Raw genomic sequence first — 126,922 nt, 5'->3', positions numbered from 1 at the left:
CCCATGACTTCACATCACTGTCATTAAAGTCATTATAATGCAAGATTAAACACAGTTTTTCAAGAAAAAAGTCCAAATAAAATGTTAAGAATAAACTCATTTAATTTCGAGAATGTCAATATTTTCACTTAGAGTAAATAGCATCTATGGCTATTTTCACTAAATTCAAATAGCCGCTGCCCTAAACTAAAACCATACAGCATTTCCATTAATAGCTGAACAGATGGATACAGTCGTTCATGGATGGAGGCATACACAGCCATTAACGAACCTAAAGTAATACCAATTAAAACCCAAACACAACTTGAACACTACATAAACAACCCACAAACTACCAACAGGAGTTCTACTCCATAAGACCAACGCCACTGCAGACATTGATTGAAACGTACAAATGAACATGACATAAATGTGTTTCTTTTCAGCATTTTATTTCAACTTTCTCAGAGTTTAATAAGTTTTTCTCGAAACACAATTTTTTTTCTCAAAATTTAACAAGATTTTCTCGAAACTGTCTTTTTTTAAAAATATAATTTATTGAATTTATTCTCAACATTTTATTTCAGCTTTTTTTCTCATAATTTAAAGGGATAGTTCACCTTCAGTTGCTGGTCCCGATTGACTTCCATAGTATGAAAAAAAAAAAAAAAACCACTATGCAAGTCAGTGGGGACCAGCAACTAAAGGTGAACTATCCTCTCAATGAGTTTTTCTCTAAACAAAATGACTTTTTTTTTTCTTGTAATTTAATGAGTTTATTCTCAACATTTTATTTATTCTCAAAATGTTTTTTTTTCTTGAAACACAACTTTTTTCTCTTTATTCTCAATGTTTTATTTCTAAATTTTTCTAAGTCACTGCAAAACACATGCAGAATATCTCTTTATGCTTTGAAAACCGGTAGCCTACTTGCAGAAAAGACACAAAATGAACTAAACAGACTTACAGAAGAGAGGAAAAAAGCAGCTTTAACTGCAGTAAACGAGTCCTCGCAGCACAACACAACCTGTCTGGTGTTAAAGGCTGGAAGATGAGAGATGACGCTGATGCGGGACCTGCTTCGCTGTTTTCAGAGGCTGTATGGCAGTGATGGAGACACTGAGCCTGTTGCTGTAGTAACAGGGCAGCTTTTGAAAAGGGGACCGACAGCTTACTCAATGCAGGCATAGCCATGGGCTGCACGTTGCTTTGCAACGGGCCCTAAAGTTTGGGGAGACCTGGCAAGACCCTGCGTTCTCTTCAGATACACCGGCATCTCAGCCAGGAGAGATCAAAGCAAAAGCATTGGAAAACATTCTCTAGGCATTCAGATCAAGGCAGAAGCTCATTTACTTCCAAAGGAAAACAAATGAAAGCACCAAATCTAGCCTTTGTTTACTCTTACGTTTTAACAAAGAAAATTGGTATTTTTTTTATTTTATTCCATGTCTGTTTACACGGCAAGATTTGTTTTTCCGTTTTTGAGAAGTTTCATGTACAGAAGTTGTCAAAACAATCCCATTCAGATGGATCCATCCATTTTCCACTAATTAGCATATTTTTATTTAAATGGAGAAGATAATGGTATTGTTTTCAAAAACTTGCACTTTGAAACTCGTTGAAAACAGTGTCATGTAAACACCCCCTCAGTGTCATCTTGACAATATTCACTTGTATTGAATATGTAATATGAAATGTATAGTCTTTTTCTAATGGGGGAAAAAAAATATTAATGACCCATCCTGCAATACACAGATTTTTGCCCAATCAGATGCCCTCTACAATGAGACTGTCGTGCCCCAAACACCAGAAAATACAGGGGAATATAAAAATAGAAACTTGTACTGTATACTTTGACTTAAAACGTACAATACAAATACATTTTATGTAGTATTTTAAACACATACACAAGCATACACATATGCTGTGTTTTGACAAGGCCAGTGAAGCTGCTCTGAGCACAAACCATTCCTGTTCAGAAGGCAAAAATTCAGAGCAGCGGGTGACCCTATGACTGAGGTAAGGCAGTGTGGAGCACACACCCCTCCTGGATGTGCTGCTCCATCCACATGCCTCCATTTTGCTGCTGAGGCTGTTCCACATGAATGAATGAGCTTTACAGTGCTGCACTAAGACCTCAGTGTGCTGCAATGACTCCTGCCACAACCTGACAGCAATTCAGTTACACTATCAACTACATTCTACATTTCAAATAACAAACTTGTCCCTCCTCCAACATCACCGTAGGAACTGGCGGAACTGTCACAGGATTGAATATAACCTTTATCTTTAAATACACTTGGTATTTTTTTATTTGAAGATATGTTAAATGAAAGGAAGGTCAAATAAGATAATGTCTTGTTTCTGTTCTCATTTGTGCAACACAATTAAAAATAATCTTTTTGAGGCTAAGGATTCAAGCTTTAGGGGGGTAGATTTGCTAAGAGTTATGAACATATGTTTAATGTAATATCAGCTGCTGTATAAGGCCACATATGCTGTTGTGGGTTATTTTACACCTGCACCCAACTGTACACCCAAAAAACAGTTCCAAAGCTCTATCACATTCTTTCTTCATGAACTAAAACAAAGGTATGTTGGAAACCAGATAGTTTCAGTTTCAGTTATGAACATACGTTCTGTGTTATATCAATTGCTGTATAATGCCACATACACTGTTGTGGGTTATTTAACACCTGCATCCAAAAAACGAAAAAAAAAAAAAACCAAACAAACAAAAATTCCAAACCTCTATGACATTCTTTCTTCATGAACACAAACAAAGATATTTTGGTAACCAGATAGTTTCATTTCCCATTGACTTACACTGTATGGACAAAAATACAATAGAAGTCACTGGGAACCAAAACTGTTAGGTTATCAACATTCTTCAAAATATCTTCTTTGGTGTTCAGCAGAAGATAGAAATCCATACAGATTTGGTACAACATAAGGGTGAGTAAATAAGGACAGAATTCCCCTTTAAAGGAATAGATCACCTGAAAATGCAAATAGGGAGAGAATATAAGACAAAGAGCAAAAGCTGTAGAGCAGATGTGAGTTGATGAAGAGCACCGCAGCAGGTGAGCAGAAGAGGAAGCTGGAGGAGGGTTTATATGTGTAACAGGAGAGTGGCTGCAGTACTTCTCTTGCTTGTCACTGCTATTAAACTTTAATGTAATCAGAGTGGCATGGCTGGCAGTGAATGGCCTTAGACCCAGGCATGCATCAGAGATGAGACTGATAAATGAGTAATACAGGAAAAGCTATAGCAGAAGAAAAGTGACACCATGTCTCCTCTTTCACTCTCTCTGTTCTTATTTAATGCTGACTTGTGTCCAGTGCCTCTTTTGAATGTTACAAGGTTGTTTTGACCCTGAACTATTCAGACTTGAAAAAGCTTTCCACTGCCAATATCCTGAGAACTGTGGTTCATCTCTCTTTTATTTTAACCGTAAAGTGTATAATTTCTGCACAACTAATCTCATCAAATGGAAATAAAAAAACGGCTGTTTTCTGACAGATATTATCAACACAACCAAACAATCTCAAATCGTTAATCAATACTTCTAAAATAAACACATAATGATAAATAAATATAAATATATACTAAAAAATAAAAAATAACATTTTAATTGGTTATTTTATATTGCTAAAATGTACACAGCCTTAATTTATATTTATGGATGGATGGATGGATGGATGGATGGAAGGATGGATGGATGGATGGATGGATGGATGGATGGATAGATAGATGTTATACTGCATTTTTGTAAACACTGTTTCACAGATTTGTAAGCTCAGATTTTTCCTGCCTTTATTTTACGTATATTATTTTATTATAAATATATTGTAAGATTGCTAAAATGCATGGTTAATTTAATACTTAAAAATAAAAAGTTACATTTTGTTTATGTATGTGTGTGTGTGTGTGTATATATATATATATATATATATATATATATATATATATTATACATTTGCAATACTTTAATATATACTCCTGCACCAAATAAATTGAATTAAATAGATTTTTATCACTGAGTGAAATGTAACATACATTTTAAGATTCTTATATGAACATGTATTTCCAAAAAAAATTCCAAACCATGTCATATTAACCAGCTTGGTGGCAATGTTATATAAGGACACCTTACAGCAACCAGCTTCTTCCTTCATTTGCAGTGGAACAGTGTGTGAATGACAGAACAACTGTTTGAAGAAAGGACAAGAGGATAAAAGTCCTAACAGGAGTGAGAGATGCCCAGGTGCATCATGGGAGACTGCAGCACTGCAGCGTTAACTGCAGTGGCTCCTCCTCCTAGTGTTTTATACACACACACACACACACAAAGATTTGCACACATGCATTCACCTTACCAGCTTCGCACATTCACAAGGAGAGGAAAACAACAGATGGAGGAGTCTCAAAGGCACTTGGAACAGGCGTGAGTGGACAGTGACACACTCTTTATGTACAAATCCCACATGCAGACCAGTAGATGAGATTTTAAATCATTCATAGCTCAAGTTAGACTGGGCTTTGCTGTTTCTAACTTCTGTTCTGAAGAAAAAAGCCTTCTGTGTCCTGCAGTAAATTTTAACTTTATCAGACATAAAGCTAAATGAAAAAGAGAGCCTTTAGCTGGGTTCCAAAACCTAATGAACATTTTAGGACATGCTCACTGAAAAAACGAAACTATCCAAGATGATGGACAGAGTCATTAGAAATGTAGACTAATAGGGCCTAATTTCATTCATTACTAAAAGTATTGATAAAAAACAGTTTAATCTAATTGCAATGGACAGTTTAACAAAGTACTTGGTGTGTGTTAGAATATAATACAATTAGCTTAGCAACATGCTAATGTCAAACTCTATTAGTAACTGTGTGTTTAATGCAATCAACAAAATTTAGCATGGTGCATGAGCTGTGTATAGTGTTCCAGATTAATTATTTAAATCCCATAACGTTTTGATTGACAACTTCATATGCAAGAGTCAACAACAGATCTTTTACTGTTCCATCCTCAGCCATAGCCCGTGATGCGAAAAACAAGAAAAAGGCGCCTAAATTAGAAAGACCAAAGAAATCGAGTTTGAAAGGCGATGCCGCCCACTGAGTGATGTGGCCACAATCGTAACCCTGAAAATTAAAGGAAACAGGGAGGAAATAAATGAATAAATAAATAAATAAATGAATAAATACATAAACAAATGTATAAATAAATAAACAAACGAATGAATAAATAAATAAATGAATAAATAAATGAATGAATAAATACATTTATATTTATGCATTTCTGCTTTTATTTATGTTTAAATATTTCATTATGTATTTAACTATTTATTTATGCATTTCTGCATTTATGTTTAAATATTTCATTATGCATTCAACGATTAATTTATATATTTCAACATTTATTTAATTATTTAATTTTGAGTATTTTGGCCCTCCATAGAAGACAGCTGCCTATATAAGCAACAGGCAACAAGGCATTGCATTGTGTTAACAGAAATGTCTGTAAAATTAATAGATAATGTCCCGGTAATGACCTCAGATGATGATAACACTGAAACAACATACAGAACTACCACATTTTGCTATAAGTTTGATTGCATAATTGCTGTTAATAGTGTTAATCGTCTGTTTGTTTATGTCTTTAATTGATTTTTCCGAACATTTCATCCATATGCACATAAACTGACATCTGTCATGACTGATAAGCTACTACTAAATATTGTAGAAACTTTTTTTCTGTAAAGTTGCTTTGCAATGATTTGTATCGTAAAAAGCGCTATACAAATAAACTTGAATTGAAAACTTGAACTGAATTAATGAACTGCCAGTACTTTTTCTGTTACTTTACGGATTTAATCTTTACACTGCTGTAATGCACTACACACAGTATGTAATGCAGCAAAGCACAGTTTAAACTGTAAGAGCGTTTGTAGGTGGAAAATTAGCAAAGACACTCAATCTTTCAGACAGGTGGGCTGCAACCTCCCCTCCTCTGTCCCAGTTCCTCAGTTCCCTCCATCCTCATAGCCTTTTATCCAGAGAGAGGGGTGAAAGTGTGTAGGTTTGAGCACAAGCACCAAATAGCTGAGACCAGGCAAGACCAAACTATCATGCAAGAGGATACAGTCAGCAGACAATTGCTCCCCATGTCCCTGAAACACTTTAGCAAGCCTTTGTGAATGCATCTGGTGCTTTGAAATCCTCTGCATTTCCCATGGCTCGGTGGTAGACACAGGTGTCAGATGAGAGAGGTTTGATAAGCATCTTACTTTGAGAAAAACACAGAACAGCATGGTCACACAGCCTGTTCAGGTGGGCATGAAAGCCACAGTACAGTGTTCCCGTGTTAAACAATGCCAAAACGGGCAGCAGGAGCTCCAGAGGTCTCTGAAAACTAAAGGCAGGAGCCAAGCCAAACAATTACACCCAATCAGCATTGTTTGAATAGATGCCCATTTACTCAAACATAAATCATGATCATAACCCCATCAAGATAATGCATTACAATGAATTAGGCCATGGTGAAGATGGTTGGGATGAAAAGTTAAGTGTGAATGTTAAATAACAGTTGGATAATCTGGAAAAGAACCAACTGAAACCATCTGAACACAGATTATTGTTCATTTTTTTTTTAGAAGAACCCATTTTAAAGGGTATGCAGGCATAACTCCAATACCATTTTGAATAAAAAGTTTTCTAAAAGTCTGGGGTCAGTTTTTTTATTATTATTTTTTTAATTTATTTATTTTATTTAGGATGCATAAAATTGATCAAACATGATTATAAATATATTTGTTTTTTTAAGACAAAGATATTTTAAATAAATGTTCTTATTGGAATGAGCATATTAGAATGATTTCTGAAGGATCATGTAACTGAGTAAGACTGGAGTAAAACCACTATAGGAATACATTACATTTTAAAATATATTAAAATAGAAAACAGTTCTTTTAAATTATAATCACCTTTCTTTAATATTACACTTTTTACTGTATTTTTAATTAGATTTTCACAGTATTTTTTTTAGCATAAGAGACTTGCTGACCCAAAACTTTTGAACAGTCAACTTGTAGGTTTTAATTTGTTTTTCACAGAGACAATATACATCAATCACACATGCTGTGTAAATAAATGAAGGTACACAGGAGAGCCAATCAAGTTGTGTTTTTTAATAGGAGGACTTTTAGGAGGAGGATGCTTATGACAGTGATGGATTCTGGGTAATAAATGTCCTAGAAGTTGTTAGACTAGAAGAGCTGAATTGAAGACATGAAGGGAATGAAACAGAGGGAGTGGTGGAGGTGATGTTGGGGGTTATGACATATTGTCACACCCTTCAAAAGATACACAGAAAATATATTCAATAGACCAGAGTATCATAAACATTTTGGGGCTGATTGCATGTTATGCTCAAGCACATTATCTGCTGTTAGGATTTTAGCATTGGGTTGGTTGTTTGGCAAAGGGCTCTGAGCTCAATCAGTATACAGAGATGAAGGACACATGTGGAAGAAATCTGTGCGATATCACCCAAAACCCCAGAGATGTGTAAAGCCAGTTTTCTGCATCTAGAAATGCACCAATATCAAAATTCTGTCTGATAAATATACTTAATGTCTGGTCAGTAACTAATAATTGGCCATTATTAACATTCCATATACAGTACTACTCAGTCTAAATCATGGGTTCCCAAACTTGTTTGTTAGGCAAGCCCCTTAGACATAAAATATTTACTTGAAGCACCTCTGAGAATTGAAGTTAATATTTAAGTAAATTAACAACACATTCTGATATTCACTGTTCTCTGATGACCAATAATGGCAAGATTATATGAAAGTAAAATTAAAAAAATATTTAACATTTTTAGTAAGTGTTTTTATTAAAAACATTAAAATAAATTATTATTATTATTATTTAATTTTTAACTAATTATAAAAAATGAAGACAGAAATATATTGTACTGCACAATTTTACTGTAAAGTAAAAAATATATATTTCATAAATTATAACAATAATTAATTTTACGATTCACAATAATAATGTTTTTTTTACTAATTTTTTTTTGAATATTGGTACTATTCTGTAAACTTTTGTCTTCAAAAATGTTGAAAATTATGTACATTTCAGTGTTTATCCATTTTAATTTTACATTTGAATTTACTGATTATTAGCTTTGCATCAATTCACGAATGCCCTCACAAACATCATGGGTTTTAAATACATTTAAAATAAAATGCTGTATACTAAAATCAGTGGTTTTCACAACATTATAATATAGATATAAAAAATAAAATAAAAAATTATAAAAAAAAAATTAAACATAAGTATTAAATGATTCACTTCTGAGATTTAAGTGAGCATTAGATGACAACAAAGGTAATCAAAATGAAACATTGTTGAAACAGACATGAAAAATTAAATGTCTGATTCAACAACCAATAAAATAAAATTTAATTAAAATAGATAAATTAAAAAAGAATAATACATACCTCTAATATCAGCCAATAACCAATTTGCCACCAATATATTGTGCATCCCTACATGCCTCTCAGTTGCATAAAGTTGCAACCTCCAACAACATTTCATTATTTTGCCACTGTAAGAAAACTCAATACAGAAATGAATCCATCTAAGCAGGGCGATCAACAGGGCAACCAAGCCAAAAAGATTCTATATCGCATGCCTTTTCATGACCTTTTAAACAATTAAATGAATCTGTTTAATGTGCCATTTTCCACCATTATGCTGAACGGTTGGCAGGGAGACTGTGTGGGCATCCAGTCTGTGCAGATGCCTTCACTCATAATGAGCCACTCCATAAGCCTGCTGTGTCCTCTCAGCTAATCTTCCAGTGTGGAGAGGTGAAAGGAGCGCCATGACATCATCGCCACTTTTGTTCTCATGGCAACAATGGAGGCAATGTTTCATTAATACAGTAGCCATGGCGTTCATATGCAAATGCGATTCTGTGAATGAACGCAGCAGGTGGAAAAAGGGAGGAGAGAGCTATTCTGCACTGGTCTAATGATAGCTCGTCTGCAGGAGACAGTGAGAACCACAATAACATGTAGGCCACAGGCACAAGGTCCAATTTTGTCTCCTAGCCCAGAAATCAATTACAGCACATAGAACAGAGGAAAAATAACTACGTTCTTGACGGGGCCACATGGCCGCAGGGCAAACCAAATGAGGAGTAAACAGATGAAGGTGACTGTGTTTTTCCCTCTCCATCATTGTCTGTAATAAGTGGTTCTGGGGAACAGGAGTTGAACGCATAAACACTGCTGTTAAGAGTGTTTTTAAAGATAAATGAGCCTTTCCCTTTCACCCAAACCAGATGAGACAAAACCACTGGAGCTGGAGGAGGGGAAAAGAGAGAGACGAGAGAAATATAAAGGAGGGCTCAATGTTAGCCATGTGCCATCACAATGATGAGTGGACTGAAAAACGCCAGAATGAAAACATTACAACCATCATAGAACAGAACAGAATATAATTAAGTAACAGTAAAGATAAACTCATAATTATTTTCATGTTATTCATGTTAATAATCTGATAAATTGCAAAAAAAAAATATTACCATTTTTGTTGAAATTAATTAAATAATAGTTTAATTCGTTTTTTAAATGTTACAAGTGAATTTAGACATCACAACATTATAATGTACAGTATAATACTCATTTTAAGATTTGATAAAGATTACATTTAATGGTGCTATTAAATTTTTAAGATAAACATTAAGATATATTAGTGACACATTATAATAAGTTTTGTTAACATTAGTTAATGTCAACTAAAAATTTTAATTCTTCAAAAGTATTTTAACATTTACTAATACATTATTAAAAATCAATAATTACTTTTACTATTATTACTTCTCACTGCTGTGTGTGTGCACTTGGATGGGTTAAATGCAGAGCACCAATTTCGAGTATGGGTTACCATACTTGACAAATGTCACGACTTTCACTTTCACTATTATTGTTAATATTATTTAATGGTCCTGAGCTAATATGCACTATCAATGAACTGTTGTATATTTATTAAATCACATTAACAAATATTTAAAAACACTGCAAAAAAATGAATTGTTCATTGTTATTGTTAATGCTAATGGATTAACTAATGGTAACTAATCAGATTTTATAGTAAAGCGTTACCATTTTTTTCTAGTAAGTGTTAGATGACAGCCAAAAAAAAACAAAAAAAAAACCCAAACATTTACAATAACAATATAAATTACAAATAACAGAAATTAAAATAAGAGTTTAAAATAACAATTTAAAAAAACAAAAAACAGTACATTCCAAAACAATGAAATGTCAATAAAAAAGTAACACTAACTCCACAAACATAAATTTAACTTTACTTTTTTAAAAACAATGATGATCCAGCCAACTTCAAGGCATTCATTAGACATCCAACAACAACAAAAAACAACAATTTCAACTAAATGTAAAAAAAAAAAAGTATTACAGTTACATTTAAAAATGCTGTGTATTTTATGGTTGTTAGAGATTAGTGTTGTTAGCATAGCCACAACTCTACTGATACCACTTAAGGTAAAATCTCCTACACATTTTTTTTTTTTTTTTTGTGATGAACACAGTCACACACAAATATAGATTGTTCCAAAACATTCACAGCTTGAGATGAGGTCTGCTGTATATAATGGAAGAACTAAATGCTGCACAATCAAGCAAGTCAGCTGAGCGGTCATGCAGCATCTTATGCATGCCCCCACATGTGACCAGCACAGACACCAGCAGACGATAGAGAGACAAAGACCCCACCCACTCCACTCCTTCTGAAATTTAGATCATATTTCACATCTCACTGCAAAACACGATCAGTGTGATCGATGTTGATTTAGGGGAGAGCGGGCGTTCCCCTTCCTCTGTGTATAAATATGCTACACACATGATATTCTGATAAACACACCAATCCTGCTGCATAGCCCATGCACATCCCTGTGATGCTGCATGCTGTGTGACTCAGTGAGAAACAGTGTGTGTGTGTGTGTGTGTGTGTGTAATGTCAATGAATTAGACAATATGAGTGTGTTATGTAATGCAGTGTGTCTGTTGCATGCTCCATCCCATCTGCAGCTGAGAGCTGTTTTATGGTGAGTCAGCTAAGTGCACTACATTAAACAAAACATGTCTTTTTTTATAACACTAAACAACATACTGTACATGTTATGGACTCGGGAACAGGTTACATTTACTGCAGAGCTCTTCACAAGCACTAAGCATAATCCCTCTCAAAGACTGAAAGTCTTACATTTCCTTGTGATCCATTATAAGAGGGGTACTGAGTACTTAATGGTTTAATATGCGAGTCTGGTACTAAAGAGACCAGCACCCAGCAAAGCATTTTTTTGCACGGTCCTTTAATCAGTCCCACTTACAAAGAATAAACAAACTAACAGTATTTTTTAAAACTATGCACCAGGGATGCACAAATGACAAAAAAAATTATAATTTAAATATATATATGCTTTACAAATAAAAAAATATAAATAGAGTTAATTATGAGACAAAAAAAAATCTAAATTATGATTATGATATCATATATATATATATAATAAAAAAAATCTAAATGGAGTTAATTATGAGACAAAAAAAATCAAAATTATGATTAAAAAAATAATTATGACAAATTATGAGACACACAATCACAATCATGGGCTAAAACAAATTAAATAATGACTTAATAAATCATAATTACGACAAGTCAAAATTATAAGATACTAAGTCAAACTTATAAGCCATTATTATGACAAAGTATAAATTTTGACAACAAATAAATATGAAATTAAATATAGAAAATGATCATAATTTCATCATGGCAAAATAGTCAAAATAGATTAAAAAAAAAGTCTCATTTTCGACCTTGTCATAATATGACTTTATCTTTTGTCAAACTTCTATTCCTAACATTTAAATAAGGTCAGTAGAGCTAAACTTGTACATAGCCATGAATATTCCTTCAAGATCACACCAACATGTGTGATAACCATCATGCAAAGCCTTTGAACAGCCATACCATATACCTCCAGTTTTGAAACAACCCCCATGAGGAAGTTTAGTGCTTAACTCTACAGTGTGCTCTTGTCCAGCTTCAGTCTCTAAGCTGAATACACTGTTGTCTGGCGCAGCGACTGAAGGGCAGGCTCTCCACTCATGGATGGGCTCTGTCACAGCAGGAGGGACAGCAGTCTTGATTTATTATTCAAGATAATTGAGCTCTTATGAAAGCCGATGCTGACCTAAATTCATTTGGCTGGTTAAAATTTAAATGGCCTCTACCACTCCCAGCCTCTGTGATTGCAATAGGTCAATTTTTACTGGGCACTGAAAGGAGGTGCTGGAAAATTGGTTGCGTCAAGCTGTTGCGTACAATAGCGCTTGCCATTTTGCTCGAAAGACTTGGGCAATCTGCCATGGTTGTACAGTTGTTTTCCAGTATTACATTATGTCATGCATTAGTTCTGCATATCTTTATTATCTTAGCTATTTATTATTCCATATACAGTGTCTTTTTATTGTGAAGTAGTTCAGCTTAACAGAAGTCTCTAAAAGTGCTGTATTCGAATTAATGCGACTAACATCTATGATATGAATGAGCTTTCTATTCATTCTAGTGCAATTTTTCAACCATTTTAATGCCGCAAACACCCTTATTTCTACATTCAGGGACTTTTATAGTCACAATGCTCATTGGTTCAAAAACTATCTGAGTGGTGCTGCTGGATTGGGCAATAGAGAACAGATGGCTGCCGATTGGCCAATGTAAGTGTCAATCAATAGAAAGCAATGTAATCGGGGGTTTCTTTAAGGCAGATTAGCTGCAATAGATATCTATAATCTACCTGGCTGGGATGTGTCAACTGAAAGTGTGGAAAACAGCCAAGCTGATGTATCCTGTTTGACCTTCAGCTCAATGTCACTGCACGCATGAGCATTCTGAGGCAGGCCAGAATGAAATGGCTTGACTATTATTTGAAGGCGATATGTAATATATGATGTGCTACGCTGACTTATCTCACTCCTGTGAATTTAATCAGTCCTGGTGGTGTGTATATGCAAAAATTATGCAAAATATCCTTTGACAGACATTAAAATTAAATGAAGATTGTTAAATATTGTCATCTTTATCCAACAAACCTCCATACTGCATGCAAAAGTTGGATGTTTTAATGCTTATGAAAGAAGTCCTTTATGCTCAACAAGGCATTTGTTTGATCAAAGTTATAGTTATATTGTAAAATATTACAATAAAAAATATCTAAAATAAAATTAAAATAATATAAAAATGTAATTTATTCCTGTGATGGCAAAATTAATTTCACTTACTCTTTAGTATCCTTTGGTAATCTTTCTAATTTGCTGATTTAGTGCTTAAGAAACATCTATTATGATCATCAATGTTGCAAATAGCTGTGCTGCTTAACATTTTTGTGGAAACCATGATACACGTCTTTTCAGGATTCTTTGATTAATAGAAAGTTCCAAAAACATCTTTTGTAACAAATGGCATTAATGTGTTCTTGCTGTATAAAAGTATTCATTTCTTTTAAAATAAAAATCTTACTGATCCCAAACTTTTGAATGGTAGCGTATATAAGCTTAGCACTGAGAGTTTTGAACAAGTAATAGATTTGAATACATTTGAATAATTTTTGGCTTCCTGTCTGCGCTCATTAAATAGTGCTTATTTGGCCTCTACACAGAGCTTCAGAGAGGTAATTGAGGAGGAGGGGAGAAAGAAAGGATTAAATGCTCTCAAGAGCGATGCAAATGAGACATTTGAAGAGAGGGAAGGGGTGATTTTGACAGCTCCCTGTCAGGAGGGCTTGACAGATAACACAGCTATGGGGATAGACTTTGTAGACTGTTAGTCTTCTGTGTAAGATAAAATTATCTGAGAAGAGGACTTTGTTATTCTAGTAGAGCTTTGTGAGCTTCTCAAGGTGACAATTAGCATGACATGCTGTTATAGCTGCTTCTTTGTTCTGTTTTATTATACATGCAGTGTTGTTTTTATCCATCTGTATTCTGCCCAATGCTTTGTATCTATAAAAACATGTGAGCTAAAGGCAAAATATTCTGCCCTAGAACCTCTATGACATCAGCGTTTGTCTCACCCTGTCAAAATGTGATTGGTGCACTACGCTGCACTCCTTGAACCGGGGAGAGAAAAAAAAAACAGTCTACAGGGTTGAGGAGTGAAAACACTGCCATCATGATACTCATAGAAGCAGACTTTATTTGGAGACGAGTTCTCTCTTACCTCTAATCATTTTTTGTAAAAGAATTTGTAACATATTTCAAAGTGAAAACTCTGCCTTTGCTGACAAACATACCAGTTGTTATTCTAATGCTAAGTTGAACACAAAACATGCAAAATATGTGTTGTACCTTCACAAAAAAGGGTGCAGTCGGGCTGGTCCTTCTGGGATACTAGAGAAAAACAGAAAGATACAGGTTAGCACGACGCAAACAGCAATATGTTATGTGATTTCTGACAAAGCAAGAGGTAGAGGCAGCACAAACAGCATTGAACAACACTAGAAGTCAAGCGCTGTGGAGATGACATTATCTTCTCAGCATGGATGTCTCTCCTTGAGCCCAAAGTTAAGCTCCTAGGTGAGCTTACTGTACACAGGAGACTACAGTTAAAACTGTGTTTCTAGTAAAAACAGCTCAGACTCACAACAGCAACAACCTCACACTTACAGGAGCAGTATATCATTTCCTTCACAGCAGGTGGTCCCTTAAATCCAGGAAATCCCAGAAGGTTATCATTAGCAATATATAGAGAAGACTGGAGGTCTGTCTGAAACAAGCTCCAAAGGTCCAAATTCTGGTAACATATTCATGCAAAATTCTTACACAATACTACAGCTATACGGCAGATAAACAAAGTGTGGAATCAGTAAGATTTTTGATGTTTTTGAATTTATGTTTATATTTGTTAAATACAAAATACCAAAAGTAAAGAGTGTACATTTGGTGGACATGTGAAGTAGCAGACATACGATTGTTACATTTCTGGACACCTGAATGAATTGTTAATTCATATTTATTTGTATATAGATACTGCCGAATGTATCATGTAACAGAGCAAAATTGGAGACTGCTCTAAAGGAGACAGTAAAAAGAAGCACTTGCATAAACAGTGTTTCTACAGGACGACAACATGAAACCATAAATAAATGCTAACCAAAATTCATTTCCTGGGGGGAAAAAACCCCCACTTCAACACTACATCAAAGTAATGGTGCATTAGGGTGGTATAGCTATATTAAGGGCTAAACAAACACAAACAGAAAGACTTTAAAACATAGATTATTCAGACAGAACAATAAGCCATAGATTATGGGGATCCCTCGAAGTATTCCAGGGGGTCTGTGAAGAAGACAGGCTATAACAATAATAATAATAAATATATATATATATATACTTTAAATCTTACTTACTCTCGTTTAGTACAGGTTAGACGTTTTATGATCACGCATTTACGTCTAGTTAAAGTGCTCGACAAGAGTCTGATAAATGAATGTGATCGAATTCCACATTGTTCAATTTTGTTGTCAATCATGACAAGGAGAGCCGTCAAGGAAAAACATCATGTGATCAATGTAAGCAAATACTGGATGTTGTGGATGTGATGCGACGCCCTGTCCAATAGAATGAATGGACTCAAATAGCGTCCAATCAGAAGAGAGCTCGGGCTTGATATAAAAACCCCAAACAAAGCCGCTTATTTCTGGACACCATTATCAGTCTTTGTGTGGGTTCTGGTGGACTTTAGGAAGGATAATTCCGCTTTCCCAAAGAAAATCAGTAAAAGGTATGGATTTTGTTTGAGATCATTAAATCAAGCCTTTATTATTGCAATATTCATCATCTGATGACACTGCCAGATCAATTTACAAAAGCATACATTTGTGCGGTGTATTAATGATTAAAATATGATCAAGAATGCATCGACATTCAAACGTAAGTCGCGAATTTAAATTCTGTTGGTAATCTGCAATGCGCTGTTTGTTTACCTAAACTCTTAAAACGTGTCGAGAGCTTAGGCTATAATGTCAATACAAAGACCTTTAAACGCTTTAAATGATATGCTGGCCAGAAGATCGCGGATACGTGCATGACAAGCTGCTTTTGTCCCCAACATCAGCAACGACCTTGCAGTCAGCCTCCTTTTCTGCAAGGTCTTTGGAGAGGTTGCGCATTACGCATTCGCGTGCTTCAAGTGATTCTCATAAGACCTCCGTAATGCACAGAAGACATTGCGTAACGCGCATAATCTGCATGCGTTTGAACGCATTTTGCAATGAAGCGTCATTTATCGGACGCGCGCTCCACATTCCATCATATTTACTGCCAGCGTGACATAACATCACCGAGCACATCTGTCGTCATACCACGACCGTTTGTTGCTGTAACGATAACAAATTCCTCCGCTGTGGAAAACGAGCTTTTAATGCTGTTACGTCATTATTAATGCAGCTAAGGGGCTGGCTTTGTCCTCGTGCTTGAGTTGGATTTGAACTCAACGTGTCCTTGTTTGCAAATATCTCTACCAGGTAGTCTCAATCATGCCTTTCGGTAACACTCACAATCAGCTGAAGATGAACTACACCGCTGAGCAGGAGTATCCCGACCTCAGCCAGCACAACAACCACATGGCGAAGGTGCTGACGCTCGAGATGTACGCAGACCTGCGGGACAAACAGACCTCGAGCGGATTTACCGTGGATGACGTCATTCAGACCGGAGTTGACAACCCAGGTAAGTGACCGGTGTTCAGGAAGGCAATGCTGCTGTTTCAACTGGCGCTCGGGTGCAGGGTGATATCCAAGGATTTGATTTGCAAATTTGAGTTTTGCGGCTTTTAGTTCATGTGTTGTTAGTTATGGCCTCTATGTCAGTAAACGTACTTTTAGCAGAAAGTGTCAAAATATGACTCATCTTGCACTACTCTATTTTTGACCAATCATATGCACTCTAGAATGAGGATGTCCCTCCCCTAATACCACCTGCAGCCAACTACCAAGCTTTATTTATAATCGCCAAGCTTTCACCAATCAACCGTGAATAAAGAACAAATGCACATTTTCAGACTCCAATATAGTACATGTAATTGGCGCTTTACTGATTATAAAACAAATTCCTTGTTGAAGTAAATTAAAAAGGGTGGCACAAGTTGAAATGGCTTGAATATTTCTAGTCGGCTGGTCTTTGGAAAAGAAATTGAGCAAGTAAAATCATAGTTCCTGGCTGAGCTGTAATGAAGCAGTTTGCCAATAATCGATAATTCAGTGGGTCTCTAAACACTTTGCTAGTAACGTAATAAAGAATTTGTGCAATGGATGAAATTTTTAAATGACCGCATTCATGCCCATGTGATAAGTGTGTAGATTAATTAGATGTTAAAAGCAGGACAAAATAAGCTTGACTATCAATTCTGCATCTCTACTATGGAGTATGGGGACTCTTGGACAGATTTAAGTGCTTACAAAAAGCGTGCATTGACCGTTCAAAGCATTCTTGGGCCTGATGTGTGCAAAACAAGGAGCCACTGAACCTAATTGCACTCTGCCTCTAAATTCTGATTTGCATCCATGATTTGCATTTGCACAGTGCTGCTTCCTCATGCCTGCTGCTGTAATCCTTCTGGCTAATGCATGTGATGCAGGCGACGTCTACAGTGAAACATCGAGATGGACGATGACATCACGGAGGAGGGGTTGGGGTGGGGGGGGGGGGTGGTATGCGAGAATGTTGAGAATGTGCTTAATGTGCCGAGAATGTTGAGACCGAGCGAGTCAAGTAGGTGATCCTGCACATATGTCGAGCTCGTCTGTCCGTGCTCAACATCGTGATGTCTGTCAGCCATCGGTAATGGACGATGGCATCATCTATTGGCCCAACCCTGTTATGCACTAGTTATTTTCACCTATGTAATGTGACTCTGCAAAAACTGAGAGAAAGCTGCAACGAGAATCTAAGGTGTAATATTGGTGAAGCCCAACAAAAGCAGAATTGTGTGTTCTTGAATCTCATGATTACTGCAAGACCAACCATGCGATAAACTTGATGTGTGGCTATATTTAGCTGTTGCTTGTGACGATCTGTTTGCCATGAATGAAGCATTTATATAGTGCTTTGTGTGTTGCTGTACACCCAAAGATCTTTACAATCATGAGGGCCATTAGTGTTAAAGTTTCCAAAAATTTTGTATTGTCACCACCACGGCATTTTGAAGAACTGCTGATCTTTTGTGTTCCAGGTCATCCTTTCATCATGACAGTGGGCTGCGTTGCTGGAGATGAGGAGACGTATGAAGTGTTCAAAGATCTTCTGGACCCCATCATTGAGGACCGTCATGGAGGATACAAACCCACAGACAAACACAAGACTGACTTAAACCCAGACAACCTCCAGGTACACCGCGACTGTCTGGTGCGACTAATTTGGTTTAACCTTTTAAAATAGTCTGCTGTTAATTTGGGGGTGTTTTAATAGGGTGGAGATGACCTTGACCCCAACTACGTTCTGAGCTCCAGAGTGCGAACTGGCAGGAGCATCCGTGGTTTCTGCCTCCCTCCTCACTGCAGCCGTGGGGAGAGACGGGCCATCGAGAATATGTCTGTTGAGGGTGAGCTCATTTAGGCTCTTGTCTTCATAGGATGTACATGACTCATGATTGGTCGTTCAAGAGGAGCGGGCGGAAACGAGTGATTGAAGCATCCACTCTGTAATGATGCCGTTGTGTTGTGGTCTATCCTGTGGTTTTCACAGCTTTGGGAGCCCTTGATGGAGATCTTAAAGGAAAGTACTATGCCCTCAAGGACATGACAGAGGAGGAGCAGCAGCAGCTGATTGATGACCACTTCCTGTTTGATAAGCCTGTGTCCCCACTGCTGCTGGCCTCTGGGATGGCCCGTGACTGGCCCGATGCCAGAGGGATCTGGTGAGTGAGAGCAGCCTTTTAGGTCAAGTACTCCTCTCCTCATATAAAGAAAGGGCCCCTTTTATTTCTCTATGGATATTATCATTATTTTAATGGGCAATTCCAACTTGAAATGAAAAGTCATGTTGGTATTTGTTATATCCAAAATGGATTCATTTTGGTGCCATCTTTAATATTAAAGAATAACTTTTCCATTTATCATTTATCCTGTATGAAGATATGGTTTCAGTAATTTTTCTATTTTTTTTTTTTTTTTTTTTTTTTTTTTTTTTTTTTCTTGAGCATTCAAACTTTATATGAAAATGGCTATGTTGATGCCATTTGATAGATTTGTATTATGCTGTATTTTATATTAAAAGTGGATACATTGGGTGCCAACTTAACTAAAATATTAGTTTCTTATACTGTATATCCAGTGTAAATCCAATTTAAATTTAATTTCCATCTAAAATCCATCTTGAAATGAAAATGTTGGTGCTGATTTTTATATTAAAGGGATAGTCCACCCGAAAATGAAAATTCTGTCATTTAATTAATGGTTGCCCTCATGTCATTCCAAACCCGTTAGACCGTTGTTCATCTTCGGAACACAAATGAGATATTTTTGATTAAATCCGAGAGCTTTCTGACCCTGCATAGACCGCAACGGAACTACCATGTTCTAGGCCCAGAAAGGTAGTAAGGAAATTGTTAAAATAGTCCATGTGACATCAGTGGTTCAACCGTAATTTTATGAAGCTACAAGATTACTTTTTGTGCGCAAAGAAAACAAATTACTTTATTCAACTTTCTTCTCTTCAGTGTCAGTCGATGCATGTTCACAAGAGGCATTCTGATGTAGAACACCTTGTTTGCAAGCAGAGGAATGCACACATGCGTCGTCGTACTTTTGTGAGTGCACGGTGGAAACTGACACCGAAGCAAAGAAATTGTTGCATAAAGTCATTGTTTTCTTTGCGCAAAAAGTATTTTCATGGCTTAAAATGTAGGTTGAACCACTGTCACATGGACTATTTTAACAATGTCCTTACTACCTTTCTGTGCCTTGAACGTGGTAGTTCCTTTGCTGTCTATGCAGGGTCAGAAAGCTCTCAGATTTAATCAGAATTTGTGTTCTGAAAATGAACAAAGGTCTTGCGGTTTGGAATGACTTGAGGGTAAGTAATGACAACAGTTTTCATTTTTGGGTGAACTATCCCTTTAAATAAATTTTCTGTGTGAGGGTTTTATTTTTTATTTATTTATCTTTTTTATTGCTCTTAATAGGCACAACGACAACAAGACATTCCTGGTCTGGGTGAATGAGGAAGACCACCTTCGTGTTATATCCATGCAGAAAGGAGGCAATATGAAGGAAGTCTTCACTCGCTTCTGCACAGGCCTCACAAAGGTGGCTTTTTTTTTTTTTTTTTTTTTGCAATCTGAGACCTTCAAAATTGCCAGCAGCTCCAGTGTTGGCACATTGTTGAAACCAAACCTCCTTGTTTTGCAGATTGAGGAGTTGTTCAAAGAGAAGGGCCATGAGTTCATGTGGAACGAGCACTTGGGCTACGTCCTAACCTGCCCCTCCAACCTGGGCACAGGGTTGCGTGGTGGTGTTCATGTCAAACTTCCTAACCTCAGCAAGCATGAGAAGTTCGGTGAGATCCTCAAGCGACTGAGGCTCCAAAAGCGTGGAACAGGTATATATTCACCAGAGCCATAAAAAAAAAAATTGTTACCTGTACAGAATGTCATCTCCAATACTAAACTTGCTCTCGTGTCCAGGTGGAGTTGACACTGCTGCAGTAGGCGGTGTCTTTGACATCTCCAACGCAGACCGTCTGGGCTTCTCTGAGGTTGAGCTGGTTCAGATGGTGGTGGATGGAGTTAAGCTGCTTGTAGAAATGGAGAAACACTTGGAGGCAGGCCAGGCGATCGATGACCTTATGCCTGAGCAGAAGTGAACACTTCGTGACTCCTAACTTAACTCCGTCCCTGCCTCCACCAGTCCTCCCTTCCTCCAGTACCAATAATCTTAACTACATCAAGGAACATGCACTCCACCCAAACGGTAGTGGCACTAAAGTTAGACGAGTCTTCCATCAGTGTGAAGGATTTTGTATCTCAAACGTCCTGCAATGTTGAAGATGGAGCTTAACACCAGAAATAAAGTCTCTTTGGCCCATGGATTTTCCTGTGTGCATGTTATTTCTAAAAGGTCAGCTAAATTTGTTTGCTGTAGTTTTGTATCAATCACCTCATTTACTACTGTTCTGCATGTGTCCAGTTTCTAGAAGCAAAGGCCCCTTTGTAAGGGTGGTGTACTAGCTGTTATTTTGGAGGCTTGTTTTGTCTTTCTAAGGTGTCTTTGATTTGGTGGTGTTTGTAACCTGTAGGATAATCCCTGCGCTTTAAGATTATTTTATAGGTGGACTAACAAGGTCATTTGCTTTAGAAAAACCATAAACTCAAGGGCTTTTTTTTTTTTCTTCGAGAGACTGTAGTTCTAACCGCTGAGTAAACGGACAAATCTGTCTTTGTACTGCCACCTAGTGTCCATAATGGGATTTACTGCCAAAAGAACTCTACTTGTATATTTAAATGCGCTTGTTTTGATCGCTTTTCCTTTTTAAGACTGGTTTTATTCTGCGTTGAGAAAACCAAGCATTTTGCGGAAACCATGAATTAATCTTGCCTTACAGACATTCACTATAGTAGTTTACAGGTGTTTAGTCAACGCTGAACTTGGAGGAAATTCAGTATTTGTCTCAGACGTTAGAACAACGAAGGTAAACCTTTTTAGCTATTTTAATTGCATGTATATTAAGTAGTAAGGTAACCCTTCCAACATTAAAACATCCCAACACTCTCTAAAATTAAAAACGCTTATCCAGTAATAACAAACGACCCCCGTCAGTATAATGCTTTTCTTATTATCTGAATAACGAAAAATCTTTGGTTATTCAACTTGAAATATACTATATAGATTCTTTAGTGTAATTCATTTGACCTTCAAATTCTGTAAGATTAGATGGATGGTTAAAGTGGACTTTTTCAATACTTTCAAAAAAAAATTGTCTTTGTCAAGTAAATAAATTTTTGCTCTATATGTATATATATATATATGAGAAATAGATATACTTCTCTATTGAATTATAATAGTGAGATCTGAAAAGTGAATTTAATGTGCCCCAAAATAGTGCTTTTGTTTTTAACTAAAGAACATTTACCGTACCTCATATACTTTCTATCAGCAGTCAATGGTTGTTGCTGTCAATTGGGTTTCTTTAGGCCACTAAAAGAGCATTGAACCAGATGTGAATATCAATTTATCAAGCAAAAACAAAGGGAGAGACTGTTCAATGAGCATAACACAAAGTAGACAATTTCTTTCTACGACTCATTTCTTTTTATTGTGCACATGTATAGAACACAAGGTGCGAGTCACTGTATTTCACAGAAGCCCACACGGGCAGTTTAGTCTAACAGCATCGAGTCAAGCACGTCTCCTCTCCTGTCCTCATCACAGTATTTACAAGGTTAAACTCCACAATAAAGCTCTTCACTGCCTCAATGGCAGAATATAAAAATCATTTCACACGACTAAAAACTGGAGTGGAGAGGAATGGGCTGGTATAATGAAGAAACATGGAAGAAAAAAAACGTGTAAAATATAATATATGTAAATCCAGAGAAAATTTTCAGCTGAATTCATCAGAGACATGGCACTTCAGCCAAACCCTCTGCAGCCAACAAACTGACAAAAACATATAGCGTCAGTCCCTGTAGGCTAAATACTTACTGATTTTATAATAATGGTTCATCTTAATCTCTCTACACACTTCAGACACTCTCTTCAAAACACTCTTATGCTGTGAAAAACACTTCTCAGCACTTCACACTTCTTCATGATGCTCACTGCAGTTTAAAAGAAAAATCACACTCATACATAAATCCCACACGCAACACATACGCTCTCACTTATATGCACCTTTATGAATCACATCATACGTGTCCATCAGTATATGTGATTCCTGTCATAGATCAGAATAATCGTTCTATGCAAACTATGTATATTTTGTTCTCTGCTCTTATATACTTCCAGTTTATACACTCGTTTTGTAGACGAACTATAAAATTCAAGCACAAGTCCTTTGTTTTAAACTTACATAACACCTCTCATTCATTCAGTTCAAAGTATACAGAATCTCTCTCTGACAAAGAGCACAGTCTGCACTGGTCTTCTCAGCAAAGCATCATGGGTAAGCAACTACAAATAAAGAAAAGCTCTTGTCAAAGCGATTGATCCCCAAGGTGTGATGTACAGCTATAATACATTTTACATGGATACAAGAGAGCGTGAGGAGTGGAGTGGGAGATCCGGAGGCCTGGTAGCAGGGCTGATGGGGGCAGACCGAGAAACCTGAGGCTGCTTGTTTGGCCTGGTGTTCACTGGAGAGTGTGTAGTGCGGGGTAATTGTGCCTCCAGGTTCAGGGTTTAGCAGCTTCACCCCTTCTATGGTCCAAGTGGCACACAGAGGTGAAAGATGGAGGTTCAACACCTTGAGACATCAGTCCAGGCGGTCACCCACGAGAGGGTTACGCCAGAGACCTCTGACGTGGTTTTATTCTGGGGTAAAGCTACGGAGAAACAAAAACACACAACTATTAACAATTTCATAACATGCACTGCCTTTCAAAAGGTTTTTTTTGGAAAGAAATTAGCACTTTCATTTAAGAAAGATGCGTTAAATTAATCGAATGTGTAATATTTATAATGTTAGGAAGGAATTAGGAATAAATTACATTTTAAAATATACTCTGCTGCTATATCCTTTGTGTGCACCTACCCCTAAAAGGTTACGTGGCACGTAGCCCTCTTTGTCATTGAGTTTACTCCACCACCACTCTGTCTCGGTATCGTCCTTCCTGCGTAGGACAGTAATGGCGTCACCCTCCTGAAAGGAAAGCTCATCTGCGCTCTGAGCCTCATACTCCCACAGAGCATACACGACTCCCTTATTCATCACTCCCAGCTTCTCCTGCACACCTGTAAACACACAGAGAAAAAGGTCTTAATAAGGCATGGAAATATCTCATTTTGTATGATATTATGGCATTAACATGAGCACCACACAAAAAAATAGTTACATTTAATTATATTGGTGAGTACTGAGTAATACTATTGATCAACGTACATTACTGTTTAAAAGTGTGGGTCAGTACGCTTTTTTTTTTTATATTTATACAAAAAGTATCTTATGCTCACCAAGTCTGCATTTATCCAATCACAAATTTAGTAAAATATTAAAATGACTGCTTTCTATCTTAATGTATTTTTAAAAGTAATTCATTCCTGCAATGGTAAAGCTGAATTTTGCACTCCAGGCTTCAGTGTCACATGATCCCTCAGAAATCATTCTAATAGGCTGATCTGCTGCTCAAGAAGCATTTTTTATTATTAGTGAAAACAGTTGTGCTGCTTAATATTTATGTAGAAAATCTGATACTTTTTCAGAATATAAAGTTCAAAGGAACAACATTTATTTGAAATAGAAATCTTTTGTAATATTATGTCTTCACTGTCACTTTTTATAAATTTATTGTGTCCTTGCTGAATAAGAGTATCTATTTAAAAAAAAAAAAAAAAAAAACATGCATATCTTACTGACCCAAAACTTTTGAATTGTAGTGTACTTAATATGTTAATGGGACTTTTGGAGCATTCTTACATTAATTATGCCTAAAATACCAACAATGGGCACGTAGTGATGGGAGAAGTGAAGCTTCTTAAATCTTTGACTCAAGTGATTCCTGTTTCTAAGAGCTCTAAACTCTGTAGTTTGGGGACATCTGCTGGTTAAAGCAGTGTAAATGCAATTTGAACTCCGCAAAAACATTGATTCAATAACATTTTCTACCAAGAAATCTATAATCTCACTATCAAAGAAAAATGATCTGCATATATAGCCGTTTATTCATTTGTAGCTTTATTTGAGTGTTTTTAAATAAGCTATTTAGTTTGATATTGTCATCTTACAAAGATATTTTCATATATTAAGTGAGACTAGAGCCTCTCAAAATTTTGTAGAGTAACTTGCATTTAGATCTGATCCTAAAAATGGCCTTCACTTTCCCATAAGATTCATAAGAGTTCTCAAAATGGATGGTATGAGAGGATTAATAATTTTTCTTGGCCCCACAGGGGAAAAGAAAGGCGCTCTTACCATAGAGAAACTGTGAGCACTGTATGTAACCCTCCTCCATCTCCTCACATTTCTCTGCTGCCGTCTCCACATCACTGATAGTGGTGGCAAAGAGGGCCGCACCAGACTCCACCAGCAGCTTACACAGGTGCACGCTGTTACAGGAGGCGGCACAATGCAAGGGTGTCCTACACATACAGACACACATCAGTATACTCAACACCTGTTAGCTTTCACACTGACAGATGCTACAAATTGTCCTCACCAGCCATCACTGTCTGCTGCATTCACATTAACACCAAAGTCCAGAAGGAACTTGACGATGTGGTGGTGACCGGCACAGACTGCGTTATGGAGAGGTGTGATGCCCTCATCATTAGGGGTGCTGGGATTGTCAACCTATGAAACGAGAGGAATTAAATAAGAATTTGTTAATGAAAATGGCCAAAATAAAGCAGTGTGTAAAGTGTTCACATGGCATACATGTTATTATACACACCTCATAGATTATCCTTTGTACAAGGTCAAACTCGCCCTCCAGTGAGGCATCCAGCAGCAGAGCGAGTGGGTTGAACTTCACTCTGAGGCCGTGACCCGTCCGCTCTGAGTCGGGTTTCTTTAGGTTAGTGCGTTTGCCCTGTTGAGGACATGGACCATTAGGCTTTGTTCACACAGCAGAGAATCTGATTTGGTTTTCAGATCTGCTCTTTAGGACTGATTGTCCACACTGTTGCAAGCAATATAATCTGACAGCTTTGTTCAGTCGATATCTGGTGTAACTATATCAGCTAGTAATGATGTAAACACATTAAAAATGTCTACTTAATGTGACTTTTCAATATAGTAAATGAGAGTAGTTGCAAATGTGAACATAAGTGACATTTCATATATTAATACTGCTGTCGAAATGAGCGTATTTGGACAGAGACGATGTTGCACACTTATTCCACGTTCAAAAGTGTAGGGTGAATTTTTTTCATGTTTTTGAAAGAAGGCTTATGATAACCAAGGCTGCATTTATTCGATCAAAAATACAGTATTAATAATAATGTGAAATATTATTACATTTAAAATAACCTTTATATTTTAATATATTTTCAAATATCATTTATTCCTGTGATGGCAACTGAATTTTCTGAAATCAATTCTAATATGCTGATTTGCTGCTCAAAAATCATTTATTATTACTATCATTTCTTATAGTTTTGCTGCTTAATTAATATTGTGGAAGTCATATGTTTTTTTTTTTTCCCAGGAATCTTTGATTAAAAGAAAGTTTAAAAGAGCAACATTTATTTGAAATAGAAATATTTTATAACATTATTGTCTTTACTGTCACTTTTGCTCAATTTAATGTATCCTATCGGAATAAAATTATTATTTTTTCTTTCAAAAAAAAAAAAAAAGTTACTGATCCCAAACTTTTAAACTGTAGTGTAGTAGCCTTGTTACACAAATTCTAAGAAAACGACTCAATGTGACCGAAAACAGGCATACATAAATTGAGATATTTTATTGAGATTTAATCAAATACTTTCTCATATACAAGCTTGAGTTTGTGTGAGGGTGTGTATCAGCAGACTGACCGTGGGCCGGGATGAGGGACAGGTGTCTGCTTCTTCAGGTGTGCTGGCCTCAGCTACAGGACTCGGCAAAATCGCTAATGGTTCTGCAGGATTATTGTTATTGTCTTCTGCCTGTTCTCGTGCTGGAGGGTTCAACGCCTCGCTCACTTGCTCTGGGGGCTCATTATCGTTGGCATCACTTTGCGGGACAACATCCTCAGCAACAGCACCCCCAGAGGGCACGATGGGTGTTTCTGAAGGTGAATTCCCATTGTCTGCATCAAAGAGCATTTCACCTGTGGCCACGGAGGGCTGGTAGAATGGAGTCACACCTCCACCTGCACTCACAACGCCCATTCCTCCTTCCATCCCTCCAGCCAGAGTGTTGAACCGCTGATAGAGAAGTTTCTGGATGTTGGGCCCATTAGGACCCTCTGGTTCTGTAATCGAGCTGCGTTTCTTAAGCGGTCGTGGAGCATTGGCCAGTTTCTTGCGCAAGGTCTCCAGCTCAGCATCGCTCTGGTAGCGCATAGGGGAGTGCACCATGGGTGTGAGTTTAGTGGGGCTGAGAGGACGCGGGATGTGGTCCACGTTGGGTGGGGGTGGCTCAGGAACACCCATGATTTGACCGTCAAGGTCCAGCTCAAAATCCAACATGTCTCCTCCTGGACCCTGCAGGGCAGGAAAGGCGCCAGAGCCCCCGAAAGGTAAAGGAGAAGGGGGCATAGAGCTGGGAGGCAAGACTGGCTTACCATATACTACAGAAAAAAGAGGAAAATACTCAATTATACTGTACTAATAAAACAAAATCAAGAAATAAACCACATGATTCACATTAATGCATCTGTCTGTTTTTTAAATTACTTTTCTAAGTGCTAAAAGGATATTGTTGATCGCTGCAATGTTTCCAGCTGTTTTTCAGTCTTTCTTGCTGTGAGAGGTGCATTTTTAAAGACACTGTGTCAAGTTAAAAAGTGCAGTGAGGCACCTGCATTCTGTTGCACTGTATCTAGCTGTTTTTAAAAACAAGATGCATCCTATATAAACATGGACTATAAAATATAGATTTTTAGAATCCCAAGAGCGATCTTTTATTTTGTAGGTACACATTTTTACAGGCACATCCAGACTTTTTTCTACACTATAGTTTTCATGGGTGTTTATTACTGGAGTGCTCATTCATTTCTAATGTTATAATATATTTACAGATTATTATAATAACAGATTCACACACAAAATTACAGTAAATTGTTGAAGTTTAATATTGTTTCTGATGTGTACCTGCTTTGACTGCGGGCTTGATGTTCAGAGGGTAGTTCTTGGGGGCTGTTTGTTGTAGGTACATATGGTAGATGGAGCTTGAGTTCATGGTGGCTGGGCCTTTTCTGGGTGACTGCGGTCTGGAGCCCTTATCGGGGATGAACGGCCTTACCGCCACAGCCAGAGGAGGGTCTGGCCTCTCACCGGGAGGGAAAAAGGGTGGACTGGGCTGGAAGGTGGGACTGGGGGGTACAGAAATGCGCTGCTGGATCTGCTGAGAGGAAGAGCCGGTGGGTGCTGGGGGGACACGGGGCCAGGCCGGCTGTTGCGGTGGGTTCGTTGGTAAGCTGGGCACCAGCCGGAGAGGAACATCCTTGCGTCGGTCTAAAGAGCTGGTAGAACCCGAGTTGACAGATGAGAGGGGGTGGTTGCTGGTATGGGCTCCGTATGGGGGAGGATGGGGCTTACTGAGAGGAGGAGCTAAGCCCATTTTACTGGAATCCTGAATTTAAAAAGGATATTGTAAAATCACAGTAAAATAACAGGACTGCAATTTATTTGTGAGCATAGGTGCAAGATAGAAATACCTTATCTCCAGGAGTGCCTGCAGGTGATGCCGTTTTACTGGTCGTGTCTGTTCCAGACTCAGGTGGTTTAACTGATGTGCTGCTCTTGTTGAGGGCAGGCCAACTGGTGTCATTTGCTGAAAATGGAAAGAAAGGGAGCATTAGTACAAGATCAGACATGACAGAACCCCTCACAAGAACATTTATTATTAGAACAGTATGACGAACTGCATTGCTAATATACTAGACATGACTTCTAAAGATATCTAGGTATGTTCTTGAGTTAGGAGACATGAAGTATAACAGAAAAGAGGGGAGGGCTCCTCACATCTACAAGAACAGCTCAGACGACCCTAAATTTCAAGAGAATGCTGTTCTCAAAAGAGTTCACAAATGTTGTCAACTGCATGATATCTTGACATCTTCAACAGAGCTTAAAGGTCAGTCCTTATGAAATCAAGTCAAATAAAGAGGAAAACTGATTTAAGTTAGAAAAAGCAAACTGACAGAGCCACCACTCTTACATACTTAACGTTTCTGTCTATTATGTGTGTATAAGCTGTATAAGTAGCTGAATGTTAGAGAATGGAGAAATGGAGCCAGCAATTTAGTGAGTTTAAATGTACAGAGGAAGAGGTAGAGAGCCCAGTGAACCTTATCAGGTGGAGTTTCACATCCCAGCCAGCACAGACACTCTCTCATGAGTCCTCACACAATCTACCTCAATTACATTCTTACACACACAATCATATACACACATACTCCCAAAAGACAGGATCAGCAGCTTTCGACCCATACTGAATTGCAGTAAAGAGCAAATAAACAAGGGCGAATGTAATTGAGCAGACAGAGGGATCTAGTATATCATTAAGGTTCTGATGCTCATGAAAAACATATAATTTTGACTTCTGCCTTAAGCTATGTTTTGTCTGGAAAATTGCAACTCTGCAGTTTTTAAAAGTGGATATGAAATTGAGATACAGTGGAATCCAAAGTTTGAGATCAGTGGAAAACAGAATTAATTTGAGATTTTAAATGTAATATTTTTTTTCCATTGCACTACCGTTTTTTTTTTTTTTTTTTTTTTTAATTCATATATTCATTCATCAAGCACATATTAAATTGAAAAAGTGACAGTAAAGACTTGTTACAAAAGATTTTAATTTCAAATAAATGTTGTCTTTTTGAACTTTAAATTCATCAATGAAACCTGGAAAAAGTATCAAGGTTTCCACAAATATTTTTTCAAGTTAATAATGTGATCGCTTATACCATTAAAACATAAAATAATAACACTTCTTGAGCACCAATCCAGCATTTCAGAATGATTTCTGAAGGATCATGTGACACTGAAGACTGGAGTAATGACTGCTGGAAATTCAGCTTTGCCACAGAAATAAATTACATTTGAAAAATAGAAAAATAATTCTAAACCAAAATTCTGAATGTTAGTCCTTTTTTTATAGCTTAACAATGAAGTAAAATTTTAAAATGAAATAATAATAATAATAATAATAATAATAATAAAAATTATAAATAGTATTTGGTTTGTCCTTATTTTGCTTTAATGACAGCAGCAATCAAGCTACATGAACTTCACAATTTTGTGTCAAACCTGATGATCGTTCTCCAGCATGATTTGAGATGATCCAAGGATCATTTTGAACTTCAGTGGAAGCAAGAGTCTTATGGGTGACTGTAACAAGTCTCTAAGACTTGGTCGACTGCTTTGATCCTGCTCACTACACTGAATAAGGTTCATAGGCCAATCCTCCTGCCCTCTATCAGACACCTTCCCACTCACGAGAAGCGCCGTCCGACCCTGCTGTAGAGCAGGTGACTGGGGGTGGAGCCCCAGGGCCTGGGCGGGGCTCTGGAGGGGGCGGAGCGATCGGGTCCACTATGATGTCTAAATCAGAGACCTTCCACGGGCCGGGAGGCTTTCTCACTCCATCTAACCCCCCCCCATAAATCCCACAACATCAAATACAGGAACACCAAAGAGAAAAGAGAGACACAGACATAAACATATGCACAGCACAGAGCAGAAACGACACAAGAGGTTAGAAGTGAAGAAAATGAAAAATCAACTTCATAAACAAACAGTAATTGAAGAGAGGGAACTCACAGAAGGAAGTGATAGGATACATGCTGTGGTCTTTAAGACAAGAACCAAACCACTTTATTTACATTTATGCATTCAGCAGATGCTTTTATCCCAAGCCACTTTCTTTCTAGGTATATATTTAATTAGCTTACACATTCACTGGGAATCAAACCCATGACCTTGGCATTGCTGGCAGCATTCCCTACTGTCTGAGCTACAGAATGCTGTAGAACTTAACAATGTTAGAGCTAGTTTCAGCCTTATTAAGCCCAAAGTATACTTTGGTTTTAACTCATACACCAGGGAGAGCACATGATGTAAATTTTGTCACTAGCATAGTATGCGAATACTTCAGACCACACTTTTTTAGCTGGTCCACAAGGTGGCAACACTAGCCCTGGCCCTTGTTTCACAGTCCAAACAGAAACTAAAGAATCAAAAGACAAAAGAGTACAAAGACGTTTTCTCAGGCATAACTTCTAGAGAGACAAAGGGCAGACAAAGGACAAAGATTAAATTTACTAGTGTGCATGTGTCGAGTGCCTATGTTTGTGCAAGCTATCAAATGGAGTATACTTTGAAAGGGTACGTGTTTTCGGCTGTATGCATATACTAAGTGTTCACGTCAAAGCTTAAGTACACTTTGGGCTTTAGTCACAAATCACACTTTCAAACTGATCTAGTGGCTGCTACTCAGTCCGTCACAAAACAAGTCATGTTGACATGGGACCAGTGGATGAAAAAAATAAGTTGAGGAATAACTAGATCATCAGATCCTTTAAAAAGCGTTTTGTTTAAGGCAAATGAAGGCAGTGAAGTAGACATAAATAATTATTGTTTTATGAGTGGTGTCTGTCAAATATCTGGTGCTTCTTACTTTTAGGTGGTCAAATGCTCTAAGAGATTGTTGCATCATTATTGAAAACACTTCATTGCTTGCTGGTCTATTAACATAATCGACTGAACTTAAACGAGAACAAAATGAAATGTGGTTGTTTGCTTAAAATGGCTAATTAAGCATTATTGGGATGAATCAGCTTGCGAGTCTGGATCTGCTAGACTAAATGTCGACCTTAAATACCACTACCACTAATCAAAACTGACCAAAGCAGTGATCATTTTCAATCCAATGTGGATAAAGAGTTTATATTGCAAATTTCGTAGGCTGATTCACAATGTAGGATTCAAATACACAGACAAAAATGGTCCCATTTATTAGGCACCATTTCATTCCAAATAAATGTTGACGTTATCATGCAGACGTCAGTGTTTAAGGACAGACCTGATTTGGAGCGGGCGTGGTTGGCTGGAGTGTTAACACCCAGTGACTGAGGTTTGAGAGGTTCAGGGGGCACTGCATAACCCTCCTGTCTGCCTGGCACCGGGACCTGGATGTAGGGTCCCACAGCTGCCACACGGCCGGTGTTTCCGGGAGCCGGTTGTGGAGAGGGAGGACCATTTACTCTATTCAGCTGCAGGAAGGGAAAAAAAAAAAATAATAATATTTAGCTTGGTTGAAATTCAAAATCTTTCACAAGCTCCAGATTTGGTGTCTAGATATCTGAATGGTTTCTGAAAAAGAACACTTAATAAATTAAACTAAGAAGCGTGAGTGAATGATGCACACTCCTGGCCTTACTGGAAGGTTTTCTTTTTGACGTGCCTCAGCTTTTCTCTTGTACAGTCGATCTCGGAGCTCATTGATACGCTTGTCCATCAGTGTTACCTCCATGTTTCTCTTATTCAACAGCTCTTTCTGCTGCTGAAGTTTACTGTTCTGCTCCTGATTCAGCTTATTGCGTATCTGATTGGGAAAAAAAAGTAATGGTCAGTATTATCACTGATAGAAATGACAGGCACATACACAGCATAAGATCAAGAATGATCAAGATCAATGGATATGGCAGATTCCATGTTTCTATACAACAAATGTCATAAATTCAACAATTGTGAATTGATATACAAATACCTGTAATAAAAGCAATGTAGAAAACAAAAATGTCAATTTTTAACTAATTGCTAAAAAGTTTTTTTTCCCTATTTGTGGAAAGTGCCCAATATCAAAACCATCACAATTTTGTTACAATATACAACATATAAAAAAAAAAACTGCATTATTAAACGTGGTCAGTGTTCTTTTATGATGAAAAATCACCACAACAAATCTCGAAACAAAACAAACTTGAGTTGAGTGTGTTCTCATACCTGTAACTCCTGGTAGAGTTTGCGGAGCTCCAGGGCAGCGGTGCCGGTGACCTGACCCCCGAGGGTCTGCAGGCCGTTCAGTTTGCCTCTCCTCAGGTCCTCCAGCTGCTGGCTGAGCTGATCCACCCTCAAGACGGCTGCCTGCAGCTCTGCCTGCTTCTCCTGGAACAGCCCGCTGATTTGCTCGATCTCTGAGGCTAACAGAGTAACACACATGCAGCAGAGTAATACACATGCAAACTTGCGTGCAAACACAGGCATACATGAGGCAACATACTTTCTCCATTACTATAGGATTATTATTTAATGTTTGATAAAAAATGTAATGTATCATTACAATTCACAGTCCAAATCCTGACCCTATGGCATGTGTTTTTATGTGTGCATGTGCTCGCAGTTGCAGTTGGAAGCTCAGTGCCCTCTCACGCAACCGCTTACATGAAGCAATCTGGCTTAATACAGCCATGTAAAAAAGTGGCATCACAATTGCCAGCAGTAAGCGATGGTGTTTCTACTTGGATGAATGCTGAAGTCAGTGGTCAAACAAATACTGTACATACACAGGTTGCCATTGATGACTTTGCTGTAGTCCACTTGGCCCCTCATGGCACGGATCTTCTTGAGTTTGGTTTCCTGACTCTCCACCCTCTCCTTTAACCTCTGTAGTTTCTCGGTCTCAGACACAGCCTGCTGCTGCCGTCGCTCCTGCTGCTTCAAATAGCGCAACCGTTGCTCCTACAGACAGAATACATACATGAGCATGCAAAAGGAACTGGGGAAAACATAAATAATACAATAACAGTAAATTGTCAGGGACATTTAAAGTATCTACTGGACCACTAAGACCGCCATTTTTTGTCCATCAAACTTTTGAAACTGTCTGTGATATAGAAACCTCCTTTTTGGCAAATTCCCAACATTATGGTAAGACAGTGTTTCTATGGTACATGTACTTTAAACAGTAGGCATCCAGAGAGGCTAGTCAATGGAGTTTAGTTTGTTCTGTTTTTAAAACCAGTCTTGAAAAATTTAAGCGTTAGGTTAGCAGATCAGAAGATCACATGAACACGCTTGCAAATTTTGAATGATCGTCCAAAAGCAAAAAATCTCTACACCTGCACAAAGCAAAGAAAAAGTAGAAAACAGTATGCTGGAACTTTATGACACTGACATTGATTCATTTTACACATGCCTTTTCTCCATTGAATGCGCAAAAAAAAAATCCTTTGTTAATGTCTATATTTATGATGTGTCGATTGTCTGACGTCTTGACACTTAAGGTAGATGTGTGGTGTGTAGTAAAGTAATTTTTGTCAAAAGGTCAATGCCACCAGATTCCCAGCTCATCTTACTGGGCTTATGTATAAAGGGCCTGTAGGATCAGTGCCATTATTTGGAGCACGGCCTGTTTAAGCCTGTGCAGTACCCCTAACTGAGCAAAGTGCGTTCAGGACAACATGATACGATCCTGTCTTTTTGTTGAAATACAGCACTTAAACAAGATACACAAGCTAGTGATTTACTGTCAAAATATCAGGCATGGAGGCATTTGCTATTAAGAGCAACCGTATTACCTTAAATGCTGCTTCCAATGCTGACTTATTGAGTAACTAAGTGAAAATAAAAGCAATTAGGCTTTTTTTGAGTCATTTCTTCCTCTATCTTCAGGGAACACAAAAAGATGCAGTGAAATGGAAACAGTGTCTGAGTGAGTGAGAAAACTAAAAATAGCACATGGTGGACTTTCAATGACTGGAGGCTCAGAGTCATCACAGCACACTCAATCACACAATATTAATCCAAATAACTCCGAGATCAGTGTTCTCATTGGGTCTGATCCTGGAACAGTCTGTACGTGTAACCAGTTCTAGATTCCACACGTTGCTCTTTGTTGAATAAAGAAACAAAGCTAGTATGGATGGAAAATGCCTTCCACGGTATACAAAGCATGTCAGAGTTGTCTGCTACATAATTGGCATTTTTGGTTACATTCAGCTTCCTGCCTCAGCCTGTGGCTCCCATGACTAACACCCCTATAATGGTCAGAACAACCTGCTGTAATGATCTATAAATGGCACTGAGGAAAAAAAAAAAAAGGTTACTGACCTCATTTTTAAATATCTAATAACAACACTGCACAGTGATAATAAAGAGCTTAAGCTGCTTCATAAACAAAGTTAGAGGTTTACCTAACAAGCAGCTGCATTTTGAATAATTACAGGGATACTTTACCCATTAATACCCAATTTCTTTCTCAGAAAATGACTTAATCACAGTTATTTGCATAACATATAAACAAACAGTGCGGTTCACTTGCTACGTTAAAGTGTTTTATTTTTTCCCCCACATAAAGGTAATTTACATTGGGCCAGGTAAAGTAAACTGTAAGAAATAAGAAAAGAAGTGTTTTTGCCAGGTGCAATTATGAGTAAACACTTAGAAATTGCAATATGAAGTTGCCTGCAGGCTTAAATTTAAACCATTTTAACACAAAAAGAAGTCTCTGTAATTCTACATTCTATCTGAAAAACAACATTTATGATACTCAAGTGCATTTCCCAAAGATACTTGGTTCTAGCAAGGACAAATGTAGATTGCTTAAGAAAAAGCTCAAATTGTTTGCCAATTTTGGGTAAATGCTACCATGCATTCAAAATAAATGATCATCTGCTTAAAGGCTAAAGAAAATGATGCTCAACATCTACAATGTTACATCATTCAAAAACAGTGGGGTACAAAAACTGAGACCACCAGTGAAAATGATTTTGCAACATTTTCTAATAGAAATAATAATAATAATACTAAATAATGAAGTTACAATTTAACCGACATTTGATTAACAACCTAGACACACTTAAATACTCGGGGTTATTCTACATTCTATCTGAAAAATAAAGCCAAAACGTACAATTACACATGGTACTCAAGAGCCTTTTCCAAAGATATGATCCTATTCACCATTGCACGACCATGTCATAGAGACCATGTCATTTCTATGTCAGTGAATTAATTAGTCAATCTTTGATTCAGCAGCAAATTCTAACTGAAGGAAATATTTGTGTCTAGTCCCCACACAGATGAAAACAATGATCTTAAAAAAAGATGCCCATCAAAAAACACATCTGATCGTGTTACCTTTGCGACAAGCATCTGTTGCTGGGCCTCAATTTGCTGCTGCTGACGAGTGGCCATCTCCTGCAGCTCTGAGAGAGTGAGCTCCACACGAGGGTTTCCCACCTACACATGGAGAGAGAGAGATAAAGCGAGAGAGAGAGCGAGAGAGAGATAGAGGGAGTGAGGGAGGTAGAGAAAAAATAAAGGAGGGGCAGTCAGACCAAAAACAAAATATATCCACACAAACAAGGATTCAAAGATGACTGATTTAATTTTACAGCCATAAATGACACAGAAGACTTGAGAAACAGACACGACTGTGTATCTGCAGGGCTCATTGTAGTGAGAGCTGGGTGTGAAATGACCTGTGGCCAAGTAAACACTTGGAGCTTAATTATAACAGGAGCGCTAATGTTAGCGTAGGCCTGCTGAGCTCATCGGGAAGAGGAATGGTGACGCTTTTAGCCGAAAGGGTCTAAAACAGGCCTGTGCCAGAAACACATCCCAGAATCCAACTCCGTCACTCTGCATTCTGGAAGATAAGAGCAAGTTGTCCATCACTGTAGCTGTTGCCAGGGTGTCACCATGGCAGCAGAGCAGAACTGCCGTGTATCGAAGATTAAAGGCACCAAAGTACTCAGATGGCAACTGCCGTGATAGACTGCCATTTAGAGCAATCAAGCAGAACTGAGGTCGATTCAAGGCGGCACTGTACATGAACGTAGTTCTGAAATAAAGAGAAGCCATGTAGGATGACTCACATAAGCCTGAATCAGAAGACCATTAACAACCTGGTTCATGCTGTGCAAAAGTTCCCCTTGAAATTCAAATCTTCTATTGTCTGTGGCAATATAGCAATCCTTCCATTTCCTAAAAAGCCAGAAGTCTGTTTTGTCTCTGGGCTGTCCTAAGCAAAAGCCATACAAGTGCACTCCCACAGTGTTTCAGGTTGAAGCTGGGTCAGTCATTAAGGTTATGTAAGGACTAGGGGCAGTCAGGCATATCAGTTGGAGTTAAATACATTCATCAATTCTGCCAATTTTGTCAAAAGTTACATTGGCTGACATTTAATTAGCAACCGAGAAACTTAAATATTTCAAGTTTAAGGATTACAATATAACTTCCTTTTTTTTTCCAAAATAATTGTCTTCCAATAATTTATTTTATATATATAAAAAAACCATTATGCACTATTTTTCAAAAGTTTAGCGTCAGCAAGATTTTTGTTAATGTTTTTGAAATTCTCTTATGCTCACCAAGGCTAACCATGCTACATTTTTTCTGGATCCTTCGATGAATAGAAAGTTCAACAGAACAGTAAAAATTTGCTACAGCAAGACTGTTTTCAATAGCTAGCTTTTCTCACTGACAAAATTTGCTACCCACATGGATGCATCATGGAACAGAATTCAATGGCAATCTATCAGCATTAATACTAATATTAATATGCATGAGCACACAACATGAGAAAGATACTGTGGTGATGTTTGTGTCGTGGTATTGCCAGGTCACCTACAGCCTATGGCTACATCTATTCTTATCCAAGTTAATACCATGATCTATTTCCATAATTCATGGGTAGTATTTTTTCCACCATGATGTGATGGTTGAAAACATGTCTTTAATTATCTCATAGTCCATCAATGCTCATGTCTCACAATTTCTTGTTTTTGTTGATCTCTATGCTTTAAATCACTACATGTGAAAACTGCCCTCTAAATCAACCATGTTTTTACAGTCACATATAAATACAAAAAGGATTAAGATAATAGTAGTTTTGGCTAGAGGTTAGAAAAAGAAGAAAAATACAGTAACATCTGACATCACACAAAACAGTTTACTTCTCTTCTTGGAACATTGTCAAGCTCACCTGCTTTTGTACACAGAACCACTGTTTCCACATAACAGACATAATGCCATGTACAAATATATATTTATTATTATAATTAATAATAATAATCTCTGTTGTTAAATATTTTTGAAAGAAATTAAAATGCTCTTTTGAACTTTGTGTTCACTGAAGAATTCTGGGGGGGACGCATCATGGTTTACATAAGCAATAATACACAGCTAGATGCACAATGTGGAAGCCAAGAACCTCGGCAGAGTGCATTAAAAATCGTTTAATACACAGCTAGCCATGCATTATCCCACTTATATCATGTCATTTACCAGCATTGACAAGGTAAAGCTGTTAATGATGTATTTGACAAATATTGCAGCACAATATTTGACAGAAAATAACTTGACAGTTATTTTCGCTTCAAATCAGACACAGAGATGAAATAGTGCCGTAAGAGCACATTTATTTAAATGAATTATAGCCTTTATTTGAATTAATTATCAATTGATCAACCGACCAATCAAGAGAGAGAAAGGGAGAGAGATGACACGTGTGTGTGTGTGTGTGTGTGTGTGTGTGTGCGTGTGTGTGTGTGTGTGTGTGTGTGTGTGTGTGTGTGTGTGTGTGTGTGTGTGAGAGAGAGAGAATGACCTGCACCTGTGCATCTCTCTCTACAAACAATGAAGTTATGAGTTTAGTTACTTAAACAGCGATTTTACCTCCTCGTTGCTGAGGAATATAATGCAGCGATCCAGTATCTTAGCTATTTTATTAATAAAAGTCACGGGGCAGCATTTTCTGAATGCCAGTTTCTGTGCGAGTGATGCGTGTCTCTCTCTGTGTGTGTGTGTGTGTGTGTGTGTGTGTGTGTGCGGATCAATAAAATCAACGCATTAATATAGAATGGGGATTAAACTGACTTGGAACTACCTCTGCATTAAACTGTTTTAATGCATACCTGCAAACCAATCAGAATTCAGCATTCAGATAGACCATGGTATAAATAAAAATATTAAGAAGCCCAACTGTTTTCAACATTGATTAATTCAATGCAATACAATATAATATAATATAATATTTCTGAAGGACTGTAGGATCACGTGACACTGAAAAATAAAGTAACGGCTGCACAAAATTCAGCTTTGCTATTACCTGAATAAACAAAATTTTAACATAACAGAAAACAGTTATTTTTAATTGTAATATTTTATAATAATATTGTTTTTACTGTGTTTTTAACCAAATAATAATGCTCACAAATACTGTGCACATAAAATATTTTACGTATTTAATAGATAAAACCCTTTTAAATGGGAGTAAATATATTTATATTTGTCAGATGTATTTTGCCATGTTTACCTTTGGCTTTGTAATTACATGTATTTTAATCTCTTTAGCAAGTGATACTGTTTTTGTTAACAAAATAAAAAGCAAACAAATATCACTGTGTCACTGGAAGTGTTCCCCTCTTTCAAATTCAGAGATTGTGCTCATGCTCTGTGTTAATACAAAACTGTCCTTTCCATTCAATTAATTATTAGCGACTGCGAAGAAAAAAAAAGTGGGCTTTGACTGGAGCAGAAGGCCAAATCATGCCTGGATCAAATCAACTGTCATTTCACATCAGAATGAGGGAATAAACTTTTTCCCAACTGCCATCGCTTTTCTTGATACTAAAACGGGCTATATGTCAAACACAAGTAACAGTACACACAATGAATATACCTATAGTTCAAATGTGTTTGAAGACACCAGCATTATTTCAGTACTTTAAACGATCAACTTAAAAAGAACGGTTTATAACAAGAAAGCATTACTTTTTTTTTTTTCCACAATACACACTTTTTTTTTCAGTTCAGCTTTCGTTACCACAAAATACTCGAGACTTAATCAATAACGATGCAGATTTTCGTGCAGTTCCCAAAAGCACGAGCTCCATGGAAGAGCTCCAAATTTCATTAAAGTTGAAATGACTTGACTCAGTCTGCTAGGGTATGATTCATGGCTTAAAAGCCAATTGTGTCAGGTTCTGTTTACCCACACAGGCGACTCCGCACGGCCACATCACATGGGTTATAAAGAGCCCATCTCCATGGCAATGTGACAAGGAGTGACATACAACAGACTGATTTGATTATCCGTTTCTGAGGTGGTACTGGGGAGGGAAAAAAACTCCTCAGTTTTCTCTGACATTCAGCAGAGGGAGTTGTCGGCCACCCTTCAGACTGCATAGCATGATCTTTCCTGCTCTTATCCTTTCGTATCATTTTTACCAGGCACGGTTGTACAAATATGGTCTTGGATCTCTAGAGAAGGTTTAAGAGATCATTCAACTATGTGGCGAAACTCGATGAACATTAAAACAATAATCTGCCCTAAGAGGTCAATTAAGCAAAGATGTTTTTTATTTAAAGAGCAGGCTTCATATTTCCTGGGGCCAAGCTGAAGAAAGGGAGATAGTTTCTTTATTTCTCTGATAAATTACCACCAAGAGAGCAAGACTGAAGACTCGCTGTTCTCTTGCTTTGTAGGTAGGCAGAACAACAATTTCTGTGAAGCAGTTCATTCAGTACAAGACAAACGAAGCAGGTCAGTGGGTAATAACTTGGACTCTAGGGCCTTGTACTATAGATCATGTGCTACAAAGCTGCTTCAGCTTGTATCTTCCAGACGTTTTAAATTCTGGAGTGATGGAAGCCTGGGACCGTCCCGTTTCCTAAAAAGCCATTTTAGACATTTTGTTAACTTAAACCCCACGCTGGTCTCTTCGATATATGCCTGCATAAAAACATCAGAAAACCAGAAAGTACAAAATAATTGGGAAGCAAAGAGTGTTTCTGTTACTGTTGCAGTGCCTAGGTTTTTTACAGAAAAGGTGTATTTCCCATTTCAGTGGTGCCTGTCATGCATTAGGGACATTTTATGCGTGCTTTTTAAAAAACAAAACAAAGAAACAAACAAAACAAAACAAAAAAACCATGAAAGTAACAGCACTGTTGCCGAGATTTAGACTTTTCATTTTTAAAAATTCTCCATACATCCCAAACTAGAATCGCAGGACAAACTCTGGCATTAAATACTGCATCTCTGCAGGGCAGCGTTTCCCAATCAAAGCAGCTTTGGATGCAATGTTACACGTTGCCAAAGCACATTAGCCAAAGCTGGCTGATGAAATATCACAAAAAGTTAAGCTCGCCTTTTGACAGAAATATGATTTTGATATGATTGTATGGTGCACAACCAAGGAGTTTTATAACAAGTCAAGCGATATAAGTATCCATCCTTCATCACTTCACAGACACACACCCAAAAGAACATCAAAAACACATTCAAATGAGGAAGCACACACATAATGCCCTTTTCCACACTAAGATTTAGACCGGCGCTCATTTATTGGCACTGGCCTGAAAGCTGTACAGATCTTAGAGAGAATGTAAAAGACATTCAAACAATGTTGTGATAAGCTGTACATTAGAATGCTAGGACTGTGAACTTATTTAACATTAATGCATATAAATCTGAAGACATAACTCTACCACAATCACATTATCCTCAACAATGAACACTTAACACACTAAACAGGACTGGCTGTTGACACTAATTGCTCAATTAGATTTTTATTCCAATGTATTAGTGTATATTTCAGTTATAATGTCATTCTACTTTAATCTTTCTTAGCTAATGTTATAAATCATGCAAGGAACCTTCTAACTTTGTACGTTATAAACATATTAATAACAAGCAGGGCCCAAATTATGCAGTTATTTATTTAACAGATACAATAAATCAGCTATTTTAAATAAATAAATCAGCTATTATTTGTTGAAACAAATTGACTAATTTTATGTTTTGATTTTAGAATGAAATATGGGGAAAACAGTTTGACAGTTCTTGATAGATTCACTCGCGGATGACTGACTTGTGGTGCCGTTTTTGCCAAAACAGTCATTTTGGAAAAATACAAATAAATTATAAATAAATTTTAAGCCTGAAATTATAAAGTTGCATTTAAATTCACACCATAATGCATAATGGTTTCAGCGTGAAAAAAATAAGGTAGAAACTCAAAAAATAAAAGATCAATAGACATTTTTAAATACTTAAATTCATGACAAAGCATGAAAATGAGTGAAGAAACAGCAAAACCTGGAACATGTGAAGCCCTGGATAAAGTATCTGCCCACACACAGGAACAGCTTCAACTTTATAAGACATGATCTGCCCACACAGTTCAGTGTTCTGGAGCTCATAACTCTGCATGCGTGATGGACAGACACGTTCTTCCTCTATAAGCAGCAGCTCTAGCGCCAATACATACCATAGATCAGCCTATTACCCACTTAATCTATAACAAAGACTCAACACAAGAGAAAGACTGACAGCTCTTATTACTTTCCAAATACAATGGACCACACACACACACACACACACACACAGAGTCAACAACAGCTGATTTAAAGCATTAACAGCCTATTTATGTTCAGAAATGTATTCCTGAAAAGAGATCTTGCATAGGATGGTCACTTTCTGCATGGAGAGCAGAGGCAGCCTTACCTTTTAGACTCTCCCTGGGGGCACAAAGTCAATCCCGGCTGTGTAGATGAAAGAAGTGTGCAGGGATGGTGTGATGGGATGAAAGAGGAGACTAAATGAACAAGTAGAGGGGACTGACAAAAAGGACTGAAGATGCACTGCCACGCTTCACTGTAGACAGGGCCACGGTGACCCTCTGACACGGCACACGTTTAGGAAGGAGACTCTCACTAAAGAAAACAGATGGAGTAACAGCGAGAGGAAATGAGATAAAGGGGGCCACCCACCATTTCATAAGCAGAAAAATGTTCCCTTTTACAGGCTGGCCACACATTCAGGGATTTACCCTACTGTGAACGCTGGGCGTGGTGAGAGAGAGAGAGAGAGAGAGAGAGAGAAACATCTTCAGAGAGAGAGAAGTCAAAGCAGAGAAAACGGACCTGCTGTAAAACCACAGGGATGATCCTCTTAAAAGCGGTTACGTCATGAAACAGGGTGTAATCCACAAAATAATATAGACATAACAGGAGAATAACAACACAACAGAATGTGTTATGAGGGTTCAAAGAATGTCATGCTGCTGAATCAGCAACGTGTTTGTGTGCCAGTGATGACTTGCCTTGAATCCTGGGTAGGGAGAGATATTACTTTAAGTACAGGGATGGGCTGCTTCTTTGGGATTGTTCATGTCTAGAAGTAGACAGACTAAGATGAGGCCAGAGGGAGAAATCCGATTAAACAAAAGGACGTCATCACATTCGAGATGAGTTATCTGATGTTAGCTATGCACCCTAGGTATCACATACTATGCAAAATGACCCAGCAAAAGTGGATCTTTGTGGATATTTATTTATGCTTTGCTGCTAATTTACAAATCTCCACCCAAAAATAAGTCACTGCCAAATCAAAAGGCTCGCTATAGGTTGGTGCTAAAAATTTGCATGTCAAAGTTCACCAACTTTAACTTGATGCCAATTTTGCATAGGCAAATTTCTTTGCTACAGGAAGACCATCAGGGGAAATCCTTAATTGCACTGATTGCCTTTGAAATGACTGGATTTCTTTGGCAAAATTTCATCCAGCAACATAAATGTGACCCCACCTTAACTTTAAAACTTTAAATTTTAAACACAAGAACTGTCCCAACTGCCAATATACAAAAAGTGTCCATATCATCCTGTGAACAGTATCTAAATATATATATATATATATATATATATATATACATACACACACGAATCTCAAATTAGAATGTCATGGAAAAGTTCATTTATTTCAGTAATTCAACTCAAATTGTAAAACTTTTGTATTAAATAAATTCAGTGCAAACAGACTGAAGTAGTTTAAGTCTTTGGTTCTTTTAATTGTGATGATTTTGGCTCACATTTAACAAAAACCCACCAATTCACCAATGAAATTCACCAATTGAATGGTGACATGCCAATCAGCTAATCAACTCAAAACACCTGCAAAGGTTTCCTGAGCCTTCAAAATGGTCTCTCAGTTTGGTTCACTAGGCTACAATCATGGAGAGGACTGCTGATCTGACAGTGGAAGGGGAGGAAAAAAGTTCGAAGAGAAAAAGATGACAACCAACTAGAGAACGAGCCCTTTGAGGATTGAAGCAAAATTTTGAGAAAATTTGAGAACTTCACAATGGACTGAAGGCTGGGGTCAAGGCATCAATAGCCACCCACACACGTCGTGTTTTTCAAAAAGGAATTTGCAGAAGACAATCACTGACACCCTTCACAAGGAGGGTAAGCCACAAACATTCATTGCCAAAGAAGCTGGGTGTCCACAGAGTGCTGTATCCAAGCATGTTAACAGACAGTTGAGTGGAAGGAAAAAGTGTCGAAGAAAAAGATGCACAACCAACTGAGAGAACCGCAGCCTTTTGAGGATTGTCAAGCAAAAAATCGATTTAAAAATCACAATGAACTTCAAAACTGACTTAAACTCATCAAGAGCCACCACACACAGTCGTGTCAAGGAATTTGGCTACAGTTGTCGTATTCCCTTTTTTATTTCCCTTTTTGTTAAGCCACTCCTAAACCACAGACAACGTCAGAGGTGTCTTACCTGGGCTAAGGAGAAGAAGAACCGGACTGTTGCCCAGTGGTCCAAAGTCCTCTTTTCAGATGAGAGCAAGTTTTGTATTTCATTTGGAAACCAAGGTCCTAGAGTCTGGAGGAAGGGTGGAGAAGCTCATAGACCAAGTTGCTTGAAGTCCAGTTTTAAGTTTCCACAGTATGTGATGATTTGGGGTGCAATGTCATCTGCTGGTGTTGGTCCATTGTGTTATTTGAAAACCAAAGTCACTGCACCCGTTTACCAATAAATTTTGGAGCACTTCATGCTTCCTTCTGCTGACCAGCTTTTTGAAGATGCTGATTTCATTTTCCAGCAGGATTTGGCACCTGACCACTCTGCCAAAAGCACCAAAAGTTGGTTAAATGACCATGGTGTTCGTGTGCTTGACTGGCCAGCAAACTCTCCAGACCTGAAGCCCATAGAGAATCTATGGGATAATGTCAAGAATAAAATGAGAAACTGCAGAAAAAATGCAGATGAGCTGAAGGCCACTGTCAAAGAAACCTGGGCTTCCATACCACCTCAGCAGTGCCACAAACTGATCACCTCCATGCCACGCCGAATTGAGGCAGTGATTAAAGCAAAAGGAGCCCCTACCAACAGTATGTACAGTAAATGAACATACTTTCCAGAAGGCCAACAATTCATTTTTTTTTTTTGGTCTTATGAAGTATTCTAATTTGTTGAGATTTTTTTATATATATATATATATATATATATATAGAAAGTCTTTATAGACTAAAGGGCCGATCACACTACACTTTTCAGTCCATTGACTTCTATTCATATGCATGTGAATGCGGGGAGCGGAAACGCACTTCGCTAGAAGATCAGCATGAGCTCTTAGCTGAATTAATGTTCTTATAAAAGACGCTGCTGAGCGTGACGTCATATCATGACCATTGCAGCATCTGAAGAAATTTTGCACGCTCAAAGTCTAGTATGACCGTGGCTTTAAGTCTTAATATTCTCAATTTCCATAAACTGCACTGCACTGGACACTACGGTGGCCACTGAGGCACACAATCTTGCCAATTCTAACCACTTCATTGGCTGATTTTAAAATTTGAACTTTGCTTTAGTTCGTATTTAAAGGATTCCTTTTCACCACTAGAAGACCCTGTCAGTTATCCAATTCATTATTCATCTCTTTATTACAAGAGTCACAGTACAAGGATCAAAATTATATTTATGAATATACTTTAACATAACCATTTCTGTCTGTGCAAGCTTAATCGTGTTGCTACACTCCAAAAATGTCTCTGAACATAAACGTCAACGCGACGCAAGCATTAATCAACTTCTCAATCATCATCTTTTACAGTCAGCTATCGCTTCCAGGCCAGCTACTATAATGGCAAAGCAATTCTCATTCTGTCCTCATCCTCTGTTTCGTCAATACAGATGGCAAATTAATCCTCAGTTGTCAAACTAAACCATTTAATCAAACTATTCCGAGAACATTCAGGATCATGGGCCAAACTAGCCAAATGCCATGGCTATACAAGTTTACCCTCTTGATTCCCCTTAAACCCAAACAGAGTGTAAAAATGAGAGCCATATGGCTACCTGACAAGACAGGCAGACAGGTGTGTTGTGTAACAGTCCCTACAGTAAGGCAGCACCTGTCAGAAATAAGTGTGCGCTAAGCACTGTGAGACTGAAAAGACTTCATGCCTGGGTGGCAACAGCATCAATAATCAGCTCCCAAACCGACCAACTACCTGTGCCTTCACTCCATCTCTGAAGACTGGGATGGCAGTACCCAAAAAAATAATAATAATAAAATAAAATGCTTGTGTCTTCTTGTTTCATACACTGGTGGTCCACAGTCATCTTTCTCCCTAAAGGTGGAATTAGTTCCACTTTCTGGAGCCTGGCTTTTCCCCTGTTGGAATCTGGGCCAGATGGTTGGAGGAGACGAGCGCAGTGGACCACTCTTTGCAGGAAGCAGATCACAAAAAGAATGAGTGATGTGACAAATGCTTATATGAAAGAAAATGGTGAGTGACTCGGGGACGTGACAGGTCTGGCTGCGTTTGGCTCGGGTTAAGAGAGAAGTACTGAATAACATGACGTGATTGAAACGCTTCGGTACTGAAGAGTGTCAATTTCAGCCAGAACTTTGCAGCTGCTACTTTGCATTACAGTAATCAGAAAGCATAAAATAAAATAACCGTGTGGAACTTCAACCCCCCCAGGATGCATTTGGAATAACCACAATGCTAAGATTAGAAAAGAAGGCACATTTTGATGAGGATGTGATATGAACTAACCCCATTCTCGTTGTGCATGTCTGAGCTGCTTCCTCCTCTCCTGCTGGGCTGCTCCTGAGACTGCTGGCTCCCTAAGAGCGAAGAAATAAAATACAATGAGTCCATCAACAAAAAGCACATTCCTTTGTGAAATATAATCATGAATGAACACAAAAAAGCATTTATATATACACATTGCAGAATTTTAATAAACCAAACGTGGTTGGCTGAACAGGAAGAATCATCACAAGACTGTGGAGGAAAAGTTTAAAGGCCCGTTTTTTATTGCCATGTGACACTGGGAACGGAACTTGTGCTTAAAGTGGATTTCTGCCACTTTTTCCCCTCCCACACATAGGGGTTTCAGGTTTATGCCTTAATCCATGCAGACACTCACTACAAGCTAATCCTGTCGAAAGTGATAGGAAAAACCTCACTGGGATGTGAACAGAAAGGGTGAAAACAAACAAATGATAGGATAAAGAAAGGGAGAAAACACTAGCAGTGCTGAAACGGATCGCGTACATGAGGCAGCATTACACTGTGTACAGTGGTGATGTGAGCAACCCGCCCATGGTTAATTCTCATTGATCAAAAATCTTGCAATACACAACTCTACAATAAGGTGACAGCAAGTTTTGTGTGTCTAACATTGCAGCAGTTTTTTTTTTTTTTTTTTTTTTACCATTTAACACATTTGTGATTTTATTTTTGTAAACATTTATGATTTAGTGATTTAATCTGTCCCTCTGCTTTAAAACAGTGGATAAACATACATACACACACACACACACATATATTTATTATTTATATATATATATATATATATATATATATATATATATATATATATATATATATCAATATATCAGGGTTTTTCCTACATTGAAAATTTTTTGGCGGCCGCCAAAACGATTTTTTTGTCCCGCCAAAGCCTTATTTGATCTGTAATTGGGTTTTGTGAGTGAAGCAGGCTACAGACGGAGTGACAGAGAGAACGAGCACAGCGCCCCAACCCCTCGCGGGCACTCTCCGGCCCCTATTTTAACGATCTAAACGCAAAGTGTAAAGCGCACGGCGCAGGTGCACTCAGGGCGTGTCCCAATCCACTTTTGCTAGTTTAACGACGGAAAAACGGTTGGCACGCCCAGACGCATGGTCTAAACGGGTTGTCCATATTCTCTTAATGAGTAATAGGTGTTTTTTGGGCGTAACGTGCAATAAACTAATCAGATACTCATCTTCCAACGCAGAGCCAGTTGCGCTCGTGCCATGAGGGATTTGCTATGTACACGGCGGAATTTGGCAAGCACAGAGACAGAACGCGTCTCCGAGATGAAACGGAGCTGCTCGTGTGCGAGCCTAATTCTGATACATGCGATGACTATCCATTATAATATGTAGGCATTTTTATATTTAATTAGCCTACAAAAAATTCTTATGCATCGCAATCCTTTAATTTTTAATATTTGGCATGTTTGTGTGCTGCAGTGCGTCCCCGTGTTTAATAAGCAGCGTGAACGCGCGTTGTTGACCCGGCTATACTAACACGCTCTTTAAATAAAGAAAAAACATTGCGCCAGACTTTAGACCAGGTTTGAGTTGGTCTATGGTGCAGTCTATTTTCAGCTCCTTAAAATAGCAATCCGCCTTAACATACCTCTTTTTTAGACCAGATGGGCGCAAATGCATTTGCTAATTAAACGACGTGGCGCTGGACGGGAAAATGAGAACGGTGCCGGACTGAAACTAGCAAACACACTTGCGCTGCGCCTAGCGTCGCATTGCGCCGGGTGTATGATAGAGCCCTCCGTCTTCAGTTCTGTCTTTTCTCTCTCCCTCGCATCAAAATCAACTGATCCTAAAGTTCGGAAGACCGAATCCATGTTTCACGTGGTACATTCGGAGAATATTTTTGCTGAATTACCGCTGGGTGTGAATTGCAGTCAAAAACAAAAAAAATATATATTGCCTATATTATATATATATATATATATATATATATATATATATATATATATATATATATATGACATAACTTTAAATAAACTTGTGACAAGCATTCCGCACATGCAGCTGACATAACTTTAAATAAACGCAAAAAAAAAAAAAAAAAAAAAAAAAATATATCCAGTTATAAAGTGTTTTTTTTTGTGTGTGTGTGTGTGTGTGTGTGTGTGTGTGTGTGTTGACAAATCTTTCGCGATGTCCTAACAGCCAGGATTCCCACACAACACGTCCACTAAAGTCCGATTCGCGACCTAATGACTCCTTTGAGCCGATTCATTATAATGAATGGTTACAGCGATCGGTCTGCCCGTCAGTGTCTGAATCAGTGTATAACAAATCATTACTTCTTAGAAAGAACATACACATCTGAAATGAGAAAGTAAGTGTGCTTACCCCCCATTTAGCCAGAGTGTTTAGTAAAATTTAGCCTTAATAATCCACAGTATGTATAGGCCTACGACAATGTGTAGTAAATTACCTATAAAATCATTTAGTTTAAAGATAGACTGGAGTGAGACTGGAGCAAGCTGTTGCTAGCTAGCTGCTAATTGTATTAAATTTTATATGGTAAAAAATTTAACACTATTACACCTTTTAATGCTACGTTTTTAATGCTACTTTTTAATTGATATGATTATACTAAAATAATTATCAGGTCTATCAAAAAAGGATCTTTTTTTGCAAAGAGGGCAAGAATGGATGACAGTGAGAGTGCCAGATAATATCTGTGTCTGATAATTGCATAATTTGTAAATAGATAAATAGTGATACCTTTGACATTTCAAATATACTTTGGTATCAATGATGTTTACATGTAAAATAAGTTGTAATCGCTTTCTTTTACTATCTAGCCTGACAGTGATCGTTTTTTTTATGAATAAATTTTAAATTTAAAAAAATCACAAATTGTTTCTTATTGTATTTCTGTTTCTTATTGTATTTATTTTAAATTTAACATTTATTGTCAATATTGGGCTTACGGATCATGTGGGTACTAGGGTACTCTTTGCTGTGTGTGGATGACCATGTCGGTCAGCCACCACCAAAGACCAATTTGTGAGCATATCCAAATGTGAGCTGGCCCTAAGATTTTATTATTTAAAAAAAAATACAAACACACATATATGCATGTATAAATATAAAATATAGCTATATTTTAAATTTGTAAATGTATTTATATTTTAAACAGTGCACAATAGCATAACCTGCAATCATCTACCTATTTTTATCCAATTAATCAAATTTATTGACAGATTATCGAAAATGAGCTTGATTATCGAAAATTACACGCACACAAAAAAAATAATCTAAATTACCATTTTGCAATAGTTTCACTATTTTATAACAGTCTCAGTTTGAAAGCAATCAGTCACACATGACAAGCTGTTAATGTGTGTTTGTACCTGTCCAGTAAAGGCAAGTGTAAACAAGCAAGGAGCTTGATTATATAATCAGTAACATATTACTTAATCACCGCAGCAGTGCTGCCAAGGTTGTGCATTTTTGTAGCCTTACTCAACTTACATGTTCATTTTGCTTACAGCAATATCACTTCATCTTAAATTTTGATATGAATTTACTGTGGTAGTCTTTTCCCAAGTCACAATGCCTTGCTCACTGTAATTTGAAGGCACTGACACTTTCAAAGCTACTTTGAGATCATTCATTTTGTGAAAAGCACAACAGAACTGAATCAAGAACAGAACCCTGTATTGTTCGGTCAGGATGTGCTTGTCTCTTCCTTTCACATGTTGGAGGCCACTGAAAAGGGAATGAAAAACATTCAGCCACTGTCAGCCAATGAGAGGGGAGTGGTAGTGGGCGAGACATGGCCTGTAGCCAGTCAAGTGGGAGCGTTCTCACCCTGATCGCTGCTTTCAGTGGGCGAGTCTTCGTGACGCAAGTAGAACTTCACCTCCTGCTTTCTGGGGCCCCATTTCTGCAGGTGCTCATACATCATGTGGTCAAAAGGTATGGCTCGCTCTGGACAGGGGAAACCATAAGACATGGCATTAAAACAACAACTCATTATAATTTTAAAAAGGGTCACAAACAATTTTCTGTTTCTCAGGAAAAAAAAAGAAAATAGGTATAAAGATGGAGATAATATGTTCACATCAAAAAGAGAGTAGGAGAGAGATCCTCTCATGCTGAGGAGCATTTCATTCCAATGTTACAGACTTAAACCCACACCTGAAGAGAAAGAACAGAGGAACAGACACAGTGGGATCAAAAGAACAAAGACGAGGTGAAATTGAATCAAACGTGGCGTCCAGCCAGAGGAACGTGGTGGGGCTGGTTGGGCAACAAAGACATGAATGTGGAAAAACAACATTTTGGACATTATTAACAGGTGCAGGGACATCTGGAAGTCTGGCAGACATCCTAAGGGGAATGGGTAAAACGACACCGAATAATAGAAGAAAGTATGAAAGTGGGAGAATAACAGAAAAGCACACAGGCTCAAGGATGTTACGAAAGAAAGTGAGAGCAGCCAAATTTAACCTAAAAAAAAAAAAAACAACAACCTTGAGACAGCAGCTTTAGCAAAATGTTAAAACACACACACACACACACACACACACACACACACACACACAAGAACATTATATGAAGAACGCCTCATTTGAAGAAAGTTTTATTCAGTTTGACCATCAGCCTTTTAAAACATGAACTAATTTAGAACTAGATTCACAGCCATGATGCTAGGATGTTGTGGATGGTTGTTCCAAAACAGTTGCTAAGGTAGTTGCTAGGTGGCTGCTAACTAGTCCTGGAGCCGGTTGCATAAAAGGTGAAGACTAGTCTTAAAAGTTAGTCAGCTAATTTTTTTCTTTAAGACTGGTCATATTTTTTTTTAAATTCAGTTACATAAAAGTGTAGACTAGTCCAAGTTGAATCCAAAAATAAGATTGATTACCCTTTGGCTAAATGCTAGCTGGTTAAACTTGTACAAACGCCTGTCTTTAATTAATATTAATTATATATGCGTCAACACCGCACCACCGGTGGTAGATGGTCCATTACCACCGTGGTGGTAAAAATCTGCCACCGTCACAGTCCTAGGCACATCTTGTGCGATCCATCACCTGCTGTAAAATAACTGGCCTCATCATGATTTCAAAGACAAATGCACTTCAAGATGAAAGGACACAGTGCTGATGGAAGAACTTTTGAAAGGAGGCTCCAAAAGCAAAGATAACATTTCTGGCACACAGCTGTTTATACAAATCACTATCATCAAAGAAAATGGAAAAATGAAGGGAAAAAATTGACCCATCTGTCAGAACAAAAGTAGCATTTATGTCAGCAAGGACTGTGTGTTTTTCTTTGCAGCAAGATTCTTTCAAAGTACCAAGCGAGAGCGTCTTTACGAGAATAAAAGCACTGAATGTTTTTACTGAAAGAAAGGGCTAGGTTGGGAAGGTGAGAAAATCAGAGGATATTGGAGTCTGTATAAATGATTTCAAGTAAAGCTGAGTGCTTTCTCATTGTCAATATTTTTCACTTTTTAAATTAAGAACTGTAGTCAATGAAAGACTAATTCAAATCCTGCGACAGGCATTACCTACAATTACTCTGCGTTCACTTGCTTTAAACGGCAAGAGGGATGGGGTTACAGAAATTTTTGTTATGTGGTAACTCAAAGAATCTCACCATTTCCACGCCAAACCTCGGCCAGGTGGCACCCGCTTTCTCCTGGCTCCTTACAGAACTCCACCACATCACGACACGTCGTCTCTGGAGTGATGGGCACCTCCGTCAGCGCCTGCTCCCCATCACTCAAATACACCGTTAAAATCATCTGAGAGAGAAAACGAGACAATATTTTTAATATTTTATACCAAAGACGGAAAAGCAGGCATTCCCACTCACCCATAAGACCACTAGGGGGCAGTGTCATTGCTCAAAAACAACCCGAACAACATTAGTCATGGTTTAATTTGCTATTCAGACACAACATCATGCTGTGTGTCTTTATTTAAAACATTGTTTTTAAGAGATTTACCTCTTAAGAAGTTGCATACGGGAAGATAAAGCACAACAATACAGCACACTGAGTATGTTGATGAGATTTCTAACCCCACCCCTCAAGCAATAATTCACACTGATTAAGGGAGTAGTCTGGGCCTGTCAGCTTGGGGGGCCGGTTAGTGCTGCTCAAAGTGCAGTGTGACACAGGAGAGATAGCTGGTTTGGTGCAAAATAGAGAGAGAGTGTGAGAAAGGCATAGAGGAAGATCAAAACATTACCTCCCTAACGAGGAGATGAGACCATGATTGTCTACATGGTACTGCACTGACACTTTCATGTATTTAAACAAAAACACTATTCCAAACAGTGTCCTTTTACCATCCTTGATATAATGAGTATGGACTAAAAAAAAAGGATACTTCATGAAACGTGTCACTGTGCAGCTTAGCAGAGAGTAGAAAACAAATTCTTTACGTCAACCATCACACAATTATCCACACATGACACAAAACAAGACTGACATATATCAGGATAACCTAGAGGTCGACCGATATATCGGTCGGCCGATATATCGGGCCGATATTTGTCATTTTTTAATATATCGGCCGATATCCGTGTTTAGTAGCGCCGATTTAAATTCAGGCACGTCGGCGGGCAGCCCCGTGTTATTGGTGCGGTGGAAAGTGCCGCTGCCGCATTTGAAGGACCCCAAGCCAAAACTTTTGGAAGATTTAACAACAGTCCTGGGAGATAAAGGTAGTCAGAGAATTTCACTCTGTAAATGAGGTGGAGTAGGTGGCAGCTCTCACAAACACTGCAGCGTGATTGAGGGCTACATTATTCTGCCCCGTTCACAGACAGCACCGTGCTCGGAGAGACAGCTGTCCTGGAGCTGCCCAGTACGGTGAATGACATTTGTTCGGAAGCATGTTTTGATGCAGACAATAGCCAGGTTTCCATCCAACTCATTTGCATTTAGGGATGTCAATATTTGATCATTTCCATGATCGATCGTCGTTTAAATTAACAATCAATGAATAAGCTTAATACTGCAAAATGCGTCTGCAGCGGTATTATTATTATGTGCAAAAGCCACTAGGAAAAAAAAAGCTTTCTCACCCGAATTAAAGGGGTTTTAGTCTGAATAAAATGCTAGTAGCAGGACTGTAAAATGAATATGTGATTATGATCATTTGATAAAATGAAGGGAGCGCGCTGTACATTTGAGATCATTTTACTTTGTTGACCGTTTTCCATCAAGGAGACCGCTGAATGCGCCTCTTTAAATGGTTTCGTGGTGTTTGTTGTTGTATTTTAAAACGCAATTGCAAAGTTTTCAAATGTCACTATAGTATTAAAAATAAAATTATCCCAAACGTAGGCTAACTGTGGCGCTTGTGGCTGTGCTGCGCAGTCAGTGAACCGCTTTTTTCACATTAAACATTTTATGCGAGTATTAATGACCAGTACTTTATTTGATCCTGTTCTGCAAAATGTTAGATTTTGAATTTTTGCATTCCGGTAGGCCTATTTGTTTTAAAAAATCCTGCATTTACAGTGCATTAGATCGTGACAGTGGGTGGTGCGTGCAGACGAGGACGAGCGAGCACGGGTTTAACTAGATGTATTTGGAGGTTGTTGCTCACGTCTCGTGCACATATCCAAATGTTTCCATATTCGCAATGTATCTGAATGTTAAACTATAATATTTTTTTTTTTTTTTTATGTAAACTAGACGGAAAAGATCATCCTCTTCACATGAGCAAAAACGTCCTTGGCATAACAGCAGAGTGGACCGGTATACTGCGGTCTATTTAAACTGACCAGTGTAACCTTTTATATGTTTGGTTGACTGTACTTAATCTTAATAATGAACAGACTGCGATGTAAGTTTGAAGTTAGAATGCACTTTAGATGTTCTGTGTCATTTATACCAAATGGTTGCTAGTGTGTTTGCAGCACTACTATTATTTATTTTTTATATATTTTATTTTTTTTATTTTTTAGTTTAATTTATCATTATAAATAAAATTTAATTAAAAAAAATTAATTCTTTTATTTAAATGTATATTTAAGTTTACATTGATGTTCCAACAAAAAAAATGAACTTGAAAAATTCTGCTTGATAAATGCTCTAAAACTTTTATGTAAATGATTGACTTTATATATTATATAATATATTATTTAATATATTATTATATATATATATATATTACCTGTTTTATATATTTAATACTTGGTCAGTTTATTGATTTGTTTGGTTAACTTTAGATATTTTTTTTATTTGTAATACCATGCAGTGCACAAAATTAAGATTCGAGAGATGGTTCAAGTCAGTGCTCAATAAATGATGATAAGTTTAGAAATGTTGTGCATCCACTTATTATTAGTGTGACATTTTAGCATGCAAATGAGAGGGAAAACTTCAAGATATCAGCCCTAAAAGTCGGCAACACATATCGGCCATCGGCTGACCCTGACCTCTAAACATCGGCATCGGCAGATCAAAATTTAACATAATTACAAATAAGAAATACGACACACATGACATTTATCAAGATTGATATTTATCAGGATTACGTGGCTGGGGAAACCTTTATATCTGTTATATAAGTCTCAAGTGTCACATAACTTGACATAATTCCAAATGAGAAGTAAGCCTGACCTTTGTGTGGTGCAGAGTCTTAAGAGAGAAGCAAGTATGCCTGAGACAACTTTAGACAAAATAAATGGGCGTTTTTTTTTGTTGTTTTTTTAACTATGGGCACTGTTGACCCTGAGGTCTGGAAGTAGTGTGAGAGTGAAAAATGTGTTTTAAGAGAGTTACTTTTATTCTAAGGATGCACTGATATAATAGTTTCAAAACCGATACAATCCCAAAAATTCTGAGTATCGGCTGATACCGATATGATACCACTTTTTTGTGTGTTAAACACAATCTACTAAATATACACAACTTCGTTATAAAGAAAAACAACAAATGAAAAAAATATATAATTATAACCTATGACAAAAACACTATTAGAAACTAGGTTAGTGGATAATTCGGCAGCAAAAGTTACTCTAGAAAAATCAAGAATGACCCAAAAAAAAAAAAAAAAAAAAAAAAAAAAAAAAAAAAAACATTTAGTGAAAAACATTATTAAGTGGGGAGGACTAAACCTGGTAAAATGTTACACATTTTTACTCTGTATTGTTGTAAAATACATTTAGGAAAAACAATTAAATATTTTATGTATAAATATATACTATGCAATTAAAAGGCATTTCTTTGAAATGTATAGCACAGTAATGAGGCAGCAACATATGATAGATAGGACAGAACAAGAAAGGCTACTGATGATCTTTCAAAAAAAATTAAAATATGAAAGGCTCCAATACAGAGCGCCACAAAGTGCTTGTGCGCATCCCATGCACAGAATGATTTGCTTGAAGCAACATGGGGTCACAGCGCTCCGCAATACCGTGTTCATTATTACAGATGAATCGCCTTCGATAATAAACGAGATATTGCGTAGCTTGTCAGTGATCTACGGCTCTGTCTATTAAATGCCGCTCCATTTGAAAGCAGGTGATGGCGATTTAGTGGTAATCAGGGAACCGGCTTTACTGACGAAATGCACGTGACAATCGCATGCGATATATTGCCCAGCCCTAGTAACCAGTAATGTAAGTAATAATATATTACTGGTGCCAATTTGATGTAGTGCTTTTAAAAACACTCAATAACCCAAATAACTTTAACAAATATTAACGTAAAATTTCAGCTAAAATATTAATACATTTAGCATAATTTGACAAATATTTACAGCTTGAAAATAACCCAAATATTATATTTAAATATGATATTTAAATTTTTTCCATTTTCTTCACGTCACATGTGAGATAAAGTACTTAAATTTACTTTATATAAATAATTTTCACAATAAATTGTCAAGTTGATGCTTTCAGATCATTTAGAAACAGAAAACATTAGTAAAACATAACGTGACAAATAGGGATGCAATGATACCATTTTTTAAGAACCGATTCGATACCGAAAATTCAGCCACGTTAAAAAAGTGAATAACTTAAGTAATTTGTGGATTAATGCTTACTGGGGATGCGCACCGTTTCAAACGATTCAGTCTGATTTGGTGAACTGGTTCAACCCATTCACTAAAGAAGAACCGGTTAAACAGAACGAATAGTTCGCGAAATGGACATCACTAGTACAAATGGAAGAGATATTGACACGTAGTGTATTAAATGTGTACGCTAGTTTATTGAGCATTTTCTTTGAACAGTTTTAAACCTCAGTTACTGTGCGCTCAAAGAAAGTTTCATAATTTTGACTATAGTAACTGAACGCGACATGCAGTTTGAATGCTGAATGGAGGATGACAGACAGCCGCAGAGGAAAGAAGAGTTTAGGTTAATTTGAATTTAATGACTTAAATATTAATCTGCACCTCACATTGAACTATGGAACAGCTTCAGAACACTTGAAATACAGTACACAAAAACGTTACTGTGCTTTATAATGTTTTTGTGCCTTTCGTGGGGCTCAACAATAACACAGAATAGTATACGCACAATATCAGATTTGGATCGGTTTCGTCTGACCGATAACCGATCCGCAGAAAATGCCAGTATCGGAGCTAATACCGATCCTGAGTATCGGATCGATGCATACCTAGTGACAAAATATTTCTACTTCAAATAAATGTTCTTTTGCACTTTCTATTCTAAGGATACTACAGAAAAAAAAAGAAAGAAAAAAAAAAAAAAGTTCACTAAGCAGAACAACCATTTTAAACTGATGATCTAAAAGTAAATGTTTCTTGAGCAGCAAATCAGCATATAAGATAAAAAAAAAATCTAATTTACCATCACAGAAAGAAAAATACATTCAAAATATATTAAAATTAAAAAGTTACTTTTTAAATTAATTTTAATATTCATATCATCCCCGTTTTTGACTATTTTTGATCAAATGAATGCAGTCTTGGTGAACTTAAGACAATTCAAAAACATCTTTCTTTTGAACACTAATGTGCATAAATGTCATTTGAAAAGCAAAACAAATTAAGCCATTGTGAACTGTATTAATATGACCTTCATACAACAGACTAAATGTCTTTAACAAGAAAGTAAACACATGAAAGTGCCTGAAGTAAACCAGTCTGAGGTTTTGCATGTCAACTGACTTGTCAAGCTGAATTTGCAAAGTCAACTGGCAGAGCATCACTTAACGTTCAATCAAATTTCTCTAAAATCCCAAACAAACATCAATCCTCAATTGCAGTACAATAAAACATACATTGTTCTGTGGCTCACACAAACACACATGCAAATATACATCAAGACCAGACTCAGGAGTCTGATTTAGTCTCAGTGGATTGCTAGTTGGGTGGGATAAAAACACTCCTAGCAGTATTAGTGCACTAATGAATACTCCAATACTTTATACCCACTTTCATACCAATTTTTACAAAACCCATGTAAATCCACTCTTCCCCTACAGCATCCAGGAAGGCCAAACCTACATTATTTTCTCTTGAATAGAGGGCAGTTCAGAACACAGGTGTGTAGGACAAGAAAGAGCTCTTACGCTGAAGCAAACCTGTCATATGTAGTAACACCATACTGACATTCTTTTGTGCATGGAGTTGAAAGCAACAATTGGATCAGGTCAGTTTCAATGAACTCTATGTGAAGCAAAACTAGGACCGAAATATTTAGGCCACACACAAGGTTTTTCGAAACACCAAAATGACTCTTTTGTGTATTCACGCAACAACGGATTTTGTGTGCAGCAACACTAGAATGGAAATATGTAGGCTGTGCACAAAGAATGTGTGTGTGAAGAACAAAGAGAGGTGCAAACTTAAACTACAGGGAGAACAAAACACACAAGTGCAAGTGGGTCCAAGTGACCAGCTGAAAAGCTGGATAATCTGAGGAAAGTCCCTTGGAGAAGATTTAAAACAATGCAAACACAAACAGGGAACATGGATATTGGGTTCACAAGAAAAAGCCAAACAAGTCTACTACTTTAAGTGGGTTTAAACTGACTTTAAACACAAACCAAAAACAATTTAAGCCACAAATCTACAAAGAAAATGTCAAACTTAGTTTAAATAATGATTCCTTGCACCGCAACTCAGTCTATGTGCTGCTATGTATTTTGAGTCGAGTCAGCTGTCTAGACTCAGTGTCTGTGTCAAATGACTGTCACAAATTGGCACAAAGACAATAAATAGATGACCATTGCGTTTTCCTCACTGACTGCATGTAAAAAACAAAAAACATACTAGCATCTGAATCACAAACAAATGGTGCTTGAATGCTGCCTATTTTAATAAATTGCTCAGAAATTCTAACAAACTCAAGGTTTTGATCTGAATCAGAATGAATGTCTCACTCATTTGAGTGGTTAATGATTTAATATCTGACTCACTCACTGCCCGGATATTTAAGTGTAATTAAAGATTCACAGCCAAAAGAGTTTGTTGTAATAAATGGCATTTAAATAAAAAAATATAAATAAATAAAAAATATTTAAAATACAAAGATAAGCAAGCAATAAGTTAATAAATATATAAACATACAGATAAATAATGTATACAGTAAAGGACCAATAGGAGAGAGAGGGTGCAGGTGCTGCAAAAATATTTTTTGTAGAAAACACCTGTCAGCAATGAGTTGGCATTACAAAAACTTGTGTGTGAGAGAAGCACACTGTTGTTCAGCTTATTTAAAAATTCACCATGCCTGACTGATAACGTAGGGTTTGTCATTATTTCAAGGTCTCAAGCAGTGCAGAGAAGCACAAGAGACAAACACGCAGGGTGGCACTTTTGCATTCAGCGTATGCAATGTCACTGCATCAAACAGAGCGACACATTTATCTGAGCCCCGGCCCCGAACGCAGCTAACTTCTGCTGAAGTTACGCACACAGAGTGCTCAAGTCTCAATGAGTTATATTGTCATGTGAGAAAGATATGAAAAAGATTTTAGTAAACAAAAACGCAGCTTATTCATCATGAGTGTTCTGAGGTTTGTTTGTTCTTCTAAATTCTACGCTCCTCTGATCTAAAGTAATGCCATTTAAATCAAGTTGTGTTTAAAAACATATTTTGCTATTTATGACTATGAAGACAATTAAAGTGGCTTCTGGAAAGAAATAAGTCTGTTTTATTGGATGAAATGGATCAGATTCAGGAAGCTATAGCAAAAAAAAAAAAAAAAAAAAAAAAAAAAAAGCATATTTCTGTAGAATTTAAATGGACAATTTTCTACACATTCCCCGTTCCACATGTGTCTATTAAATATTTATTTGATCCTATACAAACAATACTGTAGAACTCAGTGCAACACGTTGTGCATAGTGGCTGCAGAAAAACACAGATAAAAAATCAATGCAAATCTGTCAAAGCTGCGCGTGCATAGTGGCTGCAGAAAAACACTGGGAACAAGTTGAGGTAAATGGGTTAAATCCATGGAATAAGAGAAAAAAATATTTTTGTGCCTTTTAAATGTCAAGATCGGAATGCAAATAATTTTTATAGAATACTGTCGTCAAGGACGCCATTTGAAGCTAAACGCAGACGTTTAAATGAATATACAATGTACGAAAACTGCTATGATTACTCTACTTTTAAAGCATACGTTTGATTTAAACAAAAGGGTCTGCATGATATTCACATATGCTGTTCATAGGGGATGTATTGTATTAGCCCTACAGTTACAGCAAGAAATATTTAAACCTTACTATTAACATTTTTACATAACATCAATTAAATAACACAACAATTACTAATTATTCTCCCAAAAAATTAAAGTTTATATATCCTAATTCGGACTTTATAACTCGACTTTACTCAAAAATAGTGAGTTTGTCAATTCTGAGGGGAAAAAAGCCAGAAGATCCGATGGGGAAAGGGAATGACGAGTTGTTTTTCCCTTATTAGAATTTTGAGGTATAATCTCGGAACTGCGAGAATAAAGTCAGAATTTTGCAATATAAATTCTTTCATTCCATTTTCTGCCACCAGATAGGCTCCACCCACAAAAAAAAACATCATCCCTGTTTCGGAGCTGTAAGACTATCCCACTATCTAACGTCAATTTCGTTGAATAACAGTGCTTATCGCTGGGTGACAAGTTCTTGTTATATTTGTAGAACATTTTGAAAATGACATCTAATCAATATGAACTGTAATCTTTTTAAACCTAACTATTTTGTACTATATCCGTTTAATTATCTATTCATAAAGCTATCTCTCCCGGGTTTTCTGCAACCATGATGCGCACGCATCCTGAATGTAAGTGTGCATCATTATATGTTACAAACCTATAATCTGTCTATTGCTTTGTTTGAGGTCGCTTGATGTGTCCTGATTATGTTTACGTGTCTAACCAAAGTCACAGAACGCTCCAACTATGAAGGACGTAGCTTGTCATACAGACACACAGAAAGTTAGTTTACTATGCAAAACTATTATCCAATCATAGCAGTGTGCGTTTACTTCCAAGTCTTCAATGCGGCACGCCCATAAAAACCGTGATTTTCTGGAGCAGCCTCAAAACCAGGTAGAAAATAGCTTATTACTTATTGATTTTGATGTTTTTGAATGTAAAAACCACGCAAACATCATAAGTAAACCTCAGACAACAGTATAAAATAATAAAAAAGCCAGTTCATGACCCCTTTAAATCCCAAAATGAACTTCGAATTAGCATAGTAAGTGACAAAAGACACACATGAGAAAAGGGATATGAATTTCTGGATACAGAGCACAAAACCGGCAGAATGAGGAAGGGTTACAGTAGAAGTATAAAAACAACCATCTCAGTCAATGTGAAGAAAAGCATCAGATCTTGGCTGTTGACTGTATGACTCACAAAAGAAAGTTCAAGCATTTTGTCCTCACACCAGCTCAGGTTTCTGCTTTTCATCTTAGGGGAAAAAAAGTTGTCTACTTCTTGATCTTACTACTTTTACAGGATTAAGTCTGCTTTAAATTCTGTACCCGTTCACACCTCATTGAAAATAAATGGTGTCCTAGAAGGTAACTTTTACCGAGCAGGTCGCAGTGATATACCTCCCCTCCCTTCTGCTGCTGTCTGTCTGCACATTAAAAAAAAGCCTCCTTACTTGCTACAAACCAAAAGTGTGGGAGAAATGCATAACAATAACACTGTACTTAACAGGCTCATCAAGTTAAATTCAGTTAAATTAGTAAAAAGTATGTATTAATTTATAATAACAAGCTTACTTAATTATGCATAAATAATTATACTTATCTGGGACAAACATCTTCAGATCACCCACTCCACTTTTGGTCTGAACCTAACATGAACATTATTAATTTGGAATGGACAACCTTAGTTCCTCTGTTTAGTTGTGTTACATTATAGCTTTGTATGACCAATTCACAGGATTCCTTAATGAATCAAGAGCCTGTATATCACAATAGAAACAGGAAAAGTGTTAATACCCAGTCAGAGAATTACGGCATATTGTTTTGTCACACACCAAACCATGCTTCATTTTAAAGGAAGATGTTTTGGTTTCGTTTTTTTCCAAAAAGCACCAGAGTATGATATAATACACTGACTTAGCAGCATCCAAATTTAAAAATCCTCTTGGTGGCACCAAGTGATCAAAACCTTAAATCAATGAAATGCGGCGAAAGATGCACCAAGGTACATTTGAGGTTATTTAAGTTAAAAAAACAACATTAATATGGACCATCATAACCACTAAATATAAACTTTTTTTAAGCTATGCATAGTACATCAACTTTTAAGCTCTAGGCTACATCTAAACTATCTTCAAACCATTCATCTGCGAGTATCTGTAAGAACCAAGTCCTGAAACATTATCGTCAGCCGCCTTCTTGCATTTGTGTAACGGACAGATCTGCACGAGTAAGCATCAGCTTTAGTATTCAACATCTGAAGACATTTTATATAAGATCTGAAACCAGTATCTCATATAAAAGGTTTTCAAATGTTGAATGCTAAAGCTGATTTCACCTGAAATACTCAAGCAGGTCAAAAAGATCACAACACTGCAGTACTCCAGCAAATAAAGTGAAAACGAAAAAAAACTGCATGTCACGGTTCATAATCTCACTCTCTTGAAAAGTTAATAATTGTAACCTCTGAAAACTGAATTCTTCCTTTCAGCACAGGAAAAGGGCATATATAATTCAGATGTCCAGACAGTCAACTCTTACTTGATTAATCGCCGCTTCTGGCAGCAGAGATGAGAACATCTAGATCCCCAAATCTTTGCAGGCCCCACAACTCCCCTCCCCTGTCGCTATCTTAATATATCCAATCAGATCCTTAATACTAAAGCAATTCTATTAAGGGCAATATGACAAAGCCTAGCAGACAGAGATGGAGAACTGAATCCAATGACTTTCTTGGCACAGAGTGTATGAAACCATGCAAGAGATTGGTTACATTTTGGCAGAAGAACTAGACTACATTTTATGATTAGAGTTATAGTCTCATTGAAAGGCTGTACTATATGTACTATACAATACTGTCAGCAACAATTTTGGATTAATAAAGAAAGTAGCTCATATGGTCGTCACTTCTGAGAAGAATTTACATATATTGCTCACTAAATTAATATATAGACAATGCAATGTGAAATGTTACTAGCACTGACTTACTCCCTGAACTACATGAAAAATTTCATGAAAACACCGATTTTTCTGTCCAGCCGTAATAGAGAGGCACCGGTTAGTATTGTCATGCTCCGCCTCTCATCTCCAAGCAGGACATCTATTTGCATCACCTTTCCCCACTTAGATGCCGTCCGTCTTCTTCTGGCCTCTCTCCTTAGCTGCCGGGCATGTTCCTTCCTCCAGGTTTTATCTTCAGGTTTGATAGACAAGCTGACCAGGCCTCGAAGAACAATAGTCACAAACTTCTTCATGTTGCAGGAATCGCTCGTAGCGCTACAGCAAACACATCCTTTGAATGTGTCTCGTTCAAAGCCACTCAGCAAACAGCAGCAGGCAAGGTTTCCTGCAGCGAAAAGCCTTGAGTAGTCAAGCAAGCTGTGTGACTGCTGAGAGCAAGAGAGCGTGTGAGTGAGAGAAATAGAAAATCAGAGGAAGCCAACGGAGGGAGGGTGCGTCACCAGGTCCCCTCCAGAATAAGGCTCCCTCGAGAAAGCAGATGGCTGCACCCCAGACCAGAAGCGGCTGATGTGTGCATGAGGTAAAGGATGGAACAAAGATCAGATGACAATACTCAATACATTACAAAGAGTTTGGGGGTTTTTATTATCATGACCTGTAGGAACCGTGAGTGTGAGATGTTACAAATCAACAAAACATCTTAGAACACAGATAATTCCATGACTAAACTAAACAGGTTTACTTATATAAACATTTGTGGGAGTTTTGAAGAGATTACAATTGCCCAATTTGTTAAAGTTTGAGCCAATTATAAAATTGCAAGACTCAATTATACTGCAAGAAAAAAAAAATTATACTAACAATTCATGAACACACTTAAAGTCTTCTTAAAATTGGACCACTGGTGTGTGCTGCACTGACACAATCTTCTACTCTCAAATATGAAAAAAAAAAGTTTTTTATGTATTATTGATGCTGCCATGTTAAAAGGCCATGGAAAGATGGAAGAGTTGAATCATTAAGATAAAAATAATGGAAATGAAATGAGAGACACATTTTAATAATACATGCGAAAGTGGATTTTAGTACCTGGAATTATCCTCTTTTGAGAATAAAATCTGTGAAACTCAAAAGCCATATGAAGCCCTCAAAAGACAAACTTCATTTTTATACTGGCAGATAACTCAGTGAAACACACACACACAATACACATACAATACACATACAAAAAAAAATAGTCGACATTTGAAGTGAATCAAAAAAGTTCAAAGTTGTCCTAAGACAAGAACGGGTATAGTTTTGGTTTTAGGACAACTTTGATGAAAGGTATTGATCCACTTCAAATGTTGACTTCTTATATATATATTTTTATTTCTCTTTGGAGTGTTACAAACTCTTGGTGCATAAAGAAGATCTGTAAAGTTGCAAAGACTAAAGTCTCAAATACAAAGAGATATTCTTTATAAAAGTTAAGACTCGTCCACACCCCCCTAAAACAGCTCGTTCTAACACACCCTCACAAGTCTACATCACGATGTGGGAAGATTTGCATAATGCCGCCCAAATGTTCACTCAAAGAAAGAAGACATTACCTTTGATTCTTGCCGATGCAGAGTAGAGTGAATGAATGATTTTTTTTTTATTATTATTGTGTCTTGCATACACGTATGCCCAGCCCTTTAAAGGGCTTGTAAGACACCATCAATTTACTAAACAAAAAACCAGCTGCCAAACAGTAGGCACAATATACAGAAATTAATACACATTTATCTGAATAAATGAGTCTGCTGTTTCTTCCAGGCTTTAAAGACAAAGGTAGCTAACTTATACACACTGAAATTAAACAACCATTTCATCTTATCATCATCCGTGCTCCAGAACAATTCAGGATTTTGAGCAAACATCTCAAACATAGGAATTCTGAATTCATCATACAAAGTACAATACAACAAAAATATACTTTCACTTTCCACTTCTCCCAACTCACAGAGCCTACAGAGTCTTTCCTCTTCTGGAATTTGGACAAATCTCCCAGTTTCAAGAGTCAGGGGGAGAATCCCAGTACGCAGCTGGGCAATCAGGGATCTTTGATTTCTAGTCAAATTTGCTCCAACATAAAATTCAGTCTTAAATTGCACTTTTATTTGAATATAAGTCCGTAGCTTTGGTTTTGCCATTATCCCAATTCGCCAGTCTTCTTCAAATATTGACATTAATTTTATTCTGATAAATAAATAAGATCGCTATATGTTAGATTGTTATGAAATATATATTGAAACTAAGCTTCAGCAAAAACAGCCCGAAGCTCTGCAGCCCAGGGTGACTTAGATTTACTCCAATCAAAGACCTTCTTAATAATTCTTTTCCCTAAAACATGGTTTATTCTAAACAACAATACGACCATTTCACATTTCAACAAATTGTTGTGGATTTTTAGATTGTAAATAATCCAGTTTTAATACTTGCCCCCTCAAAAACCTTCTTTTATATATTCTTAAATATTTGTCAAAAAATATGCTGTCTGTTTATAGTTTTCCCTAAAACATGGTTTATTCTGAAGATCTCGACAGTTAAGAAACTTTTTTTACCGCTGATTTACACTCATTCAATAAGTTTTGGGTGATGGAGAGATTTTTTTCTTGAATGTACTTTTGTACTATTTTTGATATAACTTCATTTCAGCAATTAGAAATTTACAAAAATGATTTTACCAATTATCAACATCCTCCTGGGAATTTTTACATAATTCTAACTCGCCTATTAGCTCCTATAAAATAATTTGACGGTTACTAGATGCTAGAAATGTGAGTGGAAAAGAGAGCGGTCCCTGTATTCTCCTGGACAAACAAGTAGATAAGTTTTCTTCTATTATTTGAATACCCACATTAAAAGTCAAATGTAATAAGGAATGATCAGGTACATGTCATCTGTCTCCAATGAGGGAAAGACAAGTTGCTCTGGTTTGATTCAAGAGATCTGTGACAGTAATGACTTTAAAACCAAGACAAGACTCTAAGCAAATAAGGGGTGTCACAACATAATCCACTACGGCTTTTCCTCTAACTGAAACTGAGGTAAAATTATCATCATTTACATCAAATCTGCCGTTCAAAACACAGCATTTAGAGTCTCTCAAAAATTCAAGAAATGAGTCACCATGACTATTACACTATTACTATTATCTCTTATCATGTACGACGTTTGTTCTATTCGAGCGTAAGTGCCCTGTGAAGTGGACATCACTGGATATTCCGCCATGATTAAAGTTTGAAACACGTTTATATGTTCCATTCAAAGGGCATTAAAGTGTGCAAGACGTGAAATTAAATTGTATTTATTTACAGAGGTATATGTCGTCACACTTGTCTGTGTGTGAAGACGCTGCAGGCAGCAGCGCAAATCCATGAATGAATCTTCGGAAGTGAAGTACACTTCAATGGATTTCCCCTGCTAAGGGAGTAGGGAGCAATGAACATGGTACAGGGATCATATCAGTCAGAATGCAGTTCATGCACGTAGCTCTCTGCTAACGAGCTGGTTATATGAATCAGGTGTGTTAACTAAGAGAGACATGCAAAATATGCAGAGCAGGGGGGCCCCAGGACTGGAATTGGGAACCGCTGTGGTAAGGGGCGTAACATTTCCGTCACATGCTTGAGGCATTCAGCCAATCACAACGGACTGGATAGCTGGGGACCCTCACTATGACATCATCACAGTTACCATGTTCACTGCAAAAATATTACATAGAGAAATGTGTAACATGAGACCTAAATGGAGTGCTGTAATCAACCCATTATGGTGAGGGTTGTGTGGACTAAAATCTTGGATGTTTGTTGACATCAATGATGTATGATACTCTGGGTAACTATAAAAATCCCTCACTATAAATATACGACCCAAAACATATAAAAATTCTCTCTTCAATTATGATGTTCCTGCAAGATAGCTCTGTCCCAAAGCTGAAATACCAAGTGCTTCCATGAAAACAGTTACTCAATGTAAGGTCTATATTATGCCTGTAGGCCTAATTATACTTAAATAATTCAAGTTTATTTTAACTTACATAATTAAAGTAAGTGTATTGTCTGGTGCATATCTTAACATAGAAAAAAAGTGATTTCATTTTATGCGAGATGAAATGGGTTCCATGAGAGCTTTAAGAAAGTCAGCCTCTCTGGAGAAAGTGCTTGATAAATCATAGACCGTCCCCTAAAAAAAAAGCATTTTAAAAGCATAGAAGTGTAGGAGTTTTTTCTTCAAGAGGTTTAAGTAGGACTGTCTCAATACAGTACCTAGCTCCTCAGTCCTCCCGGATTCAAACCCCTTGTGACAGACACCATTCATATTTCAGGAGCTCCTCTATGCAAAGAATGACAGTTAAGCAGGAAGCATTAAGGAAAATGAATGCATTTGTAATGTGTTTAATGGCAAGACAAGAGGGAGTAGGAAGAGAGACAAAAAAGGATGACATGAAACAGCAACAACAGCTTTTGAATAATTACAGACTGATTGTTTTATCTTGTTTTTAAAGCCAGTGTTTCAAGTTCCACGCTGCACGTCAGAGATTTAACCTAAATATTAATCAAATCCAGTCATAAATAAATGCAATCAGTGCAAGCTGTCTGCACCCATAATGTCTGTAATATTTGTACTTTAAACCACTGCAAAATAAACATGATCACACATATTCCAAAAGGCCTAGGCACCTGTAGTGAAATTAATGATAACACTGAAATGAACTGATTTGAAAAAAACTGTTTTATTTTTATACATAGTGTTGTTATTTTTAACTAAACTAAAACAGTTTTAAATCAAAAAATTGTTTTCATTAAATGAAATAAAGCTGAAATAAAATGTAAAAACTAGAAGAATTTAAAATTTAACACAAAATAAAAATGAATTCAATATATTAATAATTACTACAATAGCATATAAATAATACTAAAATATCATCAACATGTAACAGCAACTGAAGGATCAGTCCACCAATGAGAAGAAAAATTAATTTCTGGAAACCAGAAGCAGAAGATGGTTGAAAAAACTAAGCTAAAAGAAAACAGCAGAAGCACAATTTTTTTTTTAATTCAATAAATTAATTAAAAATTGAATGAATATTTTTCTTACATGGACTGAAATTAAAGTATTTTTAACTGCCGCTTTTCTTTAAAGAAATTAAATTACTTTGTAAAATGATCAAAAACTGCTGAGACTAAAACAGCATTAGGACAAATGCTTTACAGTCAAATTAAAAGAATTTGATAGTGACATTTCATAACTCAAAACACTGGGGTAAGTTTACAGTAAGTGCACAGCATTTCTAAAACATTCAACACATGATTCTGGGGGTCATTAATGCTCTTAGCTCACACTAGTCTTTCAAATAATAAAGTGAAAAACTGCAGAAGAGGGAGAGGAAGATGAGGTTGTGTCTAGTTCAAACTGCCCCAACAACAGCGTGTTAGCAGCTCAAAACACTGGTCTTCATTGGCTGCCTGAGTCACACGCACAGAGAGGATGAGATGAGATGAGAAGGGCACGCTCTCTCGCTTACTGAGGCTGTGACACTGATGCCATTACAGAGCTGTGGGGCAACCCGCCATGCAGGGTAACCTCACATTTCTGACAGCACATTCATGTGCCACTAACACAAAAGCTTATAGAGGACAGTTCCTCTGTTTGATCAGCACTGGTTACTCCAGCTCAAGGAAAAGTCTAGAAATATAAACATAAACGTGTCCTCGTGTCTCAACAGAAAGTGTCAAAACAATTCTAAGAGCTTCTAAAAAAAAGCCTAAAATGGTTGTGGACAAGACCAGATTTAATAAGACACTACATATCAAACCGCATCAGATTTTATTACTACCTACCAGTTACCAGAACACAAAACCAGACTTCAAAAAGTAACTAGTGGGTAATAATCTGTCTGACAACTGACCATTTAAATCCTTGATTTTGTAACTTGCAGGCAACATGACCAAATGGCACAATATTCATAATCATTGTAATGACCCAGAATTAATTTTACAGCTTGGAAACTCTCAGTACAAAGTTAAAAGAAGACGAACAGCTGCATCTGAGAGCAGTAAATGAGAATGCAGAGGGGATCATGATCAATATGCCCTAATTAAAGCAGACACCTACTGTGTGAAACACTCCAGATTAGATGTCAAACCCCCAGTAAACACACATCCAGGACACACACATGCAGAGAGCCACAAGGCAGAATGGCAGATTGAGGAACTGTGGATCAGTCCAATGCTTTGAATTCATAGTGAGCAGAGTGCTGAGGTGACAAGTTATGAATCTTTCTCCAAACAGGAATGCTATCTAGCAGAACAGACACAGTGGGTTCAGCTGAGGTTTGTCCATGGACAACAAGGCTGTCAATTCAAATAGTAAAATAAACTTCTAAAATGATGCAAGCTTGGTCAATGAGCTTGCCGTTTTCAACCGCCAATAGTTTTAACTTTAGAAAACGTCTTGAGATGCCTCTTCGGTTGTATAACATTAACATACATTATGACATAATACTGATTATTATGTAAAACAGCTCTTTAGTTAAAACGTTCACTCTAAAAAAAAAAAAAAAAAAAAAAAAAGAAAGAAATGCTGGGATATTTTTTTTGTACCCAACCGCTAGGTTGAGCCTGTTGGGTCATATGTCGGGTTGTTTTTTCCAGTGCTGGGTAGTTTTTATGTTATCCAGCTACTGTATACTTTTAAATGTTACATTTTTTATTTCTAAAATGTTTGTTAAAAGAGTTTAAATGCATGTAATATTGTAAACTGCTGTATTCACCCAAATTCAATTTGTCTTATATTTTTTGTCTATGGTGTTCTTGCTTATTAATAAACGTTCATCTTTTCCTTATTGTTGTTGCCTCTAGTAATGCTGTGTGATTTTTAATTAACAGCCAACAAAAATAAAACAACCCAGCATGTTGAGATAAACTACCAAACAGCTCGGTCAAAATAACCCAGCATGTGTTCTGTCCAACATTTACCTAGCGCTGGGTTGCCAAATAACCCAGCAATGGTTGTTTTGCCAATTAACCCAGAAAGTCATAACTTCTCATCTAAAAACAACAAATTCATGCAGAGCGTTTGATATTTGAATGCACAAAAACCACTCATCTACAAATAAGAATGTTCATGAACTTCTCATCTATTAATAATGTTGGCTAATGAAAGCCATAGCAAAGTTTAACCGATATCTTTTTTTGTTATGTTAACTCAAAACATTGGAAAATGTAAGCGCCTGTGTGTGCTTATGTTGTAATATTTCACTATAAAAAAATAACTTTGGGTTAAATAGCATTTTTTAGAGTGTACTGTCTTAAACACTGCCCCCGTGACACTTCATATATAGAAAAATGGTTAAACTAATACAGATCAAAGAACCTAAAGGTATACTTTCAGGGGTAGAATAACTGAGTCAAGAAAACAAATCCACAGGCAACACTGACAAAAACAACAGAAAAAGGAAGGAGAGCAAAACCTCATTTAAAAAAAGCTGAGCGATAAGCAGCAGTCTTGCAAACATCCACACTGCTAAGTCTGCTGTATGTTAGTTATTTCCTCATGCTAGTGGGGAGCTCAGCACTACAAATGATCAAAATAAGCCTTTACTGCCCTTAGTTAAAATTACACTATAAATAAAAGACAATGTTTATGGGGCAAGAAAAAATAAATCTTTTAAAAATTTACATATTAACAATATATTTGTAATCATAATAAACTGAGAAACATGTTTATAAACAAAGTGTTCATTTATCTAGGATTCATTTCAGACTGTTTGTTACCTATTTATTTAATAAAAGAATTTCCTCTGAAGAGGGTGTTCGGTCATACCTGAAAGAAAAGAGATGAGTGCAGGATGACATTCAAGGATTTTATCTTTGATTATGCAACATACTGCGGCAATAGCAGACTATCCTCATTCCTTTCCTATCAGACACACCCATTTACACTCCCTAATGTTCAACCATACTATACATACTATTTACAATAAAGGTGAGTGAAAATGACAAGAAGAAAAAAAAAAAAAAAAAAGATACTTTTTTTTTTTTGGACTTTGTGTTAGTAACTTGGCTGTTTTAGGAATGTCATGGACAGATGACTTCCGGAAGTTTTTCTATTATTACATTCCAAGGCTCAAAATTGCGACCATTTTAGTCGCATTTGCTCCCTAAATTTAATGTGTGCGACCTCAAAATATATTTATGCGAGTGCAAATAATTGTTAAGGGTTGTTAACCTGTTTTAATTTCTCTACAGAACGTTGGCTAATTACCGCATAGTATGTGTCTGCTGTGAGCTCATACAGTGACTGGTCCACCGTTCTATCATATAATCAATTAAACTTCATCTTTACGTTCTTACGTTTAAAGCAGATTTTAGGCTGGTTAATATAAGCCATCAACCACTCCGTTTCACAGTTAACTAGCGTGGAAAATGTAAAGAGAAGAGGAGAGAAGATGAAAAGAACACTGTTAAACAGGGCTCTCGACATTAACGCTTGAGTTTTTATATTTATAACATATGAAACAGTTAAGTACCATTACACAGCCAAGAATGCTATTTTCCCGAATATCCTGAATAAAACCATTAAGACTGAAAATGTGACACTGATTTCATACAACAGTTCGGTAAACTGTAAATAGTTAAAATTAAATCACTTACATTTTATACGCAATATTATCTGTTTTTGTTTCGCTGTTTCAGCAGCGAAAATAGTTCCAAACAAAGATCACAACAGAACTATGGAGCATTTCACAAGAAAACATTCGTGTTTCATTACTGAATGATTCAGCGTTTTGAACGAATCGGTTGAGTCAAAGATTCAATGACCCATTCATAAACAGCTGCCTCTTTCTTTAATGAATCAACGACTGACTTAATCATTAAAAATACAATTCTTTCCAAAACAAACACACAAAACAAACACAAAAAACACCATTATTCCAAAAATCAAAAAAATTAAAGCATATATACAACATATACAAATTTAAGAATTTTAAATAATAGATGAAGCACACATTTAATAAGAGTAGAGGAATAAATGGCTTTTATAAAAGGTAAAAAAAAATAAAAAAATATAACCTGGGGTAATTATAAAAAATATGCAGATTTAAATGTCAAAGCTGATAAAACACCAATGAGAATATTGCTTCAGAATAAATTATATTTACAACACAAAAATCCTATGTATTTCAGAAATGCAAATTTAACTCAGAAAGTGAGTGACAAGGCTTAATGTCGAGCCCTATATATTTTATTATTATTTTTTTTTTAACTTACACACTTTAGTTGTGGTGCTCCTAAATTTTTGCTGGTGCTCCTAACTTTTGAAATTGAGAGCACCAGTGCTACCAAGTAAAAAAGTTAATTTCGAGCCCTGTATTCTGTGTGATCGTTAGTTTACAGAAGTGAGAGAAATTAACTTTTCCAATTCCCCCCGACCCAACCCCCAAATTGATTTCCAGGGGCATTTTTTTCTAACCTTATTAAAAATATGTGCCATCTTTTATGTCAAATTCTTAAATTTGTTATATCACATTAAAATAATAAGACATTATAGGGATGTTTCCCATCAAATGAAATTTGTACTGCATCTGAAATGAAAAAAAAAAACAAATATAAAAACATAAAAAACCAAATCAAATTTCCAAAAATAAAACTAAATCTACTAGCAAACAGTGGCAAGTCCCTTTAAAGATGAAACTAAATCTACTAGCAAACAGTGGCAAGTCCCTGTCATAAAGAGTGAGTCACTGAATCATTCATTCTAATGATTCATTCAAATCAGCTGACTCATTCAGAAATTAAGCGTGACTGTCTTGATAATGGTTCATTGAATCATTCACTCAATCATCTGTTCAAAACCGCAGATTCTTTCAGTAACAAAACACTGCTTTGTGTTGCGCTGAGATGCACAATGGTTCTGCTCTGCTTTGTTTGGAACTATTTTCATAGGAAGTGACAATGTCCATTCACACATCATTAAAACAGTTATGATATTATTGCAGACTATCACAATTGACAATTGACTACAAGATCAATGAGCACTATTAAGTGTTCAAAATGGTGCTACTGATCTGCACTCTCTCTCTCTGAAAATCCCTCTACCAAACCTTATATCATCGGACTAAAGCATCAGAGCCGCTGTGAATGTGTGTTCGCTATATTGCTTTATTAATATCTAGCACTGCACCGATGTATCAGAGCTTGCTAAATTTACCCACAGGAGTTATTAACTGGTGTGGCAGGCAAAGGGAGTAAACAAACTCATCGGTTATCCACAAGGCCAACCAGCACTCTGCCTGCACTCTTAGACAATCCATAGAGACTGTGGCGCAGGTTCTGAATGCATCAGTGACCCTGTTTTCAGCGCACCACTAGTGTATGGCACTCTTCAGTAAACAGCAGACAAATTAAGCGCTTTATTATATACACCACAGGAGCGTGTGGGGATGTGTCTCTTGAGTCTGTGTGTCTTTGACCTCTACAAAGGTTTGATGAAGTATGCTCTTAGATCTTCTCGTCTACTCAGATTCTTGGCTTACATGTTGCTCTAGTTCTCTAGATACAAATAGCCACTAGGCAGTACATATGTAGGCATTTCCCATCATGCATCTGCATTCCCAGCAGAATACAGTAATCTAGGTCATGGAGGAGGTCTCTTGTGATCTAAACGGCATGTAGGCTCTTCATCACAGTCTTAAACTAAGAGTCCTATACAGTTTCTAAGAGGCTGACTATGGAAAAAACAGCTTTCTCACAGTTCATTTATGCAGACTGAAGATGTCTTTAGTGTTCTAGAAAAATCAAAGAATAAAAACACATGCCATTCTTCATCACTCACTTTGTGTGCACACCTGTGTAGCCCCTGAGGTACAATCTAGATGGTTTAACATACAAAGAGTTAATGAGGCATAGAGTAAATTCACAAAATATAAGACCATAATGTAATGCACAGCTCTAACCTAATGTAGAGCTCAACCACACCCTGCTGTGAGTATGCCGTTTACCCCTCATTTGGCTGTTTCCATGGCTGTCAACCAATTGCAGCACAGGCAGCTTAGAGGCTGTAGCTACACTTGTACATTGCCAACATCAGGAAAGGGAGAAGGTGTAGGGGCAAGCAGGAAACTGAACCTTACATCCTTTGTTTGAAAGCTGCTGCCAATAATCATGCTTTTAACAGTATACAATTAATGCTATAGTTTGAATCAGTAACTGGAAAATGAATGGTGTGGTACCTAAAAGCCGTTTTGCAATTAAGCTAAAAGCAAACAAATCAAACATTCTAACAACCATCTTATAAAAAAAGGCAATTTAGACCACCAACAGATGACTTTCCATGTTACATTCCATGTTATGGCGGAGTCACGTTTACCATTGTTAGCTAAAATTTTGATGTGTGTGCTCTTTTCACTTTATAGACAGGTACTAGTATACTGAGATTAGGCTCTCCCCCAACAATGACAATATAACATCAAAAAAAAAAAAAAATTAAACCTACAAGACAGACAAGAACAACTTTTTTTTCCCTCCATAATCCATATCAGTACAATCACATTTTAATTGATTTAGTTGCAACCAATCAGATCCCTTCTACACTACAGCAAAACAGAATATTAATCAGATGTCATCAAAGGACGGTAATCATGACTAACAATCTGCTTTCTGCTGAAAAATTCAGTTTGGGGACACATTAGACTCGTACTACAGAGGTTACTAGGTACTTGTAATGATTTATATTAATTTATCAGTGAATAAAAATAAAAAATAAAAAAAAACAGTAGGGGCTGCTAAAGCCCTCCAAAACTTGACACTGTTTACCCCAATTACACATACAAGATTTGCCTGGCATCAGAATACCACGAAGATTCTTCTAGAATCTAGATAAGGTTTGCATGGTATGTAGTGATTACTTGCGCTGTGATAACCGAATGATTACTCAGATGATCCACATCTGTAGATAAGGCAGTAAAACACTATTTTATTGATAAACATAAAATGTTGAGGATTAAATGTGCTAAACAAGGTTAATGTTTAATGACACAACGCTTTCTTTAGAGTTAATGTGTGATCTCAGAGCAATTCACCTGCAGAGTCTTAGTGCTCATGACAACACACTGATTTTCTGTTTAAAAAAAAAAAAGATTCTGAAAAGCACAAAACATATTTCATTCATATATTTAAATGGATGTGCCTCCCTGCTTTAGTTCCTACAAATATGGAATAGTGTTCAAAACTGAAATGAAAAAAAAAGAGCAATAAAACATGAATGAACAACTGCAGCATTTGTATGTTTTCAGTGTCGCCAAGCATCAAATACTGAGACCCTTTGAGATCTGAGGGAGGGACACAAAACTGTCAGTAATGATTTAGCATTCCTGAAACTATTAAGCCATTAGGCTGAAGAAAAAAAACAACAACAACAACACTCTCTTAACGAGCAGAAGCACATCAGCATCATAAAACTAACAGTTGCCATTAGTGCATGGAGAAAGAAAGGAGCTCTTCAACAGAGGATTGACAAAAGCCTTGTCAAACAATAAAGTTCTGTTTTGAAACAGTTCTGTAATGAAAACTGGTTGTTTGCCATCTCAAACAGAGGTATTGTACTTAAAAAGCTAAATGATCAGTGAAACAGCAAACAGCACAGCATGAGGCACAGACAGTGTATCTGCAGCTTTCCGAAAATTAACCCCACTGTGGATCCCTAGGCAGCCCACAATACCTCTCTCTCAGAAATGAACAAATCAAAGACTTTCACACTAGGGTTACAAACCAAGATACTGTATGTAGTTTTCAAATGGAGTAGGTTGATTCAAAAAACACTGGAACACAGAAGCTATAAGAATCAAACTGATGCCTCACTATGTGAACCATAAAAATAATCTGACAGAGACAATATGCATTGTTTTGACTCTAAGAATGAATACTTACGGGCATCATTTTTGCCTGTGTCAGAGGAACATCTGGTCTTCAGCTTCACTTTGCCTTTCACAACATCCACAAGGTCCGACCCGAGATCACAGCCCTCTGTACATCAGGAAGACAACTTCATTTGCACCATCACTGACACATGAACGTCCACAACACCTACAAACACAGGCCAAACAGGCCACGACTCTGTGCATCCGGCTCTCTTACTGTAATCAAACGCTTTATCGTTAAAAGCAACATCTCCTTTAGCTGACCAGAGTTAAAGAGAAGCTTTAAAAGACTCGCTAAACTGGATTAACAACTGTGTGTGAAATGGCAGATGTTGGATGTTTCTACACACCCGCCGAGATGCCGTAACTCATTTCTCCTCACTATGAATCGCTTATATATGTCGTCTTTTGAATCAAAACTAAGAGCTTTAAACGTTTGTCACATTTGTTTTAACATCTATCCGCCCTGTTCGTTTAAACACGGTTCTCACAACAGTTAGCCAGTTAGCACGAACAGAAAAACAGCTCTTTGCAGTAAATGTTAACAAACATACACACCGGCGATGGATAAAACTACTTATACTCACTCGTCACGTGTAGATATATTCCATAATCTTTTAGAAAAGACACATGAGGTGTTCCTCGTATCCTTGTGGCGTGAAAGCAGCAGAGTATCGATTAACTCGACAGATAGCTAAATTAGTTAGCCTGCTAGCCGAAGCCAGGTAAAACACTACGATACGCGAAGCGAATGGGAGAAAACGAAATCAGAACTCGCGTATTCCTCTGAATGTAGTAGGATATTGGTGTAATAGCTTTTAAAGCACCAAAATAAAAGCAATACAAGTATAACGAAACAGCCCGAGCTGGCGATTTCTAGCAGGTCGCGCTGTAGTGTTAAATGAAGACGAGCGCAGACCTGGAACGACAGGAATGTGGAGCTTATGGATGTTTGCATGCGTCGTCATTAAAGTCTCCAAGTGACGAAAATCAGGAAAGTATAACACGCCCTTAGTTTGTCGATGAATCACATTATTTCTTAGGAAGCTTTAAATTAATTTTTATTTTAGGTTATGGCGTAACTTTCAGGTGTTCAATGAAGGCAACATGGAATATGTATTACACTCATATATTTCAGATGTTCAACACTGTGACACTTTCGCTCAGTAGTTTCCAGTAATAAATATTATTGTATCGTATCATTTCAAATTGTATGTTTAGAGTTGTTAAGTATTTGTGAAAGGACTTCACGTTTGTTTTAAATCTGCTGCACAGTCCTTCAACACCCGCTACTGAGCAATAACATGAACTGCATTTCATTAACTAAACATAAGGCAAAATTTGTCAAGAATAATAATAAAAAAAAAAATTCTAATGAACATTTGGTGTGTAAATTATCATCCAATCAGAGAAAACACTGATTTGTGTCCTACAAACAATTGCAAACCATCTGCTATTCAAGTACTGAAGCCATTCGAACACTTTCGGCAGGATTGCTTTAATAGTTTAATTCCATAAGTTTACAATGAAACAGTTTCGTGTTTGCTGATATGAATTTCCTGCAAGACAGAGTGAAAGACTACAAAGCAGTGAATTTTCCATAGTGTGTTCCAAATCAAGCAGTTTATTGCTCACATAAAACAAGACACAGATATCCAGGTGAAGTTCTTCAGGGGAAGATTTACAGAGAGGACATGGGGAATGACGCTCCGGTGGTCCAATCAGTGAGCAGGCTCTGTGAAGAAAGGAAAGACACACTGGATACAGAAAGTTTCTTTACATGTCCCATAAATTAGCATTTTCAACAATGCCTTATACTATCTTTTATACCAGGGACTTTCAAACCCCAGTGTCTCAAATATGATCATTCTTGCACAGGGGAACCCCATCCTAAAATTTAAAAGACAGCTAAATATTTTCATATATATAAAGCCATAATGGGGTGTGTGTCGAACATCACCTGACCAAACCAGAAAACAGGTCTCAACACTGATAACAGGATTATGACCTGGTGGCGATATCTATAGACCTTTTAATGTAAACAGCTATTTTAATATCAGAATGTTAGTGAGATGAAAAAATAACCTATTATTTATCACTCTGCATATGCATTTGTTATGATCATTTTTGGTATCTCCTTTGAAGGCATCTTGAGAAAAACAGCTCCATATTTAATGAAGAACATTCCAAAAAACTGAATCGGAAGTGACACAACCTGTTTTACAGAATAGGAAAGTTAACATAACCCTCAGTTATTACAAATGTGTAAAATATTATTCTAAAAAAAAAAAAAAATTATGTTATTTTTTCTATTGTTTTTACTCTGTTTTCTTCAAAACTTTTCCCACCTAACACCTAAAACTCCCTTGCAGAGCGAAGTTTGGAAGCCTCTGGTTTAGACCTTTTCACTTTCGCTTTTTCAAAATCAAAACTGTTAAAATACTTTCTTATGAAAGTTTAAACTTTTTCATGTTTCACCGAAGTTTGATTAAAAATCATAACACCAAAACTGCTTATACTTACTTGACTGCACTGCTTTCTTCTTTCCTGCAAAACAGCAATATTATTGTTAATATTTTAATAATAACACTAACAAGCTCTTAAAATCAAGTATGTTGCCTTGTACACAACACCAAAAGTTTCGGTTTCTAAAATATTGTGTAACAAATGGTTTATGAATATGGGCAATCCACAGAAGATTCAAAATGTAATGGCAAGAAAAATGTACATCTTTTGACAGTCACCACTACTACTAAATATATTGTAGAAACTTAATTTCCTGTAAGGCTTCTTTGCAACGATTTGTATCGTGAAAAGCGCTATACAAATAAACTTGAATTGAATTTAATTTAAAAAAAATTCAAATGTGCATCATAAAATAAATAGGGTTTTATTGCATTTAGACAGCATGTACACTACTAAAGCGCTCTTAAACTTGACCTCTCACCTCCAAATGACAGTTTGTAGTACATAAAAGTCATGATTCCTACACCAACCCACATCTCCTGGTATGCTTTGGTGTAGTAGGGGGCCACCTTAGTCCACCAGCCAGCGAATGCACCACCTGCCATCTAGTGATCACAACATAAAGATGCATGAACATCTGTCTAAAAGGCTTCAGAATCCATGTAACATGAATTTACCACACACGTTTGAACATACAATTGTTATATGTGCCACGTTATAAGAATAACCTTTAGAGTAACACGACACAAACAGTACTTTCAAGGACATTACTCAAATATTCAAGAGCCAGTTCGGGAATAAAAACGATTAGACTTGAATATAAGGCGTCTTTAAGACAGTGACCACAAAAGAGTGCAAAAACATTCTCAGTATTTCACTGTCAGAGTATAAGACGAATTCATACCGAGCTCTGTTAAGTTCAAAGATAACTACCTTGAAACATTAACGATGTTGATTCATTGAAGTAGCTCAGAAAGGCCTTGTCATTTATGGTTCAATGACCGAAACAAATAATGATTTAAAAGACAGGGGATCTTCTTGAAATAGTCATTAATTATTTAAAATATGCCAATTGAAAACATATAACATTCATCATAAGAAATCATTCTCACCTCTAGTATGTAAGTGCACTGAACCACTCGGAGAAGGTCACTGTTCAGTGCTAGCTCAGTTTGGGAAACAGCGGAAGGTCTATGTAGGTTTCCGGTTTGTAATTAAAAGCACCGGCACCAAAATAAAAGTCCTCATGTTAGGAATGAATATTTGTAACGATTAAATTTATTTTTCATTGTCCTCATTGTGTCTCATTTAGACAGGCTTAAATTTTTAATTGGATGAAAACTTAATTAAATATTAGCATTTTATAAAAACATTAGCACCACACAGTCTCGCTCTAAAAGTAGACAGAGACAGACAGACAGACAGACAGACAGACAGACAGATAGATAGATAGATAGATAGATAGATAGATAGATAGACAGACATATAGATAGATACATAGATAGATAGATAGATAGATAGATAGATAGATAGATAGATAGATAGATAGATAGATAGATAGATACATAGATAGATAGATAGATAGATAGATAGATAGATAGATAGATAGATAGATAGATAGATAGGTTATGTATTTGTCAAAAAAGTAAAGTAAAAATGGTGTGTGGAGATTCTAAGAAATCCACATGGTGATAGAGATTCTTAGAAGAAGTCCACATATTTAAATTAAACCCAAGTGTTGTTGAGAGATTCTGAGAAGTCACGTACTCAAAATGTGTTCTATTCATAATGATGTTTTATTTCAAAAGTTAAAAATTAATATTTCATGGTAAGGATCTGTCTCATATATATATATTAACAGGTTTCATTTTTATATTCAAAAATGTTTTTGGTAAACTTTATGGTATATTTCATATGTAATTTCACAGTATTTCTAACTGCGTAGTCAGCTTAGTATGTTTAGCATATGAAGTTGAACTGTATGTATTGTTCTTTTATATCAATATTTCTTAGAATTATCAGTATGATACTTTGAATCTAAAAGAGGAAGAAGTCCAAAATCGAGACATTGACTAGACTATTTTTTAACTGTCAGGTGTTATTAGTGATAGCCAGATGACGACTTATGTCTGGAACAACAGTATATAAGATAGACTCTGCAAAATAGAATGGGTTTTGACTTTCTGAGACTCTTGTCTCTCTATCTTTTCAGCTCACTTCCTCTTCTTTGGCTTCACTCGACAACTCTTAGACTCAGACTTAGAACTCTTACAGGTTTTTATTCAAATTCAGATACCTTGAAATTCAGATACTTTGATAATCTGATACTTTGATATTTTAATATTTGAATATTTTGGTACTTTTGATTCAAACAGAATAACTGTTTATGTTTTACTTACAATTTTATTAATGTTTTAATTAATACTGGTTGGGTTCAATCCATCATAAATGGATTGTTATTAAAAATGTACTAACATTGGATTTACATTTTCTATATTTGAAGGTTGTTATTATTATCCAGAACTTCATTTCCAAGTTATGATTTGTGGTTTCTGTTCTCTATATTCTTTTTAATAAATTTACATATTATTACACCTTGACCGTCTGAATTGGATTACATTTTGCATCAAAAAAATAAATAATAATAAATAAATAAGAACGAGAGGATGAAAACCAAAGAATGCGAGATACTAGAAGCAACCTTGTCTGAAAAACAAGACCAAAGTCACTTATAAAAATTGACTTGGCAACACTGGTGTGAGAAATAATTACCATAAAAATACAAATGAGATTTTGTTCAAATTTAATTTTTACTGACAATTGACATGAAGAGAACAATAAAGCTTGCAGGGTTCACAGAGGCAAATTAAGCTTGTTACACAAAAGTATCAGTATTTTTGTTGTCTTTTTTTCTGTAGAAGAGGTAACAACAAAAGTATAAGCAGACAGTGTGATAAGACTATATTTATGCTACTATATTTGATTTTGCATCTGCAGGCTTTTGTGATAACAAACACTCCACAGAAGAGAACTTTACTTTGTCTGGCCCAACAGTTATTCAGCAGTCAAGAGATAATTACCAAACCTATACTTTGTTTGCCACTTTCAGTCCATGCTACATGACAAACACAGTTCTGTCACCATATTATAAAAGACAAGTAACGATTTTAACTGTTATCTAAAAAGCATGGGAGAGGTGAGAGTGCTATTGTTGGTAGTTCACGGGTACATGCAGCAAGCAGGACCACTGATGCGCAAAGGCAGTGGTGCAATCCTCCCCCCTCAGGCTAATCTCTGCTCTGTAATCCAGAAATATAACTCTGAAAAAAATGACAGATTAGCTTGGATATCTGGGTTGACTGCTCTGGGTGTATGTGCTTATGTGTGTGTGCTACTTTTAGTTTGATCAGTCATTAGCTGTGGACTCTGGAAAGCTAAAGCACAAAAAATAATAATAATTAATTAATAAAAATGTTATTGTAATTAGAAACAAATGGGCACAAACGCAAAGGCAGTTGGTAGTTTAGACAATAACATCGAAGCAATAGTTCTAAAAACATTAAATTATTTACTATTGTACCTTTTATTTTGTTTGAAGAATCATTTTGCAGTTATTGTCATCAGTTAATAGTAACCAGGATTTGTCAAGCTCCAAAAATGGCAAAAAATAAAAGAATTAAAAAATAAATACAATTAAAATAAAAAAGCACCATAAAACTATTAAAAAGTAGTCTTTCTGACTATAACTAGACACAATTTAATAATATTAATAATAATTATATCATACATTTTTTACAATTATTATTATGATGTTGACAAATGTTTTTATTGGAAAAAGTAGCTACTTCATGTCATAAAAATCAGGGGGGGGGTTCCCCCATCTTATCAATCAATTACAAAAAGATTATGGCTCATCTTCCAAATTTTAACATCACATAATACATCCTCATGTTAATTACTTTTAATTATTCTAATTATCTGGAGCAGAGGATTCGATTTTTCAAACTGGAAAGACAGAAAATGGTTGCATTGACTTTTTAAGCCAATCTCATGAGGAAACAACTATTTTACAAGGTGGCGATTTCATATGAATTTATAGGTGGTAATTTGTATGAAAATGCATTATTAGTAGTACATTAAAGTATTACTATAAAAGCAACCATCTGGGATGCAAGCAGATCATACAAAAACATACAAATCAGATTGTACAAATTCTTAAGGATTAGCCACCAATTTGACAAAACATAAAATTGTTAATTCTACAATTAAGTGTCTCACAATGTGGTGCCGTAGGCCTCATAAGCGAAAGGATGGCAAAAGGGCAGACTCCAATCTCTATGGATAGAGTAGGGGCAGGCGGCACGCAAATGTTTATCCACATAACTAGAAATTGTAGGAATTTCCTCCCTGTGCTTTCCTGACTCCTCTGATAAAGAATTAGATGCATTTCCAACAATGCGATTTCTGTCATTACTCTCTGTAGGTGGACTCGGAGCAGAAAGAATCGTCGATGGAGCTGAAGGGGCTGGACGTCTCTGTATGCCGTCTTCCTGTCTCCTCAGGAAGTCTCTAAGAACTTGCTTGAAGACACCCACCAGTTCCCAGGGAGGAATGTCATTATGGGCCAAGAGATCATGAAGTTGATGGAGCACAATAAAATGTTAAAGCAATATCATACAAGCAGAGTCATCACAGTGGTGCTGATATTTAGTTTAACAGCATAATTATGAGTGAGTACTGTTTTCATGCAGAGCTCTGCACATGATGTGGAAAAAAAATTATAAAATAAAACAAGATACTGTGGCCACTGATTAAGAATTTGTTCCCTTATCTTATTAATTTGTTCCCTCATTTTAGTTAAGTTGCTTGTCGCCACCTACTGGCATAATCATGTTACATGCACAAAGTGTCACAGAAAAATCCCTACATCTGTCTGGCGCAGACAAAATCATGAAAATATTCAGCACAGTTTTTTGGCTTCTAAAATCGGCTGTCATATTCTAGTGTACTTAAAGGGCTATTCACCTAAAAATCATTTAAAAATTCTGTCATTATTACTCACCCTCATGTTTTTAAACTGTTATGATAGAATGTTCATTCTTTATTTTTAAAATACTGAATGCCAGCCATTAAAGAAAACCATTTCTTAGAGCATTTGAAGACAATTCGAGCATTTATATAGGATTTAAAGAAGATTTGAACAATATGTAGAAATTGAAGCTAGCAAGGCAATACTGGGAGACCTTTTTACCTGGAAAGTACAATGGCAGTGTGTGAGGGTGGGATGCGACCACAGAGGCGCTCTAGCTGGCGGTGTTCAGAAGCAGGTATAAGGGCGAGCAGGCTTGGGTATGCTGGGGGGTGACGGTATCCCAGAATGCCACGGGAGATGCAGTACTGAAACTCCTCCTCTTGAACCTGAAGTACTCTTCGTTCCAGCTGCCAAAGCATCTCACGTAGCAACATCCGACCTGGGCCTCCACATCCATTTGTGTGGGGACAACCTACGAAAGGCATGGCTGGGCTGCAGTGTAGGAGCAATAAGAAAGCATGTTGGTGTAACAAGTGGATAAAGTGCTGTATCCTGAAGTGACTTTCTTCTTTATGATCATCCTCTATAAATTAAATGTGACTTTTCATAAAGAGCTTAGTCTTCAGTAGACAGTCTTTCACACTGTATTACATCAAGCTGTCTAGTCCACATCCTGAACTGGCAGTGAAGTTAATTCATCACCATTGAGTTCCCCCCATTCAAGCTAATGCTAGCATCTGCAGGACAGTCATGTTTGTTTTATTTTATTTTTATTTGTCAACCAGCACATATAACTTTAATTATGATGGGTGATTATTTGAATAAGCAATGGTAAACAACTGAGTCATGTTGAGAAAGGCTAAGAAAGCACTTATGTTTGAAAAGACATGCTAAAAACAAGCTAGCCTGTTTGATGGTCAGGCATAAAATGCACTTCACATCAATTTAGCATAGTATTACAAAGCACTTGACATTTGCAGGCAGATTTCAAATCAGGCTCTGATGGGGAAAAAAAATTAATAAAGCTAGTTGTGTTTCGGAAAATTGTGGCTGGTGGTCTAAGCTGTTCATTAAAGCTAAAGGTTAGCTAACTGACCAGTGATCTTGTCTAAATAACAAGCATAACCAAGCTAGTTTGACCAAGATGGTTTGTTGGTGGTCCACCAGCTTGAACTAACTAACTAATCACCCTCTTGTGCCAGTTATTCAGCTTGGACCAGCTACCAACTAGCTTAAACCAACTAAAATGTTTCAAAACAGCAGTGTGTGTGTGTGTCCTAAATAAAATGAGAAAAGTCATAATGGGATAACAGAGATATACTGTACACAAATGGTGTTCTGAGAAAGACTGTTGAGGAGATAGATATACATGAATTGAATGGACAGGTACAGAAGAAGACGAAAAGCCGGGCAAATAGACACAGGAGGAAACAGACAGGAAGGTGATGGCTGGAGCAGAATTTAAAGGAAATGATTCACCACAAAGGATATAGGTTAAGTTTAGCAACAGAGGTGAAGAATACAATGGAAATTACAAACACTTACATTTAAAAGGACATTTTTACCTTGTGGGTCTTAGAGGTCGAGATCCATGATGCTTTGGCTCCATCTGGTACCACCAAATTGCATAAGGTTATGCAAATAAAATATGTAAATGAAGCCAGATATTGAATGAATGGATACAGTCAAAAATGGGAAAGATGGACAGATAATATGAGAAAAGCAACCTAGAAGATACTAAGAGAAACTAAAATGAGGTGTTTGAACAAGAAGAATGGCAAACAAGCAAAATCAGAGGAAAAGCAGAGAAAGAAAGAAAGAAAGAAAGAAAGAAAGAAAGAAAGAAAGAAAGAAAGAAAGAAAGAAAGAGTGTGTGCCAGTGACACGCAGCAATGTGAGGAGGACTGCGACAGGCAAAGTTGAGATGAAGAATGTGAATTTCTCTCCTGTCCACTGCAAACTGCCTTCTGTCTCTCTGCTCTGATAACCCAGCCCACTCTGACTCGCATGCCCTCAAACATGCATTAACACACACACACACACACACACACACACACACACACACACACACACACACACACACACACACACACACACACACACACACACACACACACACACACACACAGAGACCATTTTGACTCATATAACAGAAATAACTCAACACAAACACTGACAGATTTGGTTTGAAATGTGCATCCTGCTTCTCATCTTTCAATACACTGTCACACATCTTGTGGTCTTATTTTCAGCTTGAATTTCATGCCTCAAAATCTGCGCAGGGAAAGTCAGTCTGAGGTTCTTGTTTTCTACAGTAAAACGGTTAATGCAGTGTGACAGTCTGAGTAAAATTATCTAAAAAATGCACCCTGTGTCAGCATGTAACATGACCCAGTGCCAAGGGGAATTATGTCAATATACAAGGAAACAAAATGAGAGTTCCTCGTCTTTTTGTATGGAATGTAAAGATTACGATTCTGAATTGTTAAATTATGGGATCATTAAATAAATACAAACATGTATAAAAAGAAATATTGTAAAATAAATCACAGTTTATGGTCTTAGAGATCCTTTATATAAAATAAATAAATAATAATAATAATAATAATAATAATAATAATAATAATAATAATAATAATAATAAAATCTTTTTTTCTTTATTTGTTTGGGAAACATGATCATGCTAATCTTAATTAGACAAACAAATATAAATAAGCATATGAACCCATACTTCATTAACTACATTTGGTATGACCAATGTATTTTATGTGGATGAAAAGCGCTTGTGCTCATTTGAGTTCATCACATATAGCAGTTGGTGTCCATATGGTGGATTCGGGGAATGCTGGAGGCTGGATGGCCTTCTGAGACTCATAATCACAGCCCCAGCACCTGGTTCTGGTTCTGGGTCAGGTCAGGTCAGGTCAGGGTAACGCTCCAGACTGCTGGTCATGCCACCTGCCCTATGCACATGCCATAATCCCAAAACACAACTAGATTACATGTGTGCATGTTAATACTAAAGCAGTGCAAACTGAAAAACAGCAAAAACATAATCAACATTGTTGGCAGCATGTACAATCACAGACACAAACTTATTTTACATATTTAAATAGGATATCAAAAGTGTTTTGAAAATGCATATGAGAAATTATTCTATTGTTTTCCAATATAAAATAACTAAACAGTATAATATCATGGTTACTATAATTATGTATATATGTTCCTTAGTACATTCCTTTGTTTCCTGAACATTCGTATGTTCCTTTAATTATAAATAATTAAATAAATACTTTTGTTTAATTATTTACAGGGGAATTTGCAAGAGAAATCAACATCGTCACCATCATCAGCATTTATATTAATAATATGTATGGCAGCAATAGCTTTAATTGACTTAAAATCAATAAATGAATCAATCAATTAAATATTTTTATAATTATAATTTATTTATTTGTTTATTTATGTTTAAAAATAAAGATAAATAAAAAGCTGTCACTTTCTTGAGGTCATTCTACATATTGTCTGTTATATTTCCATTCCCGCTCCCTAAATGTGGGAGATGAGTGCATGTGTACATATGTGAGTTGTAATGAAATTTGTAGTTCTCCTTCACAACCTAAGTATGAAAAGGTAGACCATGTCGGCAAAACACTTCATATCAGATCATTGTCGAATTATTCCTCTTCTGCAGACTCTGACCTTAAGACATGACATCACCAATTATTTCTGTCTACTGTGTCATGTTGTATTATTTTCAAGGAGTGTGGGACCCACAGTCTTTCTTCAGTTCACTTTGTTCCTCTGTCTAGCAATAAAACACTTGGGCTGAGGTTTGGAATAGCTGGGAACTTGCTGTTCATGAACTTTCGAACACAAAACTAATTCCAGACATTTTTGTGGCACTGCTTGAACAATTCCTATCTTTAATTGTGAGCTCTGTATCAACCTTTTGTATAAAGGGAGAATGAAATTCACTGGAAATGGCACAGGACCTTTCACTGCCCTCTCTAAAAACCCTCTGTACCCAGAGGACATTCAGGCCATCACTGCAGTCAGTCTCAAGTCGTAAGACAGGGTGAATGTAGCAGCCCTGTCACATATACCTACATAGAACGAGGCTAATTGTGAGTGTCAGTCTGTGTTCTGAGGTGGGTGATGCCATTGCCACTGGCAGTGCGCCTGTTCAGGGGCTGGTGTGCACAAACTGATACACCAGAGGGCGGTGTGCATGCTTACATAAAAAAGGGCTTTGTGTGTGTGTGTGTGTGTGTGTGTGTGTGTGTGTGTGTGTGTGTGTGTGTGTATCATTGAGGATAAAAACACATAAGTAGATCAGTAGAATTGAAGAAATAAAATTAAAAATATATATATATATATAATTTTATCAAACAGACTAAATATTTACAGTCAAGCAGACCGGTTAATACCACAGACGAATCAAATCCATTGCTAACACATACTAATGTTTGTTCTCGTATTCCCTCCAAAATGATGTCACTTCCTGAAGGATGACATTATAAAAGGACCTGGCTTTTGTTATTTGATTAGGATATTAGGTAGAAGTTGGATGGATATTGAGGACATGTAATTATGTCTTACTGAAACATTTATCAGAGACAGAACACATTATATCATAATATTTGAACTATGATAGTTAACTATCATTTCTTCATTCTTAATAGTAGGAATTTAAACTCACTTCTTGGTCTTCGAAAGTGCTTCAGATGTTACAAGACATCCAGAGCTCTGCATCACTGCAAGGAGTAAGATTAAAAAAGGTTACTTAGTATAGGATAGTAGTTGCTTCACCAGTTCCAGTGGCTCCTAATAATCACACATACTACAAATTCTAATCACTATTTTAAAACCCTGTAAAGCCTGACAAATGAAATAATAAGCAGAAAAAAACTGAACCTTTAAAGGGGTTATATGATGCGATTTCAAGTTTTCGTTTCTGTTATAAGCTCTTGGTGCATAAAGAAGATCTGTAAAGTTGCAAAGACCAAAGTCTCAAACCCAAAGAGATATTCTTTTTAAAAGTTAAGACTCGTCCACGCCCCCCTAAAATGCCTCGTTTAAACATGCCCCCACATGTCTACGTCACAATGTGGAAAGATTTACATAATGCTGCCCAAATGATTGATTTTCGCAGTAGTATTGTTGCTTCCGCTGCTATGTCGTGAAGATGCTGTTTCGTTGTGAAAGCGAAGCTACTTTGTTTGGTCTTCCAAAAGAGGACACAACTAGAAATCAGTGGTTAAGATGTATTTACAACACTGTTCCAGAACAGTTTAAACCAAATATACAGATGTGTGCAGTGCATTTTATGGAGGACTGTTTCCTAATCCTGGGAGAGAAGATTACAATGCCGGCTGTTCTGACTCACAGTCTGTGTCATGATACACAGAGCAAACCACTCGGTGAACTCAGTCTTAACTTTATTGACATGCACGCTCAACTATCTTAACCAAGTAACAAGCATCAATATCAACATCAGATATTAACAGATATCAGTAATAATATCCACTGCTCACAATCTCTTCACCATAGCTTGTCACTTAAACAGAACATGTTAGCATTTAACAATTCACTTTTTTTCCCTTCATCTTCTTACAATACATTGTAGAAGTTAACATGCAAGGAAACTCTTTGCGTCAGTGTGGTTGTTAACAACTACCCCAAAACATAGCCCTTAAACTTTACAGGCTGTTTTACTTCCCTACCAGCAAGGGTTCTTTTGCGGGTGGGTGTATGAGTGTGTGGTGTAATGAAGCTGGGGTACTGGACCCATTCATAAAGTCTGTAGTTAAATCAGTCTCAAGAGAGGGTCCATCAGTTCCTTCACTGTTCTCAGTAACAGTCTGTCCATTTGGTGTCTCAGATTTTTAAGAAGTTACAGGTGTTTCAGGGACACTGTGAATGCGTCTCCGGTTCCAGCGAGAGATTGCTCCTTGCTTTTTTTGCACAATGTTTGATCTGGGTTCAGGAGCTTTTCCAACAACTGTTGCTGATGTTTCCATGCTTTTTCTCCATCCAACTTAACTTTCACACTTTGACCAGGTTGTAGGTCATATCATCGGTTGTAGAAGTACTTATTAGCCTGTTTGGTTTGTTTGTCTTTCAGTCTGACTTGTTCATAGTCAATTGGACTGGGTAGCAGGTTCTTTGGTAGTGTCGGAACTGTTGTTCTGATCTGACGTCTGATCATCAGTTGAGCTGGGCTCAATCCTGTGGCATTGATAGGTGTTGCACGATAGCTCATAAGAGCCAGCTGTGGATCTAGCTGTCTGAGCACCCTTTTTGCAATAGCAACACTTCTTTCAGCAGCACAGTTAGCCTGTGGGTAGTGAGGGCTGGAAGTAGTGTGAGTGAACTTGTATGTTGTTTTGAATTCTGCAAACTCAGTAGATGTGAACTGAGTAGCATTGTCTGTCACAAGTTCATATGTGATCCCCCACCGAACAAACATTGTTTTCAGATGTGTTATCACCTGCTGGCTTGAAATAGTTTGCAGATGTGCAATCTCAATATCATGAGGATAATAGTCCACGACTATCAGGTATTTCTTGCCCTCTAATTTAAAGATGTCAGCAGCAATCTTTTGCCATGCCCCATCGGGAAGAGATGTAACCATCAGAGGCTCTCTCTTTTGTGTCGGCTTGTAGACTTGACATGTCCCATGTCTCTTCTGTTTTTGTGATGTCTCTGCCTATTCCAGGCCACCACACTGACATATTAGCCCTCTCCCTGCACTTCGTGAGGCCCTGATGACCTGTGTGAAGCTGACATAACACTTCCAGTCTCTGTGAACCAGGAGTCACAATTCTGTCCTCATACAGCAAAAGTCCATCAATGTCAGAAAGGTAAGCTCTAGCTGCATGAAACCTGTGCAGTGTGTTTGTCAATTGATATGTTTGACTGGACAATCCTTGGTGGATGTACTTGCAAACAGACTGGAGATCTGAACCTTGTTGTGTGGCTTTCCTTATGGCATTTATCCTGTCCCCACTCACAGGCTTAGCGGACAGTACTGCCTGTATAAACACTGCCACATCACGCTCGGTGTCAGACTCACCAAGATGAGTCAGTGGATTTCTGGAAAGAGTGTCTGCCACCATAAGCTGTTTGCCTGGTACATGGACAGCTATGACATTAAATCTCATTAAGCGCATCAGTAGCCGTTGGCATCTTAAGGGAGCTTTGTCAACATCATATGTGTTTATTAAGGGCAAAAGCGGCTTGTGGTCAGTCTGGAGTTCAAATTTGTCCATATATTTATTTATTTATTTATTTATTCCTTTTTGATTTTTGTTTTATGTTCCCAGAAGAAATTTTCAATAAACAGTTGTTAACAACAACAAAAAAAGATATCCCTCAAGTGTGGGCAGAATTAATCTCTCACGCTTTACTGCTTCGTTCAATTTCTTAAGGTCAACGCAAATTCTTACCTTGCTGTTCTTCTATATCACAGGCACCATTGGTGCACACCAGTCTGTTGCTTCAGTGACCTCTTCTATGATTCCTGACTTTAGCATATGCTGTAGCTCCTCTTCCACTTTTGGCAGTAATGGAAAGGGGACTCGACGAGACGTAGAGAGCCTGTTTGGTTTGGCTTCCTGTCTGAGCTAAATTTTGATTGGCTCACAATCCAGCAGTCCGAAGTCTCCGAAAACACTGTCCTCAGTGCTAATAGTATCGACTCTGCTCACCAGTTTCATTTCACAGGTAGTTTTACGACTAAGTAGATTGTTGGTTTATGGGCCTTTAACCACATAGGTCCAGAAACTGACATTTTGTCCTGTTCCTTCTGTATATGCTAAGAATTTACCAATACAATCCAGTTTGCCGCCCGGACTCCTGATGTCTGCAAGTGTTTTTGTAAGATGAGGGCGATTAGGGAGTTTCAGAAATGTTTGCTCAGACATGACTGTGATATCTGCACCTGTATCAGTCTTGAACTAAACAATAGTCCCCTGCACTGGTAACTTCACATGCCACTCATCCTCATTAGCATCATCCGATACTGACCCCAGAAACCACTTTTTTCTTGTTTCATCATCTTTTCTGTCACTGGTCACTTCTTTTACAGTCTTTGTTTTACAAGTGACCTCATAATGGCCTTTTTTGTTACACTTGCGGCATCGTTTCCCTCGAGCAGAACAGGCCCCATATTCGTGCACATGTGCACATCTTGAACAGGTCACTTTGTTACTTCCATCTCTTTGTTTAGTGACAGGACTTCTGTATTTACCTCCTGGGTGTTTCTTGAATTGTTTAGTGTGTTTAGACTTATAGCCTACTTCACTTACATCACATGCACCTCGAATATCAGCGCTTTGTGTTTTAATCAGTTCTGACTAACTACTGCATTGTAGTAATCATTTTCTTCCTCCACGGAAAACGTAAATGTGCTGAATATGGGTTCAGCCTGTTTGCCCATCGCATACAATAGTGAATTCACCTGTACATCCCTGTCTTCTTTGTCAAGTTTCGTTGCAATCCTGAAACGTGCAAAACACTGCCTCCATGCTGGCCAACTTGATGGCTGTGCGAAATCAAAAGCTTTGGGCGCATGAAACTTGGGCAGTTTCTTCCAACATCATATGACCCCTTTAAATAAAATGTTAAAAAGTTGCATTTATCACTCTGTTTCTCCAGATGATGACATTTAAATGTTTAGTTGATTTTTATCAAAGCGCTGCAGTTTTAATTGTGGAACGCAAACCACATAATGCAATGCAATACAATGATAATTGAGAGTATGAATTAATTAATCATTTATATAAAGCTTTAATGTGTATTGCTATACACCCAAAGTGCTTTACAATCATATCACAGGATTTCTCCTCAACCACCACCAGTGTGCAGCATAAAGATGCATAAACATTCCTCAAAAGCCTGAGTAAGTAAGTGTTCATCTTGAAATATGTTAGATGGGGACTCCATGCCAGATAATATTTAGATCCAGCCCCAGATGTCAGATCCCATCAGAAAATATATCTGTTTGTCCAGTAACAGAAACCCCACAAGCATGACATGAAAATGCATAAGCTAGGAAAAATTAATAAGAAATATAAAATATAGAAACATAATAAATGAATAAACAAAATAAACGAATAAACAATGAAAATACTTAAATGATATAATGATACATTATAAAAATAAACAAATTATAAAAATAATCAAATAATGACTCACATGAATGACTAATGATTATAAAATGATTATGTGAAAAATTTATTATAAATGAATAAGGCAAAACATAAAAATAAAAACAACACACAACACACAATTTGAACGTGAGGATCTAAGGATCCTTCAAATATTACTAACAATATAAAATATATTCTTATGTTAACTTTACAAAAATCACTGAAAACTGAATATGTTTTTATAATGATAGTAAAAGGCCTTTTACTTGCTAAAAAAATAACTAAACTATCAAAAGGCATGTAGTACATTGTGTACAACAGGTTTTTCCGCAACGTTTTGATAATGTCGAAAATTTGGAGGCCTTAGAAATGTAGAAATTCTTATGCTTTTTGAGATCTTTTGGTTTGTGAAAGGCACAAAAGAAACAAAATCTATTCTGACTGCTATCGGAATAGGCTGTGGTCTGTTAGACAGAGAGAGCCAGAGGGAGTGAATGTGTGTGTGTGTGAGGGAGACAGAGTGAATCCATTAGGCCTGTCTGACTGACTGACAGCCGCTTGTCCTCAGGTGAACAGAGAGGTACGAGTGTGCATTAAGAGTTTTATCTCTGACATCTCCGCCGGCTCTTTTATGATTACCAACCATTATCCCCAACATTCTTCAAAAGTCTATTTCGCTTCAAACTTTGAACAGCCCTTTATTTCCACCCTTTTCTTGCTGTTTCTGTTCAAAAGTAGCTCTGAATCTAATTGAAAGTAACCAGTCAACTGAAATATAGTGTTTGCTCTCATTATGTGGTATTGACAGTCATTTTTGAGGTGTTTCATGAATGTTAAATACTGTACTCTTACTCTGCTAGTTTTTTTTAATGGTTTTGGGCACTGCAAGCTTTTTCACCCTGTCATGAGGTGTATTTGACAAGGTGACATTGGTCAGTCCAGTCAGGCCTTTGGCAGTTTGTGTTTATGAGGGCACATTTGACATTTGCTCAGGTACAGTGAGTTCTCAACATACAGGCGAGCACCTCAAGGCCATCTTGCCAAATGTCACAGAGTGTAAGCAAGGTCAGAGAAAGGTCTTGAGATTTTAGAGAAAATAAAATGAAATCTGTGGATTATATTTATTTACTAAATACAGTAGCACCAAAGGCTTCACAAAATTCCAGTACTTGTCAGCTTGACATTTGGTGATTTCTCTGAAAGCATGTTGTTAAATGTAATGTGAAAAACATTTTTACCAAGTTGCATTTTGAAAATAACAGAAATATTAATAATAGCAATTTAATACTTTGATTCATTTTATTAGGAAAAGTTTGAGCACCAAAATCAACATATTAGAATGATTTCTGAAGGATCACGTGACACTGAAGACTGGAGTAATGACTGCTGAAAATTCAGCTTTGCATCACAGGAATAAATTACATTATAAACATTTTCAAATAGAAAAGTTAATTTAAATCGTAATAATATTTCACAATATTACGGCCTTTATTATATTTTGATCAAATAAGTGCAGCCTTGGTGAACACAAGAGACTTTTTTTTTTTTTCAAAAACATTTAAAAACATGGAATTTTATTACTTTAACTTGTTAACTTAACATTTGGTTAACTCTCTGTAAACATGTTGTTTAATGTAATGTATGTGATCTTTTTTTTTTAAACCAAATTACATTTTGAAACTACTTAGAAATGAAGGCCAGCCCATAATTTGACTTCTCATTATTAACACGTAAATATCATTTTCACATATTTGGCAGCAGAGGGCACCCCTTGCTCACTTGAGCCTTTTCACTTCTCTAATGTGAGCATCAGTAAGACATTTGATATCTTGTTGCTTCAGTGTTTCTCAGGTTAATGATCACAGAACTGAATGAGCATGAATCTCTGTCCTCTGAGAGTAAAGCTACAGACTCAGTTGGGGCAGCACTGAGTTGGAGGTCATGTTTATAAACGGTTATTTACATGCTTTTACCAGTACTGATAAGATCCATGCTTGTACATCAAAAAGCACTGTATAATCTGGGATCTGACTGCCGTTTGTCTTCAAGAGCTCAGATGAGAAGACAAACATCTAAAGAAAAAAATCTATGAGAAAACAAGACTTAATGGCTTAAGCAATCTTGCTTGTCAAGTAGGCTACAGTTAAATGTCTCTTGATTTAAGAATGTTTAGATAGTTCCTTTTGTAGCCTAATGAAAAAAATAATAAAAACGATTATAGAAATTCCAAATACCCTTACAAACATTACATAGCCTACATCAACTATTAACCATTAAAACATTAAAATGGTTTCCTGTAGTGTGTTTTGGGACATATTCCATTAGGATTTAGTGGTTAGGCTATAACAAGCCACTAAGGTGACCAATAACCAATAGATGCACAGGGACCATAACAGTTTCCATTAAAACCAGTACAATTCCCATTATAACTAATAGAACCAGTACAAATTCTGAAATGGTTTCTATTGTTCAGCAGGGAGAAAATCATTTTTTTGCAGAATACTGATCTTGTCCTTACAATGAAACAACTTACAACTTCAACTTCAGTCTGGCTTTATAAAACTACTGTACAGGCACTAGAGAAACAAATTACTAACGTTATCTGATAATATGCCAACCATTAAAAGGTTTTATCAAATTTGATTTGAACATTATTTACAAACAAAGAACATAGTGGAACAATAATTTCCTGTTTTGGTGATCACAGCTCCGTCAGCTCTTTCAGCTCGTCGGTTGCATTGCTGAGCACCACACCCACTGTCACAGCACATTCCCTTTTGTCCCTCCACAGTGATGGTACTAGCCCACTCCCATCTCGCCTCTATTTCAGAGTGCGACACTGCCTTTCTCTGAGGTGCAGCTCTCTGTCTCGCCAGCAGAGGACGAGACGAGCTCGTGCATATCAACGGAGACAGAGACGCGCTTAAAGCTTCATCCTCATCTATACTGCATCAGCTGTTATTGTTCTCCTGAGTAGACTAATACAGAATTACCATACAAGACAGAATTTTTAATAACAATGATTTTTAAAACCTCAAAAATTCATTATAGTAGTGACTGTATTGTATAAGTGATCTAAATCTCCCTAAAATGTCTCAAAATCAAAAGGGTGTCCTCATTTGTAAAAAGTCAAATATTAAAATAAAGTAATTTTTATCGTAAAAATACTGAATTTTCTGTTCGTATTAGCTTAGTGTATTTATACCTAGCTTATAAAAACAATAGAGGTCTACGCAGTGTCTCCAGTTAGAAACAAACGTGTGAGCGGAAACAACACTGTTGTTCAAGTCGGTCCCACCTGTTCCTGGGGCGAAAGTGCAGCTTTTGGACAACAGACAGGTACTGGGCACACCCAACAGTGCCTGCTGACAAATGGACAGCATCCTAATTCAAGAGATTCATTATTCGTATTTGTAACACAACAAACATCACTGACAGGTAGCCTACATTTTTTACTTCTTGAATCTTGAAGCTATTAATGCTTTCCCCTGCTTCCTTGGCGTTATATGTTCCACTGTCCATTTTTCAAGCTGTCATCATATTTTAACTGCTGATCATTTTATTTTAATGTGAAAAGTAGATGGGACAATATGAACGGGCAGTCCTCATTGTTACTGTAGGCCAGTGGTTCTCAATTCCAGTCCTGGGGACCCTGATCTGCATACTTTGCATGTCTCTCTTATTTAACACACCTGATTCAGAGAACCAGCTTATGGTGGTTCTCTGAAAAATAAATAAATAAATATAATAATAAGTTTATGTTGCGATTGTTGTAATCTGTTATGTTGTGTAGGCTAATTGTTATTAACATGATTTAACAAAAACAATCTAAGTTTGATCATTTGAAGTTTAAGTCTAAATGATGACTATCAGATATCCTTAGAAATTAGAGGGAACAAATCCAGAGTATTGGTATCTGTAGTAGTATCGATAATGTCGATATGATAGCAATTAGTAAAAAGATGCTATTAAATATTATTTACAAATTCACAGTCATAGTATTTTCTAATGCATTTAGCGTAGCTGGTTATGACAACATTAAAATATGAAAGATGAGCCATGAAGAAGTACATTTAAGAACATTTATTTTCGCATTCAGTATTGAGTACATCTTAAGTGCAAATAGTTAAGAGTCAATGGCTAAAAGAACAAACAACACTTAACAGTACAAAGATTAACAGATTCTACCTGGCAATCACTCACTGAAGCTTCCTTCTCCTCCCTCTCTTTTGTTTTGTATCATTTTCAAAAAAAAAAAAAGATCAATGACAACACCTAAAAACATTCATCTCTGTAGCAGACTCCTACGAAAAATAAACACACTGTACTGCTACGAGTGAGCTGAGCATATTTAATTAGAACATTGTTAAATAGTTGCGTTTGTGCCCAGATATCATCATGAACCTTAACAGATCCATGCGTCTAGCTGACAACGACGGTTATGTTAATCATGTTTACAGATATAGTGATGGAAGAGGAAAAGCCCCACCCAACGCCTAAGACACAAAAAAAGCTTTTTTTTTTTCTTTTTTTACCCAAGAAGAGAGTGTCACTGGAGAGCAATAAAGCTGCAGAGATCTTTCACATACTAGAGATTTGCTAAGAAAGCACACAAACTTAAAAGATAAAAAGAGAATTCATCAGCACTTAAGACTCTTGACTTCATGCACTTCATAAGCAAAAAAAAAACAAACAAAAAAAAAACAAATTCACATCTAGTCTTTTTGCCAGATTTGAATAATATGTTTCAAGGTTACTTCTGCGATTCATTGAGTAGTTGTACTTCTGACTAGATCTTGATTTGAGAGATAGCACGCTTCGCTTTTTTTCTTCATTTTTTTTTCTATGGTTACAAAGCGAGGATGGGACTTCTCCTGCACAGCTCAGCCTTTGCTCTAGACGTCACAATGTGTACAAAGTAGAACTATGTTCCAGTGGTGTTTATTTGTGTCTGATGTGTGTGTGTACAAAGAGGAATCCTTCAGGTGCTCACAAACTCCTCCAGAGGGCCCTGTGGGGCCTATTCAGCCTTTCGTTTGGCCCCAGGAATCTTCTCCTGGATCCTGGATACAAAACAAACATTCAAATTATATATTATATTATATTATTTGGCAAGTTTTTTAAGAAATTAAATTTTTTTATTCAGCAAGGATGCATTAAATTGATCAAAAGGGACAGTAAAGACATTTATAATTGTACAAAAAAAAAAAAAATTCAAATTAATTATATTCTTTGAATTTTCCATTTAGAAAAAAAAAACAGTTTTCAAAAAATAAAATAAAAATAAAAAACTTTCACTACTGACAATGAAAAGAAACATTTCTTGAGCACCAAATCAGCATATTAACATGATATTAGGAGGATTAGATCATGTGATCATATGAAAATGCAGCTTTGCCATCACAGGAATAAATTAAATTTTAAATTAAAATAGAAAACTGCCATATTTTAAACTGCCATAATATAACTGTATTTTAGATCAAATAGATGCAGCCTTGGTGAGCATATGAGACTTCATTAAAAAACATATATTATACTATATCTCCATTATATTCTTAAAGGGAGTACTTACTTTCCTACCACAGAGTTGACTTGGGTTCTTATTAGGGCCAGATACTGATCAATCTGTGCCTAGAGACAGAGAAAGATTTAAAAAGTGAGTCATTGTAGTCATAGTGCTTATGAATTGTACATGATTCTGTAGTCATGGTAACAATGGTGCCACTCTGACCTGGTATTTCTCATAGACCACAGGCATCGAGAACATGGACACCACCACTGAAGCAAGATGTAATGTAAATGTAAAAAGACAGGACAAAAGAGCACATAATCAGTGTGCATACATTCATCTACATTTTAAACTGCAGGTGCATATGGAAAAAGATGCTCACCCATAATAAGAAGAGTGAGTCCATTGAAGAGGGCTCCCACATAGGTCAGCAACCACATCAGCACTGCAAACTTGAGTCAAACAAACACAACTAGCAGTTCATAGACACATACTGAATGCAGGTATCATATGATTTATGATGCATTTATGTGCCAGTGCTGTAAAAAGCTGAACTGAAGCATTGTAGAAGTTCATAAAGTGGGAAACTGCCCTAATATTCTGTATACTAATTACTGCTACTATTATTTATGTAGATCAGAGGTCACTGATTGGCAAACTCTAGATTTCTTGTACAAAATGTTTGATAAAAAAATCTTACCAACTCCAAACTCTTTTACGGTAGTGTACAGCCTGGAAAGTACTGTAAATGCTTTGAAGTGTGCTGGCATTTATGTGTGAGCAACCTGTTTAAATCCAGTTCAGGTAATTTCTTGATCACTTCCCATCTTTTCTATACTGTCCTATTAAGTATCACTTTAAGGAAAAATTGATAACTGAATAACCCCCGGTGTAGATTAAATTGAACGGAGGGTCACCTTTAATGAATCCACCAGATCCTGCACCAAAAACAGTCTGCGCAGTTCTTTCAGTGTGCTGTTGATATAGTACTGGGCGTTTTCTGCGTACTTCTGCATCTGATCATGGGACAGTGACATCTCCACCTCCAGATATGCTCTGCATCCATAATAAACATTGTTAGTAACTCAATGAATGACACTGAGTGAGCGACACACACATTCTGTGCACACACAGAGCAGGCTTACTTGAAGGGATGTCCCTCGTCTGTTTTCTGCACAGCCTGCAGCACAGACTTGTAAATTCTGAAGCTGATGGTGGCAGAAAGCGCGGCCAGAGCCAGATAGGCCACCACGCTGACCACACTGAACTGCGTCAGAGAGAAAAGCAGCAGCAGGAAACTGCCAAACACCAGCCCACTCTGCTTCAGGTTCCGCCAGTACAGCAACTCCATCACTGGATAGACAGAGAGAGTGAGAGAAGTTCAGGTGGGGTCAGAATCACAGATGGGATGGGTGGTAGTGGTTCACAGTATCCCATAAATCTGTTTGTCATTGATTGTTTTAGGATCCATAATTCAGCATCCACTGAATGGCATGACCTGCGATGATGTAACAACGAGTGAATCACCCTGCATCAGAGCTGAGTCAGAGATAACACAGTTAATAATGATTACACAAACAGACAGGAGTGCATTCAAATATATGCCTAAATTCAATGTCATTCTGATATGACTTTCTTTCCTCTGTGGAACATAAAAGAAGATATTTTTTTTGTATGTTGTATTTTTGTCAGTGGAAGTCAATGGTAAACAAAACTGTTTTATGCTCTACAAAAAAAAAAAAAAAACTCACAGGTTTGGAATGACTTAAGTTATTCCTTGTGGTTAAGTTGTACTTGTTTATTGTTGATTAATACACAAATTAATTTGGACTTGTCCATCATATTTTTACATACTTGCAAAAGAAGTAAATCAGGCCAAAACGTAAATAAGACATAATTTTTGGGGGCATTAAATGATGGCACAAATAGCAGTAAACTGACTACTGCAAACCTTAAGATTCACATTTCTGCTCTTCACTCTTCCAAATATTGGCCCTTTTTTAATCCAAGAACCTTTAAGTAAACTCAGTTTTTTCATCATCTACTGTCAGACGACAGACGTATACTGTCAGTATACGATGCATGTCTTTCCATTTCCCTCTCTGTCTCTGTGGCATTCTCACAAATTCTCAGAAACATTAAATTCTGGCCAAGTGACAGCATGGTGGCCATGACAACAGACTGAAACCAGGAGCACAAATATGGCGGAGCGTGGTGTCTCTGTTCAAATGTTATATAATTTAATGTCCATCTTTAATCTCTCAGACCAAATGTGACAGTATTACTATAACTGTGTCTGAAGCCTAATGTCTGAATGGTACTAATCATTTCATATTACACCAAACAGTTCACCCTAATAAATGTACTCACCCTCATGTCGTTCCAAACCGGTATGACTATTTTTTCTTCCATAAAACATAAAAGAAGATCATTTGAGAAATGTTTTGTTCTTTTTTGTTGTTGTTTTTTTGGTAACCTAAATGGTTTGGTTACAAATATTTTTCAAAACATCTTCTTCTGTGTTCTGCAGAAGTTTGGAACAAAATATTGGTGAATAAATACGCATACAGTAAATGTTTTTTTTTTTTTTAATAGGTCTTAAAACAGTTTAAGCTAAACACAGTGCTAGACACAATGATCTACAATGTGTGATTTAATTGATTTGCAATATCTAACTGACATGTCAATAAACAACTGGGGGCAAGGATTCTGTCATAGTCGCATAGCATCAATCCACTGTTTTACCACACCCTTTCCAAAACTCTTCCCTCTGGTCTTTGTTTTCCTCCCAATTTAAGATGATGCAACATCTCAAGAGATTAAGAATTAAGCAGCTTATCTAGCTCATAATTATAACATGATAGCAGCATTTCACTCTAATCACAGGTATGTATGTGAGCTAAGTGGAGCTTCAGGGTCTAGACAGAGTTCTGTGATCATTTCCTTGGATGTCTGCCTGTCATACTCAACACCTCGGTGGGATTCTTTGTTTGCATTATAAAGGTGTGGTGTGGACACTCCTTTATGCAACATGCAAAGCTTTATGCATCATGTATAATTCATAGGCACTATAATTCTACAGCTTCTTAGAGCCAATGATAAATATTCAGTCCTTTTCTATGTATCAGAGTGGAATAACTAACATATTTAAACATATTTATTTTCAGATGGAAATCAACACACAATAGGACACTTGCTCATTGCGCCCACTCTTTCCCAGCAATCACCGACACACGCTTGTTTATGGGGTCATTACGGTGAGCTTCATATAAAATGTGTCGGCGTAAAGTTGAGCTCTGAGATGAAGGGAGTGCGGTCGCCACGGAAACTGGAGAGATGGGTGCAGTGGAGTGAGCAGTGATGCAGTTTCCATAGCAATGGAGCTTGCCCCCCCTCACTGAGCGCTGCCTGCCAGACAGAGTAATAAGGTGCTGATGAAATTATGGGGGAGGGGAACAGGGGTAACACTGCTATGACAGACACACAAGCAAAGACCCCTTGCTAAAACACCCCACTGCTGACTACAACATGCTCCTCATTCATGCAAGACCTTTGCTTTTTATCAAGCTAAAGGACAACAACCGCTAACAACCATCTAGTCCTTGGGAGCAAGAATAGCTAAAAATAGCTATCACTGCGTGACTGCGCTGCAAATCATTTTCTTAATCATTTTTGTCTTGTTTTCCAGTGTATACTTGAGAAGTAAAATTGTGTAAGATATTAAGACTTGTTTTTTTTATATATATATCCTGAATTCTGTTTATTTTGCATGCTGTATTGGCAATTTTTTTTTCTTGTTTTAAGTAAATGTAAGTAAATTTACAGTAAATTAAAATAGGCTTTTAAATTATATAAAATCAGGTTCATGCTCAAAACAAATCTTAGTATCTTACTATTTTGCTTCTGAAGTAAATTTGTCTTATTTCAAGAATGTTTAGGTATTTTACTGGAAAAAGATGAAAATACTGATTATTATTATTATTATTATTATTATTAAATAAATCTTATTTCCATTCATTCATAAATACATTCAAGTTGTTTTAAGGATGCTTACATATGATTGGTGTAAAAAAAAAGACAAAAATACTGATAAAGAAAATTATTATTATTATTATTATGTAGTATGGTAAATAAAATAAATTTGTTAAATAAGTAATAAAAATAAAATAAGTAAATTTTGTGATAACAAATGTAAATATATGAAACTATTTTTGCTTCTCAAGAAAATTTATCCTATGGTATTTTGTTTACCAAAAATAAAAAATATTGATGTTATCAAATAAAATAATTTAAATTAATTTTGGGGAAGTTATTTATTTATTTATTTTTTACAGGAAATAAAAGACAATAGTATGTTTTTTTTTTTCTTTTGCAGTGTGGTAATTAAAAAGATGGATAACTGCAAATATTAAATAAAGACTGAAAACAGGAAAGGGAACTTTATAAGAAATATGTGGCTATCATCAGATTATTTACAGACAGGCATAAACAATCGCCTTACGCGTGTATATCCTACAAGTCTGAATGCAGACTCTATAGTTATTTTAGAGTCATGCTCCACTGTAGACACATAGCCTGCTCTTGACATCAGTGGATCATACTCGTAAAACAAAGAGATCACTTTAGACAGCCTATGACTAACATCATTACACACTAGACACTAATCTGGATGACAACAATCTTGGCATGGGACAAGCAGCTCCATAAAGACAGAAGGCAAATAACATTTCTCTGCTAGAAATAATGAAAGCTCTTTCAAAGAAGTGTCACATGCTGTGACATCCCAAACAGCCCCCAGATAAACATAAAAATAGGCCTGGTAAAACAGTGGAGAAAACATTATGGATGCCAGATTCAAAATTCAGCAGTAATTAATGGCTGTGTTTAATCACTCCTCTAGACTGGTTCATCATACTGCCCTACATGGGACAGCACAAGTCTATAGGGCATACACGTATACTCTTACAATTATAATACGAGTTAGATTTCAAATATAAGGGCAAACTTGGGGATGTAATATATATTCTTGACTAGCATGATAAAACTCTGCTGCATAGGGTCATGTCCCAAATGGTGCTCCTCTGAATCTGAATCCACTTTGCTGACGTTATGTTGCATAGATTATTGGGTAGCAGAGCACGCATCAGAAAGTGCACATCAAGGGCACAAAGGGGGCACTCTTGAGCTCCTACTTACACCTAAAATGTCAAATGGGATAATCTTTGGTCTTGTTGACAACTGGTTCATTCAAAAATGAAAATGATGTTATCATTTACTGGCTTTCATGTTGCTTTCAAACCTGTACGACTTTCTTCTGTGGAAAACAAAAGAAGATATTTTGATATTTTAATAAGCAGATATTTTTGCAATGAAAAGTGGACCACACTGACATTCATAATATGATCAAAAACATTCTTCAAAATATCTTCTTTTGAGTTCCACAGACGAAAGAAAGCTAAACGTGTTGGAAAACAACACGAGGGTGAGTAAAAGATGACAGAATTTTCATTATGAGCGAACTATGCCTTTAAGCACTGTTGCTAAGAGACAAAGTACCACACATGTACAGTATGTTGAACTTGATGAGCTTCTGTATTATTATGTGATTTACCATGACAGTATTTTTGTAAGGATATTCTGACCCACAGCAAGAATCATGACAAACAACTGAAGAATCAACTCCTACCATCTTTCACAAACTGAATAACTACATACTGATGCACCCTGTAATTTCAGCAAATTGGGTTAAAAGGGGATGAATACTCAAAAATAGACCTTTGACCTACATAACACTGTCCTTGTAGTGACACCTTACAAAAATGGCTGCTAAATAGGATGTCCTGCAACATCCTGCTCTGATCACAATCTAAAAGATGATATGGATCCAGGATCTGTAAGATCATATGACACTGTACTAAGCCTGGCTGTCAAACGCCTCTTAGATCCTCTATTGAATAAACACTAGTATTTACCATATCTTGAATTCTAGGTTCAATATTTCCAGAGTAGGACTATACATTCTAAATCAGAGATCCAAAAGGTTCCAAAGGTTTTTTATTATTTTGCGGATGTAAGTTGGATCATTCCATTCTTATCTGATCCAATCGGTTCCCAGTTTTTATTATTAAGAATGTTGCTATAACTTATTAACACATTTGTCAGTGTGAAGTGATGAAATCTGTTTTATGATTTGCAGTTAATGGAAGAGCTGGCAGAGATCATTTTGGCCTAGTACCAAATGGCCATCCAGACAGTAACGGCTAATGTGGCGACTCATGCCACAGTTTTGACTAAGCCGCTACTGTGAGGAGAAACAGAAACTGCTGACTTAAGAAAAGCCAGCACCTGCGGTTTGACTTTATAGCACTGAATCAATACCTAGGGGACACAGATATTAGCAATCCTGTGCCAGCGGGCATGACTAAAGGAAGAGATGGCAACAAAATACAACCCTGTGCTAACACAGGCACATTGTCATCAAACAGTACAACATATTTGGCATTTATGGCATTAAAAAACTGAGAAGCCTTTGTTTTTATCATCTTCATATCTGTTTTAATTTTTGGAATGGCTTAGTATTGCAGTGCCAACAGAGCACTTTACCAGAAACTGCACAGAGTCTTCTCCACTATAAGGAGACAATAAATCCTAAATGAATCCTCACTGAAAAGGCTCAATGTATCTTAATTCAGGTGTGCATTAATGACAAGAAGTAATTAAATGATACAATATATATTAATGACAATGGACAGACAGACAGACAGACAGACAGACAGACAGATAGATAGATAGATAGATAGATAGATAGATAGATAGATACAAACTACAAAATGAAATATATTCTTAAATAGCTGCTTAAAACCAATCCAAACTGACTTTTCTATAGTAAAAAATAGTACAAAGTAAAAACATTAGTCAATGCATTAAATATCACGAGATAACAATAAAAAAATACTTTACGTGATGTATTAATCCAGGTTAATGTTAATTTCTACATACTAACACATTTGAACATTTATAAACTTGTTACATGATGTTTTATGAGTGAAGATGAATTAAAAAACGAATGATAGTAAATTTATAAATTACTAACACTACCCAACATTAATAAAAGCTGTAAAAATGTTTTCATTGTTAGTTCATGATACGTAATGTTAAATAAAAAAAACCTTTTTAAAATATGAATAGAACAAAGACCAAACGTCATGAATATTTAAATACTCTCACATAAATAAGCATAACATTCATTGAAAGAGATCTATTTGTGTTTATAAGCCTTTGAACTGTCAGAGATGCTAAATGCTCAATATATAAATAGCCACTATACCAGAAACCCTCCCTCTTAAATTGTTCTAGTTTTCTTCCTCCTGCATGAGTCCCTCTAATATGATAGTCTAGGTATTGGATTGATTAAAAGGATGGATGCACAGTTGTCTTCCAGTGGATAATAAATGAAACTCACTATGACACATACACATGTATCCACATCCATTCTTTCACAGAATAAACAATTTTCAGGATAAATAGATAGCACTCTGAGCTGACTATACAGTCAGGTAGCCACACCCCACACATCTCTCTTTCTTCTTTTCTTCTATCGCTTTCTGTTCCCAATGCAGCCTGAAGGCCTTTATGATCAACACAAGCAAGCCTAACGTGAAGACACTTGAAAAGGCATTTGACAGCTCTTTATGGAACTATCCACATCCAAATGCGCATCTGACCTGAAAATGAGGCAGTCATGCACATCAATGCCTATTAATTCTAATAAAACACACCCAGAGTCTATGAATTCAGGATGGACCCCATAAGTACAATGAGGAGGGAGGAGAGGAAGGGTGTGCCCAGCGGTCTCAAATCCCCCGTCTGGTGCTCATACGCACATGATGGTGGTGACCTCGATTGAAAAAAAAAAAAAAAAAAATGCGGGTGTGTGTCTGAGCATCTTCCAGAATCCAGCAGCCTAATAAATCAACCCCAGACATGCACATGCATCCTCTCCGTCCCACCACATTCAACCCCATCTTGCATCCCCTGTACCCCATGGACCCCCTTCCTCCTACCCTGGCACTTCCAGTTGCTCCAGAAACCTTCCTTCTTGGTCGAGTCTGCGGCTGCCATGGTGCTGGCCTGCATGCTAGGCTGGGTGAGGGGAAGGACTGCGAAACGCTTTCTACTAATGCTACTGCTACAGCCTCTTCACTGCTTGCGCTGTATCTGTCGATTTCCCTCTCTCTCTTTCTCTCTCGCTCACCGGTTCACACCAGTGCATGAATGACCCATAGGAGGAGGAGACAGATAGGGGAGGGGAGGCAGGAATGAAGGAGAGGAGGACTTGGAGATGTGCTGACAGTGCTGCCCACTGGTGGAGAAATTGATTTTGTAAAAGGCAGACATTTGGGGGAGGGGCAAAGCATCATGATTGACAACTTTAAAGGAAATCAAAAAGGATGTTAAATAAAATACATCCAGTTTTTTTTTAATTTTTCGAGTTTGGCAGTCCATTCACTTTCGTTGTATGGAAAAGAGCAGTGTGAACATACGGCTAAACATCTCTTTTCGTGTTTTACATAAAAAAGTAAGCCATACAGGTTTGGAAAGACATGAAGGCAAAATTGTGATTTTTTTGAGTTAACTGTCTCTTTAAAAGCCTGCCGATAGACTCTAAAGTGGGAGGATGAAATATTTGTTTTCCTTTTTCATTTTAGATGGGAGACTAATCCTAACTGATCCTTTTGAGGAGGTTTAAATCTGGTGGTAAACATTGCTGCAGACTAATTTTGCTCATTCTGTACTCAATGCATCATCTCTGACAAATTTCACTCTAGACTGTTATAACAGTGAGTGTGAGTGTGTGTATATGTGTGTGTGAGGAAGGAGGCATCATGAGGCAAGCCTCATGGGATATGCAGAATGACTCAGCGCTCTCGGTTAAAAGAAATGGGATGAGCTTACAGGCAAGCTGACAGTCCTGTCCAGTGGTCAGGGATGGACTGGCCATAAAAAAGGTTTCTGACCATGCCAACTCGTGGGCAGGCAGTGAAAACTAAATCTATATAAAAAATAAAAATAACTAAATTTAAAGATATAAAGTTACAATATCATCAGGCCTGCAAATAAAAGCGGCATATACAGTACAGTTCACTAAGATTTTCTAATGTTTTTGAAAGAAGTATTTCATTTATTTGATTAAAATACTGCAAAAGAGTAATAATGTGAAATATTATTACAGTTTTTAATAACTATTTTCTATTTGAATATATTTTAAAATGTAATTTATTCCTGTAATGACCATTTTTTTTATCTGAATTAAGATACACTGTAGTAAAAATAAATTACGTTGAAAATATGCACACACTTCTACACATTTTAATGATCTGCCCCACAAAAAAATATGATATTTGTTATTCTATTATATTATTACATTTTAATATTATATTCGTTTAAATATTACCTGTTATGTTAAAATCTCACACTACAATGTATCAGCTATAAATCGCCTAATCATATCTCTAATTCTAGTCATTGTGTGAAGACAGACTGTAATGAGACACTTCAGTGCACAGAGATCCTCCACCATGATCCCATATGTCATATAAGAGATAACAGTAACCTCACCCAATCAATTTATCATGCAAAAGAACAGCACTTCACTGTGAATTATGCATTATCTTTGACATCTCAAAGGTTAAGCATTTTTAAACTTTTATGTATACATAAAAGAAAAAAATGCACATCCAAACAATGGCAATTAGCATATGTGTAATGTCTGTGCCTCAGCTTCCAGTGAACTCTAGACACATTAAATGCCAGTGGCCTTTAAAAGATAAATGATTGATAGAGAATTGATAGAAGCTTAATACAAACAGATTGATAGAAGCATAATAGAAACAAGAGAGCCACAAATGAATATCTGCTTGTGTTTGCCATTCTAAATGTAATGATTAAAAATGTGGAATGACCTTGCTACAGAGTGAACTGTAAATTGACCCCCTCCAACCATTGTTTTTGGTGTGGGTACAGAACCCTATAATAAAACCGAATCCCTAAACACATTGCATAAACTAATCAAATGTTTGTTAAAGAATTTAAGGGGAACTGCTGTTTCATGAGAAAACGTGATGAATCCAAACCTGGTTGGAGCTGTAAAGGAAATTGGAGCATTTATATTTTTACCAAAAGTGCTGCGTAAAATCAAAAATTCTAAATGCTGCTTTAAAAAAAAAAAAAAAAAAATTATTTGTACTTTTTATTCATCAGAGAATCTTGAAAAAAAAAATATTTGTAGGTTTACACAAAATATCAAGCAGAACAGAATAATTTATGAAGAATCATGCAACAGCTGAAGACTGGACTAATGGCTGCTTAAAATTCAGCTTTGCCATTACAGGAATAAATTACATTATATATTAGATAGAAAAACGTTATTTTAAACTGTACTAATATTTTTGATCATATGCAGCTTTGGTGAGTACAAGAGACTTCAAAAACATTAAAAGAATCTTATTAACCCCACTACTATAAGCAGTAGTATAAAAACAATGAATTACCACAGGAACACATACAAACAAGAAAACACAGTTTTTGCCCTTCACAGCTCAGTCAAAAATCTCTAATTTATACAAATGCAAACATACTGATAATGCTTTACAACCCCTCTCCAATCTATGGGCTGACATAAAGACAAAGACAGCATGTGGTAAACGGAGCCCTCTGCTGGAAGAAAATTGCATTTTTCTTGATACCCATCTTCAGTGTGTGTAAATACAAAAGCCATCTCATTTCTAGAGGCTTCGGTGTGCTCAAGAAAGGAGGGGGGATGCGGCCAGACAGACTGTGGCACCATACCTAATTTGTAGAACGCCGCAGACACACGCATAGATTGGTCAGCATGCATCAACAGTAAAGCCGATCTGTTTTTACAAACAGTTATCCAAGGTTCAAGGTTATAAAGAGGAATATATTGACTGAGAAGCATCATACAAAACATTGATTGTATTAGAAAATTAACTGATTATAAGACAAACTTGATTTGAAATCTGACTTTGTCAAATTTTCAGTTACATTAGTACTGAATGACAGGATATAGAGCTATCTGCCAGCCACTTGCCAAGATATACTTAAATTTTCATCTGTCAAGAATTGATATATGAACCCCAAATGAAATTATATCAGAGACATTTTATCTCACTATATGAACTGTGCAATTTTTGTCCTCACATTTTGCAGTGTCACAAGAAGGCAGCACTCACTGGTCACAAATGTAGCAGACAGAAACTGATCTGAACCACAGGGGGATGCTTTGTTCTGAAATCTTCAAACAACAGTCCAGCCTGAAGCTAGAGCATTAAAAAAAGATGGTGACTGCCTTCAAAAGACACAAACAAATGATGTACCCATCTACTAATACAAAATGCAGTCTAATTATTTATTTAGACAAAACTATCATTAATAATTGAAAAAACAATTAATTAATTAAAAAAATAATATTTCTGTTTTTATTTTAAAATTCACACTGACACACAAACACACACACACACACACACACACACACATATATATGTGTGTGTGTGTCAGGATTATGGACTGCCTGTGTGTGTGTTTTGCTCCCCATGTTCACACAATTACCCACATTCAAAATAATTACATCACAATCAATTTGTTCAGGTGTGTCTTGTAATTACCCCTTGTTAAGCCCTGTATTTTAGTGTTGTCTGCTCCATGTTTACTTGTCTGGTATTGTTCGTCTCCTGATGGTGCTTCGTGTGTCTCCTGTCTACCCTGTGTAACCCTTGGTTTGTCTATTAAAGACTGTGTTTCCTGCAACTCCTACGTCTCTGCGTTCTTCGCTCCTACACAGTAGACATCCTGACAATATGTGTGTGTGTATATTATAAAACTAATTGTTAAAGCAATTTTCTTAGTGAAAATACAGCAAAATAGTGATTATGTCCATATAAACATAGTAACACGGTCATATAATCCATTTTTCATCATTTAAATCCCTTACTCACTAGTGGGATATGTTCCCATCACTGAAAGAATGAAAATGTTTTCCATATATCATAGGGTTTTACAATGCACAGACTGCTGTAGGTCAGCCAGATCTTCCATTATTTTTCACAGTTTCACACATCATATTTCCATTGAGCCCTGCTCAATCCTAAAGACACAAACAACAGATGCAGGGAGCAGTCAGGTGTGAAATAAAATCTAAAACATTAGCTACCCATCTAATGGCTCAGGGGATTGTGTGAGAAATGTGTCTTGTAAAACTGATATTTCATTTGCATGACCTTCTGGAGCTCTGGTGATGATTAGAATCGTCATCTCACACTGTGCTGTATTTCTCTGGACCAGTGCTGTTGGATGACGAAGAAAAGCAATGACAAATGTTTTGTATAAAAAATTCTGAACAATCACATTATCTAGGTCTGTTACCTTCAAAGTGCATGCAAATCACTGATATCTAAAAGAAAATGTATTAAATGCCACTACCAATTACCCTACCTTTATATAATATTAGGAAAATATTAGATGGAAGCTAGCCTGTGCATGCTCAGTACTGACTGATTCTCAAGGGCCTGATGCATTGAAAGAATTTTTTTTTTTTTTCTGCTGTTAAAGTCAAAGGGAGTTTCCAGGGTGAGGTCAATGAGTATGAGTCAGTTTTTATTTTAATTTCAGTGTATTTAAGCCTCTCGTCTTAGGGATAATTCACCTCACAATCTTCAGAACATCATCTTTTATGATTCACAGAAAAAAAAGGATAGCAAACAGGTTTGTAACGACATGAGGGTGAGTAAATGATGACAGAATTTTCATTTTTGGTTGAACTGTCACTTTAAGAGAAATATTTCCTGGTAGTGAGACTTGAATTACTAAGAAAGAATGATTAAAATTTAAATAGTAGTTTGACAGTTTTATATTTATTAGGGCCATAAGAGCATTTATAAACTTACATGCATTCTAATTTACATGCATTAAGTTTGATTTCAGTTAGTATTTTTTTTAAATGCCATGTAAACTGTAAAGGTGTGGTCACCTTTTCAGCTAAAAATATAGAGGGAACAAGGTCTAATGTCTACTGTTTGATTTATGAAGCACAGCTTACACAGTCTGTTTTTTGCAAAGTTGGACTAACAGACCTAGCTATTGTGACTATGGCCTTTCGCACCACTTTAGTTCCAAAACTAAATGTACAGTACTAAAGTACTGGGACGATTTTGCGCGAATTATTTCCCAGTACCATTTAAAGGGTTGCATTCACACCAACAGTGTGTACTAGGAAGTGACGTAAGCCGGTCGACAGCGACGTCATTTGTGCGCGGCGTTCAACAACGAAAACAAAGAAGAACAACATTAACAACAGGATGATGGAGGACGCTGTGATCTGTGTTGTGTCTCGCGGGTTTCACAATAATGGAAATGGAATGTCGACACATACATAAAGCAATTGAAAGAACGAAAAGGAGGACTAAGAATCTCCAACGACAACTGGCAGTGCTACATTTGCTACAAGTGCCTGCACTTCAGCGTCCGTTCATCTTTCGCTGTTCTCCATACTGTTTTAAATCATGGCAGGTGAGGGCATTTTCATATGCGTTTGGCCAGTCAATGTCTACTTATGTCACAGGTAGTACCAGTTGTGCAGGTTAGACCCTGCTCCAGAGTAGGAGCTAATTTGGTTCTCGAAAAAGGCAGTCCGGTACTAAAATCGCACCCAGTTCCAGCAGTGCAAAAATGCCAAAAAGTGGGTAGTTCCACAATTAGTTCTGGTACTATGAAAAGGTACCCACGGTGCGAAAGGCCCTACTATAGCTTGACATCCTTCAGTATGTTCACACATTATTCGGGCTACAACTGGCTTGATGTTACACCAGCTCTGAAAGGTGATGATGTCTAATTAATCCTTCAAATGTCAGTCAGGCAGCTCAACCGTAACTGTGCTCAAATAGAATAACTTAAGATAGTGACTTTCAGAACTTGTGTCTTGAAGTGACTATTAGCTTTTGGGGAACATGTGTTTACCTTTCTCTCTGGTTAGACCCTGGAAGACGGCAGGTGGTGCAGTCATTCTCTCAGAGCCCCTGCGGGCTTGACTGGACCGTCTCCTTTCTTTGTGGTGCACCTCTCCAGCAGGATGCTCCACCTTCAGCTCTGGCAGGCCCGGGCTGGGGGTTGTGCTGCTGGGTTTGGGCTTCTCTTCCATGGTGGATGTCTTCTCTTTAGGAGCACTGGTTGGGGCCGGAATGGTTGGAGGAGGTGCAGTGGGAGTCATGATTGGTTCTTTAGTTGCTGAAGTCGGGGTTGTGGGTTTTTTGGCTGGCTGTGGGGTCTCCTTGAAACCCTTTGTGGAGTCGTGGGTCAATCTTTTGGGACTTTCCTCTCCACAGGACTCCAGAGCCAGTTCACTGTCCAGCTCTGCTTCACGTTCCTCCCTCAAGATGCTGTACTGCATTGCAGTGCTTGGGGCAAACGCAGGGGTAGAAGATGGGATGGGCACTGTGGAAGGTACTGTGGTAGATGAAGTTGTGCTGGGACTCTTACTGAAGCTCATGTAGGCAGTGCTGGGAGCTAGTGGACTAGGCTCTTCAGACACCATCTCAATCTCAGAATCGCCAGATTCGGTACTGCTACCCTCAACATCCTGGGGGGAAAGAGGCAAGGTGGGTTTTAGGGGAGAAGACTTCACCTCCACTGGGGAACTGTCCTCCTTGGAAGTAGGTTGAGAGGGTGAGATGGGAGATGTTTGAGTCTTGTCTTGGGTGAAGCTAATTATTTTAGTTTCACCGGGCTGGATGTTTGGATCCAAAGGTGAGTCAGACTCTTCTATAAAGAAAGAGAAGGAGAAATAAAGGACAAGTAGTAAGGTAAGGTGTCTTGTGGCCATCTGGTCTGCCAAGGCATCCCACAGTGTAAGCATGTGTGTGTTATTATATTACTAAAAAGGTATAATGTACAGCCAGTAAAATCAATGAGCTGCTGCTCTTAAATCTTGGGTGTTTCCTCAACTATGGGCACCTCTGACCTGGTTGATTTCTACAAGATCAACTCTGTTCAAATACACTTTGGGCCCGGGATAAAGCTACAACAATAAAATCTAAACATAAAAGTAATTTGAAAGCTGTAAAATAAATGATAAAGGCATGATAACAAGCTTCCAAGACAGTTTTAATGTGAGTTTCTTGTAATAAAAAAAGCTGAATTCTGTTTGTTTTAATTAAACTCCTTAATCCCCAAGTACCTGAAGTTGAAGAATCACTAATTTATTGATTTTTCTGAACATTCACTTTTGCTACCTCAATAGCTTAAAGCTGTTTTGTCTTGTCGTGGTGAGCTTTTTGGTACTCTTAATTTTACTACACTGATGTTTCATTGGGCTTCACCCGTTTCTGTCCTAACTTGAACTTTTCCAAAATGTTTGGAATTGGTTTTGCTGCTTTTTCCACCAGATCTGTCTTTTTTATATCATAGAACTGCTCATTTTTCATTCACTTTACATAAAAATTAAGCAAATAAATCAATTTAAATGTATGAAAGTTCCTAGATTGACAAATACACCTACACAGGAGCAAAGGGTCAGCTAGCAGAGGAATTTAAAGTGGTGTAGTGGATAAATTACAGTGAAGTGCTTGTGTGGGATGGTGATGCCCACCTGTAGGGGGTGTAGATGACTCAGGGCTTTCGTCCTCAGGCTCTGAGAGGGTGACGGTTGGCACTCCCTCCAGCCCCAGACTCAGAATACTCTCCTTCTCTGACACTGTAAGCATAGGGCTGTGCTGGACTGTGGTGGGCGATACAGATGTAGGTGGCATTTCTGTCAGAGTGATTCTTACTGGGCTCGAACTACTGCCGGTACATGGAGACCGATAGGGCTGGTAATCAGACAGCTCTTCATCAGATGGTTCCTCCACATACGGAAAGGTCTGAGAGTCCAGAATTGCAGCAGAGCCAATGTCTTCAATGTCCACTTCTACTGGTGATGGGCTCTTCTCCAGTTTAGTGTACTGGGTGGGCTCTGAGAGGCCACTCATCCTCCACTCCTCAAATGGGCGCTGTGAGCTACAGGAGTCCTCTTTACGACTGATGTCCATGTAGTTGTAAGAAGAGTCAAAAGCTTTCTCAGAATCATGTATCTTGTGAGAGCTGTCAGTCTGGTCTGCACTGGGGTTTATCTTGATGCCTGAGTCTGAGGTCAACTGGGAATGGGATCCAGAGGTGAAGTCTTCCCTGCTGGATGTATTTTTGTCACCAGATCTGTCCAGGCTGCCAGAAAAGTAGGAGGTGTCTTCATGTGAGGCATAGCTTTGATTGGACAAGAGAGAGGTGTACAGGTCATCCCTGTCATCAGTGGACGACTTCTGGAAGTTTAAATTTAACTTATCTGCATGAGAAGAGAGGAACATGAGCAAGAATTATAAGTTATTTTAACATACTTAAAGCGACAATGTTTACAATGATTATTCTATAAAATTAGTGTTGTTATTCTAACTCAAATCTAGCCAAATCATACAAAAAAAGCCACTGTGCAGGTTTCTCTTTGTGAGGTTTGGTTAGCAGTGACTGAAGCGCAGCTTTACACACAACTGTCAGTCTGCATGGAGAGGATCTTGAGTTTTCAAACACCTGTCTGCTGCTCAGCAGTGTTTTTTTTTTACAGCTGGCATTACAATACAGTTCATTTGTTTGACAGAAACTTTCCTTAATAAATCTTTATCTGTCCAAGATCTTCTGTGCTCTAAGTCACTCACAAATCTTTTGACAGTTCAATAATTTCTATTTGCTTTTCACGAAATATTGTTTGTTTTGATGCCTTTTGCAAGACATTGAAAGATCTTTCTTCCTCACCATATTTCATGAGAACTGTGACTTGCTTAATAATGTGGAACAACCTCTTTAAGTAGGGTTTCCATTTACCTAAGAAGACCTGGCAAACTATTGAACAAACCTGTCTGAGATTTATACCAGTTATCTAAAAAGATGGAAAAACAACACAAACAAAAATCAGACTCTTTATTGTACCGAAATCCTTTTGATATGTCACTTGCATAATAATTTGGAACGCAGTGTAGTTTTACACCCTTTTCCAACATCACACTATGGAGCCCATAAAGGGACTTAGTGATGGGGAAAAATAAGATGGTAGCAAAAACTAGTATAAATCATTCACAAAACTGTTGCATTCCCCAGAAAAACTTAGCATTCGCCTGCAAAATATTTCGCATTCTCCCGAAAGCGATTAGTGTTATCTCGCAAACACTTTATGTTCATACGCAATACTTTTGCTTTCATGTGCTTCACATGTGCGTTCAATAGCAAAATCTTTGCATTCACAAAACTGAAGAACAAATGGGGAAAAAAAGGGAGGTTTTTGTTGAGCTCAATTAATACTTAAATTAATTGTATAAATGTATTTCATATTACTTGTCTCAAATACAGTGGATTTTATATTAATATTTTTATTTGTTTGCATATTTTTATAAGACATATTTTATGTCTCTACTAATATGATTATATGTGACCCTGGACCACAAAACCAGTCTTAAGTGTCAATTTTTTCAACAAAATTGAGACTTCTACATCATACTGAATAAATAACCTTTCCGTTGATGTATGGTTTATTAGGATCGGACAATATTTTGCCGAGATACAACTATTTGAAAATCTGGAATCTGAGGGTGCAAAAAAAAAAAAAAAAATACTAAAAAAAATCGCCTTTGAAGTTGTCCAAATGAATTCTTAACAATGCATATTACTAAATTAAAAATTAAGTTTGGATATATTTATGGTAGGAAATTTACAAAATATCTTCATGGAACATGATCTTTACTTGATATCCTAATGATTTTTGGCATAAAAGTCGATAATTTTGACCAATACAATGTATTTTTAGCTATTGCTAAAAATGTATGCCACCGACTTAAGACTGGTTTTGTGGTCCAGGGTCACATTTGTTGTTGTACTGTTCTTTTGCAGTTGTATTATATTGTTAAATAAATACAGCATCCTAGATGAGAGCTGCACACCAGAGCAGCAGTTTGATCTGATCTATAACTGCATGCTGTACCTCACAAAGCTTCTTACAACAAGTGACCTTGGGGTGAATTCGACTGTGTACATGTGGTGTTTGTGAAATTCAGATGCTAGAAAGAGAACACGTATGTTTGTGTGATTCAGGTGGTAATTTTTCTGAAGTGTCCTCAAGGGGGCTTTAATGGGGTATGGCAGTGACAGCTCTCATCAGCAGTTAGTAACAGCACCATGACAGCCCCCTCCACACCAATTCTCCTTGTCTCTCTGTCCTTCTCTCTATTACTGCAGCTATTTGTGGCAAATGACAGTTTTCCAGTTCAATATTTATACGAAGGTCGACTGCAATGGTGTCACAAAAGGGCTCGAGAAGCACAAACACACTCACACAGGGATCAGAAAATGAGCAGATTAGTGGTGACACCTGAGTATCTCCCTGCCTCAGTATACAAAACAAGAAAACATATGATCATTTCTGTAAAAACTGGAGTCTCTCCAATATGTTAATCTTTCCTTAAATGTGAAGTTTCATTTTGCAAATGTTAAAATACAGCATAAAATGTTTAAAACAATCCCTATCACATGTTTTATGTGCAGAGACCAGGGTCAGTGATCCAATGATCCAGTATTTTCATCTGTTATCTAAAATGAATTATATTGTATTACTTAGAATATTCCATCCTAGCCTGTGTAGTTATGATCTTAGTGACTTTAGTGCTATAAGTGAATGGGTGAGGAGAAGAGAGGTCAGGAGATGGATGGATGAGCGAGTAAGAGTGTATTATTTTGTTTTATATTTTTGTTTTCAGTATCTGTCTTATTTCAGTTTGTTTTAATCCAATTGTTTGTTCTGAAAATGACTTCATTTCATTCACAAGAAACTGCAGCACACTTAAATTACATTAACAACTACCTTTAAAGTTTAGTTTTAGTTCAGATTTTAGCTCAAACTCCAAATAAAAATATTTTATTTTATGTAACAATTGTTTTTTTCACTTTCAGTATCAGGTGTGTTTCCCACTGTACCACAGATGTGTAACTGTGGATATTTTCATGACTTGTGTAAATCGCCATACAGTACTAACATGACCCTACTCCATCTCTGTCTCTGTACTGCCCTACATTCACTGGGCAAACTCACTCCACTGGGACTTTATTTTTAACCATCAGTAGCTAAGAAGTGTGAGGATCTATGAAAAAAAAGTGCAGAGAGAGAAGAGAGTCACTGATACTTCAAAAACAAAAACCACATCAACTCACAACCTTCTGTATACACTGCTAACTGATAACCTTAAGTACCCGCAACCATATAGCAACAGGATCATCTCAGTGACTGTCACAGAAATGTTTCTGTATGTGACGGACAATCCCACATGTGCATCAGTGTTTGCACCACACAATCTCCAGCCCACACCTCTCACCGTCAACATTTAAGGAGCATGCAAGCTATGACTCACCCTCTCAAAAACACAGCGATAGTGAAAACTCACGGTGGCCTTAAGTGCTGATCTTTCATTTAGAGTCCGTTACTAAATTGTCTTTCACCTGAAAAAAGACAGTGCTTAGATTTTGAAAAACCGGCATATACAATTTGTTGCTTCTACCAAACCCTACTACACTGGTAATTCTCTAACTTGTATAATTTAAGCAAATGATTTCTTTCTGTTCTAAACTAGTCATGTACTACAGTGTTTTCCAGTGTGATCCTCTGACAAGGACATTATACTTTTAAAGACTCCATGAAATCAAAATCTAAGTTTTGTGGCATTTGTTCTTTCTGTTAGCTTGGACATCTTTATGATCTTTATGATGATGTACTGGTAAAAGTTTAAAACTAGCTTTTAACTATATACATAAATGAATCCATCTCTTGTATTTCTCTTTTATTGCAGTTTCTACTGCAGAGTAAAACATAAAAAAAATTATTGTGAGATTTAAAGTTTAAAGTAGTCACATACTGTTCAAAAGTTTTTGTTGTTAGTCATTCACTCACTAAGGCTGCATTTATATGATAAAAAATGGAGTAAAACTGTAATACTGTGAAATACTATTACAATATAAAATTAACTGTTTTAATATATTAAATGTAATTAATTCCTGTGATGGTAAAGCTGAATTTTCAGCATCATTACTTCAGTCTTCAGTGTCACATGAGAACAGCATAGAAATCTTTTGTAATGATGTACAAGCCTTTAAAAAAATAGTGTGCGTATTTTATAAGTGCTATTTTATGTGTTTTTGTGGGAAGGGAAACATCTGTTAATGTTTAATGTTCAGTTATGTTTGACATTTAAAAGAGTTTCTGTTATGCTGAAGTTTCTGCATTGTGCAGAAGAGCAGAGCTTATGGTTAGGTTGTGGATAATTGCATGCACTAACACTATAAGGCATGATGCTTTGTTTAGTGAGCAGTAGCTTTGCTTATACGAGTGCAGTTATAAGTTTTTTCCTACTTAAGCTGTCTTGCTGTATACAGTCTTTTAATTGTAATGCAAAGTCAAACACAAACAGGCCTTACTCAAAATCACAGACTTTTGAGAATCAGCTTAAAATAAATGAGCACATTTCACTAATAATATTCAATAAATTGTGTCATAGATTAAATAATTTAGGAGATTTTACATGATTTATTCAGGTAGATTGCATTAAAGAAATCAAGCCTTAAAGGGGTCATATTATGCTATTTCAATTTTTCCTTTCTCTTTGGAGTGTTACAAGCTCTTGGTGAATAAAGAAGATCTGTAAAGTTTCAAAGACTAAAGCCTCAAATCCAAAGAGATATTCTTTATAAAAGTTAAGACTTGTCCACACCCCCCTAAAACTGCTCGTTCTAACAACCCCCACATCTCTACGTCAGTATGTGGGAAGATTTGCATAAAGCCGCCCAGATGTTGATGCAAAGAAAGAAGGTGTACCTTTATTCTCATATTTTTTTTAATCCTTAAACTGCATAAACCTGTTTCATTACACCAAATACACAAAATAATGTTCTTTTTAGCAACATTATATGACCCCTTTAAAAACTACTCAAAAATAGTATTGTTTGTTACCCTTTTTTCTTTTTTAGTAGATAGCACATACATTTTTTTACAGTGCAAGGGCAGAAAGACATACTACTTGAACAACCTAGATTAGCACAGCAAGCATTCCAGTACAAAATATGGATGATGTAGAAAACCACACCTGGATCAGGTGAATTGCTAAGCCTGTCATAAAACAAGCTTTTGTATGAGGGTTGTCTTCAGCTTCACTGAAGATCTGGTGTCAACAAACAGCTCAGATGGCCACAGAAAATGAACAAAAACATTTAAAACATAGCCCTGCGGGGACCGAATGATATGAGAAAGACAGATAACATTTGTCCGTTTTTATTGCATTGTTGGCACTGGCTCTGGAGCTCAGAGTAAAGCTCATGTTCTGGCAATGTGTTAGGTAAGAGTTAGGCATTAGCCATGGCGCTAACACTAATGCGGTAAAGCTAATCACTCCTCTGCTTAAACCTAAAGAACTTAGAGGAGAATTAGCAGGATCCACAGTATGAGTTAATCAATAGATCTAAGACCTACAACACAGCAGACTTGTCACAATTGCACAAATGTTACATGCCCATCGTTGCATGTAGCTGATGGATCAATTAAGTAGAAGAAAGAAAGAAAAGTCAGCTTATGGGTCAATAGGGCTACTGACATTCTTCACAGGAAGACACTGATGAAGCGACACTGCAACAGAAACAAGAGTGACAAAAAGTGACTGAGGAAAATATGACAGGGGTTATGTTTCAAAGCAGTATAATTATGTCCCAAAATTTCATATTTATTTTTTACAAAAAAGCTCTCTAAGCCACTAAGATGGGCTTTATTTTAGATACCCATCTCTGTTGTGCCACCAGCATATATCTCTGCAGAACAGTTCGTCTGACAGATAAATTGAAGAGAAGAGCAGGATACCACTGACAGGTTTGTGATGAGGACTTAGTGCCAACTTCAGGTCACTGCAGGAACACACTGCAGATGTATGAATGCACCAGATTTACTTTTCCATCAGAACAGATGCAGATGGTGAGCCAGAGGCAGCTGTTGGAGGTACTTCTCTTGTACCTGAAAACCAACTGTTCCAGCATGCCAATGTCTGTTGGAATAGTGGGTTTAGAGAAATTTGAACTTGTAAAAAATTGCAGAAATTTGAAAGAATAGAGCATGGTAATGTTTGTGAACTAACTTAATATTTATGTAATGAGATTCATTCATCACAACAAACAGTGCATTGTCTATACACCTTATGCTTGGCCATTAAGCTTGTTTCTAGTATTTTTGCTACATGTTATAATTATCCCACAATGCTTGGTAAAAGACAGAAACAAAAGTAAAGAATAAATATGAAAACTAGACAAAAAAAATGTTTTTAAATATGAGCCTTCTAAATATAGGAGGTTGGGGTCTCTTTTCTTTCTAGACTCAATTAAGTACCATTTACTTATGATGAAAAATATTTAATACCTTTTTTATTTTCTTATAGTCAGTATTTTATTTTATATGGAAAAAAAAACTGGTGGCAATGTTTTTTTCTTCTTCTTGTTTTAAGCACATTATGATGTCATTTTGCTTCTCAAGTAATATATCTTGTTTAGATGTTGTTTAGACACTTTAGTATAAATTAACATTTTTTCAGATGATATATAATGTTGTTTAATAACTTTATTATAAAATATCAGTATATAGAAAGCCGTTTCTGAATTATACAAGCATTTTAAACTCCTGGCAGCAAGTGCTGAGTCAGGGCTAATGAGGTGAATGTGTTACCGCAAAGGGAAACTGATCCTTTTAATCCTTTTATGTTTTTGATGCCCATGAGATATTCTGCAACCAACAACACTTTCTGTATGTGTGTAAAGAAGAAAGTGAACTTGCATTCCAGAGTCCTTAATGAATCACGGTTCACTGAAGCGAAGACACTAAAAACAATGAACTGCCTGTCTGTATACAACTAAAAAGGCTTTCTGATTTCTGATCGTGGTACTACTAAAGACAACACAGTAGGGTCTTTCCAGTACCCAACCTATACATGATATATAATTATTCATTATATGCCTTAAATCAAACAGTGTTGCCAGAAAGCCAAGGAACATGCAAGATGTTTGTAGAGAAAAATGTTATATGAGCACAGGAGAAAACTATCAGGTGTGGCTTAACTCCAACCTAAAATGGTCTTATTAAGGGAGTTACTAATATGTGATCTCACCCAAATAAATTCATGTTAATATCAACATTAAAAAGGAGTTTAACAATGTGCTGTAAATGACTGGTAAACCAATGACTGGTTATTAAAAGGCCAAATATCACATCCTCTAAGAGTCAGTATTGTGGTTCAGTAAGCACTGGAGTCTGGAGTATAGGCTGTCAATCAGCTAATGAGAGATTCAGTCTGATAAGAGGATTTTACTCTGAGTTTCATTTGCTTGTCAACGTCAGCCTGGTGATTTAGACACACACAAAACTTCTACAAATTTTGTGTGACTCATGATGCATCTTTAAACTTGCCAAGTTATTAAACTGAGCTCATTTATCAGTGCTTTAGTGTTTACATGCATCACGGTGGACACAGGAAACGTCACTGAACCTCACATTCAGCAGTCCTGAATCTGCACAAGAAGTCTGATGTTAAAAAGGGTATTGAAAATGTTCCAAATGTCCTGTTGTTTGGTTCATCAAAAGCAAAGAGCTTGGACTGGAGTTGAAGACCTTTTTATTGCTGTTTTACTCCTGCACTATGTGACGATTTGATTTATTTTTTCCCCTCATCACCTAATACCATTTCCACATTAGCTTACTGTTTTATAGCTCATAATTAGGTTATTTGTTTGTTACTTAATGATGACCTCTCCTTCTTTCTGATACGTGTAAGACTATTACATAATATCACTCTCACTCACACGTCTACAGCACTAATATACATCAAACACAAAAAAGGCAGACCTTTCTAAAACTACTTTCTAGTTTCATAACAAAGATCTGAAGGTTTAAGAGACATGCAAACATGAAAAAGCTTCTTTTTGCATATAGTATTACCATTACTTATCTATTATATTTTTGTCTGGTTGTAAAGACTAATTTTGAACTGGTGCTTTATAGAAATGGAGCTACAATCTCATCAGACAAAGAGAAAAAAATGACTACATGACAAAGGACTATAGTCTGAATAGTTCTGACAGTCCTTCATAGGCTTCTCTTCTAGATAATGTCCTAAAACGTAAGAGTTTCGATCCAAGCCTGTGAGATGTTCAAATGGCAATGTCAAGTATTGATCACTATGCAGTAAAAGACCTGTAAAGGTTACTGTAAAGTGTCTGGTCTGAAAAGCAGCTGAGGCACAACGAAACAATGACAACAAAGATAAAGAACCAGCAGTTGAAGGGGAAAGAGAGTGAGTTATACAACATCTCACTAACACAGTACAATAGCATCTGTAGTTTTTTATGGTATGTTGTAATGTATAATTCTATAAATCATAGTAAATAAAAGCAGTTTTTTTTTAAAATAGTGTTTAAACAAAGGTCTCAGATGTGAATATGTGAAATGTATGTGAGATGTGAAAACTACAGATTTATGGAGAACAAATCAATTTTGTGATATTGGATGAATATTGTATTTACTTTTATTATACTAGGCTATCTGAATATTTAGCACATTGTTTTGGTGAATAAATGCATACATTGTATAATTATATAAATAGAATAGAAATTTGTATTATATTACAAATATATAGGATATATGTTGTTTACTTCCTGGATGAATCTGTTATAAATTAATTGGTTGATGATTCAATGACTCACTCAACTGCCACAAAGCAACTTTTAGAATCAAGAACACTTCTGAATCCGCTGGATCAGTCACTAAATTAAATGGAAATAGGCTACTTACTGAACTGGAAATTATTACTCTAGTCATGTCAGACTAGAAATTAACTAAGAACTGTTATCCTTGCTTGTCCATTTAAGTCAAATACTGACTGTTTGTTCTTACAACGTGTAATTAAAGATATACACGTTAGACATTATTTTATTATGTGTATATCATTTTTCTTACAATACAATATTGCGTATAAAATATTTTTACAATGTGTATATTTGTGAATGTGTTTATTAATCATTTTATTAAAATATATATTTAGAAAAGAACCTTTATGCCACCTCTTAGAAGTCTTGTGTAAACACACCTTGTAAAATAAAGAAATGTATTTCCTTACTGTTTTGTACTAAATATGAATTTAATTTCTTACGATGTCCATCCCATATTTCAATAAAACTTCCACTACAGACAGGACGATCCAATAAGCCAAGGTTACTGCTCCCTGATAACCAGGCCCCGGTCGACAGAGAAGTTAAAGCATCGAGGTATTTCAAAGCATTGCATTTATGACGATATACATCAAAACCACCTTACCTGTGGAAGCAGTTTCCATGACAACAGGGAGCGGTTGCCGGTCGCTTTCGGGATGGCTGGAAAACTGTTTCTCTTCACTTGACTCGTCCTCCCAGTCTTTTATTTGCCGCTCCACTCCCAAGTCGTCACGCCTGGGGGTTGTGGTACTCCCAACGCGGTCAATCTTCTCAAAATCGTCCTCGTACCAGCTGCCCTCCGAATCTGCCTCCGGCTTCTTAGACATTTTTGAGCGTTCCGTCTGTGTGCGATGCTCTTCAGAGAGACGCGGTCACTGACAGAAGAAAAGCAGGCAAAGCACTGTTCAAGTCCTCGGATCAAACGCTGGGTAACTATCAGAAGTGGTTTGGGCACTGGCCGGGTGCTCCGGCAGAGGCGCACGCTGCTGAAAATCGCTTGTTTAGTTCAGTGTTTCGGCGCTGACGTCACCGTGTCTGGAGCTGGAGCTCATAGTGGCACGCAGTTAAACTCACAGAGCTGGAAGTGGGCATAAAATAAGACCCACCTGATAACAAATGAAGATGGGGGATTGTTAGAATCGTTTGAGGGAATAAACGCACTCTATGGATTGAATCGAGATTCAATTTAAAACTAATTTTTTTGCAAAAAGTAGCTAACACAGCCGCGACACCTACTGTATAATTTACTAGCTATAGGTGGATCTGAGCACTGTCCTGAAAGTTACACTCGACTCTTAGTGCCAAGTCATGGGCTTTTATGCGTTCTTTAGGAGATAGTGTCATCTTGTGGTTTCAGAGGTAACTACATCAGGGGCTGTAGACCTAGCTCAGGTTAAAAAATCTTAAAAACGCTTTGAGACATAAATGTGCCTGAAGCTAAAGAGATACCCTAGCCTACATATTGTATAAAACTGAGTTTACAGTGCTAAAATTCTTAACTAAACAAATTACATGGATACTTACTATACTGAAACTCAGGATCTTTTCAGTTACTCTTCTTTTATTAAAATTATGATTTTCATCTAGTTGCTTAGTCCACAGACCTTGGGTTCTGCATGCACTTATCCAAAAATTTTACTGTATAGATTTTACATACATGATATATTGATGGTGCATTTCATTTACTGTGCAAATAAAAGTGAATGGCAATTAAATTAGAAGAAAAATCAACCAATTTCTGCCTAATTTAAAAGTTATTATAGTTATTTAGAATTAGAAAACAGCTCTGTCCTCTTCAGTGACAAATCTATAATTATTGTGGAATATAGAAATATTTCTCATCATTAGAAATTATCTCTTTAAGAGAGATATCTTCTGTTTTCATTTTTGCTATCACATAAATATTTTAGTTCTTCATTGTGTCACATTGCATTTTACAGACAGTCACAGTTCAGTGCACTTGAAATTATGTTTTATTAAAAAAGTTCAGAAGGAGAAACTAATTTAACACAGGCAGAGCGTGTAAAATTCATTAGCATGAGACGATATAGATAGTAAATAATTTGCATGATAGTAAATATACAGAATATACAGCTAACTTACCTCTGTCCAACAACAATTTTTCTGGCATCCCTCCAAATATGCACGCCAAATATGCATACTATTCACTCAATCTCATTATATGTAATGTTGAAAATGTTCTCTGGTTGTTATTAGTACAGTGCAGATTTCACTTATGAAAGAAATCTGAAAAAAACGGGATAGAAGAAACAACAGCAACCAGACCATTATGGCTTTTTCGCTTGTTCTTGTGTCATTAAATTATGTAAAGCATACAAAATTAAAAGCCTGAACTTATTTGATTGCATTCATTTCATATTTTTGCATTCCTTTTATAGGTGTATTTGTATATTTCATATACATTAAAGGTATATTCATTTATTTACTTCTTTGTTTGTTTATTGCATTTAGAAATCATGCATTTCATATAATTTTTATTATTAGAAAAATTATAATTATACAAAATGTTTATAGGCATATTATTTAGTATTTGCCACGACATTGTCACTAGGTGGCATCAGATAACCTTTTAAATAAAATCGTGATAAGGCCTTACGATAAGTGTAGTAAAAATAATAATTACTAAAAATAGATGGATTTTCACATTTGTTCTACTATTTAATTAAAGTGCAATGTCATAGTTAATCATGCACAAATGCATTGACAGAAATACAGCATCTGTCAATTTTAATACACACAAATAGCACTTAATAACATGGGGCTGTCAGCCATATGCATTAGTAATAATTACACTTTAATTTTCAGTAATAAGTGCATTTTCATTTTTCTGCATTAGTAGAAGGGTGCCTATGGAAAATGGAAACTGAGGAGTCAAGCCCCCTGATTTGTTCACCATTCTGATTATGCAGCCTCACATCAGTGGAAGCAGATTGCCAGTCAAGTGAGAGAGTCCAAAATTAATTCACATATGCATGCCTGCACATATGCAGTGCCAAGCTGACTATATAAACATGTGACTGAGCTATTCAGTTGGATAGAATATGATGTGTGAACATTAAATTTATTATATGTAGGCCTGTATAGAAGAAACATGAAAACATTCCAAAGTCAACTTTCCATTTGAGGAAATCAAACAAAGAACATATATAAATTCAGGGGCATAGCCATCATTTCAGAAGTGAGGGGGACAGAAATGTCAAATGTAATAATAATAGCCTAACTGACAGGTTTCTGTTTTTTATCACAGAATGAGGCAGAAAATATATTTTATAGTTTCTATAGGCTATACTGTAAAAAATCCTACATCGGTTGGCACTGCATTATTTAGATAAAACAGACTTTTCATGTAGATGAAAAAAACACAACAACACACTATTCTTAATGTTAAAGTGGGAATTTGTCATAAAAGATAAATTATTCTAAGGTGCCATTAAAAATTATTATAATTATAAGTAGATAAATAAGTGTTTTTATTTTGTGTATTTGCATTTTTCACTCCTATGGTCTAAGCTATAGACTTATTTCAAACGCATCTATTTATTAAAATATATAATTATTAAATATAAA

At 36.7% G+C, this 126,922-nt stretch overlaps 4 protein-coding genes and 2 long non-coding RNA genes across 10 annotated transcripts; 1 reads left to right on the top strand and 5 right to left on the bottom strand.

The window, feature by feature from the left end:
• The first annotated feature begins 15,705 nt into the window (after window positions 1–15,705).
• On the top strand, window positions 15,706–21,162 carry LOC109113378 (creatine kinase B-type). Its single transcript, XM_042777632.1, has 8 exons — window positions 15,706–15,859; window positions 16,602–16,806; window positions 18,308–18,462; window positions 18,544–18,676; window positions 18,820–18,991; window positions 20,258–20,381; window positions 20,484–20,673; window positions 20,759–21,162. The coding sequence occupies exons 2-8, from the start codon at window positions 16,614–16,616 to the stop codon at window positions 20,935–20,937; spliced, it is 1,146 nt and encodes a 381-aa protein (XP_042633566.1). The 5' UTR covers window positions 15,706–15,859; window positions 16,602–16,613; the 3' UTR covers window positions 20,938–21,162.
• Window positions 21,163–22,359: 1,197 nt separating this feature from the next.
• On the bottom strand, window positions 22,360–77,305 carry LOC109057897 (apoptosis-stimulating of p53 protein 1-like). 4 transcript variants are annotated; one of them, XM_042777623.1, is made up of 19 exons: window positions 76,893–77,305; window positions 76,316–76,411; window positions 52,389–52,536; window positions 50,595–50,714; window positions 46,743–46,813; window positions 36,018–36,119; window positions 33,443–33,617; window positions 32,883–33,079; window positions 32,341–32,481; window positions 31,960–32,149; window positions 30,375–30,524; window positions 28,592–28,707; window positions 28,026–28,506; window positions 26,766–27,502; window positions 25,679–25,816; window positions 25,445–25,578; window positions 25,201–25,367; window positions 23,824–24,023; window positions 22,360–23,614 (listed from the first exon to the last, which is right to left on the bottom strand). In XM_042777623.1, the coding sequence occupies exons 2-19, from the start codon at window positions 76,322–76,324 to the stop codon at window positions 23,573–23,575; spliced, it is 3,318 nt and encodes a 1,105-aa protein (XP_042633557.1). In that variant the 5' UTR covers window positions 76,325–76,411; window positions 76,893–77,305; the 3' UTR covers window positions 22,360–23,572. The 4 variants fall into 4 exon arrangements, with proteins under 4 accessions (XP_042633557.1, XP_042633556.1, XP_042633558.1 ...); XM_042777622.1 differs by having other exon boundaries at window positions 32,317–32,481; window positions 76,893–77,303; XM_042777624.1 differs by lacking the exon at window positions 30,375–30,524 and having other exon boundaries at window positions 32,317–32,481; window positions 76,893–77,300.
• Window positions 77,306–79,251: 1,946 nt separating this feature from the next.
• On the bottom strand, window positions 79,252–80,195 carry LOC122148963. Its single transcript, XR_006162751.1, has 2 exons — window positions 79,884–80,195; window positions 79,252–79,376 (listed from the first exon to the last, which is right to left on the bottom strand). It is a non-coding gene; the product is annotated as an uncharacterized LOC122148963 (long non-coding RNA).
• Window positions 80,196–82,942: 2,747 nt separating this feature from the next.
• On the bottom strand, window positions 82,943–86,099 carry LOC109090945 (protein RD3-like). The gene is made up of 3 exons (XM_042777621.1): window positions 85,369–86,099; window positions 84,022–84,295; window positions 82,943–83,411 (listed from the first exon to the last, which is right to left on the bottom strand). The coding sequence occupies exons 1-3, from the start codon at window positions 85,410–85,412 to the stop codon at window positions 83,046–83,048; spliced, it is 684 nt and encodes a 227-aa protein (XP_042633555.1). The 5' UTR covers window positions 85,413–86,099; the 3' UTR covers window positions 82,943–83,045.
• A 392-nt stretch (window positions 86,100–86,491) lies between these two features.
• LOC122149077 lies at window positions 86,492–91,413 on the bottom strand. Its single transcript, XR_006162834.1, has 3 exons — window positions 91,255–91,413; window positions 88,506–88,560; window positions 86,492–86,766 (listed from the first exon to the last, which is right to left on the bottom strand). It is a non-coding gene; the product is annotated as an uncharacterized LOC122149077 (long non-coding RNA).
• Window positions 91,414–97,026: 5,613 nt separating this feature from the next.
• On the bottom strand, window positions 97,027–124,563 carry rtn1b (reticulon 1b). 2 transcript variants are annotated; one of them, XM_042777619.1, is made up of 9 exons: window positions 123,939–124,563; window positions 114,126–114,854; window positions 112,499–113,299; window positions 99,613–99,820; window positions 99,385–99,523; window positions 98,850–98,919; window positions 98,690–98,736; window positions 98,531–98,589; window positions 97,027–98,021 (listed from the first exon to the last, which is right to left on the bottom strand). In XM_042777619.1, exons 1-9 carry the CDS (start codon window positions 124,159–124,161, stop codon window positions 97,979–97,981), a joined length of 2,319 nt encoding a protein of 772 aa, XP_042633553.1. In that variant the 5' UTR covers window positions 124,162–124,563; the 3' UTR covers window positions 97,027–97,978. The 2 variants fall into 2 exon arrangements, with proteins under 2 accessions (XP_042633553.1, XP_042633554.1); XM_042777620.1 differs by lacking the exons at window positions 112,499–113,299; window positions 114,126–114,854; window positions 123,939–124,563 and adding an exon at window positions 106,531–106,722.
• Window positions 124,564–126,922: the final 2,359 nt, after the last annotated feature.

This window comes from Cyprinus carpio, chromosome A20 (genome assembly GCF_018340385.1).
Source record: "Cyprinus carpio isolate SPL01 chromosome A20, ASM1834038v1, whole genome shotgun sequence".
In the NCBI taxonomy this organism is placed as follows: domain Eukaryota; kingdom Metazoa; phylum Chordata; class Actinopteri; order Cypriniformes; family Cyprinidae; genus Cyprinus; species Cyprinus carpio.
The sequence above is the reverse complement of the archived record's forward strand: the minus strand, read 5'-3'. Positions and strand labels throughout refer to the sequence as shown.

Coding starts and splice junctions, on each gene's coding strand:
- rtn1b (XM_042777619.1), bottom strand. CDS start 124,161: ATGTCTAAGAAGCCGGAGGCAGATTCGGAGGGCAGCTGGTACGAGGAC. Junction 114,855..123,938: donor CATGGAAACTGCTTCCACAG/GTAAGGTGGTTT, acceptor CTTCTCATGCAG/ATAAGTTAAATTTAAACTTC. Junction 98,737..98,849: donor ACTCACTCTTCTTATTATGG/GTGAGCATCTTT, acceptor ATCTTGCTTCAG/TGGTGGTGTCCATGTTCTCG.
- LOC109057897 (XM_042777622.1), bottom strand. Junction 50,715..52,388: donor CGAGGTTTGGCGTGGAAATG/GTGAGATTCTTT, acceptor TCCCCTGTCCAG/AGCGAGCCATACCTTTTGAC. Junction 32,482..32,882: donor AACTCTACCAGGAGTTACAG/GTATGAGAACAC, acceptor TTTCCCAATCAG/ATACGCAATAAGCTGAATCA.
- LOC109090945 (XM_042777621.1), bottom strand. CDS start 85,412: ATGGAGCCAAAGCATCATGGATCTCGACCTCTAAGACCCACAAG. Junction 84,296..85,368: donor CGACCTCTAAGACCCACAAG/GTAAAAATGTCC, acceptor CCTACACTGCAG/CCCAGCCATGCCTTTCGTAG. Junction 83,412..84,021: donor CTGCCATTGTACTTTCCAGG/TAAAAAGGTCTC, acceptor GTGCTCCATCAA/CTTCATGATCTCTTGGCCCA.
- LOC109113378 (XM_042777632.1), top strand. CDS start 16,614: ATGCCTTTCGGTAACACTCACAATCAGCTGAAGATGAACTACACCGCT. Junction 18,463..18,543: donor TAAACCCAGACAACCTCCAG/GTACACCGCGAC, acceptor GTGTTTTAATAG/GGTGGAGATGACCTTGACCC. Junction 20,674..20,758: donor GCTCCAAAAGCGTGGAACAG/GTATATATTCAC, acceptor TCTCGTGTCCAG/GTGGAGTTGACACTGCTGCA.